Source organism: Petaurus breviceps, unplaced genomic scaffold (genome assembly GCF_028583685.1).
Source record: "Petaurus breviceps papuanus isolate PSGF00001 unplaced genomic scaffold, PetGlider_PUasm1.0 37, whole genome shotgun sequence".
In the NCBI taxonomy this organism is placed as follows: domain Eukaryota; kingdom Metazoa; phylum Chordata; class Mammalia; order Diprotodontia; family Petauridae; genus Petaurus; species Petaurus breviceps.
Window position 1 is genome coordinate 56,918,310 of NW_027186296.1, and position 144,179 is coordinate 57,062,488.

General features: G+C 36.9%; 1 long non-coding RNA gene across 5 annotated transcripts; it reads left to right on the forward strand.

Moving 5' to 3' along the window:
• Positions 1 to 54,942: 54,942 nt before the first annotated feature.
• LOC138168575 (uncharacterized) lies at positions 54,943 to 119,036 on the forward strand. Of its 5 annotated transcripts, none has more exons than XR_011170146.1 (5): positions 54,943 to 55,065; positions 57,291 to 57,361; positions 59,330 to 59,361; positions 59,729 to 59,895; positions 118,810 to 119,036. It is a non-coding gene; the product is annotated as an uncharacterized lncRNA (long non-coding RNA). The 5 variants fall into 5 exon arrangements; XR_011170143.1 differs by lacking the exon at positions 118,810 to 119,036 and adding an exon at positions 62,352 to 62,628; XR_011170145.1 differs by lacking the exon at positions 118,810 to 119,036 and adding an exon at positions 62,406 to 62,628.
• The last annotated feature ends 25,143 nt before the right edge of the window (positions 119,037 to 144,179 follow it).

Here is a 144,179-nt window from a genome sequence, read left to right on the forward strand (position 1 = left end):
CTACAATGACTTGCCCCAAATTGTTGAGAAAAGCTCTTTTTATTTTTAGAAATTTAATATTTTATTTTCCCCCAATACATGTAAAACAATTTTAAATTATTTTTTCAGATTTTGAGTTCCAAATTCTCTCCTTCCCTCTCTCCCTAGCCCCCCTTGTAAAGCCAAGCAAGAGTAGCTTTCCAGAAGAATATTACTGTGAACAGCTTTTCCAGGTTCTGATTACATAGAATAGTGAACACTCTATTTATTCAATAACAAATCAGAGCAAAACATTCACAGAAAATCAAGGTACAACATTCAGAATGTAACAACTTATCACAGAAAATGGCCACATAGTTTTCACCAGAGTGGTCACATAGTTTTGAACAAAGTACATTCATTTAGCCACTCATTCATTTAGTAACTCAATCATTCAATCATCCTTAAGGAAGCTTGCCTCCTTATTCAATAATTCAATCATCCTTAAGGAGGCTTGCCTCCTTAAGGGACACAAAACACAAAAGCCAAAGTACTCCACCCCTAGGTAGTACATTCATCTAGTCAATCACAGAGTTCTTAATTCAATCACAAAGTACAATCACAAATAAATTACAATTTTATCAGTCACTATGCAATAGAAAATAACACAATTCAGCAGACAGGGCTTCCAGCTGCCTGACCATTACATCTATACCTAGTTTGTTACCAGAGAGGCAAGCACCAGCATCAGTGTTTTCAAAGCCGGGGGCTCAATGGCTGCACAGAGTCTCATCTGGCCAAATCACACAACTCTTCCCAAAGTGAGTCCCAAAGCAAAACCTCATATCAGGGTCAGTCACTACTCAGTATTCACAGAGAGGTCTTTTCATCTTGACTCGGGGAAGGCTTTCAGTTTTCATGGTTTCCCTTCCATGGTCCCATCTCTTACCTGAATTCACCAAACTGTCACATGGGTTCAAAGGCAGACAGCTCCCAGCTCCTTGTCCAGTTCTCTGTGCAGTTCCTGTTCCACAGGGTCCAGTCCACCTTAAATCCTTCATAGTCATATTCCTGAGAAGTCAAGGCTTAACAAAGCCACAGATAGACAAAGTAACCACACCACAGTCATGCCTCCTCTGGCATCTCCAGCTGGCCCTCAGATAAAGCTCTGCCACCACAAGTTCCCAGGAAATTCTGACTTTCCCAGCTGGGGTTTTTCCTTATATACAGTATTGCTCCTCTGCTGTTCAGCCCCTTCCTGTCATGTCAGCAATAGGAGTTCATACCTTCTGTTTCTTTAACAGAGGCTTAATTTGAAACTAGGTGCTAAATACTTCTTTTTTTTTTTTAAGCAACTGGGGTTAAGTAACTTGCTCAAGGTTACACAGCCATTTATTTTGTGTAGGTGCCAAGTATCTGAGGCTGGAACCAATCCTGGGTCTCCTGACAGTGACAGTTCCCTATTACACCCCTCCATTGAGAAGGCAAGCAATTTCATATAGGTCATACATGTGCAAGAATATAAAACCTATTTCCACATAAGTTATGTGAAAGAAAATATAGACCACAAGGGAAAGAAACAAGAATAATAAAAGAAAGTAAAGAAGGTTCTTTCTCTGGAGGTGGAGAGAATTTTTCATTAAAAATCTTTGTTTTGGTTTTGGGTTTTTTTTGCTTTTTGGAGGGGGAAAGGCAGGGCAATTAGGGTTAAGTGACTTGCTCAAAGTCATACAGCTACTAAGTGTTAAGTGTCTGAGGCAGAATTTGAACTCAGGTCCTCCTGACTTCAGGGCTGGTGCTCTGTTCACTGTGCCACCTATCTGCCCCCATCATAAGTCTTTCAGAATTGTCTTGGATCATTGTATTGCAGAGAATAGCTAAGTTATTCACAGTTGATTATCATACAATATTATTGTTACTGTATACAATGTTCTCTTGGTCCTATTCATTTCACTTTACATCAGTTCATTCTAAGTCTTTTCAGGTTTTTATGAGAGTATCCTGCTTGCCCTTTCTTACAGTACAATAGTATTCCATCAAAATTTTAAATAGCAACTTGTTCGGCCATTCCTTCAATTGCCAATTCTTTGCTACCACTAAAAGAGCTGCTAAAAATATTTCTGTACCTATAGATACTTTTGTTTTTTGGCTTTTATCTCTTCAGCATATAGACCTAGTAATATTATTGCTTGTTCAAAGGGTATGCAGTTTATAGCCCTTTGGAGATAGTTCAAAAGTACTCTACAGAATGGTTGAATTAGTATACAACTTCACCAATAGTATATCAGTGTCTTAATTTTCCCACATCACCACCAACATTTGTCATTTTCCTTTTCTGTCATATTAGACAACCTGATATGTCTGGGGTTGAGAGTTCAGAGTTGTTTTCTTTCTTTTTTTGCTTTTATTATTCTATTTTTCTCCAGTTGCATGGAAAAACAATTTCTAACATTCTTGGCTTTTAAAACTTTGAGTTCCAAATTCTCTCCCTTCCTCCCTCCTCACTGCCCCCCCATTAAGAAGGCAAGCAATTCAATATCGGTTTTACATGTATAGTCATGCAAAACATATCCATAGTCATGTTGTAAAAGAAAACATAGGCCAGAAAAAAAAACCCTCAAGAAAAATACAGTAAAAATTAGTATGCTTCAATCTGTATTCAGACACCATCATTTTTTTCTCTGGGAATGGATAGCATTTTTCATCATAAGTACTTCAGAGTTGTCTTGGATCTCCATATTGCTGAGAATAGCTATATCATTCACAGCTGGTCAACTTACAATATTGCTGTTACTCTGTACACAGCACATTTCACTTTTCATCAGTCCATTCAAGTCTTTCTGGGTTTCTCTGAGGGTACCCTGCTCATCATTTCTTATAGTACAATAGTATTCCATCATAATCATACCACAACTTATTCAATCATTCCTCAATTGGTGGGCTCCCCCTCAATTTCTAAATCTTTACCCCTAGAAAATCCTCAATAATTTCTTGAAGGATGATGTCTAGGCTCTTTTATTTATTTATTTATTTATTTGTTTGTTTGTTTGTTTGTTTATTTTTGATGATGGATTTCAGGTAGTACAATAATTCTTAAATCATCTCTCTTGGACCTATTTTCCAGGCCAGTAATTTTTCCAATGAGATAGCTCACATTTTATTTTATTTTTTCATTCTTTTTGTTTTATTGTATCTTGATGTCTCATGGAGTCATAGCTTCCACTTGCTGTAATAAGAATGTAAATTTTAAAGATCTTCCCTGCCCCTAGGCTAATGTGCACCTGAAGCCTGGGGTGGGGGAGGCTTGTTTTTCAGTAGATACTTCTTGATTGGCCAGTGAGTCAATGAGGTTGTTACATTCTCTGAGCCAGGAGAAGGCTATATAAGCCCTGATGTGTAGCTTTGTTTTTGGGACTCACTTTGAGAAGTGTTCTGTAATTTGATCTGAATTCTGGGAAGCCATTGTTGAGAGTCCCCCGGCTTTGAAAAACCCAGAATGTGGAAACCCAAATATTGACTGGGTATGGATGTAATGGTTGGACAGTTTGGAAATCTGTCTACTTGATGTTTCTGTCTTGATAATTATGCCTGTATACTTTGAGGTTCAGGGTGCTGACCTTTTCTCCTGAACAAGGTAAACGATATATGTCTGACTGATTAAAGTAAGCTTGTTAACCCATTTTGAGTTGCTTTCCTTTAACAAAGCAGATCCAAGAACCTGTGGTAGCTGCAAACCCTGAGGACACTTGGGGTGCTTGCTGCTACACTTGCCCAATTCTAATTTTTTAAAAACTATTTTCTTAAATGGGCTTTTGTACCTCCTTTTCCATCTGGTCAATTCTAAACTTTATGGAGCTGTTTTCTTCAATGAATTGTTGTACTTCTTTTTCCATTGGGCCAATTCTGATTTTCAAGGCATTTTTCTCTTCATTGTTTTATTGTTGTTTGTTTCTTTTTTTGTATTTGTATACCCAGCACATAGCACAGTCCCTGGCACATACTAAGTAATTAATAAATGTTTATTTACTGAATGAGACTTGAACTCAGTTATCCTTATTCTCAGTCCAAAGTTCCTTTTTCAGGTTGTCAAAATGTAGCTTCTCCCAAGGAAATGGGAACACCAGCTTTTCTTTAGCACAGGTCCTTGGTTTCATGATTCAAGGTAAAACACTAAGTTGGAAGGGGCAGGGGTGGGGGAGAATCTAGTGAAGTCTATGGTACTTCTCAGAAAAATATTTTTAAATTCATAAAGTAAAATCCATAGAATTAAAATGAAACCAATTTAATTGAAATAGTTATCAAAATATTTTTTGAAAAGTAAATTTGCAGATCTCAAGTTAAGAACCAATATAATTGGGGCAGCTAGGTAGCACAGCGAGTAAGAGCACCAGCACCAGTGTCGGGATGACCTCGGGATCAAATCCAGGCTCAGATACTCAGCACCACACCCAGAAATAACTGGCCGTGTAACCTTGAGCAAGTTACTTAACCCCAATTGCTTTAAAAAAAAAAAGAACCAATATAATCTAGACACTCTAGAACCCCCAATCCATCACCCTAGCTCTTTGCCCAGGAAAGTTAAAAACAACTTGGGAAAACTCAGTCTTTTTTTGTGAGGGGGGGAGGGAGTAAAAAAGCAAAGTGAAATGTACTGTGTACAAAGTAACAGCAATATTGTAAGATGACCAGCTGTGAATGACTTAGGTTAATAATTTAGTAAACTGAGGAATTCTCAGAAAGCTTCATTCCCTTGTTTTGCTCTGTTTGAAATGCTCCTGTCTCTTCTCTCCAGGGGAAAATGATGCTGAGAGCTAGTAGAGAACTTGTAGACCTGGAGAAGCATCTCTTCTCCCCAGGCAGAATGACTCCTGTAGGGGCCTGAAACGAAGATTCCGAGGATTCCATGATGGATCTGGCCCTTTTGACCAAGCCCTTGGGAACCAACATAACTTGGGAAAATATGAGAAGCTAAAGAAGATAAAAATCTCATGGCAGTGATCAGGGGAAATTCTTCCCAGCCTGCTACTGTTCCCTTGGTTGTTTCCCGGACTGCTCCCTCTCAGAGACCAGCTGACAAAATTGCAAAGCAGCTAGGCCACCACTGTTGGCTCAGAGGGAATTGGTACAATTCAAGCTAGGTTAGAACTGATATACCATCATTCTCAGGTCTTGGACTTGGAAATTCAAGAAACAAACAACCCCCTACATGGGTGGATAATAATGTCCCTACTGTGACCACCCCACTGTTGACTCCAAAGTAATAGTGCTATACTCACATCTGACTACTAGATGGTACTTCTGTTTTCTTCTTTTTTCTTTTTTTTAGATGAATATAATTGCTAGTGACTGGTCCTTCAAATTGACCTCCCTGGGGCAAATTTCCTGCCTTACAGTAATTGTCCTGGGACAAAATCCTACTCTGCAACCCCCTCACAGCCAGTTCTTTCCAATCAGAGTACTTAAATTTCCATGTGATCCTTAAAGAAAAATTAAACATGTGCCTTCAATCACATATCAAGTCAGTAACATTTTAATTTAATTGGCACACAGTGCCCATGAAAACCAATAAGACTAACAAACTCATATAATTCTACCATCACCATAACCCACCCTTAAAAACATCACATCTCATTACCAACTTTTATACACATCCTCTAAACCAACTCTTCCAAAAACTTCTATTAGGATCAGCGCAGAGAAATAGCACATAACATGCTTTTCTGAATAGATACTTAAAATTAATTTGATGGCACTGAGTTGTTTCCTTCCCTAAATACTCCAGACTACTATATACAAATAAAACTCTACAATGAGGTAGGGAGGAGCTGGTAAGCCCAATGATAATATAACTCTCTATAACTGCTGCTTTTTTCCCTAGGTGGCAGTGATCCTACCTCTGCTCACAGGTATATTAGATAAAGATTTCTGTCATTCCTGTTTAAAACTGAGAACTGTCACATTGTGAGTATGTCTTTTAATCATCAACATTTACCTGTGTGCTGGCTGAAGCACCATAGCTCAGGACCTAGAGATCAGTTAAGGAGGAAACCTGATAGACAATATTTGAATGGGGATCAGATAGGGTCTCTCAAGTTCAGTACTGATGAAGTCATTTATGGTTTATATCTACTACATTATGTCTCAGGAAGCAATCTTGTGTCATCTGAGTAACCCCACCCATCTGGCCCAGTGAGAATTGAAATGGATTGTGAAACAATGGGACACAATCTCTAGACTTGAGAATGGTTGAATAAAGTAGATGTTTAGTCTAGGGAAGAGAAGAATTGTATGCTGCATTTTTTTTTTTGCCTCTGACCCTTTCTTTTTATTTATACAGTCACCACCTTAGTTTTAGGCACTCAGTCCTTCTAGCTTCAAGTAGTGCACACAGCCTCTTAATTGGCTTTGAGTCTCTACCCTTTCCTGTCTATCATACACAGAGCAGACAAGGGGATTTTCCCTAAGCACAGTCTAAATATGTCACTCACCCTACTGAAACTCCAGTGACTCCCTATTGCCACAAGTATGCAACACAAACAAATTTTTGACTTTTAAAATTCTTCACAACATGGCCCAACCCAGTTTAAAGTTCTCTTCAAACTTTACAATCTGGCCAAACTGATCTTCCCTCTGTCCTTATACATGCCACTCAATCTTCTGCTGATGTATATTTGCACTACTATTTCCTATGCCTGAACTGCATTCTTTCCCAGTAATACAGACATCAACTCTTAAGACAATAAGTACTATGTAGAGTTATCTAAGCAATGAGAGATTAAAAGACTTGCTCAGTTTAACATAGCTAGTAAGTATCAGAGGCAAGATTTGAACTCAGGGCTTCCTGACTCCAGGTCCTCTGATCTAATCACTAAACCACACTGTTTCTCATGCATTAGCATCCATAGATGATAAGTTTTACCCAATAAGATTTGTATATCACTAAGCTCCACAAAAGCCCTATTGCAATGCATCATTGTGGGGTGGAGGTGACCTTGGACTCCCAAAAGCCAGGCTGGTAGAATACACAATTAGGAAATTCTATCCAACAAATGACTTGATGGGATTGTCAAGAGACAAGGTGATTTCAAGACACAAATGCTTAGGCTTTTGTCTAAATTCCAGTCCTACTATGTTCAGAGAGGGTGACTATCAGTGTGCCAGTGATTTTTTTTTTCAACCTCAGAAACTCATGGACATGGTCTTCTATAGCAGCAATATCAAACTCAAATAGAAATGGATCCCTGTGGGATACAACATTATAACATATTGCATTTTTATTTATTTTGCTAAACTCCCTCAATTACATTTTAATCTGGTTCTGGCCATACTTGGGTGTGACCCACTGGCTAATTGTTTAGAACTTCTGTTCTACAGCATATGACATTGTGGTCTGCCTCAGAAGAGAGATCATAGGATCATAGATTCAGACCTGAAATGCTTGAACCTTAGAGGCCATGCCATTCCATCCATTTATTTTATAGATGAGGCGAAATACTCTAAAAAAGTTAGGGTCTTGCAAGTGACCAGTCATACAGCTAGTGAGAATCTGAGGTGGAAGATGGATTCAAGTCAAGTGCAGCACTGTTGTCTCAGTAAGTATCCATATCAATGAAATGATAGCTACTTGTAGTATTAAGTACTTAAAGTATAGCTGAAGCTTTTTTTCTTAATCTGAATTCTGTTTATTTAGAACTATTTGGACTGTTGGTCTGCATAAGGTAGCAAGACCTTTTCCTAAAATGTAATCTACATCTTGTGGGCTCTCTTAATTCTTTTCAGTTAACAAGTCAGTCAACAAGAGTTGAAGTACTCACTCTGTGCTAGGGCCTAAGCTCTGATAATATAAAGAAAGGATCTCTTAGTTCTCCTCCCTTCTCTATGCACCATAAAGAAGAAATGAATAGTGTCGTACTGTGGTCATTTACATAATAAGATTTTAAGGAGCACTTATTAAACATTGTCCTGAATAAAACTGGTTGAGAAAATCCCTTTTCCTTCAAGACATAATTCGACCATCATCTACTACCTAAAAGCCTTTCCTGATACCCCAAGGGCTAGTGCCTTACCTTTCAAGTTCCCTGAATTTGACTATCTTGTACTTATTAGTTGTATTTAAATATATATACACACATGTACATATACACGTATGTTTATATGTGTATATATACATATAGTTTATATATATAACACAATTGCATGTATATGTATATACATGTACATATATACTTTTTTCTAATGAGTTAGATGATGAGTTCCCTAAAAGTAAGGATTGCTTCATTCTTTGTATTTGTACCCCTTAGCAGTGTGCCTGGTATATAATAGGTGCTTAATAAATGCTTGTTGGTTGATTGACTAAAATGGTACCAAGGCATCTCTAAACTGTTCAAGTTTTGTGTATCTAAATGTATCTCAAGTAATCTAGATATGCAAAGCTGTGATGGATATAGCTGTAAATTTAGTGGAGCAATTAGGATAGTCTCAAACAAAAAACATTTTGTATAGAGCTGGTTTCTTCAGTGAAGTAAATCTTCATGATGATTTGAAAGCTTTCCAAGGTTTATTTATAACAGTAAAAGTCTTCTAAGAAACACCCACCTTGACACTCTATTTTTTATTTAATTAAAAATGAAGCTTGTAACCTTTATAAAATTGGTCATGATGACATCTTCATTTGTAACTCAGGGTGGCATTGATGGCTATTTCCAGCAAACTCTAGGGACTCTAAAGGCATGATATAAGGCAGCAAAAGTCTCATTTTGGGTATAAACAATTCCCAAACATGCTCTTCCTATAAAAGAAAATGTCTTTAAAGCTTTGGAAATGGTCCTTTAGTCTCCTTTAGCTTCTAGCAATGGCTTGGAGGATGGGGAAAAAGAGGTTATTTGGCAGAACTACAAAGGTTGAAACACATGTAACGATTTCATTTCTATATTCGATTAAAGTTTCTCCATGTTTTCTTCCACTATAGTGGAAAGGGACCAGACAAGGGGGATTTTTAAGGTAAAAATGAGAGCCATATCTAACATCTCATTTGCAATGTATGGTGAAATTTCACAAGTAACAGATTTAGACCAACAAGCTTTATTCCTTGGTCTTAGATGTAAATAAAAACATTAAAAAACACAACAAGGAGCAATTTTCTCAATGAGCATCCCAGAAAGAAGACGTTGATTTGTCATTCCAGAGGGCCTTTCAGTAGTACCAAGAATCAGACTATAAGCTGCAACTTCTGTGACCTTTCCCTTGATCAGCTTTCAGCTTTTTCTGAAGCAGGTACATTAAAATATTTGGTATATAGTATATTTATTTTTAAAAGATAGAGCTACCAGTGTTTTTTTTTCCTTCCTATTTTTACGGTATAGAGATTATGGTGATTTATTAATTAGTGTCTAGAAAGTACACTGAAGATTAAAAGCATTAGACATTCTTCATAACCAGTTTCATATTCTGCAGTAATATCCAGTAGTGTTTTCTCCAAGTTGAGGTCTGATGCAAATAAATCTCATGTATCAACACATGACTTGAAAGGTAACTTTTTCATGGATTAAATCTACTAGATTGGGGGGGGGCAGGGAATGTTTCTAATAATATGCATATATACAAATGTATAATTACACAAAAATTTAAGAAAGAAGGTAAAGATTGCCTAAAGAAAGTGAAATATGCAGAATATTAATAGCTCTGGCTATAATAAGCACATTTGGCCATGTAATTCAAGATATAAGACAATAAGCAAAGTAGAATTAATTTGAAAAATATAGGATCTAAATGATTCTGTGATAAGAAATACATGTTTTTCACACTGCTGTGGTTTTAGTCTTGGCTTTAAAATATTAAATCCTGTTATAAAGATAACCAATTATAATTGTTAGAAACAGTATCTAAAGAAGAAAAACCAGTGGTCTAGTGTTGTTAATTGATTACATTCTTCATGTAGAATGACTAGAATTCATTCTATTTGGTAGCTATGTGACAGACAACACAGAGAGTAGACATGAAGTAATGCTCAGATGTCAATATTTTTTCTTCCCCAATTATTTCCAACTTAAATGTAATACTGCTACCTCTAGAACTGGCATTTAATCATCAAAATGTCTCCATATTGTTCTTTGAATGATATCATGTAAATTTGCAGAATGGAACTATTCAAATTTGCAGTATTCATTTCTTGGCAATAGAACTGCACACAACACTTACTTCTATTGATCAGATCACTCAACTGGAATGTTTTGTTTTATTTTTCTTAAAGAGAGAAAAGTTTTCTTTTTAAAGATGCATCTTCTGTATCTTAGATAAATAGTAAATTAGTAAAAATGGGTTTCTTTGCCTCCCAATATTCCCTTTTTTCTAGAATCATTATTGGCAAATCTTTACATTGACATGGACACATTGAAACAACATAAATAAGGAAAGAAATCCAATTAATTTTGTTAGAAATCCAATAGTCTTCAAATGAACAATCACTTCAACCACAAATCTGCCAGTTTATAAAGCTGTTAAGGCCTTAGAAACCTTTACACAGCTAACAGATTAAGTCTAGGCTTAATATGGCTGGAAAGATATCTGCAATATTCCAGAGATCCACAGAGTACCCTTATGACAATATGATTTCCTTTCAACACAGTCTTGCAAATCAAAGGAATGTACTCCCATGTTAAATAAAAAATAAGACCCGGCTGGTCAAGATCCATGTCAGTTTATGCTGCAGCTTGAAAACATGCCCCAAGTGTACATATACAAGTGGTTCCAAGATTTTTAACCATCATGTCATTGTTTGCTGTTATGGATAGTGCATCTTTAGAGGCAGTTAAAAAAAAAATAAATTTGCCAACACTGTAGAATTCTACACAAAATATCCTGAGGCCAGGAGTTGGGGGAGGTGGAGGGAATGAAAGAATGAAACAAGTAACTAGAAAGCCTCTGTCTGAAGCTTGTTTCAGAGAGTGTGGCTTAGAAAACTCTGACGTGTGAGTCTTTATATATAGCAGTACCTTGAGTGACAAAATGGTAGCTGTCATAATGTGCCAGTTAACATGTCCAATATGAGCTGATCGTTTAGTGTCCCCTGGGATAAGAAGACAGAAACATGACAAAGAACAAAGAACTTGGATCAATAATGCTTGGGGAAATAAGACAGAGAAGGTTATTTACTCTGCATTGATCCGTTGCCGCAGTCGCGTAAACTTGGCCTGTTTTTCTTTTGTTAACCTTTAAGCTTGAGTATACTCACAAGCATCTAGGGAGCCAACTAACAGGTGTAGATTAAGGATCGAAGGAGGTCATCGTACCTCTGTCACCGCTAGGCACCCATGTAACAACATCCCTGAAGAAATTTAAACATCAATAGCTATAATAAGGGCAAATTTATCAAGCTTGGCCTACTTTTGCTGGGAGCCTGCCTGTGTCCAGTCGGTTTGCCCTTGCTAAAGCTCAATTGATTTGGACATTCTTTTACTAGAGTTGATTATCAATTGTGACATAGCAAATTTGTTAGCTTCCAAGTGCTGAGTGTATTGTTGCCATTGGAGTCTCTGAAGTAAAAACACCTGGACTTGCTTAAGTTTACCCTCCTCAACAAAAGAGGTTGACAGTGTTTCTAATGGGAGGCACTGGCTGACATAATTCCCCAATAAAAGTTGTGCTGATATCTTGATCAATTGGAGAAGACAATGAAGAAGTAGCCAGAGGTACAGCTGGAGAGACTAGAAGGTACAAGTGGTCTGAACTTATAGTGATGTTGATGCTAAACCAGCATTGATCTCTCTGCCTGAAATGCTTCACACACACACACACACACACACACACACACACACACACACACACTTATCAATCCCTTCATTTGTCAGAACACTACTCATCTTTTAAATCCCAGAACAAATTTCACTTCATTCACGAAGCTTTCTCTGATAGATACCCTCAGATAGATATCTACTCTACGAATTCTTTGTATTTCTTACTAACCTTCTTATAGCCTACCTGTTATTACTATATTAAGAATTTAGGGGTGTTATGGTTTTGTTGATTAAAGGAAGCTTCTGGTTTGACAGTTCCCTCCACCAATGCATATTTACAAGTTGTCTGCAACATATAGTCTTTGAGAACTGCCTAGGAGCACTGAGAGCTCAAGTGATTCCCTAATAATTCACACAGCTGTATGAGGCAGAGGAATGAATTGAATGTAGCTCTTTTTGACACCAGATCCACTACTCAACACTGTCTTTCACAGTAAGATGGATAATTCTTCAATCGAACAATCAACAAGCATCTATTAGATGCCTCATATTATTTGCCAGGTAATGTGCTAGGTACTGGGGATATAAATATAAAGACTAAAACAATCACTATATATTTGGAGTTTAAATTCTAATGGGGGAGACAATAAGTAGATATATAAATATATAGAGAATAAATCCAAAGTCGTTTAATACAAGGTCATTTGTGTGTGGGGGGGCTCTCTAGCAGTGAAGGGCTTCATGTAGAAGGTGATGCTTAAGCAGCATCTTGGAAAAAGAGGGATTATACAAGGTAGAGAGAGAGGTGAGGAGGGGGTGCATTCTAAGCATGGCGATAGTCAGTAGAAGGCATGGAAATAAGGAGATGGATGTCATGTATAAGAAACTGAGAGGAAAATTTGGCTGGATCATACACTGCTGGAGGGGAATGATGTCTAATGAGGCTGAAATATAGGTTGAGAAAATGCTATGAAGAATTTTAAAAGCTAAACAGAAGAGTTTCACTCCCTACCCCCAGAGATAATAGGGATCAACTGGAGTTGATTGAAGAGATGGTCAGATATGTGTTGATGGAAAAATCAGTTTGCCAGGAGTATGTGGGATGGCGTGCAATGAGTAGACTTGAGGAAAGGAGGGCAATTAGGAGGTTGTTGCTATAATCCAGGAAAGAAATTATGAGGGTTTGAACTAAAGTGACAGCTGCATAAGTAAAAAAGAAGGGGTCAGATGCAAGAAATGTTGCTGACGTAGAAATAGCAAGATTTGGCAACTGATTGGATATGTGGGCTAAAGGAGAGTGTGAGTTGAGGTTAATATGAAAGTTAAAAATCTGGGAGAGTGGAAAGATAGTAGTACCTTTAATAGAAATAGGGAAGTCTGGAAGAAGGGAAGGTTTAGGGTGAAAAATAATGAGTTGGAGATATCTTCTGGATTTCTACAGAAGGCAATGTTGGACTGAAGCTCAGGGGAGAAACTACGGATGAATATAAAGATCTGGGAGGTGTGTACATAAAGACAACTAAACAGAAAAGCTGATGAGGCCATCAAAAGAAAGAAGGCCTAGAACAGAATCTTGTGAGGAGAACCAGGAGAGAGTAGTATTATTAACACAGAGAGGAGAAGAGTATTCAGGAAGATAAAGTAGCCTGGAGGGTCAAATGCAATAGATATGTCAAGAAGAAATACGACTGAGAAAATACCATCAAATTTGGAAATTAAACAAGCATTTATTAAACACTATGTGCCAGGCACTGCACAAATATTTTTTACAAATATGATCTCATTTGATAATAAAGGACAGAGTACTAACCACCCAAAGTCAGGAGAGATACTTTAAGAGTTGGTATTTGAATTAAATCATGAATAAAGAAAGGATTCCGAGAGCTGAGAATGAAGGAGTGTAGGTATCCAAGAAAGAAGGACAACTTGTGTGAATGCATGAGAGACATCAAATTTAGACAACAATTGGCCCAGTTTGGTTGGAACACAGAGTATGAGAGAAGTAATATGAAATGAGGTTGGATTGGAATCAGATTGTAGAAAGCCTTAATACCATATCAAGGAGTTTTTATTTCATCCTAGAAGAGGCAATAAGGGAGCCACTGGAGACTTTTGAAGGGGTAGAAGAAGTTGTCATGATTAGACCTGAGCTATCAAATTTTTTTATCATGTATTATCGTAGATGATGCTAAATCAATGGTAGCTTTCTATCCACAAAGTCCAGTTCAATTCCTCACCATCCCGTGGAAGAGATCATCACCATCTGAGTAACACAAATTCTTGTGGAGGATTGGCTATAACATAGGATCTAGCTATCACATAGCTGTAGGGCGATTTTTATCAATGGTTTTCTTTTCTGTCTCCAAGAATAGCATTGTTAAGAAAATCTGGGTGACCAGATGACAAATGGGGAATTCTTAAAATTGGGGTTACTTATAAAGCAATACACAAAGCTAGTGCTGTCCAGGAAATCTTCCTTTGAATAGTAGAAGTCTATATTCTTGGAAGTTGGATTTTTGTATGTAGGGAATTCAAAATTTCCCCTTCTCTATATAGGAGGTTGGAGCTCAAACACAGTGTACTTACACTTGCACTTTGGGTCAAGTGTAAGGACATACTGCTTAAATGCCATGTGCTTCTGTTATAAATCACCATTGCTGCTAGGAGGTAGAGAGAGAGAAGCCTTTTCCTGCCCAATCTCGTTGCAATCTAGTCTGTCTGTAAGTGCAACAGAGTGAAAGCATGAGGAAAATAAACAAAACTAAACTAAACCTGAGTATCATGGCAGGCCAGTCCCCAGTTTACTTGTATAAACCATAGGGAAGATAATTCCTCCAATAAGAACCCATTCTCCTGGGCCTCAATCAGTTATCAGGAAGCAGTCCCAGTTACTGGGAATCAATCAGATGTGTGCCCTGTGTCCTCTCAGCAAGGATTAAGGAAACATCTCTTGGTAAGGTTCTAGGGTGCAGACCTATGTCCATAAGAAATCACCATTTCTGACAAAGGCCTACATCTTGCAATTTCATCAGCTTGATTGGGGTAGGGGGGACAGGGTTAAGGGGGTTGGACTCATGAGATTCATGAGATTTTCTCCTGATGAGCTCCCCATTATACCCTTTCCAAGTTAAATAATAGCCATCTAAGTAAATCAGACTGGAGAACTTTTTTAATACATTGGTTCACTAAATGGTGTCCTCAAATCTAGATACTGTCTGGTGTTCTGTATAGTTCTGATAGGGAGGATTAAGTTTCATTCTATTATTCTCACCTTCCCAGTTACTGTATTAAAGACTTTGGACAAAGTTTATATGACAGGATTCTTTTTTTTTAATTCAATTTTTTTTTTTGTTTTCAGTTCCAAATTCTCATTCTTTTCCCTCCTTCTCTCCTATATATTGGGAAGGTAAAAAAAAAAGTCATTATAAATACAGTATGCAAAATGAATTTCTGCATTATTCATGCTCCAAAAAAAAGTAAGAAAGAAGAAAAAATGCTTCATCTGTACTCTAAGTTCATCAGCTCTCTTTTTAGAAGTAGATAGCATGTTTCATCATGAGTCCTTTGGATTTGTGGCTGGTTACTGTATTGCTCAGTTTCTAAGTTTTTCAAAGTTGATTACCTTTAATTTTTTCTCTTACTATATAAATTTTCCTCCTAGTTTAGTTTCCTTCACTTTTCATCAGTTCACACAAGCCTTCCCAGTTTTTTTTTCTGAAATCAGGCCCTTCAACATTTCTCATGGCACAATAGTATTCAATAATATTCATAAGGCATAATTGATTCAGCCATTCCCCTTAATTTCCAATTCTTTGCCATCAAAAAAGAGATGCTATAAATATTTTTGTACATATGGGTCTTTTTTTCTCCTTTTATCTCATTAGGGCATAGACCTAGTAGTGGTATTACTGGGTCAAAGGGTATGAATAGTTTAATAGCTTTTGGGGCATAGTTCCAAATTACTTTCCAGAAGAGTTGAATGAGTGCATTAGTGTACCTATTTTCCCACATTCTCTCCAGCATTTGTCATTTTCCTTTTTTGTAATCTTAGTCACTCTAATGGTTGTGAGGTGGTGCCTCTGAATTTTTAAATTTACATTTCTTTAATTGATAGTAATGGAGAGTATTTTTTCATTTGACTCTGATAGTTTTGATTTCTTCCTTTGAAAACTTCCTATTCATATCCTGTAATCTTATATCAACTGGAGAACTGCTCATATTCTTGTGCATTTAACTCAGTTCTCTATCTATTTTTGAAAATGAAACCTTTATCAAAGAAACTCACTACAAAGTTCCCTGCTCCTTGTTCCCTGCTTTTCTTCTAATTTTAGCTGCATTAGTTTGGCTTATGCAAAAACTTTTTAATTTTCAGCAAAAGAAATTATTTATTTTCCCTTCTGTCATCTTCTCTGTCTCTTGTTTGATCATGAACCCTTCCCCTATCCATAGATCTAACAGATGATTTCTTCCATGCTCCACTAATTTGCTTATGATATCACCTTTCATATGTAAATCATGAAACCATTCCGTACTTATTTTGCTATGTGGTGTGAGATGCTGGCCTACTTTCTGCATGGCACAGTTCTAAATGGCCTTCTGAGGGTCACCTACTGGTGACATTGAATGGCATTGAAGATAAAACATTTGGACTCTTACATTTCGGTTTCTGATGTGCTGAATGAGGAGATAGAAATGACGCCAAAGAAAACAAATATGCATTTACCAGTAGGACTTCACTAAATATACAAAAAGATTTTCTATTTTGGAAGTGATAATTTTGAAGATGTTGAGGGATCAGTTCTTAAGATATCTGAAAGAAGGAAGGATCTTAAATACATCAGAAAATATCACAGACCATGTTATTATAAAAAATGACTGAGAATATGATTTACTGCCCCATATGCCTACTTTTCCATCTTTAAAAAATTTTAATTAAAATAACCTACATAAACATCATTGTTGGAGACATGACAAGAGAACAAGCAAGCTTCCTCAAATGAGACCAATAGACTGCATCTTTACAAGTCACATAACTTGCTGAAAAGCATAGAGAATACAAGATGAACCAATTGCTAATTTTCGGTTGTCTATAAAAAGAATTTAGATTTGTAGATCAAAATGTTGCCTTAAGGGTTTGTCTCCAATGCATGCCTTAAAATCATACATAAATTTTTAAAAACATACACGATTGTACAAATGACTTTGTAATGATGCCCCTCTGTTAGTATCAAGAAAGGCCTAGTAGACAAATCCACACTCTTGTTATGGAGAATGTACAGTGATTGTCCTTATGGAAGATGGGTTTCCTCTAAGTCTTCCAGGCAGATGCTCCTATTTACATATGGCATTGTGCTGAGTGCTAACACTCCAATAGATAGATAGAAGATAGACAGATAGACAGATAGACAGACAGAAGATAGACAGACAGATAGATGATAGATAGATAGATAGATAGATAGACAGACAGACAGACAGACAGACAGACAGATAGATCTGATTGACTCTGGGGTTAAATCATTGGCCTTAGATTGGTTGGCCTCTAGGAAGATAAAACAGATTTTTTTATGACTGAGCTTTTCCTGAAACAATGGCTTGTTGTTGTTACTTTAAACATAACTACTTCTCAGTAGATTCTGTAAAGCTACAATGTCATGGAATGCCATGTTCTCTGAAGAATTAAAGTTGAGTAAGCTTCAAGATATTAACAATGAAGAATTACAAAAGGGAAGTGGTACAAAAGATGTCATTCAAGAGACTGATGCTCCCAAAACAGGTAGGCAGCAAGACTGAAGAGGATGGGCAATCTGAAGGCTTTAATATAAATACAATATCAAGAGCCCTAGAGGAAGGACCCTGGTACATTAGGTAGATCACTTATGGAGGATTTGCAGAAGAGTGACATTAAATGAGATGTGCCCCATAAGAAGCAGTACTCCTACATCAATGGAATCAGATCTATTAAGGTATTAAAGTTTTAACTTTAAGGTACTTTCTAAGGAATGTTCACACTTCAAATTTTATCTCTAGTTACATAATACAAAGTCTTACTCCTGAATAAAGACTCTCTGAACATTATTAAGCAGAGAAGCAGGTGAAGATGGCATTATTTTTGTGGGGAAAAAATCGCATGGGTAGCCACCTACTCTATTTCCATGTAAAAATGGCCTTGTTTAGCATTCATGGGGGATCAGTTTGTAGGTCTTAGATTTTCAAGCAAGGAATGCATTTAACAGCCTTATGCACACATTGTATTCTCAGGCCAGTCCCAGCCAATCAAACCAATCCTGCTCTTGGCCTCCAACAACTCTCAAGGAAAGCAGGCGCGGCACAGATCTGCACACCTATTAAAACATAATTAAGCCCTCTTCCAGAAGTCATGCATTTTTATAGCACTGCCTCTCTCCAAAAGCACACACTTCATCTACAGAAAGGATCTTTCCCCCAGTGGCTGCTTTCTTGGATTCATTCTAAGACACAGCCAATGAGTCTGGTTAGAGTGGGAGTAACTTTTCTCCTCTGTCTTTTCCGGGTTAGGAATAAAGTGTACTTATTTGGGCATGTAAAGATCTAGTTTGTGCTCTTCACCACAACAGCTGCAAATGTCTAAACGCATTTACGAGCAAATGAGAGGGCAGGAAGCAGTTTTAGGACATTGTAAGAGACAGTAATCTTTGTGGGACATCCACAAAAATCAAATGGGTGAGAGCAGTTCTCTTAGCTAAAAAGCATCAAGTCAATCTATGGCTCTTGTCAACTCGCTGATTGCAGAACCTCTCTACTTGTGAATAAGATTCACCAAATATAGACCTCATTAAGGCATGTACAGTGGCCTTGGTCTGAAGCAACTTGAAGCCAGCTGTTTATCCAATAATGTTTTAGTTGGTGACATGGATGTGTTAGTTTTCTCAGCACACTCCATGCCGTTCTGGTATCTACATTAGGGGGGAGGGGAAAGAACACGTTTATAATGAACACTAATTGATGTCTCTCTTGATGGGATCTGCAGAAAGTCTAGAAACCAAATGAGCCTCTGGGACCAGAGTTCTTTTACCCTTAAATGAAGTCTCTCCAGGTCATATTCAAGATATATTGTATATAAGTAAATGGTGATGATACCTGGGGACAATTTGCTTTCTAGATAACCATGCCTTATCTGTTCCATAGAAAAAAGACAGTGATATCTAGCACTGTCACTCTTAGAATTTTCATTAAAATTGGCAGTTACCTAAAAATAGAAAAACAAAAAAAGTAAAAGTTTACCTGTTGATTTAATTTATGCAGCCAGAGTAAATAGTGTCTTCACTTTCATATGGAAACCATCCATATAGCTACGATGGGAGTTAGGTAAGAACTCCCAAACCAAGTTTGTATTACTGTGCTACTGAGGTGAGGCACAAAGTATGAAACTTAAGTAGGGAACTCCCTTTTGGAACCAGAAAAAAAAGTCTTTCAGATATTCATCAAAGTCAATCCAAACAGGGTTCATCCACCTGTCTGCTTCTCCTATCAGGGCTTTGTACATATCTGGATGGTCCTAGATTACCTCTGGCAGTAGAAATTATAGAAACATAATGTAAAAACAAGTTATATATCAAGGTCATGAAGAATACAATTGACCGGATTTGAACTCAGGTCCTCCTGACTCCAGAGCTGGTGCTCTATTCACTGTGCCACCTAGCCACCCCCTGTGACTGAGTCTAAATTTTAATTGTCATGTAGAACTGAGTGCTTTTCTCTTGTTCTTCTCACTGATCATATTAACTTCTAGTAGATTCAGATATACAATAGTCCTTAATATAGAGGTAGATTTCAAAGTCATGATGGTACCAATACTTTTCAAGACCACTTAGAACCAACCTAACATAATCCTATTAATACTTTCCCCACAATCTCATCCTACAGACAAAACCATACAACATGGAAAAATGTTCTATGGTTTGTTTGGGTTTTTTTGGCCATCCAGTCTCCATTAGATATGTGAAGAAAGTACCTAAAGAGAGACTAGGTGCTCCATAACTATAGACATAGGCCACCATAACCTGGAATAACTCACATTAGTGCTCAAACTAAATCTGTCTGAGATTTGCTAGTTATTGCTCATTGTTTCAGTATGAATTCAAAATTCACCATATCCTGAATCCCCAGAGCTGATAAAATGATGAACTGATGTACTCTCATGCAAGTCTGACTGAATAGATGGCCTTGCCTGCAGATACTGACCCTGTTGAACTACTGTAGCCAGAAACCTGCAATGCCACAACTCTGATAGAACTTTGTGACTCTCCTCTGAGAACATGAGAATAGGCATGTATCACTAACCTCAAACAAATAGCAACATCACAGTTTGCTCTCTCTTTAAATATTCCCAAAAGACTCCATGTTCAAGATTGGCAGAAAAGAGATTCAAGAGGTGAAAAGTGAAAAGCCTAATGGACTGCAATGCATAAAATATTAGCATGGTAGATCATCTCTTGACCACATCAACCTCTTACCAAGCTATGAAAAACCATGGATATCATTCTGCAAAGAACTGGCAAATAAAATCCACCCATGGTCCCTGCATGCAAATTTCATCAGTCCCAAACCCCTATTTCCTTTCAAAATTCCAGGGCTGCATTTATAAAACAAATCATAAAACTCAGTTATGCAGCCAAAACTAGGATGGATCTACTGATATATTTCTTCAAATATATCCTGGTTACAGCCTCCTATTAACAGGCTTGCTTCACCCAGAGGCCTTGTCCAGTCTGACCTGTTCTCTTGTATTGGCCAGTTGGCTGCTTGGCATTTTTCCCAGCAGTCATTGCTCTCCAAGCATGACATCTATCACTACTACTGTCAGGAAGATGGCACTTACCTGATGGGGTAGGCGGAAGCTCCCTCTCTTACCATATGCTGGGAATTGTCAGTGACTGTTTTGCGCCAAGGCTGGCTACTTCTTGTGCCAGGAAACAGGCCTTTCCCATAGCCTGCCAAAAAATGGGGGGAGGGACAATCTTTCACTTATCAAATTTCATGTTAAGGAGTTTTGCACCACCAAGAATTACGTAGCACCAAGAATTATGGGTCATTGTTCTTGCTCAGATATATTGAAAACAGAGAAAGATGAGTAATTGTGATCAGTTAGAAGGAGAAGGAAAAAGTACTGACCTCTACGTGAATATCAGATTTATACTTAGCTCAATGTGTGGGTAGAGTGGGTATGTTGCCTATATTGAATGTAATAATTTGGGGGATAAAGAAAGATTCACCTGGGCGGCTAGGTGGCGCAGTGTGTAAAGTGCCGGCTCCAGAGTCAGGAGGACTCGAGTTTGGTTCCGGCCACAGACACTTAACACCCACACAAAAAAAATAGTTGTGTAACCATGGGTGTTACTTAACCCCAATTGCCCTCCAAAAGGCAGAAAAAAAAGAAAGGTTCACCTGCTACGATCCTAGAAATTCCTGCCATTAGAATCATACCTTTGAGTAATGTATTATCCCTAGAAGGCCCTTATTAAAATGCACATCTATCACCTCAGAGGGAAAATACACTAACCATCACCAACAACTACCATATTAGGAAGTATTAGTTTATGATATCTAAAAGGCAGCTAAATTTTTATGATAATTGATTAATGGGAAAGTCAAGGAATATTGGATAGGTCCAAGCGGGGTGCAAGAGTGGAAGACATGAAAAATCTTGGGGAAGGACAAAGAGGGATTTAGGGGAGCACCAAAATGGGAAGATATAAGAAAGCAAACACACTATTTGACCAAGGGCCTCATCAAATTTTGTATATTGGCATGGGTCTTTGATTCTAGTCTGTATTTCAATGAGTTCACAAAGAATATAATATCCTTCCACAACTTGGTTGGTGAGTTACATACAAGAAAAATTCCCCCTTTTTTTTTTAAAGAAAGGTGTTGCTAATCTTCTCTATAATTATCATATGCACCAAAATTTAGGACTCGTTTTTTCTTACCTGGTTAATTCATGGAGTATTAGAAATTTACTTAATAATGTTATAATGTATGCTATAGGCATCATTTTAATTGTTATCATTGCCATTTCTACCCATCTTTATACAGACCTTAATATTGTAAAAGGTACTTTGCATGTATAATCTCACTTGATCTTTATAACAAACCTGTTTACCAGCTCATATAGGTATTTTAGCCTCTACCCTAGTACATATCATCCTCACTTCTCAACTAGAATATTTCATCAGGCTTCTAATTTGTCTGCTTTTAACCTAGTCTTTTCCTTTTGCAATCCACCAACTATACAGCTATGAAAATTGCTATTATTAAACACAGATTTTACTATATTCTCTCCTTCCCCACCTCCCCTCACTCACAAATCTTCAATGGATGCCTATTGCCTTTACAACAAAATACAAAATTCTGAACCAGGCATTAAAAATCCTTCAAACTCCTACGTACCTTTACAGTATAAATTTATATAATTCTCCTTTATATTTTCTCCATGTCTAGTCAAACTGGACTGCTACCTAGCTGTTCCTTGTATATGACACTGCATCTGCCATCTCCATTCCTTTGTACAGATAATCTCCCCTTTTTGAAATGGATTCTCTCCTCCTTTCTGCCTAACAGAATCCCTGGTATTTTTCAGAGCTCAAATCAGGTGACACCTGTAAAGGTCCTTTCTTGTTCTTGAAGGCAAAAATTATATTTTCTTCGTCATTTTTGTCCACAGAGTAGCATAGTGCCATGTAGACAGTAAGTGTTCAATAAATGTTTAATTGGATTGTCATTTTCCCTACTTTTCAAATGAGAAACCTGAGGCTGACAGAATTGAAATATTTGCTTAAAGTTACATATTATGTGACAGAGAAAAGACTTGTACAGAGTACTTCTGACTCCAGATCCATTGCTATTTCCAGGATAGCACAAATGCTTTACAAATAAGATTTTTTTTTTGCAGGAGAATAAAACAAACAGGAACTCTGTCCCCTTGTGCTAGGGAAGAAGCTTTTAGGTTCCTGTGCCCATTTTCATGGAGGTATTTCAGAAAGTCCTTCTATAAATAGTTAGATCTAACCTTTGAAATTTCCCCTAAATGTCAGATTACTCATGCGACCGTGGTTGTTCAGAAGATCTGGTATTACCTGATACCTAAAGAAAAGTCATACTTGTCAGGAGATACACACACACACACACACACACACACACACACACACATATACAGATGCATGGGTGTGCACATGTATGTGTGTTCTTTTCAGGAATGATCCACCTCTTCGGTCAGTTTTCAGCAAGCATTACTTCAGTTCATATCCCACTGAGGACATAGACTTGTACATAATGCTCATAAACCAGTCAAGCTTCTTCCATATAAATATATGTATATGTATGCATACAATCATGTAAAGGTGGGGTTGATTGAGTAAATCAATAGAATCCTCGACTCCACTAAAGTACTCTGATTTATCAAGGAGACAATAATAAGTATCAGTCAGCTAATCCATCAAACACTTTAATTTAAATACAAAATGTCCTTGGTTGAAGACATTGATAGGAAGAGTGTTTGGACTGATTGAAGAAGCTTAATCAAGCCCCACTGGTCATCTATAAAACCGAAGACCAGTTCAATACCTGTTATTCAAGGAATTTGGTTTCCAGAAAGCAGTGAATGAGGAGAATGTGTTTTGTATCAACTCCCTGAGGAATAGTTTGTGAAGAACTTGGTTTCGGTCTTGGTCTCTTCTCTTCTCCCGACCCCCAATATGACTTTGGCTAGAAGAGGACTTTCAGAAATTCATGAGGTGTATAGAGATTCTCATTGGGATCCTCCAGTTGACCCCAGGAAAATAGTGGTTAGCTGTATAGTTTTGATCAGGTGCCTAGATTACACACAGATTCACACATCTACCAAGGGCCCAGCAAAGAAACTACACCATACTTAAGAGAAAAATTTTGGACAATCCCACAAAAAGGAGATAAAGGGACTTCTGACATCTAGGAGCCATGAGTTACTTCTCTTCCACATGTGCTCATGAAGTTTGAATCCACTTTCTGTTGCACCCTTCATCTAATTGTGAAAGAGTGTTTTACAGACTTTTGGAGGATATTTCATACCAATTATTCTTATTGCACCACTTCAGTAAATAAGTCTTGCTCACTAAATTCATTCTCATACACATCCTGGGTAGAGAGAGCACAGTGCTGGGGGGATTGTGAATTACAGTACTAGAAAGTACCTTTAGGTCTACCTCTAGAGCCCTAAGAAATAGTGCCCATGTTTTGGGGAGCCCAATCATGAGGGCAAGTGGGCACCTAAAAATGTGTTACATATACATATATATATATACATGTATATATGTGTGTGGCTATGCATACATACATACATATATGTATACAGCTATGTGCATACACATACATATTCATTTATAGATCTATAGAGCAGCTAGGTGGCACAATGGATAGAGCACTGGATTGGGAATTAGGAATATTCCTCTTCCTGAGTTCAAATCCAACCTCAGATTCTTACTAGCTGTGTGACCCTGGGCAAGTAACTTAATCCTGTTTGCTTCATTTCCTTATCTGTAAAATGAGCTAGAGAAGGAAATGGCAAACTTACTCCTATATCTTTGCCAAGAAAACCTCAAATGGGATCACGGAGTTAGACACTACTGAAAAATGACTAAACAATAACAGTATATATGTGTTTCTTCTATTTGTAATATACATATCATATATGCTACACATACATATGGAAAGCAGCATAGTAGAATAGGTAGAGAATTGGTCTTTCAGTGATTTTCTTAAATCACATGTGCAACCATATCGCCCTTATACTCAACAAACTCCAGTGGTTCCCTATTGCGTCCAGCACCAAATACCAAAACTCCATTTGCTATTCATAGCCATTCACACCCTAGCACCCTTCTCCCTCTCCAGACTTCTTACACTTCACTTTCCACTACTCTTCAGTTCAGTAACACTGCTCTTCTTGTTGTTTCAGGAACAAGACCCTCTCTCTGGGCTCTGGGCATTTTCTCTGGTCCCTCCCATGCTTGGAAGACTCTCCCTCCTCATGTCTGCTTATTGGCTTCCTTGGCTTCTCATCTTTCCAGGCAGCCTTTTCCAAAGTCTCTTAATTCTAGTGCCTTCCCTCTCAATTATTTCCTATTTCTCCGGCAGTGTATAGCTTACTTGTACATATTAGTTTGCTTATTCCCCACCCCCCATAGAACTCCTTGAGGGGAGGGACTATCTTTTGCCTCTCTTCGCATCCTATCACTTAGCATAGTATAGGAAATTAATAAATATTTACTTACTGGTCTTAAAAACAGGAACACCTGGGTTCACATCCCGTTACTGAAATATACTGGCTGTGTAACCCTGAGCACTTAAACTCTCAGTTCTCTAGTCAACTCTCTATGATTATAAACTGCATGAACCTGCCTTGGAAGTGGTAATTTCCTCACCCAGGGGAATATACTCCATATACTCTGTTTGAATATAATACATATTTATCTATCCATCCATCTACATATATAGACACAGACACATAAATATGTCTAAATGGACATAGGTATAGACAACTGATATAGATGTAGATAGACATTGACAATACCGTGTTTCCCCGATAAGACACTGTCTTATTATTTTTTTGGACAGAAAACCACCAGAGGGCTTATTTTCAGGGGAGGGCTTATTTTAATGAACATTGACAGCAACTTTAATAAACAGGTAAATGTGAACAAAAAAATATACCTTTATTCAATAATGAATTCAATAAAGAACAGGATGACGCGCTCACTGCTACAGCTCTGATTGGATGCAACTCAGAGCGCGGTGTGCGTTTCACCCGGGGCGGGGGGGGGACGGTGCATACAGAGGGTACCGTAATGTAGTGTGTAGAGCAGGGGATCACCTTCACTACAGTAGCAATCTCAATAGGGCTTATTTTCAGGGGAGGGCTTATTTTAGAGGAATCTTACACAGTAAGGGGAGGGCTTATTTTTGGGATAGGTCTTGTTATCGGGGAAACACGGTATATAAATATAGATGATACAGTATTAGATAGTTGGGGTAGGGTGAAAGGGAGGGAGGCAGAGATTTGCCTAGGGTCATATAGCCAATTTTTCTTTTTAAGCAATTGGGGTTAAGTAACTTACTCAAGGTTATACGGCCAATTTTTTTGTGTGGGTGCCAAGTATCTGAGGCCGGAACCGATCCCAGGTCTCCCGACGCCGGGGCCGGCGCTCTTACTCACTGTGCCACCTGGCCGCCCCTATATAGCCAAAATTTGTCATAAGCAAAGACCCAGATCTTTCTCACTATTGAGAACAGTTCTCTATCTACTACATCATGATGTTAAATATATATATATATATATATGAAAAATCCATGCGCATATGTGTGCATATATGTATATATACATAAATATTCAACCAGAAAAAAACCTAAACTCATAAAGCAGAAGATTCATCTGAATCAGAACACGTACAGAAATGTACTTTCTCTCACAAAAGAGGTAGAATTGGAAATATTGGAAATAGAGGCCAAGGGATTACTTCAAAATTCTCTTGAGGTAGAAACCTTTAAGAGACACAGGTCTACTTTGTATTACTCAGCAGTTCTTTTTTATGTGAAAAGTTACCTGTCCCCTACTATAAAATATTTATTGTCTACATTTTGTATTTCCTCCTCTTTTCCATTTCTTTCTCTTATATACTTACAGACACAAACATACACACATACACGCACATGCCTGTGCAAAGGGAGAAAAAAAACCCCACACCTTTTCCATTAAAAAAAAAAAAGAAAGTAAAAAGGATAGTTCTGAAAAAGCATAGAGAATATCTTTTGGTAAAATGAGCTCAAGGTCAGTTTTCAGGGCCGTAGGTTTCTATATTCAATCCAGCCTCGTTTCCTGCCTTTGCTTTGCTCGCTTACTTAACTTACTAGAAACTTGGGCACAATTTTGCTTGTGTTGGCAGTTTTAAGGTGTGGATTCATGTAGGCTATTTACAAGATGCCAAGGGATGTCAAATCCTGAACATGTGTTTTTGTCCCACAGTCATTCTTTGACAGCAGAAATAGTCTACAGCTTATCAGATCCATTTGCTGATATTTAACATCTTTTTTTTTCCAACATAGGTTTTGGGTGAGATGAATTTTAATGTTTCTTCATGCTGAAGCTGACAAAAAAAAATCCTTTAAACATTTAAATAGGAGAAATTGGAGCTTTACATTTTAATGCAAAGAAAGTCAATTCCATTTACTTAAAAACCCCATAATTACTTTCCTGCCAAAGAAACTCTGATTTTTTAAACTTCCTGAACACTGTGCTGAGATAACAAACTCTCAGCAGTGGTCAACCTTGACTTGTCAATACTTATTTTTTCCAGTTGGATAGTGCTATGGGGTGTAATTGTGCTTTTTTTTCTTTATAAAAATGAAGATTTAAAAAAATAAATAGTTATTTTATAAGAACAATTCATAATTCGACCATAATGTAGTAGAATCATGTAAAACCATGAACCCTCAGAGCTATACAGATTTTTATCTAAATTGAAATTCAGATCTGGAAGTTAAGAAATCTCCTAGTCCAGCTCTTTATCTTATAGGTAAAGTAAGCAAAGCCCAGGAAAGAGAGAGTGGTGCCTTTGGTCAATTAGTTGGTAGCAGAGACAGAATTAGAATCCAGGTCTCCTGACTATTTGGGCAAATCATCTGATTTTCATTCTATTCTTTGCTTCATACAAATGGATCAAAACACACGGTCAGAAATATGATTCGCCATCTCAAAGGAACAAATAGACCTTGGCATTTAAAGTACCAGGACAATTTACAATGTCATGAAAAATTCTTATTAATTGATAATAACAGTAGTTGGTAAAATCATAGCCTTTGGAAGGAGATCTGGAGTGAAGTTTCTGCTATTTGCCCATTATCACACAACTAGTAAATAAAAGGCCATTGTCCTAGTCCAGGCCATAGAAATGGTAAGGGCCTGAACTATAGTGGTATATCCACCTGAGCACAGAGAAGGAGATGATGTAAGAGTTGTATAGGAGTAGAATCACAAGACTTGGCAACTAATTGGATTGTAGTGTGAGGGAAAAAAAGAGTGGAGGAACTCTGGTGTTACAGAATGGGGTGATTAGAAGTATAGCTGCCCTTGAAACAAGGAGGGAGGTTTAAAAGAGGGTTCAGTCATTGTAGAGGATGGGGAATAAAAGCTCTTTTGGACAAGCTGAGTTTGAGATGCTTATCATTCCTTCAGTTTGGAATTCTAACAGCTTAATGCCACATCAACATAGAACCAAGAATATGCTGAAAAAGAACTACAAGATCCATAGGATATTTGCCGGTGAGTTGCCATGATGTCTAAGAATCAAAATCAACACTACTGGAAAAGCTAGATTAAATTCATACAATGGCCTGGGTGAAATGCTTGGGAATCCCCCTGAGAGCACCCCATCTGAATCACTAGTTCATTTGTCAAAATCCAGCAGAAAAGCCTTCCAGTGAAATCAATCTCCTTGTGTCAGGAAAGAGGAAATGGCCTCTATGAAACTCTTGAATCAAAACTCAATTTACTTTTGCATCCATGAGTAGGACTGACCCAAGGGAAGCATTGACCTGAGAATCATGAGAGCTCAGTGTGGTGTTGTAGAAAGACTATTGTACTAAAAAGTCATGAGGCCTGGATTCTGTCCTGGGTTGGCCTGTCCTAGTAACCTTGTTCATGCATGTAATGTCCCCATCTCTGTAGTTTCCTTTGATTGGTGTGTTTGTCCCTCAATAATTTGAAATAATGCTTATGTTAGTGAGTTGCTTCTCTCTTTCTCCCTCCTCTTCTTCCTGTTCTTCAAAATATAAGTTTAATCCCCAGTAAAGTTTTACCCCAGTACCTCATATTGATTTGAAAGAGACATTGGGCTGTCCAAGGTAATGAGAGCAAAACACAATGTCCAGGATGTCCTAACAAGCTGAAAAGACTCAGCTTAGGACTGTATATATTTTTGTAAGTAACAGCTAAGAACAGAGATGATGATCACCGCAAAGCTGGCCATTCAGATGATGGATTTCTTTGACCCAACAACTCAAGGGGACTGCTTACCAAGATATTTAGGCCTTAGGATCTGCATCAGTGAAGCATTAAAGTAAATACAAGATATATATATATACACCTTTGTATATAAAACACTTTTATATTGTCAGATTTTTAGTAGATGTAATAGACAAATTATTTAATCTATTTGCTATAGTGTCTTCATCTATTAAAAAAAAAAAGGATGAAGGATTAGGTAAATGTTTTCATTCCCTTCAGCCCTAATTCTAAAATTATAATTTCTATGAGACCTAGATTCTAGTCCTAGGTTTCCCCTGGGAACAGTTTTTTCCTAACCATGGTGTGACATAGAGTTGATAAGAATTTGGGAAGGTATACTATGGGTATAGCCCCTTAGGCTGGTATTTCTGAAGATGAGAGCACAATTTCCAGCACATATCTGAGTTTAGAATATGTCAGGGAAGAGATGTTGGTAAATCAGTTTCCTTATTCATTCCTGTTTCATCATTGAGCAGTCATGAGAAAACTCTTCTCTAAATGAAATGTTGGCTATTAGATAAACAACCTACTCATATCAGGCTAGCAATAACTCACATTAATATACATATATATCTTTAAATTTTTCTAAGTACTTTCTACATAGTAACCCTAGGAAGTAGATAATTTTAAGTATTATTATTCCCATTTTATAGATGAAGAAACTAAGGTTCTGAGAATTTAAGTGATTTGCCTATTATCACACATCTAGTAAGTATCTGAAGTAGTATTTAAACTCTGGTCTCTTGATTGCAAGGGTCAGCTCTCTCCTGTATTCTCTCCTGTATATTATGTCACCTTTTAAGCCTTGTTACAGCAGATAGATATAACTATAGTGAATATATATGTGTATGAACATCTATGTCATTTACATATATGCATAAATTGTATGTATATGCATGCACAAATGTGTGCCGATTATGTATTGTCATTTAGGTTAGACAATTCCTTTTACTACAGTGGGGAGATTCTGTTCAACTCTACAAAATGGGACAATGTACCCCCTTGGGGGTAGAGAAATCCTCCTTCCATGGTCCTGTCATTTTTTCCTTTATTATTATAATAATATATATTTGCTTTTCTTTAGTCATTTCAGTTATGTCTGACTCTCTGTGACCCTATTTGGGATTTTCTTGGCAGAGGTATTGGGATGGTTTGTTATTTCCGTAGATGAAGAAACTGAGGCAAACAGGATTAAGTGATTTGTCTAGGATCACACAGCTGGTAAGTTTCTGGGTCCACATTTGAATTCAGGTCTTCCTGTCTCTAGACCCAATGCTCTCTATCCACTGTGCCACCTAGCTGTCTTAATGATGCATATACATATATATCACTTTCATATGTATGAATGACATCAGCTACAAAGTGCAACTATACCTATGATTCTACATGGACATGCATATGTGTACATATATTATTTACATGCACATACACATATGAATGACAGGGTATGGACCCAAGCCAAGACCTTTGTCTCTCAACTTGAAAATTTGGGTCCTATTTGTCTAAGAGCTCTGAAAAACCCCACCTTGAATTTCCCCACTAGATCTGGCATTTGCCTAAGGCTATAAGCCTTTCATTATTGCTAGGACTAATTCTCTGTTACCCTTAACCTAGCCTAGCCCTCCATAGTCTGTTATCTCCAGATTGCCTCTGCCTACTTTCCACCCTTGATCCTATCAAAATCCCATTCCCTTGATTCCTGGTCTTTGACTTCTAGTCACCCCAGTCCCATCAAGATTCTCTTTAAACTCATTCTCTAGATCCTCTCTGGGCCCCTCCTCCCATCACCCCAGACTCCTTGGCCACTCTTAGATCCCTCCCACAGTCTTTCTGTATATAAGATCCATCTTGTGCCCATGAGAGTGCTCAGATTCCTTAAGAGTCTAGCCAATGCTGAGATTACTTAAGAGTCCAGACAAGATGGTGGATTTTTAACAAACTTTGTTTTTCTTTGGCTGAAAGAAGGCTTGGATCTAATTCATTCGGGTAGGACCTGCATGTCGCTATTTCAGGGCCCCAGAACCCCTAAACCTCAACATGTATATGCATATGTGTATTGTGTAATTTTACTTGAAATTATAGCAAAACAGATGGCAGAGAACTCATGAAGGGAGGTCTTCTCCATCTCTGTGAGAGTGTATTGTCCCATTTTGTATAATTAGACAGAATCTTCCCACTGTAGAAGAAGGAAATCTAACCTAAATGATAATACTTCATTTATGCTCTACGCATAAATGAAGAAAACAGTGAATGCTCTGTGGGCTATCTGCTATTCTTTACAGCTTCCAGTATACTAGGCCCTGAGTATGCAAAGAGGCCTGATGCCAGTAATCATGTAGAGCCAGTACTGTTCTGCTTGGTTTTTCACTCTGCATTCTGGCAGGAACTTCCACACTCTAGGAGCAGCAGAAGAAAATTTGGGCCAGCAGTTTCCTGGGCTTGGATTTCTAGGGCAAGGAGATCATGTGTCTTCTAGGACACAAAAGGGTAGAGTAGGCTGATAATTTGACTTAGATAAGCCACCTCAGTAGTTTGTGCCCCAGTGTCCTCATTTTAAATTGAGAATAATCATTGTCTCCATGAAATGATGCTAGTTTTTTCTTCCCAGAAGGACCTGAAAAAAAACCCCTATATTTTTTTATCTCATGACACTCTCAAGATTCTGTAATTGAGAAACAACTCACTGTGTTTTCTCTAATAATAAAATATTGCAGTTACATAGCATTTTGATTTTTTCCCCGAATACTCTCACATCTATTATTTCATCCACATTCCATTCACATTAACAGGTCCCAATAAACTAGATTTCTTTATAGTCCAAGGCTGTTACTTTATCAGTACAGAGAACTCAGTGTAGAAACTCCTTTAGTCCACGCAAATCAGCAAATTACTTGTAACTTAGAGCCCTAGAGAGTTATCTGGACAGTGAAAGGTCAACAATCAAGTGACTGGCCCACATCCACAGAGTTAGTATGTGACAAAGGCACAGTCAGGTCTTTCTCTCTCTAAGACTTGTCCTATATTCACTCTGTACTGTTTCTCATGGACTTGATAGAGCAGACATTGTCAATCAGTGAAGTAACAAAGGTTTTGTAAGCATCTGATAAGCTCCAGGCATCTGTGTTAAGCTCCAAGGATACAAAAATAACAAAAAAAAAAAAAATCCCTGCTCTCAAGGAACTTACACACTGTCAGAGGAGACATGTACATATAGCATATAAAATTATATATGGAATAAATACAAAGTAATAATAACAATAGCTAGCTAGCATTTATAAATCCAAACTTATTTTTAAGCTATTAAAGCTGAAAATTTCACTAAGACTTTGGGGACATCCTTAATTATCTCATTTTATCTTCACAGCAACTCTGGGAGAGAGGGCCCTAGCAGTTGAAGGGATCAGGGGAAAATGTCATTATAGAAGGTAGTGCTCAAGCTGCATCTTGGAAGAAGAGAGGGGCCTTTATGAGGAATGAGTGAGGAGGGAGTACATTCCGGGCTACGGGAGAGTGAGTGCAAGACACACATAGGGCAATGAGGGCCATGTGTGAGGAAGAGAGAGAAGAGCCCAATTGGCATAGGTAGGAGAGTGTGGGAAGCAATGTATAGTGAGGCCAAAAAGTAGGAAGAGAACAGACTGTTATTTGTGTAGGAGAGTGACATGGCTCTATGCTTCAGAAAACAAAAAACAAAAAATACTTCAGCAGCTGTGTGGAAAATTAGCTGGAATGTGGAGAGACTCCATTATTCAGATGAATAAACTGAGATACACAGAGGTTACATATGGCCAAGGTTGCACAGGTCACGAAAAAAACCCACCAGGACAAGAACCAGCAGTACTTTTGAGATAATATGCAAACAGCTTTCCAGACCTCTCAAAGATATTGACCTTTCCACATGCTCTAGGTCATGGGCTTTTATCACAGACTTACTCAATAACAACTTTTGGCAACATCTTTATCTCTCGATTCTCTGTGCTAATGAAAGGAGTTGTGTTTGATGGTGTGAGGAAAAGTCTCATTTGGGATAACATTTTTTCTTTACTGCATTTAATCCAAAAAGTGGATAATTCCCATACAAATAATGAAGATTGGATTCTACCTCCCTTGGCCTACTGGCAACTTCTCTGAAACTACTAATTCAATTGAGAAAGAAGTTGCTCACCGATTTGAGGCAGGGCATTTTCAAACCTGACAGTATGGTCTGGTTAAAGGGGTTACTTTCTGTCTGTATAAGACAAGGATCCCCTGATGAGAAAGTTTTTAGCCAAGTTGAAAAGTTTCAGACTTGGAGGCAGGGGCTTATTCCTGTTCCAAATAGAATAAAAAACCATTCTCTTCCTCAAATGCAATTTCTTATCATCTCTCTTTGGGGAACAATTCAGCAATCACTCCCTCCATCTAATTATACCATTTCTTTTATAAAAAAAGAAGAGGAAGACTCATATTCTTAAATAACACTTTAATAACACTTCCTGGCAGCAAATGGCTATTTGGTTTGCTCTGGAACAGATAAAACAATGCAACATAACTCAGTTATCTCTGGATCATTATTGCTTAAAAAATTGTACATAGAATCTTTTCTCACCATCATCATTGATGGAAGAAAATGATAGCAAATTCTAAGGTATTGGTCTATGTTAGTGTCCTGACCCCTGACAATAATCTAATCAGTTGATATGTCTTTGATGATTTTTTTCTCATGAATTGTTGCAGCCCACTCTTCTCCCCTCCATAAAAAAGGAGGGAGGAAAAGAAGAAATGAGGGTTTATTTTGCTGAGAATCTGAACTGTCCAAGAGTTCAAATTATTAATTTATATTTGGCTCCTTGTAGCTGTACTAACTCCTTCTTGAGGGCCAAATGTCAACCTGGGGTTCAGTGAGTGAAAAAGAAAAAGACTCATTACTTCAACACTTTCCCTTGCCCCTTTCTTGACCAAACATGACACCAGATGGCTAGGAACATGCAAAGGTGTTGGAATGACTCTTGGGGTCAGACCAAAGCATGAGCCTGGACATTCACCCCCCTTTTCACCCACAGTGGAATTTTTCTTTGTACACAGAGTGTTTTCCTCCTATGGGCATGAGTCGATTTAAAACAAAAAAAAAGCACACATGTGAAACGGATGCAAGCACATATGTGTATTTGTGTGTGTCTGTGTGCTCACACAGACACACTGCATTTGGTGCATGCTCCCTCAGGCAAAGCAAGAGATCTGTAAGTGGTACTATTTTTCCTATCAGCCCTGGAGAGTACTGTGGCAGCCCTGTGTGTTATTAATGGATAAAATCTGAGCAGCAGCCAACCCCAAGGTGAACCCTATGCATTTAAAACATTTCATCAGACAGCTAAGTATTTTTTTTTCAGAGCAGCGGATATCTCTACGGCCGCCACTCAATAGATCCCGATAGAAGAGAGCAATAGCTGGGCTCACTAATGTGAAAATTGATAGTATGAGCTCTCCACCGAAATATAAACAGCCCTGTGTTTCTTAAGTGTCAATAACATGGGGCTGGGCTGGTGTGAGGGAGTGTGGTGGATTAACCCTAGAATTATCTGGTAGCAGGAGGTGGTAAATATGAAATCTTTGCCCAATCAGCCAGCTGCCTGGGCTCATTTCAGGGGGGAGCTGGATGCTGTGCTCAGTCCTAGTAGCTGATGACTAGACAGTTTTTTCTACAGTTTATGACTACAATTGTCTCCAGGGGGAGACACAGTGGTGAATTCAGAGGAGACTGACGTTGGGAATAGACACCTTTAGAAAGAAGTGAAATGGAGAGGCCGAGGGAATATGTAAAACTTATATAGGACGTGGGTACAAGCAGACACACATGTTTCCTGAGCCAGGGCAGGCTACCAAGTCAAAACCTAACAATATGCTTTCATAATAAATTCGAGCCCTTGCTATTTTCATCATATGCTCTGATTAGATACTAAAAGGAAAAACATTAAAGAGGGAACGTCCTAGAGTGAGTAGTATATTGGACCTGGAATCAGGAAGAGCTGTGTTCAAAACCTGCTTCTATCATTTAGTAGGGCAAGCTGCTTCACCACCTTGCAAATTAGTTTCCCTATATGTAAAATGGGAATAAAATTATTCACCTTATCAGGTTGGTGTGCATTTGAAAAAAGATCTAAATGAGATATATAGTTATGTGAAAACTTTAAATAAATGTCCACTATGACTAATAACTTCTATAGACAGTGGTATGGCTACCTACATAGGCAAAGTAAACACCTAAGACTACTCTGAATAATTTAATTATTCAGGTAGTCTTTCTATATGATTGAGGAACACTTTTCCCTTCCTCTTCATTTTCAATTTTACCCTTAGAGTACATTTTCCTTCTTTTTTTTTTTTTTTTTTGGAAGCATGGCTAAGGTAGTATAGGAGAGAATGGCCATATCATTTCCCCAACTGGCCACTTCAAAAAAGTTAAGCCAGAGTGCAATTTCAGTCTAGTATTCATTATTGCCTCCCTTTCTACTCTTATGTACTCCTAGAGGATCTTGCTATGGCAATATTCACCAGTAGGACACCAAGAAAAATTAAATCAAATACTGCTATACCTTCCACATTGTGACTTTCCCTCTTGCAGTTTCAATATATCATAGATCAGGACAAGAAATTATATGGGAATTTTGGAGGAATTCTGCACAAGTTGAAGATATGTGAAGGCCAGCAGAAGGCACAGAAAGACTTATGAAAATTGAAAATTCATAAAACATGTGTGTAGTTTTGTATATCAACGTATTTTATCTTTTAATACCATAATATTCAAACTTATTCTCTGATTTGAAGGGAGGACCAAAAACTTTTATGCAGATTTTCCAGATCACAGGGGGAAGAAGGAGTAGGTGCCATACCCTTATCCTCCACTATGTGACAAAAGGAATAACTATACTCCTGTTTCTGCTTCTGAATTCTTAAAGGATGAAAAATGTAAGTACATTCTTACCCTTGGATGTGTGTGTGTGTGCATGTATCTTGTGTAGACAAATACATTAGGCATCCCTGCTCATTATATAGTTCCAAGTATCACACAACTTGGAGAAACAGGCTAAGAGGCTGACTATATAATAGGGCATTCCAAGCCCTTTTTGTTGGTATTAGTTATAGTGCCAATGCAATATTCATAGCGCTGGCAGCGACTGTAACTATGCCAGCATAGTTCTCAATTGCGAAATATAACAGACTCTCCATATATAAGACATAAGCAAAACATTTATTCAGACACCAGAAAACCAAATCCCAACACCAGGAAATCAAATCCATCACAGCAACCTAGAAGTTAATACACTATAACACAGCAGAGAGCCATACCATCCTTTAGCCTTCCAAACTAACACTCACATCACAGCAGGGGGCAGGCACTCACAAGCTTAGCTGTCTCCCTGGGTGCTTTCTCTCTCTCCCACTGTCTAAGTGCTCTGACTCCTAGCTTCCTGTAGGCTCTTCCCCACCCTTCAGCAAACTTCTCCCACCATAGGCTCCATGTGATTACATTTAGCCTATTAGGGGACAGGGAAGATTTTCAAATTCCCTTAGGCCTATTAAGGGGTAGGGAAAATCCTCAAATTCCCATTACATCAGTTAACTTAAATTGAGTTCTGTAAGCTCTGTTTTGTCTGCAGGATGTTCTGATAGGGCCTGATATTTTCCATTTGGCTAAGTTGTAACTTACCTATTGGTTTGCAATATTTTAGAGAAGTTTGCTATATGTCTAACCTGTTTTTGTCTTGCTCTGGCAGGACAATTCTCAATTCTCTCTCCCTACTACCATCAGGTCAAGCTATGTCAGTATGAAGGTCTCACTGGATACATGTGTTAGATGATTTTCAGTAGTGCCTTGAGATTGATAGATGTATATTGTAAGCTCCTTGAGGGTGATTATTGTCTTTTGCCTCTTTTGTATCCCCAGAGTTTTGCACAGTGCCTAATACAGGATAGGGAATTAATAAATGATTATTGATTGTATGGGTATGCCTCCTGCTCCCTACATGCATGATCACAATTTTGTGTATATGATGAAAGAAAGCATGTTAATCACATATAAACTTCTAAGCTCCTTATGATATTTTATTCAACATTTGAAGAATCTATGAAATTTTGTAATGTTTTTAGGTTTTTCAATTGGATGCATAAACTCAAATTGAAGCTTCATTCCTTGACCACTCAGGATATGTATAAAGTATTTATCAATATACACATATCTTTAGCATTTAACCTGGCACATAGTAAACAATCAATAAATGCTAATCGACAGGGTGTAGAGCCAAGATAGCAGAGTAAAGACTGGGATTCACCTAAACCCTTCCCAATCCCTCTCTGAAATGACACCTCAATGTGAATTCTGAAGCAGCTGAACCAATAAAAGGATCATGTAAAAGTATTTTCTAGCCCAAAACAACTTAGAAGCCTGGTAGGAAAGATCTATCACTCCAGGGTGAAAATGGAGCACAAGTCAGCACAGGCCATACTTGGCAAGCCAGCAGTAGTTCCTGAGGGTAATGAATTGGCCACAGCTGCAGCTTCCAGAACTCTCAGACCACAAATGTTAAGGGGGTCAGACAAGTGGTCTGAAGGAGATTACAGAGGACCTTTTGCTGGCACTGAGAATAGAACTCTGTTGCATTGCTCATATGCAGTTCCCAGTCATAGTCCCAAGGCATGAAGGAGCACTGACAGAAGTGGGACCCTTGGACACAGTAACAGGGTGGAAAAGAGTACCTTTGGTTGCTTACAAACTACAGCACAGGCCAGGAGAGCAGCGACCTCACCTTTCCTAAGATCATAACACTTTGGAAAAACTGAAAATTACAGACCCCCCAGAACTAGTTCTGAAAAGAGCTGCACAAAATATCTGTAGGTTGGAACAGTGTTCCCTCCATCCCAGGAGCAGAACTCAACTTCAACATAAAATTAAAAGTCAAGAACTAGACTGTAAAAATGAGTAAACAACAATAAAAACAAGAAGAACCTCACCATAGAAAGTTACTACTGTGACAGAGAAGAGAGGAAAAACTGGGAAAAGAAAAGAAAGTGATAAAGAAAATCATGAAAAAAGAATCAATAGCTTGGTAAAGGAGGCACAAAAACAATATGCTGAAGAAAATAACACCTTAAAAAATAGAATAGGTCAAATGGTAAAAGAGGCACAAAAATCAAATGAAGAGAAGAATTTTTTTTTTTAAGAAGAATTGGACAGGGGTGGCTAGGTGGCACGGTTAATAGAGCACCAGCCCCGGAGTCAGGAGGACCTTAGTTTCAAATCTGGCCTCAGATACTTAATGCTTATTAGCTGTGTGACCTTGGGCAAGTCACTAAACCCCAACTGCCCTGCCTTCCCTCCTCCAAAAGGCAAAAAGAAAAAATAATTTTAAAAAAGAAGAATTGGACAAATAGAAAAGTTTGTATAATAATTTACTGAAGAACTCCAAAAAAAGTAGAATTGGCCAAATTGTGCGGGGCAGGAGGGAGGGGGCACAAAAACCCACTGAAGAAAATTCCTTAAAAATTAGAATTGGGCAAGTGAAAGCTGATGACTATATGAGAAACCAAGAAACAATAAAACAGAACCAAAAGAATGAAAAAAAATAGAAGGAAATGTGAAATATCTCGTTGGGAAAATAACTTATCTACAAAAGAGATTGAGGAGAGATTTAAGAATTTTGGACTACCTAAAGTTCATGGTAAAAACAAAAGGAGCCTATATATCACATTTTAAGAAATTATCAAGGAAAACTGCTCTGATATCCTAGAAGCAGAAGAAAAATTAGAGACTGAATCAACTAATCACATGGAAAGAAATCCCAAAATGAAAACTTCCAGAAATATTATAGCCAAATTCCAGAGCACCCAAGTCAAGGGAAAAATACTTCAGGCTAACAGGAAGAAACAATTCAAATATTGCATAGACACAGTAAGGATAACCCAAAAGTTAGTAGCTTTGGAATGGAAGTGGAGAGTAGAGTGGACTATATGATTCAGATATAAAGGGTGATACCATAAAAATTTAGAGAAACACAGAATAGCTTACCTCCCAGATCTATGGATAAGGGAAAAAATTTATGAGCAGAGATAGAAAGCAATACAGGATGTAAGATGGATAATTTTGATTGCATTAATTTAATAATTTCTGTACTAACAGAATCAATGCAGCCAAGATTAGAAGGAAAGCAGAAAAGGGAGGTGGGGAAGGGAATTATACAAGTTTCTCTGATAAAGGCCTTATTTCTCAATTATATAGAGAACTGAGTCAAATTTATAAGCATGTCATTCTTTAATCAATAATGGTAAATGAATATGAACAGGTCATTTTCAAACAAAGAAATAAATACTATCTTTGGTCATATAAAAATGCTTTAAATCAATATTGATTAGAGAAATGAAAAGTAAAACAACTCTAAGGTACCACCTCACACCTATCAAATTGGCTAACATGGCAGTAAAGAAAAATAACATGCTGGAGGGAATATGAAAAAATAAATACACTAATGCACTGTTGGTGAAGTTGTAAACTGATCTAGTCATTCTGAAGAACAATTTAGAACTATGCCTAAAGGGCTATAAAACTGTGCATACCCATGGACCAAGCATTACCACTAGTAGGTCTGTATCCTCAAGAGATTTTTTTTAAAAAACAGAAAAGGACCTGTACAAAAATATTTATAGTAGCTCTTTTTGTAGTGGTAAATAACTGAAAATTGGTTGAACAAGTTGTAGTATATGATTGTGATGGAATACCGTTGTATTATGAGAAATGATGAGCAGGATGCTGTCAGAAAAACATGGATAAAATTTACATGAACTGATAAAAAGTTAATTGAGTAGAACCAAGAGAACATTGTACACAGTAACAGCAACTGTGTACAATGATCACCTGTAAATGACTTAGCCAATCCAATGATCTAAGAAATTCCAAAGGACATATGATGAAAAATGCTATTCACCTCCAGAGAAGGCACTGATGGATTCTGAATGCAAGACAAAGCTTACTTTAAAATGTTTTTTTCTTTATTTTTCTTGGCGGTGTTTTGTCTGTGTTTCTTTCACAACATGACTAATATGGAAGTATGTTTTGAGTGATTGCACTTGTATAACCTATATAAAATTGCTTGCCTTCTCAGTAAAGGAGGAGGAGGAAGATGGAGAGGAGAGAACTTGGAACTCAAAATTTAAAAAAAACAAAAGAATGCAAAACATGGGTTTTTTATGTGATTGGAAAAAAGAAAATATTTTAAAAAGGAATGCTGATTGATTTATTGGTAGGTAGAGAGATAGAAAGATAATTATGATAGGGAGTGGTCCTCTTACTTCACTGAGATAGAGAATTGTTAGAAGAACAAACTCCTACCAAAGTCAGTAGAGAAACTCCCTCTACCAATGTAAATAAGCACCTTCTATGCAAAAGAGTTGCTTTAAGCTCTATATTAAAAATATAAGTGAGTTGCTGAGGATCATGCAGGCAGTATGTATTGTGTCAGAGGTAGAACCTGAACCCAGATCTTTATGACTTCAAAGCCATTTCTCTCTATTCACTATGCTGGCATTGTCTCATCTCTAGAGACACAGATAGTTTATGTGTTTATACTTTGAATCATCTATATTATTATTTCTTACAATGTCATTTATTGATTAATGATTAACAGATTAATGATTCTTCCTAATCTTTGACCCAAAAAAATACTGTCTCTTGTTGACCAACATTTTGGTAATAAGTCTCACAAAAATATGCTGGGTTAGTGTCAAATCAAATACACACAGTATATACCCTATCCCATAGTTGAAGCCTTTCCAGATACCTAGTACCTACCACAAATTATCTTTCACTGACAAGGCCTTTAAGAACTCAGGAATACCATGATGTCATGATCAATCAATCAACAAATCAATAATTATTCATTATGTACAACACATTCTGTTAGGTTGTTGGGATACAAATATAAAGAATTAAATAATCTCTCCTCACAAGGAGCTTATATGAAGCATCAGAGTGGGATATCAATGGAGGATATGTATTGATAAATTTACATTTTGGAGCCTCAGACTTCTTTCTTTGGCATCATGATAATATCTTAGGCAAAGTCCTTTAATGTCTCTTGATCTTGTTTTTAGTATCTCAAAAAAATGAAACAGCTCTAAAGTTTCATCCAGCTTTCAAATTTTACAAGGACAACTCTGCCACTCTATCTTCCATGAAATACCTGAATACCTCTCTCTCTCTCTCTCTCTCTCTCTCTTCCCCTTCTCTCATCCTCTCCCTTCTAATTATTTTCTTCTTATACCCTTCCTCTTCCCCTCCTTTCCCCCTTTGCCCTCCTGTTATTCACTTAAAGGCAACATTTTGGAAGAAATTCAAAATTATATAAAATACTACACATAACCTTTTGAATGACCTGTGAATTTGTCAGCATAAGAGACTCCTACTATGGGATTTCTCTCCACCAAGGCAGAGCAAGAGTCAGGAAGCTACTTGTAGCACCTAGAAATTCAGACTTGTCCAATGCTATACAGTTCATGTCAGAGGTAGAATTTGAAACTGGATTTTCTTGATTCAAAGTTCAGTAAACTGCTCTACACTAAACCTCTGTTATCCAAATAAGATATTTACTTCATCTTGTTCATCTATAATATAAACTTTTCTAAGGTGGAAACCTTATCTGATGCTCTAAAGCCCAAAGCTATGTTGTTGTGACTCAATAGATATAAACCAGAAGATGATGATGTTGGAAAAGTTCTCCAAGGCATATCCTTTAAAAATTATTCATCCCCTCTGCATAAAGGGTATGGAAGAAACTGTTCCTAACCTCTTTAATTTTTGTGGCAGAAGAAACAAAAAAAGTACCCAATTTTTCATAAAATTTCATCTTTTCAGTCATGAAGGAATTTACTTTATAGGCACCTCTCTGTTGCCTTCTCAACTATGTACTTGCTTCTTCTGACCCCATGGACTCCTTAGCTCAAGTCCTAGATCTTTAGATTGTTTATTGAATTTTCTGTCTGCTTGTTCAGGCTTAAGGACCCTTCTATTTATGACTCAGCCTGGGAATCCAAATGCTAGGTGGAGGATCATACCTAAGTTGAGAGTCCTTAACCCTGGGCAGTCTGACTGAAGATTCAGTAAACAAATCTTGGACGACTCAAGATAAGAAAGCCAAACTGGTCAGAAAAAAAAAAAAAAAAGCTATGTGCCACAATACAGCAAAAGAAAAACAAAACAAAAAACTCAATAGCATTGAGCACCAATCCACTCTCCTCCTAGTCACTATCTGGGTTTTGTTCAAATACCCATCAACATGAACACCTTTCAGACAGGATTTCTATGGCCCTCACTTTTGCAGACATACACACACTTACACAAAGGCCAGTACTCTCCAATCAAAGGTATATGAACACCTAAGATAGCTGTTTTCTTTAAAGAACCTCTCAAAACTAAAATGGAGCTACTTGAATAATATGAATAATTTGGCCATAAACCCCACCATATTTGCAACTGAATTTTATCAAAATTACCCACATACTTTTCTCACTTCTCCTTGGCTGTAATGACATAGCTACAAATGGATTTAACCTTATGGGAATTTATAATTAGCCCACTGTTCACTGTGTGAAGACTGTTCACAGCTCAATGAGTTAAGACTGAATTGTGCACCTTTTATTAGAGGTGGGTAGAATACTTGATCAACTAACAGGAATTATGCCTGTTAGTATACCAAGAATAATTTATTTTAAAAAAATAGTATCCTAGTTCAAAGTTTGCTAAATACTGGATATTGGACTATTATGACATCCTATTACTGATCTCAGCACATTCTTACTAGAAACTAGAAAAGCTGATTTTTTCGTCCCACGCGTGAATAATAATAGCTGATGTTCTACAGTATTTTAAGATTTACATATTCTCTCTCCATATTATTTTGTTTGATCCTCACAACAATTCTGTTAGGTTATACAGGTGTTATTATCTCCATTTTACAGATTAGACACAGAGTCAGGTTAAGTGACTTTCCCCAATGTCACACAACTGGTAAAACTCGGGATGAGCTTGGTACCAAGTTATTTAATTTCAAGTTCAACTTTCTCTCACTAGCCTGAATGTTTGCATTTTACTATCGCACCTTGAAAGGGAGCTAAAACTTGAACTTCCAAGGTAGACAGTGTAAACAGCAGTTGTCATTTACTTGAGTGTTCCTCAGGCTCCAATAAATCTGTTTCAACGCAGGGGAAGAAAGAGACAAGGGATATATGGTGAGGAAGGGATGACATGGACAAAAGGATCTTATTTTCCTTAAATTAAACCTTCAAATACTAAAACAATTCACAATAAATGACAACTCAAAATTTACCCAGCTTTCTGTGCTATAGACCCATTAAGTTATGCAATTATTACATAAACTTTTCATATGAGGAAATGGAAGCCCAGTAATATTAAGTGACTTACCCAAGGTCACACAACCAGTAAGTGTCAGAGACTGAACCCAGGTTTTCTGATTCCAAGTGTGGTGCTACATAATTCTACTCTTCAAGTGACTTAGCCAGATAGACGTTTCTGTAGACCCTCAAGTAACTCTACTCTGGGCCTTAACCGCAGGTTGGGAATCAATGACTTATGGCAATCAGCTGCTTTTTTTTTTTTCCAAGCTTAATTTTTTTCACCAAAAAATTATCCTGGCCCCTGTAGATCCATTGCAAATTTGTAAAGTCAAAACCTCACTGGAAAGGTTAACACATTTCCATAAAGGTGCTGAAAAGATATGAGTGATTACTTATATATTTTTATTTTGCAGATTACAAAAAAATAAAACAAATTCCTGCAATGCAACTGCAAAACTGTCCACAAAATTTTGAATGTGGGCTTCAAATATATGACCACATAATCGTGAAGCAAATTAAAAAGGAAAATGAAATGTATTCTCTATCCGGGTGTATTCCTGACTTCTTCCTCCCCCCAAAACAAGCTTTATTTGCTTTATTTTCTGGAGTAGTTTAAATTTCCATTATCAGATTGCAGTAAGGATTAAGTGCTGAATATTTATGCAAGGGAAATCTTTTGCAATTTGGTACTTTCCATGATGTAATAGTTAAAAAAGAGTAACACACTACTGCCCTCTATAGGTCACAATTAGATACTCTCAACTCCATGTGACTTTGCTGCCCTCTGGTGGCTCTCCTTTCCTTTGTGGATGACCAATGCACCATTTTCTTGCCTATTGGTAAAAGTTGTTTACCTGTCCCAAACCAGCTTTTATACATACCCACTATTTTCTTGCTATCTATGCTTCCACATGGGTTAAGCAGATGTAATACCATTCTAGTATTGGGATTTACTTAAAATGCCTTGCCAACATTAAAGCTCTACCTAATAGATAGCCATTATTATTGTCATTGTGGTTGTGATGCTATTATTTTTTTGAGAAGTGAGAAGGAAGATCTAAAGGTATCTCTTACTGTATTTGCCCATGAGTCTAAAAATATGTGAATAATGGGTAGAAATCCATAGTCTTCTCATCTTTAAACTTGGATCATAGGCTCATAGATTCAGAGGTGGAAAGAACCTTAAAGATCAAATAATTCAATCCTTGCATTTTCAGTTGAGAAAACTATATTTCACAGAAGTTAAGTGACTCGTCCAAGGTCACACAGGTAGAGAGTGGCTGAGCCAGGATTCAAGCCCAAGTGCTCTCATTCTGTAGACAGTGTCCTTGATACCAGGCTTCTCCATGAAGAATCTAGATTGGATAACCTAAGTTGTGTTTCTAGTCCTAAATGTATGCTTCTATGATGCAGTTCTTACAAATAGGTGAAATAATTTGCCTTCAGTTGTTTAGTTTCCAAATTTATTTCATACTCCAGAACTTACGATCTACAATAAACAAATACAATGTTTTGTTATTCAATCATCATGCTACTTGCAGGTTATTCCTATGCACGGTAATGGCTTCTCTTTAGCAGTATTTTCTGCACTTGTATGTGCATAGAGATTGTGCTTAGGTATTGGCTAGAACCAATTGTGTACAATTGTGGCTGCGATTTTGTGTTGTCACTTCTGACAACAATCCACCAAAACTGCTGTCAGCTTCTATCCCATATACCATGTTTATTCTTTTGATATACTAAAATTAACCCAGACTATTTTCTTCTTATTACATCTTTGATCTCAGGTTTTCTTTTTTCATCTGTAAAATAAAGGGTTAGTTTCTAAGATCCCTGCCAGGACTAACTCTATGATTTTATGGTCATACAAGATAAATACATGTTTTCTTTCCTGTCTTTGGGTGTACTTACAAAAAATCAGTGGTGAGGGTTCTGGTGGAAAGATGATATTAACATTTTTATTAATAATAATAGTGACAATATTAGTAAATCCCATTCTTACACCGTTTTAATATTAATAAAGTAATTTTCTCATTAAAAAGTCATATGTTTTCAACATTATAAATGAATTATAGGTATACATAAATTAACGTGACAACAAGAATTTGAACTCTAGTTTCCTGAATCTAGGACTAGTACTTATTCTACTACCACAGGGTGAATTTTATAAAACATCATCAATTGTGGCAGAAGATTATAAAGGAATTTTAAGATGTTCAGTAACTTTTCTGAATAGGGAAAAAGGAAAATGACCATAGCATAAGGATAGTGATGGCATTAAACATTCTGGCATTTAATGGTAAAAATGATGGATACTTTGTGAAGATCCTAATAATTGTCCCTTTCTCTTGTATCCATCATGCTGTAAATATCACATCTACATGAGAAAGAGCACACAGTAGCCTGGAATAGACAACAAGACCATCCTGAAATACCTTGGTCAGTTTTTCACTGCTTTAGAGAGCACCAATATTCCATAATAATTGATTCCACTTGCATTCTTGCTATAGCTACTAGATAATCCTCTAGAATCTAAATAGTTCAATTTTGTGTGATCCCTCTATAAATAAAGTACTTTTTGACAGTTCTGAATATAGACTATTATAGCAAAAGATACCTGTTTCTAAAGAGATGAGTTCAAGGTACCTTTTGACTGTCTTTTCTAAAATTGTTTTATTTACATTGTGTGTTAATCAAGAGGTAAGACTGCTAGACAGAGTGAGAAGTGACTTTGATAGTTGAACACCAATTTTTAATTAAGTACAGACTCTCATATTACCTACATGAAGATGAAACTTCATTTCTTACAGTCCTGACATCCTTCTCAACAACTTCCTTCATTGAGTCATTCATTTAAAAAATGTTTATTGTGTACCTACTATGTGCTTGTCAATGCTGGAATTACAAGGAAGAGTAAAACCCAGTCATATTACAATGGAGGTATTTTTCATCCTCCACTAATTTTTCCTATTTGTATTGTTAGATGCTTCTTTGGAAATGATCCTAGATTTCATTAAGGAGGATCTAGTAATGATTGAGGCAATCATCACAATACAACTTACAAATATTTCAAGAACTACATCATTTATAAGGAATCCCACTTCTATTTTTTACCATGAACACCTTTGATGAATAAATGCAGCCTTCTTTTGTACCACATCTGAAACTAAAAATTGCATGGGGCTTGAAAAGGGACTATGTTTATATCTACTAAGGGATGTTACAAAGGATATTATCAAGGAAATGTTTGATCATAAAAGAAGGTAGGAAGATCATGTAGGGAGAGAGAAGGATAAAGTTGGATAGGCTGAATGCTAAACTAGTACTCACAAACTATCAAAAGATCGCCCAGATATGGGAAACCATAAGCAGGACTCACATAACATCTATGAACATAGGTATATAACTGAAAGGAACCTCAGTAGACAATCTATGGCACAACCCCTTCATTTTATAGATAAAGAAAGGGAGGCCCAGATAAACTGAGATACATGACCAAAGTCATAGAGGTAGAAGATAGAGAAGTCAAAAATCTGACTCCAGATCTTCTGACTCCAAATTCAATGGATGCAAAGAATGAATAGCTTGTGAGAGCACTGCATTTGTGGAGGGAATACATTGTCACATTTCTGTGGGGGAAAAATGGGAGAGGAGGAAAAGGAAATTAACCTAAACTACTTGGAAAACAGTCTCATAAGCTTAAACCAGTGGTCACCTACTTTAACAGCCTGCCTTGCTTAACTTACTTAAAGTGGCAGTGCAGGACAACTATAAAAAAGAATTTATGTATATTTAGAGAATATTCAATTAAGTAACAGCTCCCCCTATTGATGGAGGGGTTAGTAGGACCAAAACAATTACTGATGATACATGCAAGTTGGCAAGGTCCCCATCTCTAAAAAGCTAGCCAAGACAAGTTGATGAAATGATATATGGTCTACTGAATTTGACTTTCACAAAAGAAAGGTCAGGGGTAGGGCTGTGGCTGCACTGAGTACCTTCAGTTCTATCCAAGGACAAATGGGGGTGCAATATGTAGAACGCAGACACTTTTACAAGCTTCTCCCTTCCAACAAGTCTTTAAAAATGCTGATCCGAGAGACTTAAAAGCAACTCACTCGAGACTCATTTTCAGTATGGCTAAAGTTCTGAAACCCAGACTGCAAAATCTCAGGAAGCAGCTGGGTTCCTAATTAAAACAAATCGTTAATAGATTTAGCAGGCCAAATTTATGCTTTTCAATTAAAAACACTATTGCATTTGGTGTATCTGCTCATGTGTATATATGTATGTGTGTGAGTGTGTGAGAGGAGGCAAAGCAAAACAAGTGAAAAAGGTTATACAATGGGAAATACTTGGAGTATTCCAGAATGTAAGCTATTGCTATATGGGGTGTCAAAACTAACCACAAAGGTTAATTGAATCAATTCTTAATTATTTGAGCAACTTTCTTTAGTCTAAACATGTTCCCCTACTACTAATAGTACTTATATACTGCAACCCCTTGAGTCTTTATAGTACTATTTTGTGAAACTTAGTTGCCTTCAACCACATTAAGTGATAGAGAAACAGTGTGGTAAGCCATATTCCTCAAGGCCATCTATGAGGTCAGTGAAAGAGTGCCCTGTCTTTAGGGCCCAATTAAACTCACATACCAGCCAGAAACCTGTGCTTCTATGTGAATGAAACGAATCTAAACAATATTTACTTCGTAGCTACACAGTGTCACTGAGTATTCTTGGGCAATAATCTATTTTGCCCCTTATAGAACAATTAGCTCCCTACTGACCTGTGAGGTCAGGCTCCACCTACCATAATCTTCTCTCCTACATACTTAACTTGTATTTTTTCTGTGTTATTTGGTAACCCCCCCCCAAATAATACAGAATGGAATGCAAATTTGGATTACTAAATTTTATTAAAACCATATTATCAAGCCAAATCAAATTTGATTAGGATATAATCAAAAGGAGTAGAGGACAATAGGAAGAATAGTGGTTTAAGAGTCAAAGAAAAGCAGCTATGTGTCACAGTGGATATACAGTGCTGGGTCTGGAATGAGGAAGACCTGAGTTCAGATCTGAGGAAATCACTTAACCTGTCTACATCAGTTTGTTCAACTGGAAATAATAATAGCATCTACCTCTCAGGATTGTTGTAATGATCAAATGAGATAAAATATGTATAGCACTTAGCACAGTGTTTGGCACACAGTAGGCACTACATAAAGGATTATTCCCTCTCTCTCATTGTTCTCTTCAAAAGAACTGGGTTCGAATCCAAACTCTGAAGCTTTTGTGAAATTGTGGGGATAACTTCTCAGGGACTATTTCCTTATCTGTAAAATGAGGCAGTTGTATAATATAATCTCCAAGGACCGTCTATGATTCTACAATCACTGTAAACTTCCACTGAATTGCACTTCTCCTATGGAAAAAGAGCTGCTTTAAACAAGAATTCATCATTTTAGACAAAGTAAAGGAGGAAGTGAATTCAACTCTTCCCCACTTTTCAGCTTCCTTTATGTGTTGTCTTTCCCCATTAAAATGTAAGCTGTGTGAGAGAAAGGGATTGTCTTTCTGCTTGTATTCTCAGTCCTTAGCATCTTGTGCTTGACCTGTGGTAGAACCTTTCAGGCTTGCATTGATCTGATCAGCCACAGTTGGACACACTGTACCTTGACCCCACATAATGATGTCATTTTGGTTCTCTTCCAGAATGGACAGCAACCAGCATTTACCTCCCAGGGTTGTTGTGAGGATCAAATAGGTAATATTTGTAGAAGCCCTTAGCAAGGTGCTCTGACACATAGTAAGTTCTTAATAAATGCTTGTTGACTAAGAAGACAGGAAGTTCTTAAAGAATAATTTCCTTTTTAAAAATATTTTCCTTTTTTAAAAACATATTTCTCCACTCTCACCACCCTCTCTACCTGGAAAGGGATTCTTGTGATTCTGTCTGCAGTTCCTTTGAACAGACTATCTAGGAATTCCCCTTTCAAGTTCCATGCTAAATTTGATTAGAAAGTTAGAAGACTACTCAGTATAAGGTTGTATGATCATTTTTTTTTTAATTAAAAGGAAAACCAAACCAACCAACACTAAAATGCTAAACTTTTTATTCTACAATCTCTCTGATGAAAACAGCTTTCTTTAAAGAAGAAACATTGTATTTTGGAAATTGGTGGATCACAAAGCTATACTATTAGAGATGGGATTGTATGTTTTTTCCCCTTTTTGTTTTACAGAAAGTTATTCTGGTGGATTAGAGGATCGCAGATTGTGGGGAGAAGAAGAGGTGGTAGGGAAATATCCATGACTACTTGCTTAAACTATAAAAATGAAATACTATGATTTGCTTCTAGTCTTTTTCTTGTCTTAATATCTCCTACTATAAGTATTTTTATGTCTATTCTCCCCTTTTCAATTCCCATGACCCTCCTTTATCACCTCTAGAAAACCAGCTCCTAAGTATAGAACACATTACAATAGATGAGAAAATATCAAGATCCATCAGGACAAGTCAGTTGCAAATACACAAGAAAGGGAACTACTTTTTCGGTTTTCCTTGTTGGTGCTTAATTCCAAAAAAAGGTGACAGTGGATTGGGCAGCTAATTAATCCTGGTTCTAAGAGATCAGAAGCTCAATTTCTTGGCTTTGACACCTACATAGTTTTAAATATTGTAACGGCAAGCAAAGTAGTATTTTGCTCCTTGTTTCAGCTAATCAAGTGACTTTGAACCTCACCTTTGATTGTGTCAAGTCTTTGTTGGAACAGCATACATTTGTGTTGCTCTTAAAAAGTCAAACGGATTTTGGAGACCTTCCCTGCCCTTAATAGGCCTAAGGTCATCACATGGAGCCCAGAGTGGGAGGAGTTTGCTGAAAGAGCAAAACAGGAAGGTGTGGAACAAGAAGGAGCAGAGCAGATAAAAACTTGAGCACAAGCTGAGGCCAAATAGAGCTAAGAGAGAGAATGTTTGTGATGTTGACACGCTGTCTGTTGTTCTGTCTGTTGTTCTCTGTTGGTCTTACTTTGTCAGACAGAAGCACTCTGTCTGTTGATTTGTGTTACTTTGTCAGACAGGAACATTCTGTCTATTGAATTGTGTTACTTTGTCTGACAGAAGCACTCTGCCTTTTGATTTGTGTTGATTTCTCAGACAGAAAGTGAATTGAGATCATAGTGCTGGCAATGTTGTAATATTGTTGTAGCCCTGCTGAGCTTTGTTTTCCTAGAAACAGAAACTGTGAAGAGCTTAGTGTAAAGCAGTCCCTGTGAGCTGCGATATGGAACAGGAATAGAGAGTTGCCTACCTGTGATTCCAGGCAACAAGAGCTGGGAGCATGGAAGAGGAGCCATGAGGTTTGTTTAGAAGTCAGTCTGCTGGGGCACCTAGGTGGCACAGTGAATAGAGCACCAGACCTAGAGTCAGGAGGACCCAAGTTCAAATCTGGACTAAGACACTTACCACTTAATAGCCCTGTGACCTTGGGCAAGTCACTTAACCCCAATTGCCCTGCCTTCCCCCATCCAAAAAAAAAAAAAGAAGCCAGCCTCCAATCAAGATGAAAGAGAACTTTACTTGGGTACTCAGTAGTGACTGATGATATGTTAACTTACTGTTGCCTAGGGATGGATGGCCTTTGTACTTTTTACTACCCCTTAAGGATATTTGGCTTAAGGATTATTGGAAGCCAGCCTGGAGTCAAGATGAAAGAAGTCTTGATTTGGGTACTCTATATTGATTGAGGAGATTGTGACTTATTGAATGTGTTTTTTAAGACTATGTGGCCACCTTAGTAATAAGTTATGTTATGTTTTGTGAATGATGTGCTTTAGTTTCTTGAATGTTTTGCTTTAGTTTATTGTTGAATAAATAGAAATTTCACTATACTATGCAATTATATCCTTAATTCACAGTAGCAGTCCTTAGGAGATCTGCTCCTGATTGGCTTTACAAATATCTATAAGACTCATGTTGGTTTGTGCTACATTGATAACCCTGAGTAACTATCATGTACTCCTTAGTCATAGGAAGTTTGAAAAAGCAAGCCACTCAAACTGCATGGCTTATTAACTTTGGGTCGATAGCTTCTCCTTCATCTGCAAAGGATATTAATTTTGAGAACAACAACAAAAAGCTCTCTACATCATCTTCCTCTACTAAAGTCCTACTCTAATGTCTCATTGTGGTGTGGAAGTCACTTTGGTCTTTTGAAAAATAAACTAATTGCTTTTATTAAGCTGTATCAATAATAAGTAAGGGTTGAGTGATGGACTCAGTATCTATTATTTGAGGGCCTAGCTAAAGTTCGGAGAAATCCATTACTTGAAGAATGAACAACTAGGGAGGAATATTTTGGTGGGAAGAATCCCAAAATTCATTAAGACTATATATTAAGGACAAATGGTGATGCAACCCTTATAAGAATAGGGAATAGTTACATAGGTGAAATAATAAGTCTAAAAATATTAACTTACTGATCTTACTGATAACTTACTGGTATACATTTCAGAAAATAATAAGTCTAAAAATATTAACTTACTGATCTTACTGATAACTTACTGGTATACATTTCAGAAAATAGATTCCCAAGCAAACTTTCCCTGATAGTTCTGTGGCATATAACCTTTGGCAATCTTACTTTCCCAGTGTCCATCAGCACTGTGGGGATGGTTTAAGTAGTGGCAACATCTAGGAGTCAATCTAATAAAATTATATTCACTTTCTTTGCCCTCCCTTGCTACTCCACTCTACTCTCTCATGTGGTTTCAAAATGATATCATGTTAACTAGATGAGACGGTGATGGAGAATTCCTTGTCACACAATCTCTAATTTTGAGATTAGTTCAGAGATGCAAGAGAATTTTCTACAGGACTCTGTTAGACTCTATGAATGCTTGACTTTCGAGGCAGGCAGCTGCATCAAGCCAGAAAAAGACTGCAGCTGGCCATGGCAGTGAATTACTCCCAGGCCTATAAAAGAGCATCAGGACATTCTCTTGATGCTGGCATTCAGTGAAGTAAGTGCTACATAAGCCAGCCCCTGGATTTTTGTGACAGACCATATTGTGAGCAGAAAGAGTAGTTAGTTAATTCAAGTATATGCCAATAGAGTGACAATGAGTTAGTGTGTTATGAATGAGTAGGGGTGTTATTTGGGTGCCAATCCTTGGAAAACTTGAGGATACATTTGGGACTTTAAGTCCAGGTCCCTGGATGGTTTCCAAATATGGAAAAAGAGAGTACTTGGGCCAGGAGAAACACCTTGGCACTCTGAGATCTGAAATTGAATAAAGATCACTAATGGTGCAACATCATAGTTCAGGGGATTGTGATATTGAAGCACTTGCAAATATGATATCTGATTCCCCCAATTTTGAGTTCCAATAGTGTACACATTGAAAACAAGTGTTCAGGGATAGTTGCATGGGGAGAACCCAGTGGGCCCAGATCTAGAGCTTAAGCATGTTGATGTTGGTCTGTAACCAGACTACCAGGATACTGCACTAAGCTTTTGAGCCTGGGGGTTAGGAAGGGATGCTAATTTATTGCTAAGACCAAGCAGCTGTGACCCTTCTTCTTGGTATAGCTGCTTTCCTCTCAAGTTGAGTATCCTCAAAATTTAACCATTTCTTTTTGAAGAACTTTATAGTCATTAATGAGTTAATCAATACACCATACAGAAGCAGTAAATCAGGATTATTATGCTTTTTTTTTTTTTAAAGAGGAAACTAAGCCTCAGACACATTGGCTTGCCCAAGGTCAAACAGCAAGTCAGTGAAAGAGCCAAGATTAGAAATCAGACTTCCTGGCTCCTTGTCCTGTGCTCAGGATGAAATAACCATAGTTCATTGACTTATACTATGAGATATTAGATACCTTTTGAAACAAGGAACAGATTCCAGATACTTGCTATTATTTCATATAGGAATTTAAACTTAGATCTTTCACTGTCACTTAAAACATAATCTTAATGGGATTTATAAGGGGGAAAGAGGAACTGTCCTTTTTGTCAAAAAAATTTCATTTGCCCATACCTATCTGTAGTGAACAGCCAATCATCTAGCAGTCTATTTTTTTGGTAGTACTAAATAGCATAATCCCCTGCCCTAAGTGATATCTCTCAATAAAATGATTTTAATAGCCCAAGCTACATTTGAACAGTTGCTAAGCAAAGAAAGATTGCTCAGCTTCCTTACAAAGTCACTGCACGAGTAGTGTTTAGCAAAATGCTATGTGAGGTGTTAGAGATCATCAGCATGAAAGAAACAAATTCTATTATAGTGTAATGTGGTGGTCTGTAGTGATTTATTTGGAACCCAGGGGGACAGGTATGGGGAGCACACATTATAATGGTTTGCATATTCTGAGAAACCACTGGGGTGAGGGGTAAAGGGAACATAACAAATCCCATAATGCTATACTTGAGCTGCAGCAAACTCATTTAGTATGAGATTAGACCAGAAAGCTGAAAATGAAAGGGGGAGGGAGCGGAAGGCTATTGAAAACTATGAGATTCTACTGCTGACTGTGGAGGTCATGTGACCCTGACACATAACTTTTACTGAGTTGACTATATCTCACTTCCTGTAAGTGCCTGTCCCTCATGCTCACTTTCAAGGACTTGGCCAATCTCCTTTTGTAAATAGAACAATGCTTTATATTTCTCTATTACTCTGCAGTGACTATATCAATAATGCAGGAAACGCATCTGTCCGGCACAATGAGATTATTTTTCTGATTTCGGTTGACAGTTATGGTAATAGTTTGGCAAACAATCTACTCCACCATCAATGACCGCAGATTACAGCTGTTTTTAAAAATCTCAGCTGCTCCTGGAAACTTAGAAGATTGATTGTGTGCCCAGAGAGAGACAGAAAGACATGCCACAAGCCTTTACAGTAAAAAAAAAAAAATGTTAACTCTTTTTTTCTGACTGTAAAAAGCTAAGGTAATATTGGGGGAAAGCATACCCTGTTGTGTATGGAAACAATATGAGGAATACAAGATGGTAAAAATCATTACACCTTTGTGTCTTTAGCAGCTATTTTATCCCAAAGGAGTCTAACATTTTCAGGAAGATTTTCTAGGAAGCAAGGGGACTCAGCAATCTTTTAGACTTCTTTTTTAACTTGAAAAAATTTTCAAATCAGCCATGTCTCATTTTTAAGAAATTTACAACAAAAATGCCAGGAAAAATACCTCAATCTCTATATTATTTCTGTCTTATAAACATAGCTCAGGTTTATTGATAGCAGTACAAGAATTAAAAACACATATATCTGTGTATATCTACGTCCATATCTCTGTACCTATGTATATATGCATATATAAATAGATAACATATGGATATATAGATACACACATACATATACATTATATAGGTATGTGTATGTGTATATGTGTGTATGTATATATATGTATGTGTATATATATGCATATATATATAATATCAATTCATTTATTCCATGAACGAAAATGAGTAAAGAACTGGGAAGGAAGTTGTTTTCTGTTGTTGGCTTTTTTAAAAAAATAAGACACTTTAACTCTTAATTGAGGAATTTAACATGTGGTATTCCCAGAACTGTAGTACAGACATGGCTACCTTAACTTGAAATAATCAGTATTTCAAATTTATTCTCTTCCCCCTGCCCCAACCCTGAGGAATTTTTCTGACATTTCTCTTTTATGAAAATAATAGTGCTGATCTTGCTCATGGCCTCTGGCATTGGCACATTGCCAGTCATTGTTATCCAGAAACAAACAAAAAAAAAAGTAATGATGGCTGTAAGTCAGTCAGTAACACTCAAAAGGTGCTAGTTTTCTGCCCCCCTCCTCCCAGTTATAGAGCAAAACCATGTGAAACAGCAGTAGTAAGGGAAGGTGGTTTGTACTACTCACAGCCTTCAAATTCAGGTAAGTTCATTTTTCTTGTGAACTCTTCACCTAGTCCCCAATTAGTATCCTATTAACCTCCTTAAATATGGAATTGTTAAGATCTTAGAATACTCCAAAATGGTCAATTAGCTACCCCATTTCCTGGCTCCATCAGATGAAAATGCCGAAGTAGATCACTCAACAGAATTACCTTGATTAATTTCAGCTATCTGTACATGGGCCATGATGTCATCCAAGTAAAAGGTGATTTAAATTGGACATGCAAATTTTGTGAGAGATTAAACAAGGATGTTTGAGCATATACAACTTAAAATTTAGGATGATTTTAATGAGATAAATATTCCAAATATTAAAAATTAATTCCACAAATGGTGAACTTCTTAAAAGTAATATTAAATTCATGTACTCTTCAAAACCTATAGAAAAAAATATTTTTCTGTCAAATATAAATCTCCTAACTTCTCTGTATGATCTTGGCAAATTACATTCCTTTTATGGGCCTCAGTTTCCTTCTCTGAAAAATGAATTTGATTAGATCTTAAAGGAGCATTCCAGCTCTAAAATCCTATGATCTTATGACTTATTATCACCACCACCACCACTACCACCCCTCTCTGACCTGGTTACATACACAGAAACACATACACTGAGTTGTTGCTTTTTAAGACAGTGGGACACCCTATGGATTTAAAATGAAAGCTCTGAAAATGACATTTTCAAAAGTGTCTTTACTAAGAGTTACAATATGAGTTGGAATTTTGAAAAGTTACACTGCAAACTATAATGTCCTTTGTCATATATATGTAATATAATGGTGATTTTAAAACATGTATTTTAAGTAAAATGAACCTCCTCATACTTTTATATATCAAAGCATAATATGATTTCTTTAGGATAAATGGGGGTGAAAAAACTCAATTTATGAAGCATTTTCAGGAATCAGAAAGACCTAAGTTCAAGGCCTTCCTACCTCTGATGCATACTATCAATAGGGACAAAGTAATTAAACCCTCTTTGTCCTGGGAAGGAAAGGGAAGGAAAAAAGAAGGAAAGGGAATGGAAGGAAATGAAAAACAACGGCAACAACAGTTTTTGTATCATAACAGACAGTGGACTAGCCTTGGAGGCAGGAAAACATTGGCTCAAATCCTCCTGCCAACACTTAGTGACAACTCACTGATTTACTCCACAGACTATAGGCCTAGAGCTAGAAGGCACTTGGCCTTCTAGTCCAAACCCCTCTATTTACAAGTAAGGAAGTGAAAACTAGTTAAAAGGAAGGTTAAGTGACTTACTTCATGTCACACAGGGGAAAAGCATGAGAGGCAGGATTAGTGGAAATTCTTCCTATCGAAGTAAAATCACATGTTCATCTCTATCCTCAACTCCAAAATAGAGCAGAGATTATTAACATTTTAGAAACCAGTAACATAAGTCAAAGCAACTCACACCCTATAATCAACAGTACACCATTTTCTACTGAATATTATTTCATAAAAATTTAATTTTTTTGAATTCCCTCGCTTTCTTCAAAATCAAATGGCCCACATTTGGCACTAGAACATCTAAAGAAGAAAGTGTTTTGATTCTTCAAAGATGTAATTTCATTGATAGAATATAAGATCCTGGAAAACAATAGACTTACTTTACTTTAGGTTTTGTATCCCTAGCACTTAGCAAAAGGCCTGTCATAGAGTAGACACTAATAAATTCTTATTGATTGATTGGTGTGAATATTCCCCTCCATTCCTTAGCAGAGATAGTTTTCATGAGTTTCGTAGCTAATCATCATCATCATCACAAGCATCCATTGTCCTTCCCAGCTTGGTAGACCCTTCCAGAAATTGTACTCTGCTAGCATTCCCTTCAAAAACTCAGGCTAATCTCTATCCCATGATAGGGAAGAATTAAAAATGTTAAATCTGAATGTCTGCAATGTATTCACAGACATGTAACATACACACCAAAAAATGTGGAATATAGCCTCTTAGTGGCATCCCTATTAGAATGTGAGATAGTAAATATAAGCACACATATTGGAATCATTTTTAAACACACACACACAAACAATTGTACCTTTGTTCTTTTCCTACTACTGTCTTTCAACATTAAATTTGTTTACTCTTTCAATGTATAGGTGCCCTCTACTAATATCATTTGAACAATGGATCCTGTTTCCAGTTCTAATTTGATGCCAAAGAAATCATGAATGATCTCTGAGCTTTAACGCTTCTACTTTTCAGATTCAAGGACAATTACTGACTTCTGAACTAAGGCACGATCTATATAACAGCATTTGCTAAATCTGTCTGAGGTACTGATTACAATTTCCTTTTAGAATGATTAAACCTTCATTAAACATTAAACAAAAAATAAAGGCTCAGTCAGGTATCTCTGTGGGCTAGAGAAATCAGTGGGCAGGATTGCCACCTTTTAGAAAAAAATAAAGAAATAACCTGCCACCATTAAAGAGATTGAAAGCTGAGGGTATGTATTTATGCCATTGAGCCAAATTTAATGTTCATAAAGACAATGAAACTTCAGTATCCCAAGCCTCTGTTTCCAAGCTTCAGGTCAGAGATAGATGACTTCACTCAGAGATTTATTACTGAGGGGCAAAGCTTTGAGTCTGTGTCAAGGTGGCCTCATCTGTCACCAGAAAAATTCTGCCATAATATTCTAATGTCAGATCCCACCTACCCTTGATCAATCTATCAATTGACAAACTTAGAAAATTATAAAGACGTCTAGGGCACTCTATTTCAATATCTAAAAAAACAAAGGAATGCAGGAACCTAATTTAGGCAGAAATCCTATGCTGTGTTTTTTTTTTTGTTGTTGTTGTTGTTGTCTTTCTGTATATGTATAATGGTGTTGTTGGCCACAAACTATGTTAGCATATATTTTTGACAGTTTAATATATTCGATCACCACAATCTAAGGTAAAAATAAGTTTAATTTTATAAGAAAAGAAATACAAGAATTTAGAATCAAAGATAAGTGAATGACATGGGCCTTCCCTGACCTCTTAATTACCACTTCCCTTCTCTCCCTTGTGAGCTATTTCTGAGATAGCCTACAACTGAGGGTTCAAAAAAATCAATGTCTCATAATATTTATTATCCATCATAGATGTGTATCATCACTATTGGCTTTAAGAAAGTAGCAACTAATAGCCCCAACATTAGGAAAGTTGGGTCTAATATTTGTGATTTTATAGTAGAACCAAGTTATAACATGTCTTCTTCCTACCTCTCTAATCATTGATCTATTTTGTTATTTGTCAGCACTCCTAGGAAAGGAACTAAAAAATGACAGGAAAGAACACTGTACTGAAAATTAGGATAGCTGGATTCTTTTCTTGGCTTTGTCACTTACTTGTGTTTCAAGTCAATTAGACTCATACTGCTTGGCCCCAGAGAACATAATTGGAAGTAAAGTATAAAAATTGTAGAAATGGGGTGGCTAGGTGGTGCAGTGAATAGAGCACTGGCCCTGAAGTCAGGAGGACCTGAGTTCAAATGTGGACTCCAACACTTAACACTTACTAGCTGTGTGACCTTAGACAAGTCACTTAACCCCAATTGCCCAGCCTTCACCCCTCCAAAAAGGAAAAAAAAATTGCAGAAAGATTTTTGACTGGATAGAAAGAAAATCAAAACAAAATAAAACTTCCTAACTTTTTTTTTTCAAAAGTAGAACGGGCTGTTTCAGGAAATAATCAGGTTTCACTTGCTAGAAGTCTTCAAAAAAAAAAAAAAAGACTAGATGACCACTTTCCAAAGATATTATAAAGGGAAGATGATTTTGACTCAAGTTACAGGGCAAATTAGAACACCTCTGAGATTCTGGGATACAAGATACCCTCTAATGTACAGCATCACAATATCATGAGGTCATAGATTCACAGATGAAGGGGCCGGAGAGGGTATCATCTCACAGATTAGGTAGAGGCTGGGCCACCTTCCCAGAGTCACACAGCTAAGAAGTGTCTGTGGTTAGACCGGAAGTGCAATTATATTCCCAAGTCAGGACATGTAGATTGTAGTCTATGGGTTTTTAATTTGGATGCACATTAATCTCATTGCCAAGTGATTGGCTTCTAAACAGACGTTCACTGAAATTTGGAAGAGAAACCAAACTACAATCACCAAAAAGATTTCTCAATAATTTTTTTTCATCATAAGTAACTTTTCTAATATATTCTTAACATTTCATATGGTATATACTTCATTTTATTCCATTGATTCCAGCCCTGACATTTGATTTTTATTTGTCCTAGAATATTCCGAAGGAAACTGGAAGAACTACTAGGTAAGCAGAAAAGTCTGATTCTCCTGGTCCTCGTGGCAAATTGTAACGTTTTCACCCTTTGGCTCAAGTTTGCTCCTCCCACCTTTTAGCTAGCCTTCCCTGGCTTTTCTATTGCCCAGTGTCAGCGTTCACTTCTCACAGGCCACTGCTGCCCAACTTTCCTGTGGAGGCATTAAGAAAGATGAATTTTCTAAAATGAGGCCGACCAGTGAACTGTGATGGCAATGTAATTCCATTACTTTCAAAGGAGTTGAGTCTGTTAGACCCATCCAAGTGTAGCAATGCTATACCTTGAAAAGGAAAAGATACAGCAGCTTGTGGTGGTAGTTTGTTTATTTGTTTCTTCTTTCTTCTCCCCTGTGTCCAGTGTATAACATCAAATAATGAAGAGGCTTGAATGTCAATTTAGGAAAAAAGTCTGGAGGGGACAACGGCATTGGCTGATGAATATAACTGAAAGGATCCCAAAGCATTTGATGAATAAAACAAAGAAGTTAATTCAGTTTTTTCCTCTTGCACTTGACTTGGAATAAGGTTAGAACCAATATGTTTTAGTTCATAGTTGAAAAATACACATATATGTAAACATGTGTGTGTGTGTATGTGTGTGTGTGTGTACTTTGGGAAGATACTATTGATTGAAATCATAGACTCTGGACCTGGGTCCAAATTCAAATCCTACCTCTGATAATTACTACCTGTGTGATCTTGGGTGAATCATTTTATTTCCCTGGGCCTCCGTTTCCTCATCTATAAAATGGCCTCTGAGGTTCCTTCTGCTCTAGATATATTATATGATCCTGTAATCAAGTCATGTTCCCTCTAAATTGAAATTTCATAGTCTCCTTAAAGTTAAAATTCATAGGGGATAAGGTAGGATGGGGAGGGAGCAGCAAAAATGAATATTATCAAGAAACTGAAATCTTTTAGAACAAGAGACAAAAGATTGTCTTAGTTCAATTCAAATCAATTTGATGAACATTTCAAAGTACTTTTTTATGTGCAAGATGCTGCATTAAGCACTGAGAAATAATACAAGGACAAAAACCGGAACATTCCCTGCCTCAAGTAGTTCATATGCTATGAGTGGTAATTTTCCATCTCTTCCCCTTATTTTTATTCTCTTTTGAAAGTTAATAGATATTAAACATGAGTTAGTTGTTACTGTTTAGTTATTTCAGTTGGGTCGGACTCTTTGTGACTTCATTAGGGGTGCTCTTAGCAAAAAAAATGGAATGGTTTGCCATTTCCTCCTCCAGCTTATTTTATAGGTTAGGAACCAGAGGTAAACAGGTTTAAGTGACTTGCCCATGGGTCACAGCTAGCAAGTGTCTGAAGACAGGTTTGAACTCAGGAAGATAAGTCTTCAAGCCTGGCACTCTATCCAGTGCATCACCTGGCTATGCCATTAAGTATGAGTGCTAGACCCCTTATTTGGATTGGCTTATTCTATTTTTTTTAATGCACTAAACTCTAGCACATGGGCCTTCTAGGGATCATTTTATTAACAGAAGAAAGCTCTGATTCTGGTTCAATAATAATGCTTCATTAACACTCCTCACACTGGCTCCAAAGGAGAGGAATGAAGCAAAGACTTGGTCTCATATTATAATATATAGACTCATTTCATAGATATATTATACATATCTATCTATCTATCTATATATATAAGCACATGTATATATACACATTCATGTATATATACATATATACATACATACACATATATTCACATGCATATATAATATATTATAGTATATAATCTCATATCCACATTATACATACATATCTCTGTGTGTGTGTATAGTCTCATATTATAGTGAAGCAAATGTCCAGCTCACCAGTCCAGTCATATTGCACATCCAAATCCCCACACAAGGCACAATTCCTTCTTCCACAAAGCCTCTTAAGATGTGAAATATTGTAGGTTCATAGGATTGTGTAGCCACACGTGGAAGGGTAGCTAGTCCTAGCTAGCTAGTCCAACCCCTTCACTTTACCGAATGAAGACACTGAGCTTAAATAACTCACCCAAGTTCACACAGGGAGTAAATACCAGAAGAGTTATCTAAAACCAAGGTCCAGAGCTGGTGTTCTTTCCACAGTATTGTGTAGCTGATGCAAACTGTTAGCTCTCTGGAGCTCCTTCCTATTCCTAATTTAGCAATAGAAAACTGTCAACTTTTAATTAAAAGTGCAAGAATATCCCAAAGCTTAACGTGTAAATAATTACACTGATATATTTATTTGGCCCCTTAGAAAGGCTCAAAAAAACAACTGGAAAATACAACACAAACCTGAACAGAAGCTGAGAAGCTATATTAAAAAAAAAAAACAAGGCAAGCCAGGGACATACTCCCAGGGGGCATCACTCTGAAATGCCAGCCTTTAATGATTTGGAAAGAAACACATTTCAACACTACTGTGGCATGAGTACATCAGAGTTGTAGTCGGAGCGTTAGTCGGTCTTTCTCTTAAGTACCTAAGGGGGAGTTTCGAACCGCTCAGGCCCACTCCTGAAGCTCCCAAGAGCAGAGTGTTAACAGTGCAGTCACATTGTAGGGGTCAGCTGATACAACATATTACATCACCACAATTGTACCAAGGCAGCTACTGTGGGATTAGGCTAAAGTATCTGACAGCTGCTGGTAGATTATACCTCACTCTTACCACTGTGAGTAGAAAATGAATAACAAGTCAAGCATTATTGCTCTGTGAAACCATTACCTCCATCCCAGGAGGTTTTTTATTTTACCTACCAGCATTTTGGGGGAACGTTTTTCTTGGGCTTTGGGAATGGTTAGCAAACTTGCAAAATTTTCTAAGAAAAACTTGATCAGCAGTGAGGTTATTTTTTTAATTGTTTTATATTTTTTCCCCAAAATCAATTGTTCCTTTCTCTGAGCCTAAATTTTTGTTTGTTTGAGAAAAAAAAAAGTCTAGCCTCATGCTGGTTATTGTCTTAATGTGAATTTGGTTTGTTTTTACAGTAGTATCTCTTGATCTGCTCTCAGGATGTTTGAAATTGTATGACTGTCTTCCAGGAGCAGGATCAAATGTTCATGAGAAAACTACTTGAACTCAGTGGACATTTTTAGGGGCTACAGAACATTCTTCAAAAGAAGATTCATATTGAATGTGCATTATGCCTGCCAGATAAAGATTCCTCTGCTAATCTCTATTCTGTCCTCTCCCGTCAGATCTTTTCTTTAACCCTTGACTTGCTAAAAGTCCAAGGTGATAAAAAGTGATGTTGGGATGCAAAAATAGGTGTCTATGTGTATGTTTTGTTCCCAAGTAGAAGGGAAAGTCTTATATCTAAGATATATTGGAGAATGACACCAAAAAAATGATCCCAAGAGTTACATTCCAATAGATAAAAGTAGTCAAAAAGTTTTCCAGGGAACAGCACGCTGTGACAAGAGTCATGTGAAAGTTTGCTCCCAATTACTGAGAATGAGAGAAATGCAAATTAAGACAGTTCTGAGGTTTCACTTCTTATCCAGAATATAGGCAAAGATGAGAAAAACTGAGGCGCTAGTGTTGGAGGAGATATAGGAAGACAGAAACCAGACATACTGTTGATGCTGCTGTAAATTGGTGCTAAATATTCTGGAAAGTGTTCTGGAATTATTCAAAGAGAGTTACTAAACTATTCATACTCCTTGACCCAGTGGTATGGGTCAATTACCAAGTATTTACTCTTCCTTAGGTATATACTGGGTATTAGGAAGTATATACTTCCCAAGGGAGTAAATGACAGAAAGAAAAATCTTGTATACAACAAAATGTTCATAGTGACACTCTTTATGGTAGCAAAGCACTGGAAATAAAATGGCTGGTCATTGATTAGAGAATAGCTGAACTAACTATGGTACATGAATGTAAAGGAATGCTACAACAAAATAAGAATTTAAAACTATAACAAATTGAGAGAAATTGAAAGTTTCGTATGATGTAATTCAGAGTGAAGAAGCAAAACTAAGAGAATAATATGCACAAAAACCACAAGGATATAGAATAATAGCTAACATTATATAAAGTCTACTGTGTCCCAGATGCTATGCTAAACACTTTACAATTATTGTCACATTTGATCCTCACAACAATACTGGAAACCAGGTATTACAATTATCCCCATTTGACAGATGAAGAAACTGAGGCAAATGGAGGTTAGGTGATTTCCCCAGGATCACATAGCTAATAAATTTCTAAGGGAGATCTTTACAACTCCAGGTTCAGTGTCTTATCTGCTAGGTTCCTCTACAAGGTGCCTCTTTAAATTTTCTAGGAAGAAAGTAAGGTTCATGGTAGGGAGGCAAGACTAACTATTGTTAATTTGTTTATCAGAATTTATTTATATATATATATATATCTCGGTTTTGTTGTGCCCCATGAGCTTATGTTCTAGAGAATGCTATACTAACTTCTAAAGAAGAAGGCTCTTACCATCCCGTGGTGAACTTAGTCTGCAAGACATGCCTACGTAGATTATAACATGGCTAACAAATAGAAAAACATTCACCTGTGTAAAACAATAGCAATCAGAATTATTGAGATAGACAACCTTCTTGTGAGAAGGGAGCTGACAAATCACTGATAGCCCTTTGGGTTCCAAACCCCTCATTCTATAGATCAAAGAACTAAATGCCTATAGAAATTGCAAGATTTTTCCAAGTTTACACACCTAGTTAGTAAGGGGATCTCTTTTTTTGCAAATATTTAGGAAACTTGCATAAAAATGTGTAGTGTTGAGCCAAGATGGTGCAGTAAGCAGTAAATCACTGAACCTCTCCCATATTCACATTCAAACAACCATGAAATAGTGCCCCAAAACAAATCCTGAAACAGCAGAACCAGCAAAAAGATGGGGGAAACAATCTCTGAGCCCAAAGAAACTTGGAAGATCGGCTAGGAAGGTCTGTCTCACTCAGTAAAAGATAAGCACAGACTAGGATAGGAAGCATTCCAGTAAGCCGGCAGCAAGCCCTACCTCAGCAAACCAGTAGGAGATCCTGAGCCCTAGTGAAGTGGAGCCGGCAAAAGTCAACACAAAGAAGCCCCTACCCATCATGTGCCTCAGCATAGCTAGGTGAACAAGCAGACTCCAGCTTTGAGAACCACCACATGCTCTGGTGTAGCTCCAGGGAAACACAGAAACACCCACCTGCCTCAGCACAGACCAGACACTACCACTACAAACCTGGCTCAGAACCAGGTAAACTGCCAGACCCCTATAGCCTCCAGCAGCACCAGCTACTCTCCACCCCACCCTGTCAGTGCAGCACCAGACAGGAGGTCCCTCATGGGCCTCAGGGCAACATCAGTGCAGCAGCAGGTAAACAGCCAGGGACTGCAGCCCCTCTTTGGAAATGCTTCATTGGAAAAACAGCTGCCCTGGAAAATGGGCAATATCAGAATCACTGGACTACCTGAAAAGCATAATAGAAAAGGAGAACCTGGAAAACATCTTTCAAGAAATTAAGGAAAACTGCCCTGATATCCTGAAATCAGAGGGCAAAATAGACAATGAAGGAATCCAAGAATTACCTTAGGACAGAGACCTCATAATAAAAAAACTCCAAGGAACATTATAGCCAAATTTCAGAACTATCACGTCAACGGAAAAATACTGTGAGTTGTCAGAAAGAAACAATTCAAATATCAGGAAACCATAATCAGGATTACACAGGATTTAGCAGCTGAAACATTAAAGGATCAGAGTTCATGAAACATGATATTCCAGAAGGCAAAGGAGCTAGGATTACAACCAATATTCATCTACCTGGTGAAATTAAACAATACTTCAAGGGAAAAAAGAGTCATTCAGTGAAATAGAAGTATTTCAAGCTTTCATAAAGAGAAGAACAGAATTGAACAAAAAAATTTGATCTCCAATATCAAGATGCAAGAGAAGCCTCAAAAGGGAGAAAGGGGGGAAAAGTAAAGGATTTGATGGAGCCGAATTGTTTATATCCCTACATGGGAAGATAATACTCGCAATTCTTAGAAATTCTACACTAACAGTACTACTAGAAGGAATACAAGGTGAATTTGAGGGAATGAAATTAAAAAATAATTAATGGATAAGAGGAGTACACTGAGTACAGAAAGAAGGGAGAGGTAGAATGGGGGCAAATTATTTCACATGAAGAGGCACAAGAAATCTAGGGAAAGAGGGGAGGGTGTGTGATAGGCATCGCTTGAACCTTACTCTCATTAGTATTGTCTAAAAGGAATAATATACACGATCAATTGAATATAGAAATCTATCTTACCTAACAGGAAAGCAGGAGAGGGGAAGAAAAATAAAGGGATGGGGGGAATGTCAGAAGGAAGGAGGTGGCAGACAGAAGCAAGGCATCAGTGAGGAGGAATAGAGTGAAAGGAGAGAGAGGACAAGAAGGGGAAAAATAGGATGGAGGGAAATACAGTTAGTAATCATAACTATGAACATGAAGTGGCATGAACTCTCCTGTAAAATGGAAGCAGATAGCAGAGTGGATCAAAAACCAGAATCCTATAGTATGTTGTTTACAAGAAACACCTGAAGCGGAGAGACACACACAGTGTAAAGGTAAGGGGCTAGAGCAAATCTATGATGCTCCAGCTGAAGTTTGTTTTTTTTTAAGGAGGGGTAGCAATGCTGATCGCAGACAAAGCAAAAGCAAAAATAGATTAAATTTAAAAAGATAAGGAAGGAAACCACATCTTACTTGTACCATAGACAATGAAGTAATATCAGTACTAACCCTAAATGGACCAGGTAGTATAGCATCCAAATTCTTAAAGGAGAAGTTAAATTGCCGGTTCATGACCAAACGAGAGATCACTATGAAATGTAGAATAGAACATTTTGATTATATTAAATTAAAGGCTTTTGCACAAGCAAAACTAATGCAATCAAGATTAGAAAGAAAACAGAAAGCTGAGAAACAATCTTTACACCAACTGTCTCTGAAATGAGTCAAATCTGTAAGAATACAAGCCAGTCCACAACTGATAAAAAGTCAAAGGACATGAACAGGCAGTTTTCAGAAGAAGATATCAAATCTATCTATAGGCATATGATGAAGTGTTCTAAGTTGCTTTTCATTAGAGTAATAAAATGAAAACAACTTTGAGATATCACCTCACACTTATCAGATTGGCTAATATGGCAAAAAAGGAAAATGACAAATGTTGGAGAAGATATAGGAAAAGTGGGACACTAAGGCATTTTTGGTGGAGTTGTGAAATGATCCAACCATTCTGGAAAGTAATTTGGACTATACCCAAAAGGCAACCAAATTGTGCATACCCTTTGATCTGCCAATCTGTAATCCAAAGAGATCAGAAAAGAGGGAAAAGAACCTACATATGCAAAAATATTTGTAGCAGTCCTTTTCATGGTGATAAAATATTTTAAATTGGGGAATAGCTGAACAAGCTGTGTTATATGAATGTAATGGAATATTATTGTGCAATAAGAAAAGATAAACAGTAAGATTTCAGAAAAACCTGGAAAGACTTGAATGAACTGATCTAAAGTGAAATGAACAGAACCAGAAAAATATTGTACACAGTATCAGCAACTTTGTGTGATCATCAGCTATAAATGACTCAGCTCTTCTCAGCAACACAATGATGCAAGACAAGTACAAAGGACTCATGAAGGAAAGTACTATCCAGCAAAGCATACTTCTGTCACTTTGTTCTTTTTTGTGTTTTCTCCCTTTTGATCTGTTTCTTCTTTCACAAATGTGACATATGGAAATATGTTTTACATGATAGAACATGTATAACCTATATCAAATTGCTTACCATTTTAGGAAGAGAGGAAGGGAGGAAAAAAAGAAGAGAGAAAAATTTGGAACTTAAAATCTTTTTTAAATGAATGCTAAAAATTATCTTGACATTAATTGGGGAAAAATACTTTTAAAAATATGAATAGTGTCATAAGTCTCCAATAATCATCAAGCCAAAGTGGGCTTTGATTGGGGAGAGAAATGTATATATTCTATTCTCACATACCTTAACTTATTCATATTATTTGTTTTTATTAACCAAACTCAATGAGAGTAGGACAACTCAAAGGAAAGATTTAATATCAAATAATAACCTGTCTGTCACCTCTGTCCCCGGAATTAGAGACACTCAATAATGTACTATGTCTTCTTATTCCCCAAGGAATGATATCTGATAATTTTTAAAAATATGTGCAAGAAAGAAACAGATATTCTTCCAAATTGGAAGCACGTTATAACAGCTGACATTAATCGATGTGAAAAATTCACTTCTTTAGGATCTTAATGCCTACCTGGTTCCCAAACATTATCTTTGTGAAATGTAGTGATATGTCAACTCATTCTGAGCTGCTGAACATGAACTAAAATTCTCTAAAGAGCCTTTTGAAGAGAACATTTAAAAAAATTATCTGTAGTTGGTTTCCAAAGTAAATACCAAGAGTCAAAAGAGTAGAGATCAAAGAAATGAAAACAGTGATTAGTGTACTTGACTGAGTTAGTTGCCAGCCAGCACCAAGAATTTACTATCTAACCTGCTAGTCATAATAGCATTTATATAGCTCTCTACAGTTAAAAAGTGATTTATATGTAATGCCTCATTTGATCTTCACAACAACTCTGGGAGCAGGGTGATGAAAGTATTACTATCTTCATTTTATGGAATGAGGAAAGTGAGGTTCAGACCTACTGACTTTCTTCATCTTTTAAAATAAGGTGATTGAATTAAACTATTAGGTACCTTACAGCTCTAAATCAGTAATCTCAACATCAGACAGCAAGTAAATAAGTAGTGGAGCTAAGTCTCAAGCCACTAACTCTAAGCAAATAACAACAACAACAATTATAATAGGATGGTGACAACTAGTATTTACATAGTGTTTTAAGATTTTGGGGGCAGCTAGGTGATGGCAGTGAATGGAGTATAAGGTCTAGAGTCAGAAAGACTAGTTTTCCCAAGTTCAAATCTGGCATCAGACACATACTAGCTTTATGACCCTAAGCAAGTCATCTAACTATGTTTGCCTCAGTTTCCTCATCTGTAAGATGAGCTGCAGAAGGAAATGGTAAACCACTCCAGTGTCTTCACCAAGGAAATCTCAAGTGGGGTCATGAAGAGTCAGACATGACTGAACCAACAACTGAACAGCAATACCTTAAGATTTGCAAAGAGGTTTACAAATACCTCATTTTCTCCTCACAATCATCCTAGCAAGTAGATACTGCTATTGTATCCATTTTACCAGCGAGGAAGGCAAACAGAGGATCACACAGCTAGTAAGGGTCCAAGAGAGATCTGAAATCAGGCCTTCTGACTCTAGGTCCATATTCTTATCTACTGTGCCACCTAGCTGCCTTTGCTAAAAGGAACCCTGGAGAACCTCCCAACCCAACCTCTAGCTGGACAAGAATCCTTTCTATAACAGTGCAAAAAAAAAAAAATTGTTATCCAACATTTTCTCAAAAATGTCCAGGGAAGAATATGTTACCTCTTGAAGTAGCCCATTCAACTTGGAATAAGTAAAACAGGGCTCTAAATAACTATTCTCACTGGTTATAACTACAAACAGGAAGGTTTATTACTTACATTCCTCTTAGGTCATATCATTACCTACAAGAATAAGCAGCACTGGGGTGACTAGGTGGTGCAGTGAATAGAGCACCAGCCCTGGAGTCAGGAGGACCTGAGTTCAAATCTGACCTCAGACACTCAACACTTACTAGCCATGTGACCTTGGGCAAGTCACTTAACCCCAATTGTCCTGCCCTCTCCCCTCCAAAAAAAAAAAGCAAAAAATAAAATAAAATAATAAGCAGTACTTAGAGGCTGATTGGTAGTAATTGTTATCCTGAATCCTCCTTTCCTTCAGGATGACTAAGCATTTGGCCATGAGTCAGGGGTTCTGTTTTAATCTCTGCACCGATATTTACCCACTGTACACTTTAGCTGGGGTTTTAACCTGGGATTTGTGAATGATTTTTTAAATTAACTATTTCAATATAATTGTTTCCTTTGTAATCTTATGTATCTTATATTGTATATTTAAGAATATTATTCTGAGGAGGGGCCCATAATCTTCACCAGACTTGCCAAAAGTATCTATGACACAAAAAAGGTTAAGAACCCTAACTTTAGAGGTAAGCTAAACATTTACTCCACTCATAAAACACAGAAACACTCATAAAACACAGAAACCAGTATGAATCACAAGAGTAATTCATTCCCAAGTGATAAGGCCTTCCAAAAGGACAATATTTCTATGTGGGTTCAAATACATGTATAATCCATAGCCATATTTAGGTGAGAATTTGTGTGAGAAGAGAAAAAACAGCTTTAAAATATAAATTAAATAAGAAATGAGACTAAAACTATAAGTTGTTGGACAATCTGTAACTATCCTTGCCTTGAATACACCCTGAGATTAAAGTCATAGGAATCACTGCCAAGGCCAGGTTTCTTTCAATTAGTAGTGGTAGCACAGATAGCTTTCTTCACCATAACAGTGACAACTGCTTTGTAGAGCTTTATTTAGCACAACTTCTTCCATCACAGAAATGATCACCCCTTCCCAGAGACCACCACGCAACACAAACACTAGAGAACACCTAGCTAAATCTAGTTCCCTTACACCTATCCCATTTTTATTGTTAGGGCTGACTGTCTGAGTTACTGAGGTACACACACACACACACACACACACACACACACACACACCTAACACCAGTCTTGTGCCAGTAAATATTTAATAACTTTCAGAAAGAAATTTTTTAAAGTTATATATAACATACATTTAAATTCAATCTGCATCATTAATATTTTCTTTATCACTTTATTAAGACTGGATAATCAACAAAACAATAAATTCAGTCTTGGTTGTAACATTTACCAATTTACAAGGTATAAATTCACACACTGAAGATTTAACAATAGGCTCTTTTGAGCCCCTATGAGCTGGTTCCAGTCCACTTGCTCCATTTTGTTACAATTGACAACCATAATTCATTCAAACAACATTTAATAAGTGACTGTAATATGTAAGACAGGATGCTAAGTGCTAATAGCATAATGACAAAAAATGAAATGGTCCCTGCCCTCAAAGAGATTGCATTCAAATAATACCATATATTTTCCTTGATAGTAACACAAACCATCACCTTCAATATCAGCCTTCTTCCCCTGTTGCACATTTTGATTCATACTAATTACTTAAGAAAGCTTCCTTTAAGAATAGTTCAGGCTTCCTGCAGTGAGAGAACATAAATGGACAGATATGTTTCTTGACTTTTCTTTTGAAAGCATGCCACCCCATTGGCCACCTGGGTGCAATGCATCCTCTTGGGATGCACAATAGCATACATATCATAATCCATGGTCAAAGGGAGTACAAATCTCAATATCTCTGGGGATAAAATCTCTCTCCCTAAAAAAGGACATTTCATTTGGTAATTAAACCTTAATAACATACAGAATTCCTCAGTCATCACTAATTGTTCTATTTTTTTTATAGGGAGAGCTTGGCAGGTCTGGTAATATTATAGTAATGGTCTTCTCAATAGAACTTAGCCAATTTCAGCCTTAATTCCATCAGTAAACAATTTTGACTGTATTGAGAAAATTCCATTAATCATTCATGTTCTGTGAAGAATGGTAGACAAAGGAGCTGTCAGCTGTCAGCAGCAACTTCCCATTTGTTCAGTAATTAAGAGCTCCATGCCTTCTAGTGGTGGTGAGAAGCAAAGTTCTCCCCCAGTTGGAGCCACTGGGGGAGATTCATTTGCACTTAAAGCCTTAATATGATCTAAAATGGGCTAAAAATCCTTAATGTGAGATAAAATCTATCTTCCCTAACTCATTTTAGTTGAGGTCAAATTTGGCCTGAGACACTTGCTAGCTGTGTGTCCCTGAGCAAGTCACTTAACCCCTGCCTATCTCAGTTTCCTCATCTGTAAAATGGTTATAATAATCCATTTACCTCCCAGAATTGTTATGAGGATAAAAGGAGATAATATTCGTGAAACACTTTGAAAACTTGAAAGCACTAAATAAATGCTAGTTATTATTATGTTTGCAAATCTTTGAAACTATTTGTTTACTCCCTACTCAAATATTCCTGAAGTACTTCATCTGGACATCCCTTTTGTCTCCATCACTCCTCATCTTGTATTAGCCATAAGATCATACTATGAAATCCATTAGACTAGAGCATAATTATAGTAGCAAAAGGAGCCTAACTCCACTCTACCTCCTCAACATTCTCTTCTTTCCTACCTCCAAAGTACTCAATGTTCAGAGAACTTTATACTTATCTATGTGTTTGCCCTTGTTAAGCTTTCTTTTTGCTCCCATTTCCCAGGACGATGTAAGGTCCTTATGGACATTTCTATCCTTGTACCCGTGCATATTATACCTACAAGGGCCTTAAAATTATTGGTGGAATTTAAGTATTAACAGGGATAGGGACTGGACCCATGATTTGTCCCCAGTGAGGAAATTCCCTCCACCAAAGCAAGTCAGAACTTTCTCTGCAACTTTTTGCTTCAAGCTCTGAGAAGATGGGTGACTTGCCCATGTCTCACATATTTCTCAGAGGTAGACCTTAGAACCAGATCTTCTTGACCTGAAGGTCATCTCTCTATCTTCTATACATACCCTATTTCCTCTTCCTAAGTATTAATGAGGACATATTAATGAAAATCCGTTTCTTGGTCAGAGGATTTTATCTTACTTTTATAATTTATTCACACAATCTGTGATTTCCTCAGTATAGAGAAATCCTTCTTTTTCTAGGACTTAACAGGTAAATCTTAGGGAGTTACTTTTTGAGGCACATGGAATTAAATGATAGCCAGTTAGTGAGTGATAGAAGATTGGAAACCAGGTTTTCCTGACTCCAAGCTCATCTATCTCTCCACTAGGCTATGGTGGCTCTAATATTTAACCTAAATTCTCTACATTTCAAGGCAGAAATCTATCAAATTTCAGCTTGTAATTACTTTATAATAATGATTCAGTGGTTTAGTTTGATCTCCTCTCCATGCAACTTATCAGCTGGCAGAATGGGGCTTGGAGAGGGCAGTTAGGGCAGAGATCTAGCCATATTTAGTCTAAAGACAGAAATCTTAATTTTGCAGGATTTTATTTTATGAATTGTGTCTTCATCTTTTTAGCATGGACCCCAAATTCAACCATGATATTAGTAGATTGTAGGATGAGAAACATAAAGCCCATCTGAGCTAGTCCATGTGAGTTAGCCTGTCTAACCTTAGGAGGCCCAGGTAAACTAAGTGCTTTTTCCAGAATCACACATGTAGAAAGTATCAAATTTGAATCCAAGCCCTTAGACTCCAAAAGAGTTCTTTTCTCTTTCCACTGTACCATGCTGCCTCCCTTTTTTGTAAAGCTGAAGCACTTGAATATATTTCTAAACATCTACACATCATCGATCTAAATATATTTCATGGCCTGGCAATTACATAAAGAGACATTTTCCCCTGACTAACTTTCCAAACCATCTGAAAAGTTCATCCCTGAGGTCACAGTGTGGAATCCACTATTTCATCACATGGCACCAAGACTGACTCCATTCTCTCTTCATCACTGATTCCTTTTTGCCTACCTTTCAAAATACCCAATCTAAATGTCAGATGAAGGTTGCCAAAGCTCCAGCTAATTGGTAGGAAAGATTCCATCCAGGTGTAATTCAGAGTACTCTATGTAAATAAAAGATTTAAGAGCTTCACTCACTTATTAAGAACATCATTTCAGAAACATGACCCTGTTGTGACATTTAAAAGTGACCTTTTCTTAAAACCACAATGTACTCTCTTGCTTACATGATACTGGGCTGGACATTCTTAACCCGTTCATCCTTAGACAAATGCCTTACTTCAGAGCTCCCAGACTTCTCTTCAGAGAGAAACAAACAGAAAGGTTAAAAGCTTTCATTTTTTTAGAGCCCCTCTACATAAAGAAGTCCAGGTGAGATCCTTGGCCCCTCTTTAAGTAAAATGTTGGCTTCTCCAGAAGAGGTAGAAGGGGGGCACTACAGAACTTCAGTCCTTCCTTGAAAAGAAAAGACATGGCAGTTAGTAAACACCTTCCCCTTTCTCAAAATGCCTTAGCAGTCTTCCTTGCATTTAATAGCCTTACTCATAGAGCTCTCTGGGCAGCATTTTTGCTAGATTACACTGTCATAGCCAGGAAGAAAACTTCCTACAAGGGAGAATCTTAGAGTCAAAATGACTTCTATGTCATCTCATTGGAAATATATACAATTCATGGTTCAAACTCACTGACTGGGGGAAAAAATTTCTATGAATGGAACTTCCAGAAAGTAATACTCTGTTCTCCCTTTCCACACACAAAAATGGTATTTATATGAATATATGATATTCCATTATAGAGTTTAAATATTTTAAAGCATTTTCTGTTTTCTTAACTATACCGAAAATGTTCACTGGGAATGCTAAAAGTTTCCATTTTGCCTGGAGAGATACAAAAAAAGGTCACACAAATAACAAATTGATGCAATTATGTGTCTCTAACATTAAATTTTTGAGTTTGGGGTGTGTGTGTGTGTGTGTGTGTGTGTGTGTGTGTGTGTGTGTGTGTACTTCCCTAAGACCAATATGAAACAGTTCTATGACATTTTAGCTCAAGGGAAAGCTTTTTTGTTTATTCATCTCATACATAAGCTATGTGTCTGATACTGTTTGAGTATACCTTTTGAAAGTCCTACTTTATAGTTAGGGGAAAAAAGAACCTGTTGTTATTAAGGCATTCCAACTCCCCTCTCTGCTGCCCCCTCTTCCCTTTTATTAATAATCTCTGTAGAGTATAAGAATAGAAAAGAAGTCATTGAGGATGGTGGAGGGGAGAAGAGGGGGAACATAGTGGTATTTGGAGCCAAAAGGGACAGGTTTTACCAGTCCCCTACCCCAGCTGTAATACCAGTCAGAGACAGCCTTAACAACAGCTCATATGACGGCAAGCAATTTCCCTCTACCACTGGTTTGGCTGTCATTCCGTCAAGAAGTGCCTACTAAGTGTCAGGAACTATGTTAAACATTGGGATACAAAGAAAGTGAAAAGACAGGGCCTACTCTGTTCTAAAGAGGTTGATTTTTTTTGAAAAGAGAGATTCTTCCCTTCCTCTCCCATTTGAGCTAATAATTTTGAATCAGAGATTTGTGTGTCCTGCTTCTGGATTAATTTAATCAGATTATTCAGTTTAAGATAAATTGAATTTTAAACAATCATTTCTAATTTTAATAGACTGAATAGAAAGAATGTGGTGATTATTTAGTCGGTAACCTACAGGATGGTAGCTACAATTTTGTGGCAGCTGTTTGAAGTTTAAGTTAGAGAAAAGGTTTCTGCATTCGAGGTTTTTATGATCTAGGATTTTATGATTCTATGATCTAGCATTTTATGGTTCTGTGATCACAAGTATAAGCTAAAAAAAAACCCAGTAAGTTAACTTTTATATAGTACTTTAAGGTTTGCAAATTATTATTGACTCCATATTCTAGATGAGGAAACTGAGACCTTAAGATAGTAAGTGAATTCCTAGCTGGTAAATATAAACACCTAGCTAGTAAATGTCTGAGGCAGGGTTCAATTCAACAAACATTTTAAAAATACCTCCTATATACCAGGAGGATATGAATATTCTCCTATATATGGATATATAACCCGACCTCAAGGAAATACCCTTTTACATGGGGTATTTGTGTGTGTATGTGGCAGGGGTAATACTTATGTTTAAGTATCATAAAAAATAAATTGGGGAGAGACAGAGGGCACTAACAGTCAAGGGGATCCGGTAAAGTTTCCTTAGCTGAGCTGAGCCACCAAGGAAGATAGAAAGTCTTAGAGGTAGAGATTGACTTGTACACTGCAGCCATGGGAGATGACATGCACAAGTGTGATTTCGACTAATGTCTGCCCTCTGCTGATTATCTCCAATTTACCCTGTTTATATCTTGCTTGCCAACAGTAGTTTTCATGCCTCCTCTACTAAACTGTGAAGTCCTTTGCCTTTCTTTGTGTCCCTAGAAGCTAGCATAGTGCCTAATGTTCAACACGTGTAGACCCTCTATAGATTTTTAAACAGGTAATGATATGGTCCAATGTATACTTGCACAAGAATACAGGGTGTTCCAAAAGTCTTAGTAAAGTTTTAAACTATCACAGTTTAAAAATGCATCAAGATTTTTGGGACAATCTGTATTCTGACAGCTATGTTAGGGAAAGGCTTGGGGGAGGGGTGGCAAAGGATTGACTGGAAGTAAGGAAAACCATAGTCCCTAAATCATTAATGATATTACTACAGAAAAAGGCTATGGAGAGGATAATCAATACAACTGATCTTCACCAGACTACATTTCCACAATCATATACCTTACTGAATGGAATAAAGAATTTGAGATCCTACCATATTTGTTGGTTACAATAAAAAAATAAAAATCACCCCAGTGGGAAGTAAGGAGAGCCTGAAACAAGGGTGGTGCGAGCAGAGAAAAGCGCTACTAATGTTAACATTCATAGGACTTGACAAACTGATTGGATTTGGAGGTGGAGGGCATTGGTATGAAGAAAAGGGAAATCTTTGGATCATATAATTAGAGCTGGACTGGACCTTAAAAATCATTTACTTGCTCTCATTGGATTTGGCTTAAGAAGGGAATAACATACACACTCAACTGGGTATCTTACCCTACAGGAAAGTAGGGGGGAAAGGGATAAGGGGGAGGAATGATAGAAGGAATGGAAGATTGGGGAAAGGGATAGTCAAAAGCAAACACTTTTGAAAAGGGACAGGGTCAAAGGAGAAAATATAATAAATGGGGGGGCAGGATAGGATGGAGGGAAATATAGTCTTTCACAATATGACTATGGAAATGTTTTTCATGACTACACATGTATAACCTATATTGAATTGCTTGTCTTCCCATTGTGGGTGGGTGAGGAGGGAAGAAGGGGGAGAATCTGGAACTCCAAAGTTTAAAAACAAATGTTAAAAATTTTTACATGCAGCCAGGAAATAAGATATATAGGCAATGGGGTACAGAAATCTATCTTGCCCTACAAGAAAGTAAGGAGAAAGGTGGGTGGGGGGGTTGGGAGGATAGAAGGGAGGGCAGACTGGGGGAAGGGGTAATCAGTATGCATGTCATCTTGGGGTGGGTGTAGGGAAGAAAAGGGGATAAAATTTGGAACTCAAAATCTTGAGGAAATGAATGTTGAAAATTAAAAATAAATAAATTCTGAAAAAAAATTTAAAAATCTTTTAGTCCAACGATGAAAAAACCAAGACCCTGGACATGAAGTGATTTTCCCAAGGTCACTCATGTAGCAAATAATAAAGGACTGAGATTTTAACTAAGGCAATCTGCATCCAGATCCAAAACTCTTCCCAGTGTACAACATTGCCTTCAATGTCTTTCTCTAGCAAAGTTTAATATTCCAAAACACAAGCAGGATTGGGGGAGAGGGGCATTGGACAAGGTGGCAACAGACTTAAGGGTGGAAGATACTTGGGTAAGTGTAAGAGGAAGGTTGGTAGAATGGAAAGACCACTGAATTTAGAGTTAGAGGACCTAAGTTAAAATCTCAGTTCTGCCACTTATTTCTAGTGATACTCCCAGTGTGACCATGTTTCTTAACCTCCATTAAAAGTGAGGGTTAGACTAGATGATGACTAATATCCCTTCAAACTTGAAATATATTTTCATATGACTCTAGGGTAAAAAGGGAAGCAAGTGAGTCCAAAACAAGGGCACTTGACTCAGAGAACAGAAGACGATGGAGGGGGCTGCAGGTTGCATTCAATGTGAAGGAGGAGTTTTGGAGGTCTTGCATAGAGGGATAGATAGAAACACAGGAGATTTTGATCAGAAAGGCCAATTTCAGGGATGGCTAGATGGCACAGTGAATAGAGCACCGGCCCTGGAGTCAAGAGGACCTGAGTTCAAATCCGGCCTCAGACACTTAACACTTACTAGCTGTGTGACCTTGGGCAAGTCACTTAATGTCAATTGCCCTGCTTTACCCCTGCCAAAAAAAAAAAAAGAAAAGAAAAGCCAACTTCAGAGGTCAAATCCATCAGTTACAAGTGATGGTGAGAACTAAGGTGTACAACTATGCCCCTGTAAGTGGCTGAGGTAGAGTAAAGAGGTTAGTTATGGGATTTGAGGAGTTTCATGAACTAGGTAGTCAAGGTAATGTTGTTGTTGTTCACCTGTTCAGTTGGGTCTGACTCTTCATCACTCCATGGAACATGGCACATCAGGCCTTTAAATCCTCCACTACCGGGGCGACCAGGTAGCACAGCGAGTAAGAGCACCGGCTCCAGTGTTGAGAAGACCTGGAGATCGAATCCTAGGCTCAGAAACTTAGCACCCACCCAGAAACACCTGGCTGTGTAACCTTGAGCAAGTTACTTAACCCCAATTGCTTAGGGGAGGCCAGGTGGCTCAGCGAGTAAGAACACCGGCTCCAGTGTCGGGATGACCTGGATCAAATCCGGGCTCAGACACTCAGCACCACACCCAGAAATAACTGGCCGTGTAACCTTGAGCAAGTTACTTAACCCCAATTGCTTTAAAAAAATAATCCTCCACTACCTCTAGAAGGCTGTCCAAGTTCATGATCACTGTTTCCATGACACTATCCATCTCATCCTCTGCCATCCCCTTTTCCTTTTGCCTTCAGTCTTTCCCAACATCAGGATCTTTTCCAATGAGTCTTGTCTTCTCATTATGTGGCCAAAGTCTTTAAGCTTCAGCTTCTGTATTTGACCTTTCAAAAAGAACCCGAATGAATTTCTTTAAGTATTGACCGATTTGATCACCTTGATGTTCAAGAGACTCTCATATGTCTTCTCCAAACACCACAATCTGAAAGCACTGATTCTGCAGCACTCAGTTTTCCTTATAGTCCAACACTTACAGTCATACATTGTTACTGGAAAAGCCATAGCTTTGACTATACAGACCTTTGTCAGCAAGGTGACATCTCTGTTTTCAGTGTGCTATCTAGATATGTCATAACTTTCTTTCCAAGGAACAGATGTCTTTTAATTTCATGGCTGTAGTTGCTATCTGCAGTGATCTTTGAGACCAAGAATATAAAATCTGATACTGCTTCCATTTCTTCTGCCAGCAAGTAATGGGACGAGTTGCCAAGATTTTAGGGTTTTTTCGATGTTGTTCCAAGTTAGCTTTTACACTATCCTATCCTAAAATCTGTGATCTTATCCTCTCAGTTCGGATACAATCTTACAGGTAATGGTAAAATTGGACAGAGAATCCATGGGTGAAGGAAATAAGATTCCTGTTATACCAACTCCCCTAGGACTCCAGTAATGGAGTGCTAATTCAAGCAAGAGCATCAGAATAATTGCATTTCCAAAATTAGAAATGAGGTGAGTTCATAGTCTTTCATAAAAATTGAAGCTAAAAGGGAGTCTTTAGTGGTCATCTAGTCTGTCTTGATTTATGACTCAAGGATTCAGGAGGAAAGCTCAGTTCTGCTGACTAATGGTCCTGTGCTCTTTCTAATGCTTGAACTGGAGCTGGCGTTTTAGGAGACATCAGAAGTTCAATGGAGTTTTATCGTTCCTTCCTCTCGTTCTTGTATACAGCTTTCCCCTTACTGATAGAAAAGACTATAGGAGAGAAATATTAGGCAACAGAAACCTCAAAAATAGTGACATTTTAATTTTGAGCATCTCTTGAAGAAAGAATGTACCATCTGAACAAGAATCAGTAAATTATAGATGATCACAAAAATTATCCAAATATTCACTTTATTATGTGGCACCATCCCATATTGTACAGTTGAAAGTGATCCTCAGGATAGTCCAAAGGAAATTACTATGATGAGTGAGATGTAGGAAATTATATATGTGTGTATGTATGTATATATATATATGCACACATCAGAGTCTAGAGAGAATGTGTATATACATATATGCTTGTGTACATATATAAATATGCACAAATGCACCAGATATTCATTATATATAATAATCTATATAGAGTACATCTATATCTTTATCTGTCTGAATATAGATAGATTTATAGATGGATAGACAGATTAAAAGAGAGATATTGTTTAACTTTTTGTGGTAGCAAAAACCTGGGTAAAAATGAGTGCCCATTAATTATGGAATGGATGATGAAATTGTGGGATACGAATGTGGAATATTATTTTACCATTAAAAATTCGGAAAATAAATGAATACAGGGAAATAATGAGAAGACAACCAATGCTGAGTAAGGTAAAGCTGAATCAGGATGAAAACATACACAAATCACTACAATAATGTATGTAAAAACAACACTAAGGGAAAAAAAACACAACACTAAGAGACAGTGGAACTCTGATCAGTTTTAATGATCACTCTTGGCTCTGGACAACTGAAAACCAAACATACATGAATCATTAAATAGAAGACTTCAAGATGAAATGTGATGTATGCATTCAGATATGATCATAGTATCAGTCAATTTTTCTTAACATCATATTTTTTAAACAAATTAAAAAGCACTAATTATGCATCTACTATGTACCAGGAATTGTACTTGCTTACAAATAATGCTTTGCTACAAACTCACTGGTCATAGTGTTAGTGGTGGGGTGAGAGGAGGGGTTTTCAATGTAAGTTAAAATGAAATAGTATGAAAACATAGTGGAAAAAAAAACAAAGTCAACAAGGAAAAATAAAATCAAACAGCAATTTATCTATGCTGGTATAAGATGCAGGCTTTTGTTTTGACACTTGTGGCTTAGAGCACTGAGAAGTTAAATGATTTGTTCTGGGTGACATAGTTAGTGTATGTCAGAGACAGGATCTGGACTCAAGTCTTCCTGACACACCATGTTGTATATTAGGACAAATAGCACACTTCAAACCCTAAGACAAAGATAGACTTCCTACTGTTCTCGAAGGGATCTGTGATCTCATTGAAGAAGAAGAGGGAAGAAAGGAGCCCAAAGACTTGGGAAATCCAACCAATGGGTCATTAGCCCCTAAAATAACAATATTTAGGTTATATCTACAAGGGAAAATAATAATGCTTTCTATTTGTATAACATTTTGTTATTTTCAAAATAATGTCACAACTTAATTGATCCATATAATCACTCTGAAATAGGTACGGTAAGTTTTATATTTGTCTTAAAGACGAATAACACTAGCCCCGGTGTAATCTTCAAGAGGCATCCCCAAGTCCTCAAAGAAAACTATTGGCAGGGCCAGAGAGCAAGAGAAAGCCAGAGCAAATTCTAATTCCCTTTTGACTGTATGAAAAGAAGTCTACCTGGCTATTAAAAAGGGAACTTTTTAATCACTACAGGGGGAAAAATTCATGATGTTGGGACCTTCCTAAAAGGTTTTGGATACTGCAAAGGTTTTCAACCAAACCTCAAGAAAGCAGTTGTCCCCAATCCACACTCCACCATCAGTAATATAGCTGGATGTTTCATCGGAGATGCTACACTTTGATCAAGATACAACACATGCAGTAGGTTTAGAGATGTGATTTTGGAGTCCAGAAGCCTGCATCTAGGAAATTAAGTTATTTATAAAGTGTTCTGAAATCTTATGCACAAGGGGAGTACAAAGTAGAGTGTAGTATAATGTACACATATTGAAAACATATGTTAGGATACAGACCTGGACACCTCAAGCACTAGAATTATGTACAAAACGGCATTTCATTTCCTGGTAGAAAAGATTCCCATTATTTTTCTCCCTCTTCCTCTCAGTTCTAATCTAAGTTAAAATATATATGTATAGAATAAACAACATCTTCCTCGACACAAATAAAATAGAGATGACCAAATCTATTATTTCAGATCACTTTGAATTCCACTATGTATAAATATTTCAGCCTAGAAGATAGCTATGATCCTTATTGAATGTGCCTCAATGGTTAATGTTATTTTCTGACATCCAGAAGAGATCCACACTGTGGGTGGAACATGAAATAGTTTTAAAATAAACTTGGGTAACATGTTACTGTTTTGTTCTTTGACATATGCTTCCTAGGATAAAAATTACACTAAGATGTTAATTTGTCTTTTTTTTTAAAGTTGTGAAATATGTGTGCCCAATAGCCCCAGAGCAGACTCCTTAATTCATAGCTGAAGTTAAACTTTACATAGCTATCAAGAAAAATGGTTTCTCATTAATTTTGAACATTTTTTTCCCATAAAGTAAAGGGCTTTGATCTTGAGATGGTCTAATCATATGATAAAATAAAACATAAAAATCTTGTATTATGTATTTTCCCCCACCAAAAGTAATTGTTGGTTGTTTTTTTCCCCCCATGGTGACCCAGTTATAAAATCAGTGATCACTAGTATATAAACTAGGACTGTGCTATCCTGTAAATAACAATTCATTATTATTCAGGAGATCCAACCTCTAGAACTGTCCCTGCCACTAATTTTCTTTCTGGAGTCAGGGATGCCACTGAATTTCTCAAAGTCTACTGTTATTCACCTTTAAAATAGACATAAAATTTATCACAGGGTGTTGATAAAGCTCATTTGAGATGTGAAATGATTTTGAAAATAACGAAGTGTTACACAAATAGAAGGTATTATTTTCCTTGTAGGTGCAACCCAAATATTGGTTATTTAGGGGTTGATGATCTATTGGTTGGATTCTCAAGGTCTTTTGGGCTCCTTTCTTCCTTCTTGTCTCTTCACTCTTCTTCAATGAGATCACATATCCCTTTAAGTACTGAATCTTTAAGAGTAGGGACATGTGGCAGCTGCCCAGAGGTCACTCTTCCTATCTCCCCAATACATACAAACAGAGGAAGCCAAGTCCATTGGTATAAAGCAAGATATGTGTACTCTAAAAAAATATTTGGCCAGTATAAATCAGGTCCTGTTGCCAGAGAATAAATTTTGGGAAGAAGGGTGGCAAAGTGTGGGAAGAGCTGGACAAAAGAAAAGGGAGTAAGGCAGAATAGATGGGTAGGTTTTTCATATCACTGGCTAGAATGATGTAGATGAAGAGATCTACTATGGCAGACCTTGATCAGTTGTTAAAATTAAGTTTTGGGATCATCTTTGCATTTTACTATAATGGTCTAACTATCATACCAAAAACTATTGTCTCTAATAGGAAAAATAGATATAAATTATATGCTTTTCAAAACTCCACAAACAATGTCTCACATAGCCACTTATTCCGTGATTTTGTTTGGAAAAAATAAAATACACTTAATGGACCCCTTCACTGTTCAATAGAAAAGTGAATGAGATATACATTCCATATCATCACAATTAAAATGGCAGGAGAATATGGCACTCACTTTTATCTCTGTATCTTGTCTACTACCCAGGTAACTCTGGGCAAGCACTTTTTTTTTTTAAGCAATTGGGGTTAAGTAACTTGCTCAAGGTTACACGGCCAGGTGTTTTTGTGTGGGTGCTAAGTGTCTGAGCCCGGATTCAATCCCAGGTCATCCCGACTCTGGGGACAGTGCTCTTATTAGCTGTGCTACCTGGCCGCCCCTGGGCAAGCACTTTAATCACTTAAAATCACATTTAAATTTTCTTCATTTGTAAAATGAAAGAACTGAAGTAAAGCTGGTCTGTGTGGTCTCTTCAAGCCCTTGATCTATTATTTAGTTCAGGCTTTTGTCCATGCAAAACATAACCATGGTGATTCCTAAACATGGATCTGGATACGGAGAAATTCCGACTATGAGTAAAAATCCCCCAAGACCTTCCAGTGCCAATTGCTTTATACTGTGGGAATGATAGAGGACAATTTCCTGATTATTTAGAAGATAGGGCATTGGAGATTCTCCAAAGCAGGCTAACTTCTATTTCTTTACAGAAATGTTTTCAAAGTAGACCAGTTTTAATTCAGAGCAGACCTAGTTTTCAGTCCAGTCAAATCAATGTTTGTTGAATTAAACAGAGCCCATTTTCGGAATGGAAAGAGGAAATAAAAATAAATCACTAATTTTCTAAGAGGCAAGAATTATGTTATTTTTGCTACAAAAATCTGTGTTTTCTGATGGAAATACTTTCTTGGATCAAATTCATGCATTTGTGCATGTGTTTGTTTTCACACACAAATGTTTGCCACGTGAAAAGTAGCAGTTTCACAGGAAGCTATTGAAAAAGATATCCATAGGAGTAAGTGCTTAAGTATTAGATCCTCTTCCCCAAGCTTTGGAGTTTTATGCCCCAGGGCTCTGCTACTGTTGCCTCCTTCCACACTTCACTAGTCTTCAACCACCCTTTTGAATTTGGCTGATTGATCAAGTTCTGGATGTGTTTAACCCTAAGTCACAGAAATCCTTCCTGTTGATTAGCTCACAGAGAATGGAGGTCCAGAGACCTGTAGCCCAAAGTGGTCAAGTCTGAGTGTGATTCCTAAGGTGATACTGACAACTAAAACAATCACACCCCCTATCACAATGCTGCTCTGCTTAAACTAAAAGTCATAGTGAACCATTTTTACATCGTTGAATTTTTAAAATGAATATTATTAGACATAAATGAGAATTTTTTGCAGAATTACATCCTTGAGTGACACATAGAACTACAGAGATATGTAAATTACATATTCATGGACTCTAGTAGATGTAGGATCTCATGGGTCTTCCTTCTAAGGATACAAATCACACTCCATCCATGTATGTTCATCTTTTCTTTTTAATTAATCTTTTATTTATTTTTAGTTTTTGACATTCATTTCCACAAGATTTTGAGTTATACATTTTCTCCCCATTTTTCCCCTACCCCCAGCACAAGATAGCAAGCCTACTGAATACCCCTTCTCCCAATCTGCTCTCTCTTACATCCTCCCTCATACACCCCCCCCCCAATTTTCTAGTTGGGCAAGATGGATTTCTATACCCCAGTGCCTGTATAAATTTCCCAGTTGCATGTAAAAACATTTTTTTAACATTTGTTTTTAAAACTTTGATTTCCAGATTCTTTCCCTTCTTCCCTCCTTACCCACACCCACTAGGAAGATAAGCAATTCAATAAAGGTTATACATGTGTAGTTATGCAAAATGTTTCCATAGTAGTTATATTGTAAAAGACTAACTATATTTCCCTCCATCCTATCCTGTCCCCCACTTATTCTATTTTCTCCTTTGACCCTGTCCTATTTCAAAAGTGTTTGCTTCTAACTCCCCTCTCCCCCAATCTGCCCTCCCTTCTATCACCTCCCTCCTTTTATCCCCTTCCCCTTACTTTCCTGTAGGATAACATACCCAATTAAGTGTGTTATGTTATTCCTTCCTTAAGCCAAATTCAATGAGAATAAGGTTGATCCATTCCCTTTCACCTTCCTGCCCTTCCCCTCCATTGTAACAGTTTTCTCTTATCTCTTTTATGAGAAAATTTACCCTATTCTATCTCTCCCTTTCTCCTTCTTCCATTATATTCCTCTCTCACTTCTTAATTTTATTTTTAGATATCATCCCTTCCTATTCAACTGATCCTGTGCCCTCTGTCTATGTATACATGTACACACATATACACATACTCACATATGCATTTATATACACATAACCCTCCTATACATACACATGTATGTATGCATGCACATATATATTCCCTTCAACTAGCCTCATACTGAGAAAAGTCTCATGAGTTACAATTATTGTTTTTCCATGTAGGAATGTAAATAGTTCAACTTTAATAAGTTCCTTATGATTTCTTTTTCCTGTTTACCTTCTCATGCTTCTCTTGCTTCTTGTATTTGAAAGTCAAATTTTCTGTTCAGCTCTGGTTTTTTCATTAACAATACTTGAAAGTCCTCTATTTCATTGAATGACCATATTTTACCCTGAAGCATTATACTCACTTTTGCCGGGTAGGTGACCTCTGGAATATCATATTCCAAGCTTTGGTCCCTTAATGTAGAAGCTGCTAGATCTTGTGTTATCCTGATTGTGTTTCCACAATACTTGAATTGTTTCTTCCTGAAAGCTGTAATATTTTCTCCTTGACCGGGGAACTCTGGAATTTGTCTACGATATACCTAGGAGTTTTCTTTTTGGGATTTTTTCAAGAGGCAATCAGTGAATTATTTCATTTTCTATTTTGCCCTCTTGTTCTAGAATATCAGGGTAATATTCCTTGATAATTTCTTTTTTTTTCTTTTCTTCTTCTTTTTTTTTTTTTTGCTTTTTTGGAGGGCAATTGGGGTTAAGTGATTTGTCCAAGGTCACACGGCTAGTAAGTATTAAATGTCTGAGGCCAGATCTGAACTCAGGTCTTCCTGACTTCAGGGCCGGTGCTCTATTCACTGTGCCACCTACCCGCCCCCTTGATAATTTCTTAAAGGATGATTTCTAGGTTCTTTTTTTGATCATGGCTTTCAGGTAGTCCAATAATTTTTAAATTATCTCTTCTGGATCTATTTTCCAGGTCAGTGATTTTTCAAAAGAGCTATTTCCATTGCCTTCTATTTTTTCATTTGCTTGGATCTGTTTTATAGTATCTTGATTTCTCATAAAATCATTAGCTTCCATTTGCTTCAATCTAATTTTGAAGGAATTAGTCTCTTCAGTGAGTTTTTAAAATTCCTTTTCCATCTGGCCAATTCAACTTTTTAAGGCATTCTCCTCATTGGCTTTTTGGGTCTCTTTTGCCATTTGAGTTAGTCTATTTTTTAAGGTGTTATTTTCTTCAGTATTTTTGTGATCTTCTTTAGCAGGCTGTTGACTTACTCTTCATGATTTTCTTGCATCATTCTCATTCCTCTTTCCAATTTTTCCCCCACTTCTCTTACTTGATTTTCAAAATCCTTCTTGAGCTCCTCCATGACCTATAAGCAATTCATATTTTTATTGGAAGCTTTTGATGCAGGAGTTTTGACTTTGTTGTCTTCTTCTGTTTCCATGTTTTGATCCTTTTTGTTCTCCAAAAAATGATTCTATGGTCTGATTGCAATTCTTCTGCTTGCTCATCTTGCCAGCCAATTACTTGACTTTTGAGCTCTTTGCCATGGTAGAACTCTGCTTCCAGAGTGGAGAGAGCTATGTCCCAAATTGCTGGGGTTTTTGAGTTGCCAGAGCTATGAGGAGGGCGTCCTCTCTACAGCCACCACAAGCTCTGGCACATTGGCATTTCTCATCCCAGGACCACCACCCAAAACTGAGATCCAGATTCAAGCAGGTCAAAACAAAAGTGATTACCCTCTGAATGGTTGCTTGGTCCCCCTTACTATCTGCAGTCCAGGAGCTCCAGAGGCAGCCACATGGCAGAAGCTGCAGCCCCCACCACTCGCCCTGGGGGCAGAGACCAGACTGGGCTCTTCTGTCATCCCAGCCTAACAGAGTACCTTAATGACTTTTGACTTTTTCTTTGGTATTTATGGGTTAAGAAGTCTGAAAACTGCCACAGCTTCTGGTGATTCACTCTCCTGAAGTCTGCTCTGGGCTGCTGGTTGGGGCCACCCCAGGTCTGGGCCAGGTGTGGCTCATGCAGGACTTCTCAGCCCCCAGCCTGGTGTGGTAGACCCTTCCTGCCAGCCTGCAAGGCTGCCTTCAGTGGGAGATCCGTTTCTCTTTGTCACTTTTTGGGTTCTATCGCTCTAAAATTTGTTTAGAGTTATATTTTACAGGTATTAGAGGTAATTGGTGTCAGAGCTTAAGCAAGTTCATGCTTTTACTCCACCATCTTTGCTCTACTCCCCCTCCCCCATGTCTGTTCGTCTTATGCAATTCTTGTCCATATCCCCTGATAAATATACCACGGGATGTCTACCCACACTGCTGGGCTCTTTCTCATTCCCATGACATTGCAAGGATACAAATGGAGAACACAAGTTATCCATTTAGAAGGTAAGGTATTGGAAATTCTACAGAGCATGCTAACTTTCTATTTCTCCACAAAAATAGTTTCAAAGTAGACCAGTTTTAACTCAGAGCAGACCCTTCACTCTTGCTCTGTGACCAGCCCAACTTTTTTTTTTCCTGAGCACAGATAACTCTAATTATATCCTTTATGCTAATCTTCCTATATAATTATTCACTTATAATATATTGTAGCCTGTACATCTCTGCCATGTACATCTCCATTGCCCTTTGGGTGATGTTCAACTCCAGTTCTCCAGAAATTGTTACATCCCATGCAGCTACATGATATCATCAGAAGAATATTGTTATAAGGAAATTGAGGTCATTAAATACTTTAGTTTCCTACAGACAATCCATCAGGTTCAATTCTGGGAGCAATTCGTTATCAATCTGCATTGTATGCATTACACCTAGCTCTTCTACTCAACAATTCAAATCACCTGTACCTTTAGTTTAGTTGCTTTGTTCATCCCTGGGAAATCTGAAGGAGAGTATTATGCTTTTGAGCCCCACCCAACCCTCCTCCACCCCCATATTCAGGGCCTGATTTTTAATGGCAACAGAAGTGGTTACTTATGCCATACAATTTCCCACATATAATAAAATGGGAAGGAGAGATAGAGAATTAATAGGAGTACAGACACAGACCATTATAGAACCTTCAAATCACCTAGATCAGGGGTGTGGAACCTACCACCAGGAGGTCACATGTGGCTTTTAGGTTCTCTTGAGTGAGGCCCTTTGCCAGAATTCAAAGGACTGTACTTGAGGACCTCGAGGGTCACATGCAGCCTCCAGGATGAAGGTTCCCCATCTCTGACCTAGATCCTAGAGAAAACATCTGCTTCACAGAATGTCAGGCATTCATTGAAAAGCCTAAGGAGGTCTAAGGAGCCTTCATAGCAGTTTGTACATAAGATTTAAATTTCTTTGCTTGAGGCAAAGATAAAGTTTAGAGTAATGGCCTGTAGGTTGGGAAAGCAGGAGAGAAATTCCATTTAAAGTTTTTAAGCACAAATAAATCAATAAGTATTTATTAAATATCTACCATGTGTGGCAGAGTTAGGTGCAAATAAGTAAGGCACATGGACATTCCAAACTTGGGGTTATCATTGGTTTGTTTAGGATCCTGGGCAAGGCCAGGACAATATCAATATCCTTATTCAAGGTCTAAGGGCTATCCTTTTTTTTCTTGTCCTTACAGCTATTTTTCCCCCTTATTCATATTGCTCTTCCTATAATTCTCCATATATTGTTGGTTTCTACGATTTTTCTCCTAATCTCTACTTTATATTTTTTGTTCCTGAGATTTCGTCTCTGCATAAAAATCACAAGGAAAAAACTCAAAATCATTAGACCCCCATTTTGAGATTTATGTGTGTGATTTACTTATAGATCCAGTTTCTCAAGATATAAGGGAACAGAAAAGTTCAATGGAAGTAACCTAGCATTCATTCAGTGATCACTAGGCTTTGCTCTAGGACCTTGGAATTTAAATGACACTCTACTCTTATTGCCTGTGGTCCTTTGGCAGCCCAGAAACAACTAAATTTACAATCTACCTAGGAATAGGAATGGGTATTTGGCCTGTGATTTTACTAATTCAGGGAACTAATTTTACAAATTTAGACCATCAGCTTTTCTGCAACTTAAATCTTTGAGAGATGCCTAGAGCACTGAGTTTAGGTAGTATGTATGCAATCCCCTCAACTAGTACAGTATGTTTCAGAGGTAGGTCTGGAACTTATGCTATCCTGGCACTAAGGTTAGTTCTGTACTCACTATGCCAAGCTGTCTCTTAGCTCCTACTTATCAAGAACAATTAGTTAGAATATGAAGTTACCAAATGGTGTCTGCTTCCTCCGTTGGGCATTCAAAAACTAGGTGAGCTCTTCTCTAACCCACCCTGAGATCCTACCTCCCCAAGGTGCTAACCTTGCACTTCTTGCCATTTGCCGCATAGGCAAAAATCGCTAGTCACAGATCTGCCAGAATATCAGAGGCCATTTGAGGCAAAAATTACTCAGTTGAAGCTCAGTTTATGCAGATTAACAAAATCATATTTGGAAGTCAGTCCTGTAGGTCAATGTCTATAGGATGTTCTGTTCTCAACAGCTTCCCTACCTTCTAAGTAAGGCATATAATCATTCTCCACATTTGAAATCAGTCAATAACCATAGACAAAGGAAGGGATATAAACAAAGGATACTTTATAGGACTAGTGACAGGTAAGAAATTCAGCTACAGCCCATTGTTTTAGCTCTCTGATCATCTTGAATTCCCCAGAACAGATTCAACCCTTTATCCCCTCTCTTCTACCCTGACATTTATGGCTGGAGAGGTAGAAATTTCCAGTCCTAGCAATTTGAAACATGGAAAGCTTTTTTCTTTTATCCTTTCAGGCTTCTCTTCAGCCAGGTGGTGCAGTGGATAGTTCTGAGCCTGGAGTCAGGAAGACTCATCTTCCTGAGTTAAAATCTGGCCTCAGATACTTATGAGCTATATGACCCTGGGTAAGTCACTTAATCCTGTCTGCCTCAGTTTCCTCATCTGTAAAATGAGTTGGAAAAGGAAATGGCAACTATTCCAGTATGTTTGTCAAGAAAACCCCAAATGAGGTCATGAAGAGTCAGGCATGACTAAGATGACTGAACAAAACATTTAACAACAACAACAAAATAGTGTTCCAAATATGTTGGAAGTTGAGTTTTTACTTTGTTGTATTTATTTCATTTTGAGAGAGGGTTGACATTTGCCTTCTCAAGGAAATACAAAACTTTCAGCCAAGTTGCAATTTCAATGGCATTCCCACCATTCTAAACTGACTCCAGTGTAATGTGAGAGAGAGAGAAAAAAAAATACAGAATGAAAGAGACACTACAGAAAAATCTCCCTTACTTTATTATGTTACTCAGGCCTGGCTTTGACTATGTTCTCAAGGTTCATGATGCTGCACAGGTGGTGGTGATAAAGGAAGTCAAGGGATCTGAAATGTTCCACCTGAAGAGGTTTTGTTGAGTGGTATGTGCTTGTGGTCAAATTAACCTTGCCCTTCCCTAGATAACATCATGGACTTTTTTTTTGTACTTTCTTTCATGTTTGGGTTGAATAAGCCTCAATTAGTCAAACTAATTATGCATTTTAAATAGATTCCCATTTAGGATTAAGCAGAAAGATTCCCCACTTTTTTCACTCAACTGAAAATTAGTCATCTTGTCGGAACTTAACCAAAAAGTAATTATGGGTCCTTATTTTCCTGTAAATACTATAACTGACGAGTTCATGCTTGAAAACACAAAAGCTAGGATTATGATAGATTCAAATGAAAGCCCTTTCTGGAGATTAAGGCTACTTTTACTTTAAACCCATCCTAGTCTTGGTTGGATCTCAAAGAGAAATCAATTTATATTAACTGTCCTCTTTTTAAAGGGGGCAGGGCATATTCAAGGTCAAAAGAAGGCATTTGATATAGTTTAACATGGGTGCTATGCAGATGAACAGATTTGGCATATTTAAATAAAACATTCTAATAGCATGTTCTGGCCTTGGAGGCCCCAGGCAGCATATGTTGTATTTGTTAGACACCATGGCTTAATTACTCTCATAAATGAATTATACCAGTTTCAATTTAAAACCATAAGTGTTGCAGTTGAACTAGGGTCAAATTAGACTTTCTGTCAATTATGCAGATTACTTAAGCAATTATGTAAATTGTTAATAAATTCTTAAGTGGTGTGGAATTTTTCTTGCAAAAATATATATTTTATGTTATAGGACTCTTTGAGGGCATAAATGCATGAGGGACAGTGAAGGAAGGTAGACTTAAATACCCATCTTCAGACTTGTCTTTTAGGCCCAGGATATACAAGATCATAGAATTAGAGCTGGAAAGATCTTCAGAGGTCATTTAGTTCATTCTCTTCATTTTACAGATGAGGAAACTGAGGCCCATAGAGGTTAAGTGACTTGTTTAAGGTCAGATCAATAGCTCAATTAAGATTTAAACAAAAACCCAGAACTTCCTTCACCACCACAACCTTATACTAAGAAGGCTTAGTAACAACTTGTACCTTTAAAGGAATAATGCATGTTATGCTGAGAACTAGTTATGTACTTGGGAATCATGTAGATGATAGGGGTTTGCCTTGGTAAGGAGATCTAGGACCAATGGAACACAGGTACTATGTAACATATTTTTTGTATGCATTAAAATTTTTTCTTTCCTGATGACTTTCTTTAGACAAATTATTTTCTTTTAGGCCCTGAACCTTTGGGACCATTCAAATTTGCATGACTATCTTCAATCCAAGTCAATCATCTTCAAGTTGCACTATTTTACTAGTGAAGGATGGCCTTTGACAAAAATAACCAAATCTCTCTCTTGATCTATTAGTTGGTTCTCAGATTTCAGTATTTTTAAAGTGAAGCCACCATCTTGTTTTTGCAAGTATTGACAATTCTGAAGGCTCTAACCTCTATTTCATTTCCCTATTTAAATCAGTGTCTTTTCATCATTCTACCCTTTAGCATAGAGAGAAGGTCCCACCAAACCATTTTTTTTTTCCTGATTGCTTTCCATGTAAAGTTGAAAGTTATTTTTAACAAGAAGCTTCTTTTTGAAATACAAACTAGGAAGAGCTTCGTAAGGTGGAAAGGAAAAGAATTGGCTTAAAGGGCACCCTGGGTTTACCTGTTAATCATCCATTCCTTTCTGAGTTGCTTGTCAGAACCATCCATGAATCCAACATTTGATGTGGTTTGATATTGCTCTCCTTGCCATTCATGCAAATTGCTCCTGTGCAGGTGAGATGTTGGGGGAAAGCTTTCAAGTCCCTTCTTGGAAAGCAGAAAACAAACTTGAACTTGGAATAGGATACTCCTTGTTTTGCAACCCAACCCCCGGCAACTACAGTTGGTAAACCCAACTGGGGTGTTCCTGAGTTCACCTGCTACTAATTGAAGCCTTAATAAAGGCAGAACCTTTGACCTCCATCCTCCAGGCCACTCAACTTGTGCAAATTAATATTTTAACATCAGTTTTTAAATGTGTTACATCCCAGAAAAAGAAAGCATCTGATGCAATGAAATATGCATATCAAAGCTTAAAAAGCAATGGGAGAATTCAATGAATGCTAAATTATGGGTCTACAGAGGGCTGCCTTTGTTAAAATCTACATGCCAGTATCTGTAAACTCCAGAGTATTCAACCAAAGGCAGAGGGGCAAGTGTACCTGGCAACCTTTTACTTTTTTTTTTCTTTCTCTCTCTCTTTTTTTATTCTTTGTGACACAGAGGGAAGACTTTCTAAAATATTAGATGAAAGCCCCCTTTCAAAACTCTGTTTGCTTTGTAGTGGCTTTCTAGCTGTTCTGCATACTTAAAAGTCGTCACCACCTTGAGTAGATTACATGCTTTTAAAAATATATTGTACCTCTCAGAGCTCCTAATACAGAGCCGTCCAACCTGCATTCTAAAAATGTTTCATTGTCATCCTCACAAGGATTTCTGTGAAAGAAAGCAAAGCTAAACAAATCTTTTTTAAAAAGCGACAACAATGCTTTGTTGAAGTCATCTTCAGCCCCACTTCCAGCAACACCCAGGACTGTAGACAGAAAGCTATTTAGAGCATTGAAAACAGCCTTATTACCCTGCCATTTTTGCACTTTTTTTTTTCGTGACATTAGAGAGTCCGAAGTGACATACATTTTTTATAGCTTCATAAAGTCGTCTCCTGACCGGGTCACCCTTCTCATAACTAGGGAGCAGAACGCTTGAAAAAAGCCATTCATCAACGTGAAAGGAGCCACTGTCTACTGGCTCCAATATGCACACAGTCTGGCAAGATTCAGCTCAGTGCAAATGCTAACTTACTCCTTTGCTAATGCCAAATGACCCGCTCACTTCTATTAGCACACAGAAGGGGACAAGAAGGGCATGGTTGCTGTCCGTGTCTGCATAAATGCTTTTCAAGATATAGCCCAGGATCAACACTTCTTGCTAAATGTACTGAACACATAAAAAAATTAGCTTTATATTTATACTAATTAAATATTCAATTAAACAAAGATAAAATTATGGGAAGAAAATTTGTTCTTGCTTAATGGACTATATCCCGTTTATTACTTTTCCGCAGATATACCATTAAAGTTTCAGTGGAAAGCGGCAGGAATTGTTGCTCTGATTTTTATTTCTTCAACCTCTCTTCCCTGGTTGTTTTGTTCAGACGTTCCAATTCAGAAGTGTCCAGCCTGTGGGAAAAAGAACCAACCCTGAGTACATACTGCCCCCAAAGGTTTTTTTTTTTTTTGTCCAGTTGAAACAGGCAGCCTTAGGGGTGTAAGTCCATCCAAGAACGACTTTTCCTTGGAATTTAGTAGCCTCGTTCAGGGAATCCTAGGTCTATGCCATCTGAACGCTCCATGCTTGAGCTGGATTTCAGCTTAGCTCAGACTGAAGACTTGTGACAGATGCAGCTACGCTTCTGATTGAAAGAAGCAGGCTGCCCTAGACATATGGCATAATGGGTTAGTTCACTGTGCTTTTTGCTTTTGAAGCCTAGGTTCAAATCATAGTTTAGGTTTCAAATGAAATAGAATTGGGCTAACCTCATGCTGTTAGTGTGTATTTTTGTCTTGGCAGTCCTACTTGCTTAGCTCTAAAAGGCGATCAGTAGGGCAAGGGCAGATTTTGAATAGGAAATATGTGTATGTGTATACACACGCATGTGTATGTATATACACATATACAGACATGTATATAGATACATGTATATAGGGCTGACAGAAGTGATAATTGGAATAAGTGTTTATTCCAATAACCATAATTATATTCATATTATATCATCTGTAGTATTTTAAAAATTGTAACCATAACACTCAGACTAAGAAAGAATACTATTGGCTTTGTGTGTGTGTGTGTGTGTGTGTGTGTGTGTGTGTGTGTGTATTTAAGAAAGATGTCAGATTGACAGCTGGAGAAAATGTGTTTCTGTTTTTTTTTTTTTAAGCTAGACCAGCACCAGCCACTCTGTGTGTCTGCTGTGAGATTCTCTCATCACTACTGTCTGCCAAATGTGTAGATACTAACACCCAAAGGGGTCACCTCCAAGAAAAAAATGGCCATTTAGTTTTTTCTCCACTGTGCAGAGATGGCCTCTCTGTTATGCTCTTACCTTCTGAGGCCAAAGACTGACCTTGGAGGATTGTTGTCCTTCCACTTGCTGAAAACTAAATCCAAATGCATTTCAAAAGGGAAAAAGAAATCTCCAGAAAGGTATATTTTCAGAAAGACCTCAAGGGATTGGGGAAGTTGGGGGCTGAGATAGGTGGGGAGGAAACAGCAACATATCATTTATTTATTCTATATTATAAGAGTAGAGCTGTTTGAATTTCTACAGTTACTAATTTCTATTTCCAATTTAAAAAAAAAAGTCTGAAAGTGCTGTACAAAAAGCTTTGCAACTCTAAAAGGATTAATCTTTCTAAGTGGCCATCTACAAATTCTGAGTTTTCTTGGTTTTTTTTAGACAACAGATGGTGATGCAATGACATCTCATTTGAATTTAAGGCCCAATTATAAATTTAAGTATAAAATGAAATATTGGGATTAATAAAGATCACATCTGCAAACATCTTTAACAATAAATATGAACTATGTAGTCCCTAAGGCCTGGATCTTTCTTCCCTTGCCCATATCATCCCAAAACTCATAATTTCTTATTTCCTTTAGACCACTGCTCATTAGAAAATCAAGTTCCCAAATCTAGTTGAGCAAACTGTACATAGCAATCAGTGCCTGCTAACGTCTAACCACTATAGTTTCATTCTCAAACTGACTTATTCTGACCCCTAATCTTGCAGAAAATGAATCAGAGTCCTGTTTTAAGTAGTAATCTAGTAATCTAAGTGGTACAGTGAACTGCACATTGTAGATTTGGGAAGACCTGAACTCAAATCTTGCCTGACACTTAAGATCTCTAGGCAAGTGACTTCCCTTCTGTTTGCTTCAGCTTCCCTCACCTGTAAAATTGGGATAATAATAGCACCTACCTCCCAGATTTGTCATAAGGACAAAATGAGACAATATCCAGATATGACTATTATACCTCTTTTTAACAAAGTAAAAAAACAAACAACCACAACAAAAACTGGTTGCTCATAGCCTAACTCAGAAAACAGTTTGATAACCAAAACTGAAAATACCAGTACTTTTCTTTAAAAAACAAGCAAACCAGCAACAGTTGATTGAAGTTTGTATGTCATGTGAAGTGTTCAGAAAGCAAAACCTTTAGGAATGTGACCAAAAGTAGACTTTTATGATAATTGGAAAAAAAGCAAACAGTTTTTGATGGTTAATTAAATTTTTATTTTCTTTTTATTCAATTCATTTTATATTAAACCAATGTGAAAGGGTTTTTTTTTTTCCTTCAGATACAACTTCAGATAATATTATAATATATTTGTAACATTGATTACTTGGATAAATAGGTTTGCTCTAAGGATTATATTTAATCTGTATACTTGTTTCCTTACCTTCCAGAGCAAAGAATTACTTTTATGTGCGATTTTCTTGTCCCTAGTTTTGCAGAGTTATGACTTTAAATGTAGAATAACTATAAAATGAGATATTTGGGCCTCACATAAAAGTCTGCTAAAACCAATCCTAAATCTTATTTAAGATCTTGGATTTCTCTAAAACCCCACTATTACCAAGACATGGCACCTTGCTTTCTTTTACTTTCCTGATTATTGTTCACTCTGGTATGTTCACATATCCAAAATGAAGGGTAAATGTGAATACAATGCAGGAATAGATGATTTGTTCTTAAATTTACAGAGAATTAAAAACAAGATTTTAGGGGATTATAGATTAAACACAAGAGGGGACCTTTGAGACCATCTGATCATATCTCCTAATTTTACACAGGAAGAAACTGAATCAGAGAAATTAACCCAAGATCACATAGGTAATGAGTACTAGAGTAAGAATTTGAACTTAGTTCTTTTTATTCCAAATCCAACAAGTTTACCTCTGTATCAAGCTGTATCAAGATTTCCCAGTGGGGTGAGGAAAATGAATTATATAATTATCCTAGTAAATGAATAACTGGTATTTATGTAGCATTTAAAGGTTTGCAGAGCAATTCATGTGTATTTTCTTATATATGTATGTATGTTTGTATTATGTATTTTCATATAAATATGTATATATATATATATTTTTTTTTCCCAAAATAATTCAGGAAGCTAATAATATGTTTTAAAGATGACAGACAAGGGGGTGGCTAGGTGGCTCAGTGAATAGAGCACCAGCCCTGGAGTCAGGAGGACCTGAGTTCAAATCTGGTCTCAGACACTTAACATAAAACTAGCTGTGTGACCTTGGGCAAGTCACTTAATCCCAATTGCCCTACCTTTCCCCCTCCAAAAACAAAACAAAACAAAACAACAAATGAGAAATCAGAGGCTAATAGCGCTCAAGTGATTTGTTCATGCTCACATAATGAATACATGTTAGAGGCAATATTTGAACACAGGTCTTTCCTCACTCTAAACCCATCATTCCTTCCCCTGTATGATGCTATCTTCTTAATGGCACTGTTAGGGCACACCCTCTCCCCAAAATGTCCACTTTGTGATAAACAAGTTAGAAAATTTTCAGCAAGTTTAAACCAAAATGAAGCTCAGGATGACATAATTAATCAGGATCCAAAAAAAGGCTCTGGATTAAATTATATTCGAATTTTGACAAACAGCATTTGTTACAAAGCAAAATTCCACAGGGCAGCAGGTCCATTTTTGGACCCCAAACAGGATATAACTCTCCTTGTGACAAAATGCTAGCCAGGGGATTCTTGGTCATGTATGGTTTGGACTCTGAGGTCTAAAGGGTCTCAGAGGGTCTCAGAGGGTCTCTGAGGTTCTCTGACATAGCCTGGATTCTGAGGACCCCATCCCTACCTCCTTAAATTCCCAATTATTTGGATTCACTGTCTACACTGGCTGGGTTGATGCAGTAATTGCTAATCTTGTCCCAGAATTTGAGGAGCCTATATAAAATTTCAGTGCCTCCTAGGAGACAAGGTTTCCTTTCCATTAAGAAACATTTTTTGGGTATATGAATAGAGAATATGTTATTTAACAAAAAAAACTAAGTGAAAGAAGTTGTTGGAGGATTCATCATATTTATATTAGTTGACCTTTACTATTTTACTTTTACCTTGATTAGTAACCTAAAACCAGACATAGATGAAAAATCTAGGAGGGAAAATAGAAAGGTCATTTTTCAACCCTGAAGGTCTTAGTGTTAACCATTTTAAATAAAAGAAAAAGAGTCTCCTGATGCCTACAATATTCCACACAGTTGAACAGGAAATGCTCAACAAGTAAATTTTCTCTTTAGATCATTGTATAGCTACTTTACCCCAAACCTGAAAGAGCTAAGAAAACATTTCCTGTGATACTCAGTCTAGTTTGATATTGAGTGCTTTAAGATTTTCCAAATGCTTTCCTCTCAAAACAAAGTCAAGGTTTGAATTCCCTTCCTGACAGAGGGTTTTTCTTTATTCTCATAACTTGAAATTCAAAAATATTTTCCTTATCCCATATTTATCAGTTTAGCATTTTCTACACAAAGGGGCATTGCTAAGATTCATTTTTACATATTCATCTTCTCAGTAAAGCTTTTAATCAGCTGCTGCCTCAGGCTCTTGTTATGTATCCTCCTTTTTTTTCCTAAGTGGATTGATGGGGACAGAAAGAGGTCAAGTGATTCACTCAAGGTCACACAATGGAGTCAACAGCCCCACCAGGATTAGCCTTCCGGGTCCTGGGACTAGCTGCACTCTGGGGCCAACAAGATCACAACTGCTGCCATAAAGGCATTTTCTTACAAGCACTCAGGGACAGAAGCAGCCGAAGGCTCACACTTAGCTGAGTGTGAAGGGAAGCCAGATTTTCCCAATGATAAAGAAAAATAGGTTTTTGAAACTCTGATATTACTGAGCAAGGGAGTGAAGGAAACATATGATATATCTACCTACTACAAGATATTAATAATTTCTCTTTTGCCCAAATTCATCTAAGAGAGTAGAGGAATGCTGAGGGCTTAATGCCTTATATATCCATTTTCATAATGTAATAAACATGGTATCTGCCTCTGTATAAATTGCAAACATTTAAAAATAAGAAAAAAATTTAAAAGTTGTAATAGTGCTTTATGATTTTAAGCTCCTTTTACAGGGCTTTTATTTCATTTTATCCCACCCCATTCCCACACAATAGATTGGAGAGGCATGATGGGCATCATTATGCCTGTTTTACAAATGAGTGAATGAAACTCAGAGATTGTGCCACAGCTGGTGAATGGTAAAACCAGGTTGTGATTGCCTCATTCTCCCTCTGCCCAGATCAGTCCTGTAAACTTTGATCCACATAAGCCAAAGAATGCTTGGGATGGGGGTTAGGGAGATAGGAGGGGACAGGGAGGGAAGGGATAGAGTCGGGGGCAAAGTAAACTGTGCAGGAAGACTCAAAAACCTCCATATAGAACCAGACACTCCATTAGAGGTAGAAGTGACCATAGAGGTCACATCTAAAGACCTCAATTGACAGATGAGGAAGCTAAAACCTAGAGAGTTTGAAGACTTAGTCATCTGAATTCTACATTCAGTGATTTTTCTACTAGAACCGTGGAGCCAGTCAATTGAATCTGCAACCCTAGTAATCTAGTTTTACTACCTGGCATGTGAACTTCATAACCAATACTACCCTTTCCTGAACCTCAGTCAACTTTCCTCCTACCCAAGTGTACTCTTGACTGATCCATCCTGGTGCTAACTTACATTATTTTGCCCTTTGGAAGCCCCACTTCATTACCAACAAACACCTTTACTTTTCTTCCCTCCTTTCTTTTCACCCCACCTTCCCCTAACCAACCCCCCTTCCCCCCCCACAAGTTTGAACCAGAATCATTGTGAATTATGCCCCTTCTACATCATGGTTTGAACTGAAATTTGCATTTTCCAGAAAGATCTTATATCTCCTAGGGTCTTCTCCATGGGTTCCCACCTTATTTTCCCACATATATTTCCATTGACTCACAGAGCCAGGAGAGACTAGTACACTCTTTCCCAAATGCTACTGCATTCCTCAATCACCATCTTTCCATAATATTTGCTCCTTTCAAAGTTCATGTAATTACTTTACAATACACTCTACCCTCCTTGTTGCCATTTCCTACAGACCTCCAGGTTCCTACTGACTCTTCCAATTTTCTGAAGCAAGTTGTTGCAGTGGATAGAATACTGGGACTGAAATCAGAAAGGCTTGAGTTCAAACCTAACCTCAGGCATTTATTAGCTGTGTGACCCTACTCAAGTCACTTAACCTCTGTTCCCTACAGTTTCCTCATCTGTAAAATTGGTATAATAAATACCAAGTATCTCCCAGGGTTGTTGTAAGGATCAAATGGGATAATAATTGTAAAGCACTTCCCAAGGTTCTGTCCTTAGCTCACATCATTTCTCTTTTTGTATGTGCTTTCCCTTGGCAATCACACTGGCTCCCCTGTTTTTGACAATTACCCTGCAGATGATTTTCAGATCTGTCTCTAGCTGTGATTTCTAGACCTGCTGCCTACTAGAAGCCCTTTGTTGTTGTCCAGTCATTTCAGTATATTTGTTTGGGGATTTTCTTGACAAAGATACTGGAGTGGTTTGCCATTTTCTTTTCCAGCTCATCTTACATACGAAGCAGTGTTAAGTGACTTGCCCCAGCTCATACACCTAGTAAGTGTCTAAGACTGGATTTGGACTTGGGTCTTCCTGATACCAGGCCCAGTACTCTGCCAACTTCACTAGCTAGCTGCCCGACTGTATGTTCTAAATCTCAGCATGTCTTCAAATGAACTTTTTAATCTTTACCCCAAAATTTGTTCTTTCTTCTGAATTCACTTTTTCTCTAAGTGGCACAACATTTATTCATCTAGTCTCTGATGTTTGAAAACTTTTTCCTTTCCTTCCTTTTAAGATGCATATATCTAGTCAGTTACCAAGTCATCTGGGTCCTTCTAAATTACTTCACATCCATTCCCTCCATTTTATTCCTACTACAACCATCCTAGTACAGGAAGCTTTTCCACTGGCCTGGACTATAACAATAGATCCGCAAAGGGCCCACAGTGTCCCAAGCACTGCTTTCCTGCTTAAAGTTTACAGTTTACTAACTCTAAAGAGGGAAAATGAAAGGTCAAATACATATACTTCAAAGAGCTAGTATTTATTAAAAAAAAAAAAAACCTTACTACAAAATTTGTCCAAAAGTACATTCTCATATTTTATATGGAATCAAGGATTTGTTTTTCTACTTGGGGCAAAAGATAACACATTCAATAATTGAGGGATTCCATTTGGAAAAAGAGTATAAATGAATAGGCCTTCCCTGGTGCCCTTCTCAATTTAAACCAAATTTAAACTTTATACACAATGTCAAAAATGTTTCTCATGAAGTGCCTTTTATTGCCTAATTCTTCTAAACATGCCCGTATTTAGGATTATGAATTGCTGAAATGGAAACACCACATAGAAGAGGAAGTATCCTAGTATTTTTGCCTTTCTGAGTCAGGAACTACAGGAATCCTTGTAAGATTTCCGGACCAGATTCATGATTGAAGAAATTCAAGTAAGAACTTGACTTTTAGAGGATTATCAGAGCCATATTCACCTGCTCCAAGATTTCTACAAACATGCTGATGTAGGACCCCAGTGCTTTGATTCAAGATAGCCCAGTGTTAAGAACACTGGATATGGAGTCAGAGGAATTGGGTTTGTATTCTGATTCTGAACACTTACTGCCTATATGACTTTAAGCAAGGTTTCAGTTTCAGTTTCATTAACTGTCAAACGAGAGAGCTAAATTAGATTGACCTCAATGGTCCCTTTCAGAAATCCCTTAACCTACGATGCTCTGATTTCTCCAGAAAGTGTATGGGGAACAAATATACTTTGATCTTTAGTAAAACAAGTACATCTAACTTCAATGTACTTTTTTTTTTAACAGATTAGAAACTAAAGAATTGTGCATTTTTTTGCCCAAAACAATATTTTGCCATCATAAAATAAGTGGTTTCTCATGAGTTGAAGGATTTGTGTTTCATTTCCCCCACTTTCCTCAAAGGTTTTATCTTTGACGTAAAAATCAAAGACAGTTATCCTAAAATAGGAAGAAAAATAATCTGCCAAAACCAATAGGGAAAACTTTCTTAATGGAACATGGTTTTATCTTGTCCTGTATCTAGCATAGACTTTCCTTGGGAAAATACCAGCTAAAAGTTTCCCTTAACTGTCAGCCTGGGAGTAAGACTGTCTGGACAAAAAAGTAGAGGGAATTCTTGAGTTGGTTGGCTTGAAGCAGAAAGCCAATGTAAGATAATTCAGGCCAAGAAAAAAATAGCACATTTGGACTAAGGTCACACACAGCCATCTATTCAAGAATACCACATCCATACAGCAGTGTCCAGATGGGCTGTCTGCTTTGATGAAATGAACCTGAGGTTTCCCTCTGCGTTTTCTGACATAAAAAGACAGTGGTTTGGGTAGTGGAATGGCATTCCGTATTTTTACTTCTGGTAGCATGACCTTGGTAAAATCAGACACACAGTTTAAATCCCCACTTGCCTCTTTCCTATTTAGACTCAAATTGGAGAGATGAATTTATGATTTTGAATCCACCTGTGAAGGGACAGCTTAGATGGGAAGCTGTAAAATTCAATTAATTATTATGATGAGTCAAAGTTTACAGATAATTAAGATTTTTAAGTTTGTGTCTACATTTGCTGATTTGATGGACTAATTTATGTATCAAGCACAACCTCAGAAATTATATATATAACTGGGGAAATGGCAATTCTAAGTTGGTGAAAAATCAGGGTCCTAAAATGTAAGGAAAATATCTTAGAAGTCATCTCAAAAAAATTCTTCATTTAACAGACAAAAAAACAAAGGCCTGGAGAGGTCAGAGCCCAAACTAGTGTCCAGTTTGCTTGACTCCCAATGCAGTGCTCTTTCCAAAATGCCACATTTCCTCTCTATAAGCTGGCTCTATGAGTCTAAAAAGGTGACCTATGCTTACCTTTGACTCAGTGTGCCATGTATAGAACTTAACTTTGAATCACATGTACATGTAACATAGTGTGTTGCATTTCTTCAAAGAAGAAAAGAATAATACTGTGCCTTAAGCAAAAAAGTCTTGAGAACCACTAGTTTAGGGACTTTCAAAAGTATAGGGTAATTAATTTTGGTAATGGTAAAGTTATTTTTTTCCCCTGAGGCAAAGCTCAACTGGGTCAGCTCCAATGAGTATATATGACAATATATTCCTTCACTGAATCAAAGGTACATGCTCTATCAAGGAAGACCATGAATTCTCCATGCTGTAAAGGACAGTTTCATGAATCATCCTGAAAACAAATCGTTGACCAAGACTGATGAACTTCTATGAAGACAGGCTAGACTTTTCTAACAGACGTGGTATATTCCCTTTACTCTGTCTATTTTGGATGTTTTTTCCAACTTGGTAGGACTTGAAGCAATGTTTCCTTTGCTGGCGTAGCCTCTGAAAATCACATTCACACCATAATGAGCATCACAGTAAGATTTTAGTGGAAGATAACTGATCATAGTTGGCAATATATATTTATATGTATGGATGGATATATATGTAAACACCTGAGGCAGTATGTATAATGAGCAACAGGCTAGCTGTGTAGTTAGAGGACTGGCTTTTGTCACTGTTTTACAATCGATGTAATGGCAAACCACTCTGGTATTTCTGCCAAGAAAAACCCAAATGGGGTCAAGCAGAGTTGGACATGACTGTAACAACTGAGCAACAACAATCCTAGGCAAGCCATTTAACCTTTCTTAGTATCAGTCCCCTCCTCTGTAAAATTAAGGAATTGTACTAGATAGCTTCTAAGGTCCTTTCCGCCTCTAAATCCATGAACTTTAAGAAACTGATTAGCAGGATTATTTGTGTAGCATTTTGTATGGTTTGCATATGCAGAATTATTTGTAGGAGATAGCATTGAACTAGGAATCAGGAAGACTGGGTTTTAGATCCCAGCTCAGACATTAGATGAATGCCCTGGGCAAATCATTTAATCTCTCGAAGACTTAGTTTTTTCATCTGGAAGCTGGGTGGTTCAGTGGTTAGAGTGCTGAACTAAGATTCACAAAGTACTGATTGCAAATATAACTTCAGATTCTTACCATCTCTGTTCATGGACAAATCACTTAATTTTTCTCAACCCTCAGTTCCCTTGTTTGCCTAAAAGACTATTTTACAGAGAACTCACACAAGGAAGGCACTCACATGGTGGTCAGAAGAAGTGATACAAGGATACTCTCAAGGTCTCTATGAAGAACTTTGGAACTGATTGTGTGACATGGGAGACAGTAGCAAAGGACTGCCCGGCATGGTGTGGCCACATCAGAGAAGGAGCTGTGTGATATTTGCAAAGCAGAATTGTAGCAGCTCAAAAGAAATGTGAGATGTGCAAATTTAGAGAATCCACCCCAAATGTTCAGTTGGACTACTTGTGCCTTACCTGTGGGTGAGCACTCCAAGCTCATATTAGTCTGATCAGTCACAGTTACATGCACTGTAACTTGCCTCTAATATAGTGATGTCATTTTGGTCCTCCTGGAAAACGAAGGACAAGAACCAAGCAACCAAAAATGAAGCATAACAGTCTCTCCCTCACAAGGATCGTGTGATGATCAAATGATATGATATATGCGAAATCATTTGCTCAACTCCATATACTATAAAAAGGTGAAATAGCATTAATATGATTATTATTTATAATGTATGCAAATAGCACTTTGTACCTCCTGCATGTACTAAATGGCTATTTGTGATCATTATGTCTTCCTTACTTGATTTTAAACTCCATTGATGAAGGATTTATTTATACTTGTACCTTCTTCAATTTCTAGCAGCTATAATAAAATATTTTTAATTGAGTTAGCCAGAAAAAATGTCCTTAAAATTAAAGAGTTCCCTTGTGTAAGGTAAATATGACTCCTATAATGCAGTATTTTTTATGCTACCCATTCATTTAGCTAACTTTTTTCAATGGCAAATTGTAATTCAGTCCCAAATGAAATTACAACAAATTCTAAATTAGTGGACTCCAAATAAATGAGGTTGTAGTTATATATAATGTATGACATTATACATAATAATTAGATTTATATAGGGCTTTAATTTTTGCAAAGTGCTTTACATATATTATCTCATTTGATCCTGACAATGAGTCTATGAGATATGCATTTCTATTCTCCCCATTTTACAGATGAGGAAAATGAAAGTGAGAAAAGTTAAATGACTTGTCCAAGGTCAGCTAGTAAGTGCTTCAGGCAAGACTAGAACTTTGTTCTTCCTGATACCAAATCCAATATTCTATCCAAGATGTCATCAATTCTAGTAACTATTTAACAGACATCTTTGTGTATTTAAAAAAAAAAACAAACTAATTAGCTTAGCCATTATTGCAATAATGCAAGATTTCTCCAATTGCTCTGTCTTACAAAGCATTATAAATTACTCCAAGTCATTTTAATACTACATGAAACATCACTCTTCTCTTCAAAGATGGGGAAAACACTTGTTTTTGTCAGAATGATCCAAATATTTCAGACAAAAGGATTTTGCACCAGAATTATCTGGTCGATTATCCCAATTGTACAATTTCCTTGTATGTAAAGATTTATACTAGAAGGTTAAGTTTAGTGGAGAGTGAAGCTGGTAATTCTGATTCTAGACATTAAAAAACCACTGATATTTTATCTGAAACCATTACATACAGACGCAGACTTGGTGTTATAGATACTGTGATCAATGAAAGAATTTATTTATAGGTAACAGGGGCCTGGCAGACAAGGGCCCAGGACCTTAAGCAAACATTATCTGCTCTTCCTAGTTACAACTTATATGGGTCCTTGGGGAGCCTACTTCTGAAAAAGCATATTGGTGTGCTCAGCTCTATACTTTAGAGCATACATAGGCATTCTGTGACTGTTCCATGGCTTTATTCTGTGATGACAGAAACCCTTCTAACTGGCAAAACAGAGGCAGCCCTGGGTATACATTAAAAAGACATGAACAGGATGGATCTCTCTGATAGTCATTAGGGAAAGAAATTCTTTAGACAGAAAGAGACCTCAGCATTTATCTCCCCACTAAGTTCTCTTTGTGGCCTGTGAAAATCTAGCCCTGCTCTTTCCCCTGTCCCTATTACCCTTTCCAGATCTTCAGAAAAAAAAAAAAAAAGCAAAAGAGAGAGAGGGAAGGCTCTTGTGAACTTAGAAAGTTTGGAAGAGAATCAGTTAAAGAACAACTTGTTTGACCTAACCTAGTAGCCCATGTGTTGGCTATACCAAGTCCTAGGATCTTGATCTCAGGGAAAAATGTTTATGGCTACCACTTTTAAGTTTGAGATCACTCTCCCAAGGACTAAAGTGTAGAGGGGACAATACACCTGGCCCTGCTTCAGGAGGCTAATTTTTCCATTTTGTTTGTTGCTAATCTTTTCAGTAATTCTCCTTTTATAAAAGCTAATTGATGTTAATTGATTGATAATGAGGAGGAATTAACTGGTAAGTGATTTTGGGGGCGGTAATCACTGGTGACTGATGTGGGAGGAATATTAGAATGGGGGCTCGAGCCAGTAGCTGAAGAACCCCACAGCCTCTCAGGGGTAGCATACTCTTAGCATACTGACATGGTGGGGTAGGCAGTTGAACTCTGAGGACTCAATCTGCTAGTTGTTGTACTAGTAATATATACCAGCTAGCATATACTATGTGAGTGCGCACACATGTGCGTGTGTGTATAACATATAATAGCAGGTGAGTACATATGTATGTATATATACACACACATATACTCACATATATGGATTGGGAGAGTTATTATCTTTCTACATATACTTATTTTTTTATTGTTTATTTTTTTGCCTTTTGAAGGGCAATTGGGGTTAAGTGCCCAAGGCTACACGGATAGTGTTTTTGTGTGGGTGTTAAGTGTCTGAGGTCGGAACCCCAACTCCGGCCCGTGCTTTACTCACTGCACCACCTAGTGGCCCCTGCATATACTTATTAAGAGTCTCCATAAAGTACTTCTCCAATGCCTTATTGTGGTGTAGAGGTGACCCTGAATTCTTGTAGAAAATGCCAGTGTAGGCTAGCACACCAAAGACATCAAGTTTGGAACTTGAAGTGTTTGTCATTTAAGTACCATTCCAGTTAACTTTAAAAAAGGTTTACCACCAGAGGGGTTTACCAGTAGTGATATTTTTTATTTGGCCATAGTAATTCATGAAATAACATACAATGGCTTGGAGGCTTTAAAATTTTGAAGTATAGCATATTAGTTAAGCCGAAGGTCATTTGGGAATCAGTCAGAATTTACACAAATCCTATCAGGAAACATGAGAGTTGTGGGAATGAACAACTATATAGCAACATTAAGAGAGGCATCAGGTAATAGCGGAGAGAGCTGGCCTTGAAGTCAGGACAACCTGGGTTCAAGGCATGCCTCTAACACATCCAAGGCTTTATGACTCTAGGCAAGTCCTTTATTATCTCAGTGCATTAAGCATCTCTCTAAGACTCTAAGTTGCATAGAAGATGCCCTTCCTCTTTGCTAGAGGGAGCTTCCTCATCTAGGAGTTTCCTATATTGATGAAATCACAGGTTCCACCCCATCCCCTACACCTAGTCTATCTATAGCTCCAGTATACAGCACAAAATAATACAGGGCAATTGATACTCTCTTTTTATACTGATAGGAGACACTGAAAATGTCTGAAGTTCAGGTGGTACATCTTTCTTATTTCCTTTCCAAAAACCTCTTCCTGTAAATGTCCAATAGAAACAGATAACCACAATACCCAAATACCAGAACAAAACCTAAACAGTAAAGGCTCTGCTTCTCATCCATCAATTAATTTTTCCCAATTAAACAGGAGTTTTAGCAGCAATCCCAATTCTGAATGCCAATTATGCTTTCTTGACCTCTCCCTACGTGGATACCTGAAATTAGTAAGAGATATAAAATGAGACAATTGAAATGGAACTCTTAAACAAAATCCTTAAAAATTAAAATCTTGAGATATGCTGTAGGTCTTTGGAACATGACCGCTTGCTGTAAAAGCTTTGGGAAGTTATCTCATGTCACTCAGGAAATCCCCTTTGATTATATCACACACTTTGTTTCACTTGCCACATTAAAAAGATTTGAATGTTTCTTGCTGTGAATCAATTCTACCTGAAACAGGTAAATACAATCGTCACCCTCCCTACTGAACTCACCTGTGTGATGGATCTGAAGGCTGGCAGTAGTGTGGGGGAGGTGAAGGGCGTTACCAGGAATGTCAACTCCACAGGGAGTTACTGAATTCTCTAGATAGGATACCTTCCCCCTCCGCCCCCACCTCCTCCACCTCCTCTCAGTATAGTTGAACTTTAAGAGGCCCAGGAGAAAGAAGAAATAAGACTTTAAATAATTTATTTGGAGAAACAGTCAGTGAAGAGGAACAAATAATGTTTCGCTAAAAGAACTGGGACCTTTGACACTCCCCTTTTCGCTCGGGTACCTGGAGCCCTAGCCGGATTGCATTAGTGAAATTTTCATTTGATGGCATTTTAATATTCTGCCTTGATGACTTTTTAGCAACATTTACTTTCAGAGGTCTCGAGTGTTCCCTCGGAGGAAATGAAACATGTCAAAGCCCATTACAAAAATCAAAATTTAAATACCTCGGCCACGTTAGGGCTTCCACACAATCCCATCAGCGCTTAAACTGCAGCGCACAACTACTCATTCCCTTGCTCAGTCAGTAATGAGTACATTTGATGAAGCATTCTGGGGTCAGGGAACATACGGGAGTGATCTAACTTAACCCATTGATTGCCTATACTCCAAGGACCAGGGTGGCATTTTATGAAAATAAAATGTTAGAATAATTTCCTCCAGCACTTAAGGGAACTGATTTTCTTTCCTCTTTTGGAATAATTACAGTGCTGAACTGACATTATTTATTAATAGTTATCAATATAACATTAATCAACATTAATAATAAATATTGATATTGATATGTATTAATAATTGAATATACTCTGTCTCAATAATAAATATTTATTAATTAGAATATTTATTACCAGCAGGAAGGTTCTGGCAAAGAAAGGGTTAAGCCCAAGTTTAACTGTTCTTTGGGAAGATCTGGCTAAATATTCCCTAGGAAACAAATCTTTTAAGCTTTCCTTCACCTGAAGTCCCTACACAACTGTTTGCTTATTGCCACACCATTTTAAAGAGCTCCTGCCTTCTGAGACTGAAAGAAAGTAAACACTAGCTTTGCTGAAGCAAAGGAACACTTTTTTTTTCCCTATCCTTTCCCCTCACCATCCAGAAACTTCAACATTCCCTTTGCTTTATGTGTTCATCTTCAGCCAGACTGATAATCAGAGAAACCAAAGCTCCGTCTCCAGCTTGTGATCTGACTCTCTGCAGCATATTACATTCCATGCTGCATCTTGAAGCTGGCCCCCTGAGTCCCCTGGACATTGATCTTGCATGCAAAAGCAATGCAAGCCACACATGTTGCTATTTGACATCAAAGTGGAAGCTGAAAAAATCCAATTCAGCCCACAGATTGCTATTCTTTCATTTGGTAGCCTGTCGATTCTCCCTCTCGCTCCCTCTCCCGGTCTCTCTTTTTCTCGTGCTCCCTCCTGCTTTCCATTCTGAACATTTTAGATTTATATTCAAGTTGGGGAATTACCATGTCCCATGACCTTCCAAATAACAAGGTACTTCTGAAATAAAAGTAAGCTATAGACAACAGGTTACTGTTGATATTTCAGCTGCATTCCTCAAAAATGAGAGGTCTGTCCTCTAAAGTGTGGCTCTAGGAGGAAACCACTGAGCTTAGTCTGAGATCCACCCTACTGAGAAAATTGAAGACTTTTCCCAGAAATCTCTGAGCACTAAGAGACAGGTCAGGAGGCAAGTTGGTAGAGCATAAGGAGAACTGAATTTGGAGTAAAAGACCCTGACTCTGACACTTGATACCTTTGTAGCCTTGGGAAAGGCTCTGTACCTACTTCATCTGAGAAATGAGGGAATTGTACTAGATAACCTCTAAGGTCTAGCTAGATCTATGATTCTATGGATGTGGTCTGATATGAAAACAGGAGAATATACCTGAGGAACATAAAATGCTCTTTTCAAGCCCTCTGAAACACAGTTTCTGATCCTTCTATTAGGAACTAAAAAGATTGAACAGCCATTCTCTCTCTTTAAAGATTTCCAAAAAGTCCACACATCCCTTTCCTACTCTGGCAAAAATGCAAAAGCTTAGTAAGATTCTGAACAAAATTAATCCACTTTTTTTGGAACTTCTGAATCAATTCCATTTGAATTTGAGCTAAAGTGTTCATGGAGAGGTCAGGTTAAATCGATTCAAACTTAGATTCCTCTTTCTAATTAAAATCCCCAGACCAACTCCACTTGGATTCTGGTTGACAAACCCTATCAGTTGAGGCTTAATTCTCTGCAGCACATATTCCATTTAGACTCACACTGGAGAAGTGAACTTTTCATTTTTTGCCCTTTAGGTCCTCAGACAAAGGCTGCTATTATTATGATTCCACTCACTGAAAACTAATACAAAGTTCAAGTTAAATATTTCAACATGAGAAAAGGTAGGAAACTCTCCACTGATGGCTGGTGTTCCACCACTAACTTGAAATTCCTTTCAGTCTCTATTCAGGAGCTCTGTCCCTTCTTCACTGATCTATTAACCCTCTTTCTGTCGCTGCCATTCTTCTATGGGCCTAGAAAAATACAGAGGAAAGAACTGATATGGTATGGAAATGAGGCTTAGTCATCTTCATAAGTATGAATGGAAATAAGGGAGCAGAGTTAAGGAAAGGGCAGATACTTTAACTGAGAATGCCATCCTCCCTCCTTCCCCCACTTTTTGTTTCTCAAATAATGGCACAGCTAGCTATTGTGCAGAACAAAGTTTATTCCCTCCAGCATGGTAGAGCAGAAAGGCCACTGGACATGGTGTCACAAGACCCAAATTTTAGCCCCACCTCCATCACTTGTTTGCTCAATGTCCTTGAACAGGTCCCTTCATTTCTCATTTCCTCATCTGTAAAATCATGTATTTTCAGATTCCTTATATGTAAAATAGGAATAGTTTTTATACTACCTTCTCAAAGTTATTGTAAGAAAAGTTCTATTCAATATAAACTTTGCCACCTGAATGGACATGTGACCAACATGAGTACTATTTATGACAACACAGACCATAACCCATGCCCTCTTGTTCTGTGTGACTCCTTTCCATGTCCACCTGACCACATATCAATGTAGCTACAATGTGAACATTATATACATGTGATCTATTATTATTCCTGGAAATACTGATGCTACTTCCGCAAGATTTTAGTAGACTCATTCTTCTTTTCTGGTCCCATTAATAAAACCTATTCTCAGGTTCATTCTACTGTGCTATAATTGTTAATAACATGAACAATTGTTAAATACCTAACTAAAAGGGATAAAGCCCTTAGAGTTGAATTTCAGACACCTGAAATCATACAGTCTAGGAAGTCTATAGGAAGTTACCTATAATTGTGAGTATATCCATTAGCTTATTTGATCTATTCATCCCTCATATGCAAAATGAGACATTTGCATTATTTGATTCAGGACATCTCCAGTTTTAAGCCATATGATCCCACTTAGCCCATATTTAAGGTTTGTCCTAAGTGACTATACAAATGGCAGTGTTGTCTAATAGAAAGAACTGGGTTCTAGCCATTTATAAGCTTTATGATCCTGGACAAGTCACTTTACCTACTTGGGACTGAATTTTTTTTTTCATCTGTAGAATAGGTAAAGAGGAAAGTTAATGATCTCTAAGGACCTTTGCAATTCTAAGATTCTTTGTTCCTATAACTTCTAGATTTCTGTTCTACTTCCTATTATATATTGTTTTTGTTGAGTTGTTTTTCAGTAGTCTCCAACTCTTCTTGACCCAATTTAGGGTTTTCTTGGCAAAGATACTGGAGTGGTTTGTAATTTTACAGGTAAGGAAACTGAGAAAAACCAGGTTAAGTGAATTGCCTAGGGTTATACAGCTAGTTACACAGCCAGTAAGTACATGAAGTCAGATGTGAACTCAGAAAGATGTCTTCCTGACTCCAGGCCCAGTCCCCCTACTAATGTGCTACCTAGCTGCCCCATTGTATAATTAAAAAGCACCAGACTCAATGATGTACTCTATTTAGGTTTCTGTTGCTGTTTGATCTTTGAAGTGAAAGAACACATTATTAAACATACTATAAAGTTTTGTCCTCCATTAAAAAAAGAAAGACAGATGAACATTCTGGAAATTTTCCAAACTGGTCTATAACTATTGAGATTATAGAAGTTCCATCTTAAACAATAAAAGTCCAATACTTTCTTAAAAGAGCAGGGATTATAGAAAAGAATGGATACAGAAGGAAACCATTCACCATAAGAGTAGAACCTTATCCTGTGACCAATGTGGTAACTTTGTTTGCTTATTTTCTAAATTGTTTTTTCTTCCAGATCTATAAATACCTTTCATACTTATATTTCCCAAAGAGAGTTTTATCAAGTCAAACACTTCAAGATGACATGTAAACAACAAAAACACATAATCTAAACCACACAACAGTTATTCTTTGAAGGAACTATTGGAAGGAAAGTCAAAGGATGTATTTGAAACAGGGAGAGGGTTTGTTTGATTCTTCTTGATGAAAAGCAAAGACATAGTATTTTTTTATTTTCCTGAAAAAAAATAGATAATTGTCATATGCTGCCAGATTGCCACACCTAACATTTCAGCTATGGAATTCTTAAGAATAAAAGGGGGAAATACTGCAATTTACTTTGGTTTTTATAATTTTTGAGGTGAGTGGCCATCCCAGGAAAGTTGGATAAATGCCATCCCTACCTTTGCCCTCAATCTTCTGAAGAAAATTCATCATTGATACAGTAGACCCTGCAAATTCAGAACATTCAGCCTGCAGCAGTTGAAAACATGCTGTGGATATTTTCCCAACTGAGCCCACAGTAAAATGTGTCCAGATTATCCTGTTCTATGTCTCTCCATCTGACATGTCAATGAAATAAAGTCTCTCAGTGACAATATCACCATTCAGAAATGATATGGTTATAATTTGCTGAGGATATGTCAACCTGACCCAGGACCTGTGTATGGAGTCTCTGACCCACTTCTGTCTAATTTCAATACCCATCCTGCCCCCCACATATATTATAAATCCACAGAGTGGTATGCTGTGCTGCTCTTCTGTAACATGAATTTATGCTAATAGCTGTCTGCATATGCTTATATCACATATCTATATTAAACTTAATAGTCTGTTACATTGCTTCTTAACCCTGTGTCCACACATGATTAACTTTTCTGATTTCTTTCAAAACCGTTATTAACACAGTGTAGCATTTCACTCAACATGTCACTAAGTTTCTCTGCCTAGTATGGGAGTTTGGAGTAATTACACAGCTATGCAGCTTTTACAAGTGAAACTACACACACAAGGAATTACAAACATATTAAAAAATGAACCTTTTATTTTCTTGTTTATTTACACAACCTAAACTTTAGGCATGCTGGCAAAAATCTCCAGATGATCTCAAAGTCAGGCTATGACAGGGTAGACCTTTAACTTTGTATACATGTGCTAAGAAGAACAATTTTAAGAAAAATCCCAATTTTTAAAATCACTAAGAAATAGAAGGACGAGTATTACAGAGAGAGAATAGACTCTTATATGTATTATACTTCTATGAGAAAAACCAAGGTAAGTATGAATTTGGAAGCAATTGGATATGTTCCACCAACTCTGATAGTTGATGACAAGTGAATGAATCTCTAACATTCAGAACTTCAGTTTCTATTACTATAGGGTTGGGGGAAAATGTAGGAGGATATCCCAGCTGTTTAAAACTCCCTGGGAAAGAAAGCTTTGAAGTGGTTGTCAAGGGGTCGGTCTCCTTTTGAACATGCCCTCTTTATCCATACAAGTTGGCAGGAGCTCACACTGGAGCACAGCAAATCTTGAATTGGAAACAGGATGCCAATTTTACAGCACCGTAGTCCTCAAATCAGCCAGTAAATAGGTTTTAAAGAGATAACAGCTTTGCAAGATTCCTTCTGCATCATGCAGCCAGTGGGCCATGTCTCATACCTAAAGGACCTTTATCAAGGAAGTGCAATTTTAAACACACTGGTTGGAGAATCTTTGGCCCATGATCTGAGGAAGCCAATAAGCAGCTTAATCTTTGCATATGATCATAACAGATAAAATATCACCATTTTGTGCCCAAAGGTAATTCTATGTGTGCTTGTGAGTTACTGTAATAATTTGCTTCCTAAGTTCCTAGGGCCTATGGATAGATACAATGGACACTATGATACTATGGATGTGGAAACTTAAGTAAGTGTTAATATTTGTATTTTTCAATTAATTATTCATGTATTTTTTCATTGTAAGGGGTTCATCTGTATATGAAATTCCTGTCATGGACACACTCTGATGCAGATCAGTAGTAACTTATTGATAATTTTCTTATAGACTTAGAGAGATGTCTGGCTTCAGTGAGAGTTTTGGTGATGTATAAGAAACAGAATTTGAGTCCAGGAATTCTCGTTTCTAAGGTTAATACTATATTCATGATGGAATAATATGCATTTAATACAAAGTAGCCCCGAAAGTCAAGGCTATTTTAAGCTATTTAAGTTGTGAGTTCTGGGGAAGATGTTAAATTTCATCAATGCTTCTTAGTTTTGGGGAACCATTCTGTGGCCTTTTATCAGCTTTTCTAGTCATTCAAAAGTTCACACAACTTAGAAATAGAATATTTTCTGATGGTCAATTTAGGAGGTAACCTTAGGGATAGTCAACTTCTGTGCATCTGGAGATCTACACAGAGTCCCTTCTTGGAGAGATAGGAACCAGGGAAGATTTTCTTACTTGATTATAACAGTGCTAGGAATGAAAGAAGAGAGGGGAAGGGATCTCTAGGAAAGAGGTCAGAAATCCATACAGGCACACCCACAGAGGTCTGGGACTAAGTACCTAAACTAAGTGGATGCAGGGTTACTTACCTATAGTCTAGATTTACCTTTCAATAAAAATTTTGCTTTACATAATAATACCTGCCTGTTCTCTTTATCCCCTCTTTAAATTTTCTTGGATGATTTATCCTATTGTGACACTTCATTTACTCCCTCAGTGACAATACCTACTCCCTATCAGTGCAATCAGCTTATATCAAGTCCTTTTTAAAAAAATTACATATCAATGAAAACAACTATAAGTCTGTGGAAACTTTAAGGGATAGGGTTTTGGCAGGAATCTGGGATAACATACTTCAAAATGCAAAATAGCTGACATTTAAGGTGGAAGGAATAAACATTTATATAGCGCCTACTATGTGCCAGGCACTTTGCTAAGAACTTTACAACTGTTATCTCATTTGATCCTCAAAACAACCCTGTGAGGTAGGTGTTGTTATAATCTCTATTTTACAGTTAAGGAAACTGAGGTTTTAAGATACTGTAGCTTTCTGGGTGACTTGCTGAAATACTGTAATCCACAGAGATAATCATCAAAAGTGAAGAAAATTGGCAAACATTTTGATATGTAGTCAGAATATATGTGTTATTTCTAATATTTCATATATATTTTTAAGTTGTAGTTGAGACTTTTATCAGTGTAGTCATCTTCTTGCAAGGAATTTCCTCTAATAATGCAAATCAGGACCTTCTCTGAAATTTATAATCTTAGCTAATCATTCATTCATTTATAGCATTCTTTTTTAAAATTTTGAATTTCAAATTCTTCTCTTCCCTCTAGCCCCTCCTCACCCATTGAGAAGGCAAGCAATATGATATCTATTATATATGTGAAGTCAATGCAAAACATATTTCTTTATCAGCCATCTTGAAAAAAAAAAAAGCAAGAAAAAGTGAAAAAATATACTTTAATCTGCACTCAGAGTTTACCACTTCTCTCTCTGGAGATGGATAGCTCTTTTCATTGAATCTTTCGGAACCGTCTTGGGTCATTGTATTGGTCAGAGTAGCTAAGTCTTTCACAGTTCATGATGATTATAATATTGCTGTTACTGTGGACAATGTTTTCCTTGTTCTGCTCACTTCACTTTCCATCAGTTCATATCAAATCTTCCCAGTTTTTTCTGAAGCAATCTTTTTTTCTGAAACTGTCTTTTCTTTCTCTCTTTTTTTTTTAAGCAATCAGGGTTAAGTAACTTGCTCAAGGTTACACGGCCAGTTATTTCTGGGTGTGGTGCTGAGTGTCTGAGCCCGGGATTCGATCTCCAGGTCGTCCCAACACTGGAGCCGGTACTCTTACTCGCTGTGCCACCTGGCCGCCCCTAAGCAATTGGGGTTAAGTAACTTGCTCAAGGTTACAAGGCCAGGTGTTTCTGGGTGGGTGCTAAGTGTCTGAGCCCGGGATTTGATCTCCAGGTCTTCTCAACACTGGAGCGGGTGCTCTTACTTGCTGTGCTACCTGGCCGCCCCAGAAACTGTCTTTTCTTAAAGCATGATAGTATTCCATAAAAAATTATATAATACAACTTGTTCAACCATTCCCCAATTGATGATCATCCCTTTAATTGTCAACTTTTTGCTGCCCCAAAAAGAGCTGCTATAAATATTGTGTGTGTATAAATATATATATGTGACTTTCCCTTTTTTTGTTTTTTCTCTTTGGGATTCAGACCCAGTTGTAGTATTGCTGGGTTAAAGTGTATGCACAGTTTTATGGCCCTTTGGCCATAGTTCCTAATTGTTCTCTAGGATGATCGGACAAGTTCACAACTCCAACAGAGCATTAGTATACGTATTTTTCCATATCCCATTCAGCATTAGTCATTTTATTTTTCTGTCATATTAACCAATCTAATAGGTGTGAGGTGGTACTTCAGATTTGTTTTAATTTGTATTTCACTAATTATTAGTGATTTAGAGCATTTTTATATGACTCCTGTTGGTTTTGATTTTTTTCTTCCAAAAATTATCTGTTCAAATCTTTTGACCATTTATCAATTAGGAGTGGCTCTTTTGGGGCAGCTAGGTGGCGCAGTGAAACTGGCCCTGGAGTCTGCCCTGGAGTTAGGAGGACCTGAGTTCAAGTCAAGTCTGGCCTCAGACACTTAACACAAAAACTAGCTGTGTTACCTTGGGCAAGTCACTTAACCCCAATTGCCTTCCAAAAAGCAAAATAAATAAATATAAATAGGAGTGGCTCTTTTTTTTTAATAAATAAAAAGTTAAAAGAATTTTAAAAATAGAAGAAGTTGTCATTTATAATATGAAAGAAGTCTGATGCACTAAAAGGTTAACTAATTTTTGTAGGGCCACATAGTTAGTTTATATCAGAGGCAAGACTAGAATCCAAATCTTCCTGACTGTGAGACCAGTTCTCTATCCACTACATGATACTGTCTCTATTAATAAGCTATTATTATACATATTTAATTTTTTAAACTTACTTAAATATTTTTAATGGTATTTTTTTCATTAGTATAATATTCCCTTTATGATGGCAGATTGAAACCTCTCCACAACTTAGAATGTTGTTTTGACAGAAACTTACAGAATAGAATATCACATTGACATACACTCTGTCACATGGGATCATTCCATTGATGACTTTCCACTTTGATAGGATCTGCCAGGCTGGTGTTCCACTCACCTGATGGAGATGCATCCACAGTTACTTTCCTGCTAAGACATTAGAAGATTTCAGTAAAGAATTCATGGGTCCTGCTTTATCAATGTTATGTGTCTGTGTGTTTTGTATAAATTTGAATGATATGTTACTGAATTAAAAAACACACTATTTTATTTAGATCCACATCCTTTAACCTGGGGTTCCTCATGATCATGTAGCAGAAGAATCACAGGACTGAGAAATAAGACATCTGGATTATAGGCCCAACTTTGCTTCTGAACTAGGTTCTGAAGTTGTGTGACTTTGAGCAACTTGCTTAACTTCTCTGAGCCTCAGTTTCCTTGTCTGTAAAATGAGAAGGTGATGATGGTAAAGATACTTTCAGTTCTGATATTCTAGGATTTTTATTTAATCAGACTCCATATCACTGGTGGTTTGGAAGGGCTGGGAAGGATGGACAGCTGCAGTCTGCTTTTAGACAACTAATGGAAAAGGTTGGAGATATCATGTCCACTAAATTGTCCTAACATGTTAAGATATTAAAAAACAAGCTGCTTTCCCTGGTGTTAATTATAACACAGAATACAAAACTAAACCTATTCCATGTGTATGGTATGATCTAATATGGTCTGTTTGTGTTTAAATAATTTGAGGGTTTCTAATGATATAACACAATGCATGATGACATATATTAGCTAGTTGGGTACTACTTATTTCAGTATGCATTGCTATTTATATGACCTGAACATATGTAATACATATGCCAGATAAATAAAAGGAAAATATGTTTCTCATCAGAGTGGAAATAACCGGGTAATGAACAAGTTTTCATTAAAATAAGGAGTGCTTTAAACTTTGAATCTGATGCAAAGAATCTATAATAGACATAGTCCTTGAGCCCCAGGACTTCCCATCCTGACTGGGTTATCCATGTGGTTTGGGTAGGTTTCAATTCTTACTTCTTTATCACTGCAAAATCCATATATATACTACATGATTTCACACACAACAAAATGCTCTGGAGAGTTCTGTTTTTTTTTTTTTTGTTTTTTTTTTTTACAAACCACCTTACATTAGAAAAAAAATAACAGTTTCATTTTTTTTTTTTTACCAAGTCTCCAAATGACTTGTTAATGTCAAATTGGCTGCTTTGTTTTTTTTTTTTTCTCTCATTTAAAAGCTGGTGACTCAATTATAGATAACACAGCATAAATTCTCTAACCATTAGGGTAAGAATAAGGACCACAACCCAGTGCTAGACTCAATACATTTCTACGGATATTTGGAAAATTCCTCCTATGTCTAATTAGTTTATACATTTGGAAATATTTGTAAGACAATTGATATGTCAATTGTTACATACCACCTGGAATGAATTTCTAGCTCAAGGAAAACTTTCTTGTGTTTTGCTTATATTTTCAATTTTATCAACTAAATTATTTGAATGAAAAGTTTTGAGAAATATCTGAGATTAATATTTAATAAAATATTAAATATTAATTCACTGATAGAAGCAAAGTATAAAGAATAGATACTAGCACCAGAAAAATGCTGTCTATCATATATGAATATTATCCTATTAAAACATATTCTAAATTGTGAGCCCCTGTAAGTTAATAAGTCCTTGAGAGCAGCCCCATGTCATTTTTCATTTTTGTATCCTTGGTACTCAGCACAAATTTGTGTTGTTGTTGTTTTTTTTAACATAAATATTTGTTAAGTTATTGAATTCAATTCTGTTTTTTCCAATAGGGGTGAGGGACTGCATTGAGATGTCCATATTTTGTCATCCAGTCTCCTTTGGGATCTACAACATTTGCTTCAAGTGGCCAGATGGAGTCCTTCAATAGAGTGTGAACCATTCAGGGCCATTCATAATAGGCTTCACTTAGAACACACTTGGAAAGAGGGCTGATAATAATGCAAATGTCAAGTTGCCCCTAACTTAAGACTAATGGAATAAACATACAGTGATTTTATGATTGTGGTACACATTTTTCACCCCTATGCTTGTTGTTATTTGTGGGAACACTTACAGTCTATTTTCCAAGGAGGAGTAGCAAAGGCCAAAGATCTTATGACCTTTACATTTTTTAAAATGCGAAGGTACTAAACAAGCTACATTCTTAACACAGACTACATGTACGGTACTACAAAAAGAAAAATGTTTTGTACCTGTGTGTAATGACATAATATAGACATAATATGATAAAAAACCCACCAATTTTGTGGTTATCTAATGACACAAAACAACCTATAATGACACAAATGGCACTAAATTAGACAGTTGGGCACATTACAAGATTCTTTTGAGACATGCAGGTTTTAAGAATTATCTATGATGACTCTGAAAAACATTTGGGCAGAATGTATATGATTATTCCAAAATGGGCATGTCCATGACAGACTAGTCAAACTTTTAAAGCTCTATATATCTATCTCTGTATGTGATATATGTGTATGCTTTACATGCATATATATTTATACACATATATATGTATTATATATGTCTATGTATTGCATATAATATATATGCAATTCATATACATCACCTCCCTTTGATAAATGAAAGACATTTGCAAAATGTATCAAGAACAGTATCCATGATATAGTTTTAACATGTTCTAATTTGTCCATATTTCTTTCCATATAGAACCAGAGTGGAGCTTGGTGTTTTTCTCATGATAAAAAGACTCTGGAAGGTCTTCTCAATTTACTAACTAATTTTGCATACACCATATGGTGCTCATGCAATTTTCTGACAAGATAGTTGAGACCTGTAACATTGTTACAAATGCTTAGAAGTTCATCAGAGAGCATTTCATTAAACATTTTTTTTGGCTGACCATTGACTATTTAGTATAAATAATAATGTCTTTCTTGGCAGATATTAAAAATGACATATACTCAAACATTTTGTTTTATGTTGACTGGTATAAAGTCACACTTGACTGGTATAAATAGCATTTGACTAGAATGCTACTTACTAGTCTTAGTTGACTAGAACTAAGCCAAAAGGTAATTCAAATGGTAAAGGCCTACATTTGAAAATCTATGCCCTTTGTTAGATATGTTATTCAAGTGGTGACTATGATACTACACATTTATTACAAATAAAAGAGGAAATCTATTTTCATCTTGCTTTGATACAGATTTAACCATCAGAAGAAAAACGTTACCATTCAAACACGAAATAGGTGGAAGACAAAACTGGATTAGCTCTTTTATTGGCCATTCTCTGGGGTAAGAGGAGTATTGGTGATGAAACCAGATAGGTACTAGGGGAGTCAAATACAGTGGAATGCTAGACTGCTCTAGGGAGCAGGTGAATTACATAGAAGAATAAAAAATGGGAAAGGAAATGAGACTTTTCACTAGTGGAAAAAAATGACTTGGCAACTCTGGGACGTGTTACAACAAGCACCTGAATAAAATAAATAGGAAGTGTTTTTCAGGCTGTGGGGGTTGAATGAATGCAATCAATCTTCCTTGTGTGAGAACTGAATCACTCCTACCCACAAGCTCCCTCTAGTGAATTAAAATCTCATGGCAACTCAAGCCATAAACAAGAGTCAGGCTTGAGCAATGGCCATTCAACGATGACATTATACCACAAATAATAAGTAAGCCCCCAGATGATGCCATATTTTGATTTGACAGCCCCATTCTCTAAGAGACCAAAACCCGACTTCAGTCTCACTTTCATTCTTGCTTTACATTAATCACTTTAAATTTACGTCCATAATCACCTTGCTTTCAGATAAAAACATAGTATGGGTGTGTTTAAATGATAACATATAAGTTCACGATCTTAAAATTTTCTAGTATACAAATATTTAAATTAATATCCTTATTTTTAGGACATTATTCTAATTTAAAATAATGTGAATGAGAATGACTAGCTGGCTAGCCTCTAGTTGCCAAATCTATTGAAATTGCATTAAAAATGGTCACAATGAAATTCAGCTTGAACAGGAGTCTTTCTTGATCAGACCTTGATATGTGGAAGTATCAAAATCTAAATGTTCCATAACTCAATATAGACACCTAAGCAAGAGGATATGCTTTCTTGAAGCCGGCAGCAGAAAATCTAATAGAGAGGACTCACAAGATATGGGGGTGGTCTGATCTAAAGAGCTGGAATCAACAGAAGTTACAGCTGTAGTCAGTATATAGTCAGCAGATACATCCCACTAGGAAGGAAACAAGGAAGAATAGGGTTAAAAAGAATATTTAGGCTTTCCTTGGTGAAACAGGCAGAAAATAAATCAATGATACAATACAGGCCTTTTCAAGACCCAGGCAAAGAATAATAATCAAACAAAATATCTCACTTCTTTCCTAGTTGGTCCCTCCTTTGGTGTGGGGATCTCTAGGCCTGAAAAGCCCTAATCAGTCCTGTTAAAAACATGATCATTGGGAAAAATGTAAGCTTCCTCATCTATTAAATAACCTTTGATCATGTCCAGTGCATAGATCATATCCAGGTCAAATCTGAGGTCAATGGGTTGAGGAAAGAGTTATGTCTCCTATGAGCTGGAAGTGCATTGATTCTTGAAGTGAGGGCTTAGACTCCATTTTATCAGTCATAATCCTCCATGATAAAACTTTTTCCTGGAGCAGAGACTGGATCTGATGGACTCTGCCATCAGATAATAATCACTTAATGTGGACCAGCCAAGGAAAAAAATTTAAGACCTCATAGCCCAACAGTTAGTCTGACAGATTCCTTATTTCTTCTCATCCTGCTGCTGACTTGCTTTAGCAACTCTCTTAACCTTTCTGGGCCTCACCATCTCCATCTGCAGTGTAGAAATAAAAGCATATGTTTTCTGTCTGCATTATGAAGATGATGCAGTGATTCATAAGACAGATTTCTTTAGCATTAAAGTTCTGTCAATGGAAAGGTATTTCTTCACTAGAAAGATAATACACACATAGTGCTATATAGGATCTTAAGATTAAGAGCTGGAGAATATCTTAGGAATCAGCTATTCTAAACCTTCATTCTACAGATGAGGAAACTACGGCCCACACAAAGGAAGTGACTTGCCTGAGGTCACACAGATAGAAACTAGCAGAGTTGAGATTTGAACTATAGTTGTATTTATCCCTAGAGAGTTAACAGAAGATATATTAAAACATGGAGGCAAGCTGAACATTGCTTTTGTTTGCTATCTTATTTGATGCATATTAAAGGAGTGTCAAGAATGAGGATGATGGGGGAGGGGAGTTGCGGAGGTGGGGAGAATAGAGACTGGAAAGACAGACTAGGAGTTCAGTAGCAGATTTTGCAGCCAAAGGGCTGGCAAAGATTGTTAGCCTCAATGGCTATGATCATTCGACATTTTTGTCAAAAGATTCCTTGACTTGCCCCCTACCTTCCCTTTCCCTTTCCCCTCCCTTCTCATCCTCTTCCCCTTTTCTATGTGAATAGTGAGAAAATGACTGGAGACAATGTTCCAGTTTACCACACTTTACACTGAGGCCCTTTTCTCTTTGCCCCTGACTTGTGAATGACTGAGAGTTGTTTTATTATAAAAAGTTTCTCAGAGAAAAGGACTTTTATTTTACCCAATAACACAAGAATGGGCAGCAGGCAAACAGTCAGTGCCTTGTTTCCAGCTGCCACTCAGGGTTGCAGACTTTGGAATTGTTAATGGGGTCTCTATTTTGCTGAGCTGGTCCCTCTTCTCCAGCTTGTCCCCCATTGGCTATGGATCTGTGAGGTTCAAACACTTCAGAGATAAGCCATTTGGTTCTGTTTAATTCCACCTTTAATTTGTCAAGCAAAATATCAGGGGTTTTTAGCATCAAAATGAGAAGCTTCTGAAAGCTCAATTCCCAGTGGGATTGGAACAGAGCGGGAAAAGAATATGTCCCGGCAATTTGTCCCTCTACATAATGAAGTGCTGGGATGTAAGAAAGAGGAGGAAAGGAGAGCTACCAGGGGGTGTTGATGTTTAAAAAAAAAAAAAAAAGCAGACACTGAAACTCATTTGCACTAATACTTTAGCTGCTGATTCATACTTGATATCTAAATGTCAGCCATTTACAACTTAATCAGGCCTTTTTAACCCTTTATTGACAAAAGAAGCATTAAGAGAAGAAAAGAGTAAAAAATAATTTTAGAATGAGTAACTAGGTTGGCAGCAACTAAAAAGCCAATAAGGATTCTTTAAAAACAAGAAAATGTTTTTAAAAATTCTGCCAAAGGCTGTACTAATATTTGACTTCATCAGCACTCAAGTGGAAAAATTTTCCCTAGAGGTTTTGCTAGCTTGTGAAGAAAGAAAGATGGATTCCCCTTTTAGGTCCATCTTCACCAATACAGTTTGTCTAATATAAAATGAAGTGAAAATGCCATTTTCTGTTTGAAGGTTGCCTATAATTATTTTTTTTTTCTTTTTTAAAGAGGACCAAATAGCAAATATGTCAGGCTAAATAAGACACATTCTCAATGATGGTCAACATCTAAAACTTTAAAATGGCCACAATTTTATCATTGTAGAAGTTTCAAAAGATAAGTTATGAATCCTACTATTAAATGAAAGGATTCATTTGATACTATTTTAAAAGTTACTTATTTAAACTGCATAGTGCCACAGAATCTTAAGATTAAGAACTAGACAATACCTTAGGAATCAGCTAGTTTAACCCTTCATGTTAGAGATGGGAAACTGAGAAGCTCACAAGGAAAGTAACTTAATTGAGGTCACATAGATAGTAACTAGAGAGTTGGGGTTTGAACTACTATGTGTACCTCCAAACAGTTAAAAGAAAATATTATTCGGTTTATAATTAAGCCTTCAGGTAAAAATAAAATGACTATTGCTCTCCAGAAAAGGAAAGGAAAAATAATATCAATGGGATTGACAAAATTGTTGTGTATTAGTTATGTGCCAACTTCAGCACTAATGTCTAAGAATGGATGTTTACTCTGAATCTTTTCTCAGTAATGCTCACAAATTGTACACTTAAACCCAAAAGAATAAAGGTAGAAATGATAGATCCATAAAACATAGCATTCATTGCTGGTCAAACAAGAAGCAATCAATAGCAAACTCTAAACCTTTTTGTGTTTTAACATAAAGAGTGGTTATACTTAAAATGTTTTTACTTACTTCTTACCCAGTTCTGAGTTCTATTATGGAACTCAAACTTGATTTGAGAGTTTAAAAGCTCAACTTGGTAGAAGATTTGTAAAAAATTTAAAATCAGATTGGTTTTTCTAAAATATTATTATAGAAATCACAAGAATGATTAATTTTTTAACAGGGCTACAGGCTCTAAGGATATATAGTTGTAATTTCTAGAGTGACTGCACTCCTTTTTAAGAAATTGTTTTGTCAGATCAGAGCTTTAAGCTTACCTTCCCTGTTTCAAAAATGCATGCTCCTTAACAAACATGATTTTAATTCAATAAAATTCAACAACATTTACCACCTACTATGCTCAAGGTCCTATAGTAGATAATGAATATACAAGGAAAACATGAAACAAGGAACTTACATACTATTATAGAGATACAATATGTATCTTACATACACACCTAAATATGATCATACTAGATAAACATAAAATCTCAGGAGGGAGGAAATTGGAAGTATCAGGAGAGGTATTATAGCATAGGTAGTAGGTCCTGAGCTAAGTTTTGAAGGCTATAGATTCCAAGAGGAAGAGACAAAGAAGTTCTAACATGTTCTAGTCATGACTGCAAAGACATAGAAGGAAGAAATGGAATATCCTCTACCAGGAATAGCAGTTTATTTAAAGTGTGGAGTGTGCAAGGATTAATAATTTTGGAGAGGCAAGATGGCACCACAATTGTCAAGCTTTTAATTGTGAAAGTAGAGAAGTTTGTATTATAACCTAGCAGTAATAGGAGCCATTAATGATTACAAATCAGGGGGATAAAATGGCCACCTATGCCTTAGGAAGATTATTTTGTTAACTGTATGGAAGATGAATTTGAGAAGGAAGAGACTGGAAACAGAAAGATGATTTAGATGGTTGTTGCTATCAGGTGAAAAGTGAACAATCACTACCTGCAATAAATTTAAATTTAAAGAGGAAATCAACAAGTACACACACACACACACACACACACACACACACACACACACACACACATATATATGGAGTTTGATGAACTGGAATACCAGAGCTTTTGAAAGGCTATCACCAAGTTTATTAAAGACACTAACTATAAAAGCAGGGGTAGGAGTGGAGAGAAAGTTAGGAATAGAACCAAGGTATATTCCAGAACTAATAACATGAAAGTGAGGTTAATTAGAGACTAAACTTTTGTTAGGAATATGAAAATAATTCTTTTCCCTCCCACATTCATTGCCTTTTTGTTCACTGCAATAACCTTTATTTAGTTAGTTTTTAGTTCTTGTCTGGTCATGATCTACAAACCGTCATTAGATCATGATGCAAGAGGAAGTTTATTAAAGGACTTCATGTCCAAGGCAAGCTTAACCTAAGCTATATTTAATGTTGCTATCTAGACCTGACTTTGACTCACTAACTATCCTGTCTTAATTTCTAGATTCTTTGTCATCCTTAGTTCCTGAAAACTTGCCTAGGTTTCACTTAGTACTGTCTTACCCTCAAGCTTTTGTGCACACCAGAGATCCAGTCCCCTTTGACTTGTTTCCTGAAACACATTATGAAATGTAGAAACTCATGCCTTAATAACTATAATAGCCTGCTGGTGGTCTGCCTGCCTTAAGCCTCTCCCTCTCCAATCCATCCTCCACCTAGCCTTTAAAGTGATTTTCCTAAAAGGCAGATCTGATCATGTTAACTCCCTACTTGATCTCCAGTGACTTCTTATTGCCTCTAGGAACAAATATAAAATGTTCTGTTTGGCTTCAAATCCTTCATAGTCCCCTTCTACCTTTCCAGTCTCCCTATACCTTACTCCCCAATGGGTATTCTTCTCTCCAATGACACTGGCCACCTTGCTGTTCCATGATTGACACTCAAGAAATTTTCTCTGGCTGGCCCCCAAGCCTGAAACACTGTCTCTCCTTCACTCTGACCACTGACCTCCTTAACTTCCTCAAGTCCCAACTAAAATAGTATCTTCTACAGGAAACCTTCCTCAACTCTTCTTAATGCTAGTGTCTTCCCTCTGTTATTTCCAATTTATCCTGTGTACAGCTTGCTTTGTATATATTTGTCTGCATGTTGTCTCCTCAATTACCTATAAGCTCCTTGAGGTCAGGGACTGTTTTTTGTCTCTTTTTGTATCCTCAGCTCTTAGCATAGTGCCTGGTACATAGTAGGTTCTTAGTAAATGTTTATTGATTGATTAATTGCTTCTCCGTTTATATTCAATAGCCCAATTTCCTTGATCCAGTTTTGCATATAGTCTAATTTGAATATTATTTTTACCCCCCAGAGAAAATATATTCTGGAAACAATAACTATAGGGAATAAGTAAAGTAAGCACCACTAATGCACTTGGCCTCATTCTGAAGGTAAAATAAATTTACCAATATATGTATTTTTTCATCTGTTTTTCACTGTGATCCTTTGCCTATTACTATGATCATTTCCACAGAGAGCTCTTAGTTAACTATTGCTGAGATTGGAATCTCAAAAGCAATTCTGACTGAGAGAGCAACATTTCAATTAAACGAATAATCAAATTCAAAATCTTATTTGAATAATTTGAGTTCTTAAATTAAACACACTTTTTTTTGCAAGTAGGCTATAAATTACATTTTCCGCTACATTGGCAGTAAACGGGTAATTAATATCTCAACTTTTCCTTCTCAATGTTGATTTAAAAAATAAAATTAAATAAGCACAGAACATAAATCAGCTCTGCTATCCCAGATTAGATGTGATTGCCCGTCTCTTGTTCATCCCAGTTTCTCCAAAGTGGTTGTCTTCTGTTTAGCATGCACATGAAAAAAGGCAGTTGGAATCATAGAGTTAGCTCTAGACCAGACCTTAGAGATCATCTAGATATAAACTCAATGTTGCAGAATAGGAAACAGATCCATGCAGAGTAGAAGACTGGTTCAAGGTTCCAGAGGTAGTTAATGACAGAGCTTCAATTGAAGCCAGATTTCCTGACTCACTATGCAGTATCTTTTCCTTCAAATTACAAGTTACATATGTGGATGAAATTGAGGAATAACTAAGGTGTGATTCAAAGAATCACAAGCAAAGCTTTAGGAAGGGTACAATTTCTAATCAATCAGAGTTCAAAAATTTTAAATCCAATAGTCATTCGCCCTCCCTCGATATAATCAAGGTACTCCCAAAGTCTTAGAGTGGTTTTTAAGTAATTAATTATCTAAAACCACACTAAGACTTTTGGGACACCCTTTATAGAGACATATTTAATATACTATTTCCAATTGAATCAGTCTAACACTTAGTTTATAGTGAACACAAAAGTTGTATTTTCATAGTAAAAGTACTATAAAATGATGGACTAGTTTATGGTGAACACAGAAGTTATATTTTTATAGTTAAAACATCTGAATTTCAAAAAATATTTCCCAGATTGAGAGCCCATTGTTATAATCTACAAAGTATAGTAACTAGAAATAAATTAGAATTAAAATAAATATAAAATGATGTCAAACTAGATGGCCCTGAAGTTATTTCCATTTTGAAATCTATAATCCCATAATATACATGTTTTTGGATCTCTCTGTGATTTCATCTATGAGTGTCCTTCTTCCCCTGGCATGCAAATCATCTATGATTTCTTATCCTACAGTATACCATTTCTACTTATCTCATTTTCAAAGAGTATCTACCAGCTATGTCAGAGATCTTCTGGTTATTTTAATAGCAAATATACCAATGCAACACTAAGGCTATTTATCTATTTATTATCTCTCATTCTCACTTTATGACTAATGAGTTTCTTTTTCCAATCATACATATCCTTAATGTCTCTTACACTACTTTTATCATGTAACACATTAGAGATAAAATATTACAGCAAGGTAAAAGTACCAGATTTAACTTATACCCACCCTGCCCCTTTCTTTTGCATATATAGATATACAAATATGTGTATACTTATACCCAGCATACATCTTTCTTTTGCATAGACATACACTTTTGAGTGTGTGTGGATGTATGCAAAAAGAAAAAGCGTGGTTGGCATAGGATGGCTATAGTATCATATATATTATGTATACACACACACACATATATATATAATATGTATATTCACACATATACATGCACATGCGTATGCATGTATGCATGTAATTAATACACACACATACCTCTAAGTTAAAAAACAGTTGCAAACTGCAATGCTACATAGGAATTTTTCTCACTGGAATTTTTCTACCTCAGGTGAAACTACAGGTTCAGTCAAAATTTTATATCTCCACAATTCTGGTTAAGATGATGTTTGGGGTAGAGCTAATGGCAGAAATCTTATTAGTTCAAGTTTGACTGAGGGACAAAATGGGGCACTTACAAAGTATTCAACAATTAATTAAAGATCGAATTTGTCCTAACACAGGAAAGACATGCAATAAGATACTGTGGCACTTAGATTCTCTGTATGTGCAGTCCCTTGTTCCCTTATAGTAATGTGTCTGGTCAACGGAGCATGCTAGGGTTACTTGTGAAAAATTCAGAAGTCTGCCAAATTGGGAGGGCATCAAATTCACTTGTGTAGCACATTTCATGCCCTTAAGTGATAAGAAAATTGTGTCAAGAGAGGACTGTGCTAATCAATTCCCAGGAACAGACTTTTTTATTTGTTGTATACAGAAAACTAAATCCTGTTGCAGGGAAACAAGGGAATTCTAAGTCTATCACAAATGGTGTTGAGAAAAGTCCTAGGCTCCTCTTAAGTACACACAAGGTAAAATGTAAAAGGGAACAAGGTAAAATAATGATCAATAAGACTAAAGGGAAAGACTAGAAAGTTGCTCTAGCTAGTCTAGTACTGAATAAGAAATTGCCCAGCATATTATGAGAACCCTGAGCAGAGATGTGCTAGGGTGTCATGAAGTAAGACTGATATACAGGAAGTGGTATTTGAAGGCTTTAGGTGCTCTGAGCAGAGATGCCAAGGTCTGAAGTCATTCCAAGGCCCTTGGAAAATGATGTCTGAAGCCAACAGGATCTTGGTCTCATCCTGTGGGAGTTATAGTGGGGAATGAATGAAGGCCCTGGGAGATTACTATGCAAGGAGATGGGACCGCAACACTCATGGATGCCTTGAGGTCTTCCAAAATGGATTGAGGCCATCACTACTATTTGAGCCATAGAAAAAGACATGGTCAACTTTTAGTGAGTAAGCAACTGGGAAGGAAGATAACACAGTACTCAGTGGGCTGAGCTTGGTATCCTCCAGATACATGAGAGAAGAACAAACTCCACTATCTGATAAGAGTAATAAGAAGCTGTAAGCTTTTTAATCAGGGAACAGAGCCTACTCCTGTTTGTAGAGTGCACAAAAAAAAGGAATAGAGATTGCAATGGATAGTCCACTCATTGGGCCATCAGAAGACAGATGTACTTGGTCTGAGCCACACCCTCCAAGGTAGAAGCAGCAACATGATCCAGATTATAGAGGGAACAGGGTCAAGTAAGATCTGTCTAACCCATCTGTGAGTTAATGAAGGGGAGGAAACTGGCCCAGGTACAAAATCCCAGTCCAGGAGTTCAGACTGGAGATTAAATAAACAACAAAACTCCAAATACAGCAAAGAAATATTGTGAACTAAGAGAAGGTCAACAAAAAAATAAAAAAACAAACAGAGTAATTCCATAATAAGTAGAAGACAAGGCTCAGAGAAAAGAATAACTCAGATGCTAGGACTCCAAGAGAGGATGGAAACAATTAAACAAGAGATAATAAATGAAGTTAGAACTTTTGAGGAAAAACATTGGAAAAAGAATAAATAGCTTAGAACAGAAAACAGAAAGCCTTACCCAAGCAGTAGATCATCTGAAAAGAAAAATGGAAGAAATGGAAGTTGATGATTCAATGAGATGTAAGAAATATTGGAACAAAGTTAAAAGACTAAATTACAAGTAAATTTAAGTTATTCACTATCAAAAACAACTAAACATCCTTCTAGGGGGCAGAGCCAAGATGGCAGAGTAGAGGAAGCAGTAAAGCTAAACTCTCCCAACAACTTTAAAATAATTCCTCAAATTGAATTCTGGAATGGCAGAGCTGTGAGACATTCTTCTAGCCCAAAGACAACTTAAGAGACAAGAAGGAGTGATCTGTGACATGGTGGTGAAGAATGGCGGTTTCAGGAGTTCTCAAGCCAGACACCTAAGGGGATTGGGCAACTGGTCAGAAAGAGATTATACGGGATCCTTGTGCTAATATTGGGTGTAGGGAGCAGACACTTTTTGGCAACTCTATTGCCTATATCCACTTCTAGGTCTCATAGTTCAAGGCAAAAAGAAGCACTTTTGGTCATGAGGGAGCAGGGATCTTGAGGAACTGTTTATTATCCCAAGGGAACAGAAGCCTGAAGTATCAGTGTTCATTGCAATCCCAAGAAATCAAGGGGCTTTCCTAGGTAAGTGTGGACTAGGAGAATAGTGAATACACCTCTCCTGGGAATCACACTTCCTTGAAAGATCCAAAAACCTCCACACCCCTAGAACTAGCTCTGAAAATGGTACAGCAAAAAACAAAACAAAACAAAAACAAACAAACAAAAAACCCAGAAGTTCAGGACACTGCCCCTCACACACCTCAATGCCAGGAACACAGCTCAACTTTAACTTAAAGCTCAAATTTGAGAAATAGCCTGGAAAAGTGAGCAAACAATAACAATAAAAATAACCTGACTCTAAAAGGGTACTGTGGTGGCAGAGAAGATCACAATGCAAACTCAGAAAAATGAAGTCAAAATAGCTATAAGCAAAGCCTCAAAGTAGGAAAAAGTGTATCAGACTCAAGAATTCTTGGAAGGGCTAAAAAATGATTTTCAAAATCACATAAGACTGATAGAGAAAAAAATGGGTAAAGAAATGAAAGTAAGGGTAGAAATTATGAAAAGACAATTACAGCTTCATAAAAAAGGCAAACATAGAAATACTGAAGAAAATAAGTCCTTCAAAAGCAGAATTGGCCAAATGGATAAAGAGATGCAAAAGCTCACTGAAGAAAACAATTCCTTAAAAATTAGAATTGGGCAAGTAGAAGCTAATAACTTCATGAAACATCAAGAAACAATAAAACAAAGTAAAAAGAATAAAAAATAGAAGAAAATATGAAATATCTCATTAAAAAATACCCTGGAAAAGAGATCAAGAAGAGATAATTTAAAAATTATTGGACTCCTTGAAAGCCATGACCAAAAAAAAAAGAGCCTAAACATCATGTTATAAGAAATTATCAAGGAGATAATATCCAATATCCTAGAACCAGAGGTCAAAATGGAAATTGAAAAAATCTTCCAATCACCACATGAAAGAGAACCCAAAATGGACACTCTAGGAATAATATAGCCAAATTCCTGAGCTCCCAGATAAAAGAGAAAGTATTTCAAGTAACAAGAAATAAACTATTAAAATATAGGAAAGCAATAGTCAATTTCACACATATTTAGCAGCTACCACATTAAAAGAACAGTGGATTTGGAGTGTGATATTCTATAAGGCAAAAGATCTAGAATTACAACCAAAAATAACTTATCCAGCAAAACTGAGTATAATCCTTCAAGGTGGAAAAAAATGGATATTTAATGAAGTAGAGGACTTTCAAGCATTCCTCATGAAAAGACCAGAACTGAATAGAAACTCTGACTTTCAAGTACAAGACTCAAGAACAGCACACACACACACACACACACACACACACACACACACTATGAAAGAGAAATCATAAGGGACTCAAGATTAAACTGTTTATATTTATTTTGGGGAAGAAAGTACATATAACTTTGAAGGAGTTATTATTATCCCATTATTAAGGAAGTTAGAACTTTATATAGACAGAGAATATGGGAGTGAGTTAGTTATATAGGGATGACATAAAAAAATGTATTGATGAGAAAAAGTAATGCCTTGAAAGAATGTGAAAGGGAGAGGAAGAGTGGGGAAAATTATCTCACATAAAAGGGTCATGCAAGGAACAGCTTTTACAGTGTGGGGAAAATAGTTGGGAGGGGGTGGGCAGCACCTGAATTTCACTCTCATCTAAATTGGCTCAAAGAGGGAAAATATATATTCACACTATATTGGGCATAAAAATCTACCTTACCCAATGGGGAAATAGAAGAAGAAAACAAGAGAAAAGGAGAGAAGTGATAAAAAGGAGCATGTAAATTAGGGTTCTCTAAGTATACCATGATATCATCTGCAGTCATAGTTTTATTTCCTCATTGCCTATTTTTATTCTTTCAGTTTCTTTTGTCATTTCTTATTGTTATAGATAATATCTAATACAAAATTGAACAGTAGTGTTAATAATGGACATCCCTGTTTCAACCCTGATCTTACTGGCAAGGCTTCAAGTTTATTCCTAGTACAGATAATTCTTACTCTTGGTTTTAGAGACTTCTTATCATTTTAAGAAGGGCTCTATTTATTCCTATGCTTTGTAGTATTTTTAATAGAAACAGATATTTTGCATTGCATTTTGTCAAAAAGCTTTATTTATTTATCTATTTATTTTACCTATTGGTAAATCATATGATTTTTTTATTGCTTTTGTTATTGATATGGTCAATTATACTCAGACTTTTCCTAATATTAAACTAGCCCTGCATTCCTGGTATTGATTCCACCAGGTCATATCGTATGATAATTTGTGATATATTGCTATAACCTCCTTGCTAGTGGGATTTTTTAAACGTTTGTGCATCAATATTAATTAGAGAAAATGGTCTATAGTTTTCTTACTCTGTTTTGCTATCCCTGGTTTAACTATTAACGCCAAATTTGTGACATAAAAGGAATTTGGTAGGACACTACCTATTTTTTTTCTCAAATAGTTTATATAGTATTGGGATTAAATGTTCCTTAAATATTTGGTAAAATTTACTTGTTAATCCATCTGATCCTGAGGCTTTTTTCTTGGGGAGCTCATTTATGACTTGTTCAATTTCTTTTTCTAAGATAAGGTTCTTTTTTTTAAACTATTTCCTCTTCTATTAATTTGGACAGTTTATATTTTTTGTAAATATTCATCCATTTCACTTAGATTGTCAGTTTTACTGGCATATAATTGGGTAAAAATTACTCTTAATGATGGCTTTAATTTCATCTTCATTGATAGTGCATTGACCCTTTTCATTTTTGATACTAGTAATTGGGTTTTCTCACACTACAGTTTTTCAATGACCTTCACTCTCTGAACTTATTAAAACATAATATTTTAGATGCTGTATGAAAGATGACCTGTTTTGCACATTAAGTCTTTTTCTGACATCATATGAAATTACATTTTTTTTTGTGGGGGGGAAGCTGCTAAGTGGCATACTTACCAGCACTGGACCTATAATCAGGAACACCTGAGCTCAAATCCAACCTTAAGAGAAGTACTAGCTGTGTGAGTTAGGGGAAGGAAAATTCTCAATTTCCTCATCTGTAAAATGGGGATAATAATAATATCAACTTCCCGTGGTTGTTGTGAGAATAATGTGCTAGTAATAAATATAGATATATTTCTTTTATTTATAGGTATACCTATATTTATGGATATAATTAAATAGAATAAATACTAGTAATCATGACAATGATGATGGTGTGTAGCAGCAAGCACCCCAAGCGCGTCCTCAGGGTTTGCTGCCCATACAGGTTCTTGGATCTGCTTTGTTAAAGGAAAGCAACTCAAAATGGGTTAACAAGCTTACTTTAATCAGTCAGACATATATCGTTTACCTTGTTCAGGGGAAAAAGGTCAGCACCCCAAACTTCAAAATATACAGACAGAATTATCAAGACAGAGACAGATCAAGTAGACAGCTTTCCAAACTGTCCAAGCATTACATCCATACCCAGTCAACATCTGGGTTTCCACATCTGGGTTTTTCAAAGCCGGGGGACTCTCAACAACGGCTTCCCAGAATTCAGATCAAATCACAGAACACTTCTCAAAGTGAGTCCCAAAACAAAGCTACACATCAGGGCTTATATAGCCTTCTCCTGGCTCAGAGAATGTAACAACCTTATTGACCCACTGGCCAATCAAAAAGTATCTACTGAAAAACAAGCCTCCCTCCCCAGGCTTCTGGTGCACTTTAGCCTAGGGGCAGGGAAGATCTTTAAAATTTACATTCGCATTACATGGTGGTAGTGGTGGTATTAACATTTCTGGTTCACATGAAGATTGCATTCAACTAAAATATCTGGATGAAGTTTTAAAAACTTAATAATCTGCTTAGTTTTACTATGGGAATTTTCACCCATCTTATCTTGTTTAGTTGGTTTTTCAACCCAACTGCAAGATTTTGTACTTATTGAAAACATTTTGTATATTTTACCTAATAAAGCAATTGTAATTTCATTTTTGACTGTTATACAAGTCAGTTATTTCAATATCATGAGTCTTTGAATGATGCATCCATGGCTTCTGGGTATATTGAGAAGGTATAATTAGAAGTACATTGAAGAGAATTATTTATTATTTGTGAGTAAAAGCCAACAAGCTTATTTGCCTACTGTCTCACAGTGATAGTTTGTTTCAGGCTGGACATAATTATACGTTTTAGAGTTAGTATCTGTCCTTCAAAGAACCCAATACTTCCTAATTTCTTACTTTGATCTGCAAGGCTGCCCTACTTAGACTTTTACATCAAAAATTTGGTGATGCTTCCTAATTAAAATACATCAAATCACATTCAGAAATATTAGGGAGGGATTCTGATCATATCCTAGCCATGGCAATTCACGAATGCTGTCTGCTAAGGCACAGAAGGATAAAAATGTGCACCAGTGGAGGGAATACCAACCAACACTACTGAAATCAGATTCTTAACATATTGAAGAAAATATGAATATCTAATTGAAATTTTTATTTTATTTTATACACTTAGTTGGCTTTTCATCTGGCATGCACTTTGAAAGATTACTTTTTATACTCTTACTATATTAGGACATTTCTTCCCAGGAATTGAAAGTAATTCAAAATGCTTGTAAATCACTTAGTTAGCCAAAAGGGTGTGGGGGTGCTTTTTGCAAGGGTAAAGAAAAATGATAAAAGATAATAACAAAAAACAAAAACTAGACACCCCTATTGAGATCCATGATAAAGAATCTCTGATTATCTTATTCACTCTCGCATATTTTTTGTGAAGTGGGTGACAGTATTACCATTTTGGAGAATGAAAAACTATAACACAGAGATAGCAAGTTACTAGATGAAGACAAAGGTGAGGTGTTTTGTTAGAAGTTGATTAAATTAGCAACATCACTTTTGCATAAGATAAAATGCCTTGCATTATATTTGGTCAGATGTCTAGCTAGCCTTTATTGAAGGAAATGAGGCAGGGTCTTAGATATGAAGGATTACAACCCTGTAAAAGAAATGAAAACTTCCTGTTCTGATTCTTAATCTCTCTGAATTTTTCAAGTTCTATTTTGGAAAATGGGCCAAGGAATGAAGGATATCGTCACTTGTTATTGACAGTTCTTCTTGATCTGAAATAATTAATGAGTATAATTTGTGTATTGAACTAGGCTCCCCACTTGCATGATTTTGTCAATGAAAGAAGGGAAATCATATATATGTATATATATACATATATATATATAAAACACATGTAGTAGATTGACTTATCTTTAAAAAAATTGGTGCTGTTATCAGTAGAACTGTCACTTTTTTTATTTATAACTAAAGAGAGTTGAATGAACATCTACAAAATATATAAACATCCTGAAAAACAAGTGAATGAAAGAAATAGTTTTTAAAAATCATCTTCATAGAGTGAAGGATTCTAAATCACAGTGGTAAAATCATATTCAGAAAGTGTGATTATGCAAAAAAATGATAATATCTGTTTTACAATTGGGGGGTATCTTTAATATCAAGCCAACTAGTGTTGTGTTTATACAGCACAAAGTGAAGTAAGGAATTGCCTTTATATGATTAATTTGACCAATTTGCACATAGTTATGGAGTGGAGTGATGGTAGTTTCAAGAGGAATAATATCTAATATGGTATATAGCTTGATAAAAGTAATCAGATAATTGACAAGTCTCCATTCTGAACTGTGAAGGTCTATGTGCAGAATTGTTATATATTTTAGGCTTCAGAAATATACTTGGGCACAACAATGCCACTGCTGGCTGAATCTTCAAAGCATTTGTCAGTTCTGCTAATTACTTTAATTGGTTGTTCAACTATTACTGACTAGCACTGATTGACAGCTAAGCCAGCCAATAAAAGGAAAGGGAGTTAAAAACACTAGGGGATGATGGATGTCTCTTCCTCCTTATAACAGCTACTAATGCAACCAAATTAGGAGATCCTAAAAAGGTGGAGGTCACAGGGGTGGGGAACTTGCAGCCTTGAGGCCACATGTGGCCTTCTAGGACCTTGCTTGTGGCCTTTTGACTGGGTCCAAGTTTTACAGAACACATCCTTTTATTAAGGGGATTTGTTCTGTGAAGTTTGAATTCAGTCAAAGGACTGAAAATGAGGACCTAGAGAGCAACATGTGGCCTTGAGGCCATAGGTTCCCCACCCCTAGTGTAGGATGATACTACATATATACTGCTATTACTGAGAAAAAAAAAAAAAGATACTGAATACTTAACACTGCTACTTACTTGGGATAGGGTAGGAGAAGTAATCTTCAGTTGAAGGCCTGAGTGTCTCTAACTAAGATAAAATCTACACATTCACCAGTGTGGTTAAGGCATTGGTACAAGGTTAGATTGCCATAAAGCCAAAAAATGTTCAGAAAGATTTTCTGGCTTATGAAATATTTGTATCAGAAAAATCATTATCATTATTATATAACCCAACAATACCAAATCTAAACTGGCTTTTCCTGAATGGATGACCTTTAAATAGTCTATTGAGCTAAGTTAGATCCATTAATGTTGTAGAAATGGGGACATTATTAGAACTGGGAGTGTGGGCAAAAGGAATGAGTATATTTCATATTTTTCCATATTTCAAAATTTGAATAATCATGGACTTATCATTTTAAAGAACATTATTATGGTTAAATATTATGAATGCCAAATTTTCTAAGTTGAAATCTGTCAGAATTCATACACTGTACTAAAATCCAAGTGAAGTGGTAACAAAAATCTAGATGTCATCAGTTGACCCCTTTCCCCACTGGAGATTTCTTCTTGGTACTTCCATTTTGTAGAGGGACCCTGGCCTTCCTTCATTCTTTTCCTAGCCCCTGTTCCTGGCTTCCAAGCTTCAAAACCTATCCTGTGTCACTGTTTTAGGCAAGAATTTTTTTCCCCACCTAGGGCCCTCTTGCCCTCGAACATCTAACCATTCCCAATGCTTTCTGAACCTGTAATATCCCTCTGTAAGGCCCACATCCTTCTCCCATTGGTGAACTCTTCTTTGGGGGCCTCCATTTTGTGAAGCCCTTCCAGGGCTGTTTCTGGCTTCCAGACCTCAAAACCATGACTCCTTCACATATGCCCCCTCCTAACTTTTCACCTCCCTTTTATGTATTAAAATGCAAGCTCTTTGAGGCCAGGGATTCATTCTTTTTACTGGTATTTTTATATACAATGCCTGGCATATAGCAAGTGATTAATAAATGCTTATTTCCCTCCTTCCTTCTTTCCAACAATAAATTTCATCAAATGCTGTTATAATTTTCATTTATGAAGGTGGAACAACTCTCTATGATCTTTGAAAAATCATAAAGAAAATGAAGGTTGTCACAGGGCTAGAGATAGGAAAATACAATCCTGATTTTCAAAAGGGTGATAAAAGGATTCTTCAAACTGTAGGCTAATGAGCTTAACTTTGAGGTCTCCTAAAATTCTAGAGCTCATTTAAATTATGGTTTGTAAGCACATAGGGCATTGGTGAAAACTGTGGTTGAACAGCAACATGGTTCACTACTGTTGAACAGAGCAGGAAGTCATCAGGAAAAAAGTCATGTTGGACCAACTTCGTTTTCCTTTTTGAAAAACAATACAGGTAGAAAAATATACTTTAGGTATTATATGCCTCGATTTCAGCAAAGCATATAACAAAGTCCTTTATAAATTTATATTATAAATTTATATATGAACTGGATAATAAAACACTTAGGTAAATTCAGAATCTGTTCAGTAGCCTGTTCATCCTTGAGGGAAATCTCTCTTGCATGACAACTGCTCATGCCCTTGGTGCTGTTCTACACAAAGTTTTATTAAAAAATTTTTTTTTGCTGAAAACCTAGATGATCCATTTTCTAAATTTTCATAATATGTGAAGCTGGGAAAGTCAGTCAATTTATTAATTACAGAATCAGTATCCAACAGTAGTATCCTGATAGCCTAAAACTGATTAATAAAATGAATTGGTTTAAATTTAAATTGCTTTAAAAATTAAAAGTCTGATGATTAGATTTTTTTTCATTGCACAATTCCAAAGTGAGAAAGTTTGGCTAATTAATGCCATATGTGATAAAGAGCTTAATTTTTTTTTCTAGTGGATTGTAATAAAGTGTAAAATGGTAGCCATAATACCTAATGTAACTGTAAGTTTCATTAATAGGTTAATAAGAACCTACTATCTAGAACAAGGGATGTCTTCTATTGATATTTTTAGCCTTGTTTAGACCAACATTGGAGATTTCTATTCAGTTAGGTTTCACATACTCCACAACACTTAGGGTGATTAGAGTACTTAGAATTATTCCATAAAAGGAGAGATTGAAGATAATAGACCTTGTTTATTTTTTAACCTGGAGAAAAAAAAAAAGATTTAGTAGTGACAAGATCACTGCCTTTGAGTATTTAAAGGGCTGTCATGTGGAAAAAAGATTAGACTTCTTTTTTAACTGCTCCATACTCCAGAACTTAGAGCAACAGTTGGAAGCAGTAGAGAAATTTCAAATTCATATAAGGAAAATTCCGTAATTATAAGCGATCAAAAACTGAATGGAATGCCTTTGGAAAACTAATGATAATTTTTACATGTATTTGGGAAATATTTAACTAAAATAAATAATAATAATATATTGAAAAATTGTGAATCCCTTGCAGTCATGGATCATGTCTTTGCCTTTCTTTGTATACACAAAATGTAGAACAGTGGCTAGCACATAGTAAATGTTTAATAAATGCTTGTTGTTGTTATTGATGCTACTTACTTCTTATGTAATCTTGGGCAAGTCACTTTCCTTCTCTACCTCTCTAAGGCCTTTTCTAGATTTAAATCTATGACTACCACAAAGAAGGGTATCTCTATTCAGGGAAAGGCTTGGATTAGATCATCCATAGTCTCTGGTAAATTCAGAATTCCACCATTTGTGATTTTTTGTTGAGAAAAAAAAATTGAAAATGAGTTAATTTTGAGTAACATTCCATTCTTTTAGATTATTGTTGGTACCAGAAATGTCTGTTATATTGTTATACTCATTATTTGCTTTATACACATTGTGTAAGTAATTATTTTGGCTTGGTTTTGTTCATTATGAATAAATTCATGGAAATCTTCCCAATTTTCTTCAAATTCTTCATATTCATCATTCTTCATGGAACAATAATAATCCATTACATTAATATCATGTGATTTCTTCAACTTTTCTCCAATTGTTTGGCACATAATTTATTACCAGCTTGTTTTGCTACTACAAATATCACTTTTATGAATACTTTCTTATATATTGTTCTCTTCTGGCTGTCAATAACCCCATCAAACAATCATTCACTTTCCAAATGTGCCTTTACCTTCTCAAGACCTTGCCTTTGACTAGTATCAATGACAAAAATAGCAACTGCCCTACTCAGTTCTCCAGTCACTTTCCTATGACTTCATAATGACCAGAACTGAGTAGTAGCCATCAGGTTTGACAGATGAAGGGTTTTATGTCATATCTTACATGCATGCCCTGAAAAGACAGTAGGTCCCTCTCCACTTTCTTTTACATGTTCCTACCTTCTAACCTTCTCACATGTTGGGATTCTTCTCTGACTCTAAAGATCATTTTAATTTTGCACATCAAAAATCTTCTTCTCTTTTATGGTTGCGGTATTAAGGAATACTTCATAGGAGAATGAAAAAGTATTCATGAGTTCCTTTACTCATTTCTAGGCAGGAGATCATCCTGCACTTTAAGAATAAATAATAAGCACTGGGATATGGCAGAAAATCTAGCATAATGTAAAGTCAAGCACGAGCAGTTTTCCAGAGGACTGCTGCTGTGAACAGCTTTCAAGGTTCTGATTACATAGTATTGTGAGCTCTCTATTTATTCAATAACAAATCAGAGCAAAACATTCATAGAAAATCAAAATACAGCATTCACAATGTTACAAATTATTGTAGAAAATCAAAATACAACATTCACCATGTCACAATTCAACAAGTTATCATTAAAATGGCCACATAGTTTTCACCAAAGTGGTCACAAAGTTTTAAACAAAGTACATTCATTTAGTCAATCACAAAATCCTTAATTGAATCAAAAAGTACAAAAGTCAAAGTTCTCAACCCCTAGGTCACAGTAAATCATAATCTTAGTCAGTACACAGCAACCAAGTAAAGTCTTCTTTCAGCTTTACTCAAGGCTGGCTCTCAGCTTCCATGGTTCCTCTTCCATGGTCCCAGCTCCAACTGTCACCTGGGTTCAAAGGCAGGCAGCTCCCAGCTCCTTGTCCAGCTCCTTGTCCAGGATCCAGTTCCCATTCCATATGGAAGTGCACAGTGCCCAGTCCACCTCAAGTCCATCACAGTTCCTGTTTCTGGGAAGACAAATCTTTACAGAGCCACAATAATATTCCTGCACATTGCTGGCACCATCATCAATTCACTATCTGCTTGTGAAATCAACTCAGAGCCACCAACAAGGTCTGAGAACTCAATACAAATTACCAACATAGAAATCAACACAGACCCACAAACAAGGTCCAAGAAGTCAGGAAAATCAATAAATTCCTAGTACTTCCAAAACCCTCCTCCAGGACTTTTGTAAATATACAACCAGAAAATTCTCTTTCAGGGCTTCCAGTAAGGTCCCAGGGCTTCTGTACAAAGTATCACAAACAAACATCAACACAGACAGAGCAGACAAACAGAGTGCCAGTATACCACAAGTTTTCTCCTTCTTGACTCTGCCACTATAAGAGTCTTCCTCTAGTTCTGCTGTCTCTAGCCTTGGGCCTCTCCTTATATATGGTCATTAGCTCCTCCCCTTCTTGTTGCAGGAGTTCATGAGTTCTAGGGTTCACAAGTCGTGGGGTTCACAATTCTGTTTCTTAACAGACTTGATACAAGGTTGAAAAGAAACTTGAACTGAACCAAGGCGTTAATTCAATATTTGAAACAAGCTGTGAACTACTTCTGTGCTTGCCATTACATGTGTTCCAGGAAAGTCACTACAAAATGTGGCTGTTCTTCTTACCTTCTGGAAGCAAGGTCCTCAGTCCTTTGTTGTTTCTGCTTGTATCCCTTAGTACAATATTTCTTTTTAAAATGCCCTGCAATGTAGTCTCTCCCCTTTCATTCTGAAGTTGATAGTGATTCTATTAGATGTTCTTCAATTTAGAATTGAAACAATGCAGTGTGAGGGTTTACTTAGTAAAGAAGATTTGGTCCTGCATACTTGAAACAATCCTAACCTGTCAGTTATTTTGGATCCAAAAGAAACGAAAATATAATGAGGGTCTTCAGTTTTCAGCCACTGACCATCCTCAGAGCGCGTGATGTGTATTCTGCCTGCTGCCAGCCCACATGGAAGAGGCTGGCAATTCCTGCTTCTAGAAAGTTACGGCAAATTCAGAAATGAACTTGGTGAGGCAAATGCTATATAGAAATTGCTTTATGTTTAAACCCACTCAACTTAGGGATTGAGGAGGCTTAAGGGACAGTATGCCCCCAAGTGATGGGGGAAATGCTTTGCAACTACTATTCTAGTTACATGTTTGTATAAAATATTCTGTCATAAAAGCTAACTGATGTTAATTTTAAGGAAAGTGGAGTACTAGTCACTGGGGGTTAACATTGGGAAGAACACACTAGGGATACAAATAAGAAAAAGAATGGGGCTCATCCCTCTCAGCATCAAAGAATAGCTCCAGTCCCTCAGAAACATCTCTAGAACCTTAAAGGGATTAGGTATCCTTGCTCTGAGGAATCTGATTCATTAGTGTCACTGGGATTTGGGATGAGGATTTCCAAAACAATATAAAAGTAGCCAAAGGAATGCCAAGTACACCTAATGAACCAGATTAAAGTTTAACAGACAGTTGAAATGTACTCATCTTAATAGTCAGGCCCAGTTAGCCAAAAGTCAAACAATACACAGACAAAATACAGTTTCCCCAAATTCATGTTCTAGAGCATGTAATTCCGAGAAATTTAGCGTACTAATTAAGATCAATTTCATACAACCACAGAATTCCACAATGCTAAAACTGCAAGACAACTCAGAAGAGTATAAGAAATCACTTCTAATCTTGGCTATATTTCTTTTTAATTGAACCAGTTGTATAACCTTGAGCAGGAAATTTATCTACTCTGGATCCCAGTTTTGTTTTATTTTGTTTTTCTGTTAAAATAAGTAAGTTGTACTTAGCCCAGCTCTTCAAAATCATCTAGACCTGCCCCTTGCATTTTCCAGATAAGGAAGCAGACCCAAGGGATTTGCCCAAAGCTATAGAGCTAGTTAATTGGTGGCACAGTTGTCACTAGAACTCAGTTCTCGTGACTTCTCTTATGCTTGGCTTCACTCACTCATATGACTCAGTGAACTAAGAATCAGTTTCCCAAGTGGCATCACATCAACTCTTTTTGACTACAAATTCCTGATGTGGAAGAATCCCTCCCCAAATTTCTGCCTTCTGCCTCCTGGGTCAGTTATTTTACTTGCCACTAGTTATCCTCCATTCAACAAAGGCAACTTTTTTCTCCAACTGCATCTTTGACGGGCATCCTGTACATCTGAACATGACCAAAGACTTAGCAATTCAACCAGGAGGTGCGATGTGACTTTAGAATTGGACTGAAGGTAAAAATCTTGTGATCATCGTATCTAGCTATGCGTTTGCATTATCATTTCATAAGGCAAAACAGAAGGTGACATAAGCCCACTGCCATCCCTTAGTTTTTGACGGAACATATTCATCAAAAAAGCATGCAGTCCCCTGAGCTTGCAGCCATATGCTACGGGAAAATGTCACCAGTTAAAGATGTATTCATTTGCTGTTTTGAAAACTCTGTTTGATATTCATGCATTCCAAGTGTTTTGACCTAGATTTCTGTAGAGGCATTAGATCCAGTACTGTGCAGGAAGCTAGACAGCTGTTGCTTGTGTAGTCAAAGGAAGAATCTAAAGTAAAAAAAAAGAAGAAGAAGAATAAAAAAATGAAAACATTTATTAATGGGTGCCAACATTTTGCACAGCCAATATGTTTAATACTAGATTAACTAATATAAGCATATGGGGATGCATTTGTTGCAAAGCTTTAAAGAAAAGAACAAAGAAAAAAGTTGGAAGTATCTAAAGTTCACAGGGAATAGAATTTGCACTTTCTCCTATAAATGAAAGCTTGGTGAAATGGCAACATACTTTAATTATAAGCAAGTGGCTAATGTCATAGCATTTGGTTTTTTTCAGGGGAGATATGTGATGTTCCACTCTCTGTACACATCTTGGCTAACACCAAGGCATATAGATGATGGCAGATTTTTGTGGACATCAACTCACCTTACAATCTAAGCAATATATTCTTTTGAATCTTATCCAGTTGGTTTATTCAGTTGTGAATTATTATACTCATCATTATTACTCTTAATAAATATAAAGGATTCAATTCTTAGAAATCATTGATCTTTTATTTCCAAATTTGTTAAAACTACGAATGTAAGAGTTGGAAGGGAACACTTAGTGTAACCCATTCATTTTATGGATGAAAAAAACTGAGTCCCCAGGAAATAGAATAACCTGACTAAGTAACTTATATAATGAAAAAGCAAAAAAAAAAAAAAAAGACTGACATTCATATAATGCTT